At 37.4% G+C, this 144,179-nt stretch overlaps 1 protein-coding gene and 2 long non-coding RNA genes across 13 annotated transcripts in view; 1 reads left to right on the forward strand and 2 right to left on the reverse strand.

Annotated features, from left to right (window-relative positions):
* Positions 1–9,668, reverse strand: part of LOC115607841 — a 36,717-nt gene extending 27,049 nt beyond the window's left edge. For both annotated transcript variants that reach the window (XR_003991361.1, XR_003991360.1), the window contains exons 1-3: positions 9,621–9,668; positions 3,781–3,864; positions 3,349–3,494 (exon numbers count right to left, since the gene is read on the reverse strand). This is a non-coding gene — a long non-coding RNA (uncharacterized LOC115607841). The remainder of the gene's footprint in view (positions 1–3,348; positions 3,495–3,780; positions 3,865–9,620) is intronic.
* Positions 9,669–46,756: 37,088 nt separating this feature from the next.
* LOC115607846 lies at positions 46,757–83,079 on the reverse strand. Of its 5 annotated transcripts, XR_003991368.1 has the most exons (6): positions 80,308–82,365; positions 62,141–62,309; positions 61,459–61,539; positions 47,969–48,053; positions 47,337–47,400; positions 46,757–46,795 (listed from the first exon to the last, which is right to left on the reverse strand). It is a non-coding gene; the product is annotated as an uncharacterized LOC115607846 (long non-coding RNA). The 5 variants fall into 5 exon arrangements; XR_003991371.1 differs by adding an exon at positions 82,977–83,079 and having other exon boundaries at positions 46,764–48,053; positions 80,308–80,465; XR_003991367.1 differs by adding an exon at positions 82,588–82,950 and having other exon boundaries at positions 46,764–48,053; positions 80,308–80,465.
* A 17-nt stretch (positions 83,080–83,096) lies between these two features.
* Positions 83,097–106,496, forward strand: PEX2 (peroxisomal biogenesis factor 2). Of its 6 annotated transcripts, none has more exons than XM_030485522.1 (3): positions 83,165–83,366; positions 96,020–96,092; positions 102,462–106,496. In XM_030485522.1, the coding sequence occupies exon 3, from the start codon at positions 102,481–102,483 to the stop codon at positions 103,393–103,395; it is 915 nt and encodes a 304-aa protein (XP_030341382.1). In that variant the 5' UTR covers positions 83,165–83,366; positions 96,020–96,092; positions 102,462–102,480; the 3' UTR covers positions 103,396–106,496. The 6 variants fall into 6 exon arrangements, with proteins under 6 accessions (XP_030341366.1, XP_030341382.1, XP_030341413.1 ...); XM_030485514.1 differs by lacking the exon at positions 83,165–83,366 and adding an exon at positions 83,702–83,722; XM_030485532.1 differs by lacking the exon at positions 83,165–83,366 and adding an exon at positions 87,317–87,354.
* Positions 106,497–144,179: the final 37,683 nt, after the last annotated feature.

Consider the following 144,179-nt stretch of genomic DNA (forward strand, 5'->3'; position numbering starts at 1 on the left):
AGGATCAAGAAATACTACATCCATGCCAGTAAATTAAATATGTCAGGATCTACTCTTTGTCACTGAGACCAGTGATCATGGATCAGGCAGAATCCATGATAGTAAACATGTAGACTGCCTACTGGAAATGAGCTTATGCCTATACAAATTCCTGAACTATTCCTGAGCATTATTTGGGGGAGCATAGGTAGCATTGAGAACCCCTACAACCAGTACACCCTACTATTGTTACATTTACAAATAAAGGTGCAGCCTCTTATGCTGGACCAATACAAAAAAAAAAAAAAAAACCAAACCAAAAAAACCCCCAACAACTCACAAGAGTAGGCATGATTCCTGACCTAATTAATCTGTAATCCAATTTGAAGTTAATCATAAGTGAATGTGATAAATAGGAAGAAGAGAGAACTGAACACTGTAATTAAAATATGACATCATGAATATGCAAGCTGTAAAACTTGATAGTCACACACTGTACAAAGGTCCGGATTCTTGTCAGAGAGGCAAGGAGAGGAAAGGGTCATTCTTCAGCTTTCTTCTACCAATGCAAAATTTAGCAATCTCTGTCTGGTCAATTTATTTAAAGATCACCATGAGGTCAACTAACGGGAACAAGTTTAAGAAAAAGATGAATCCAATAAGAACACAACATGCATCTGGACTGCAATGGAAGAAAGTATAAAGACAGCCAATAAAGGAGCAGACAAATAAATTGCTATCTCACTCTCATACCACTGCGAAAAAAAGTCAGAATTTGAATTTCATGACATAGAAAGTGACATAAAAAATGACATGTCAGAAATGAGAAAAAAACCATGAAGGTTAAGGAAAAAAAAATAATTTCATGAGACACAAAATGAGAATAATAAGAAGTGGCATGGTCCAAGTGATGGAACAGGAAAATTATCTTACTACTTTAGTTGGAAATGTTTTCTCAGTGAGATTATGGTAGTAAAGGAGAAAAGAGATGACAGTCATGAGCATTTGAAGAGATTTTTCAGGTAACTGGGAAAAGAAGTTAAGGAAGTAAACAGTGTGGTTAACTTAAGGCTGTGAGTGGGTGGGTGAGAGTTTTTGATGCCAGAGAAAACAAACAAGATGGGTGAGGTGAATGAACTGCTTCAAATCAATGAAAAGAGAAACGGGACAGAAAAAATAGCATAGCAGAAAAGTAATTTCTGACCATCCTGTATATTAAGAATCCACAGAGTAAGACCTCCTACAGAAACAGATCTAAGTGTCAGAAATGAGGCTTAAAAAAATGAGTCAGATAATTAGAAATGGCAATGAGAAATAGGAGAGAGAAAAACAGGCAAAGGCCTGAGCAAATGTTAACAGGGGGTGGATAAAGACAGAGATGAGCTAAGAGGGGAAGATCTGAGATACAAGAAGTGAATATAAATTAACTGATGGAGAATGCAGGTAAAACACTGAGAGACAAACAGGTGTTAGGCAAGTGGTAGAACTCGTAAGCCATTTACCAGCAACACGATAAATGAATCTGTAAACAAGTCTAGAAAACAATTATGGAAATTATCATATAGCAGAATAAAAAGTTGCAGGCATTAATGGCAACAAAGGGGACAAAACAGAGACTTGGCTTGGTCAGTCAGTGATAGTCAAAGCTGAACAGCAGCTGAGCACCAGATGTTAGGGCTGCCACTGTACTCTAACTGTCATGAAGTCAAGGACTTACATCAGTTTACCACAATGAGTTTTGTGTTTCATGTATGACCAGTATAATACCAAAGGCTTATGGACCACATTTGAAGGAAAATAAGTGCTGCATATGTAGACAATGTAGTCATCTTCAATATAGACTGGGAAAACCTCAGGAAATATTTTTATAAGGTGATCACTGAACTACAAAGGGCAGGTTTAAGCATAAATCCTCAGACAAATGTTATGGCATAAAGTAACTGAATATCGTGGGCATGCATCAAGATGAAAAACTCAAATCAAAGAATTCTTACCATACCAAAAGCTGAAAATTAATTAAAAAAAATACAGTTACAGATTATAGTCTACGTACACACAATCTTTTACAAGCTTAAAGAGAACTACACGAATAAAGAAGACATCAACCTAGTACTGGTGGATGATAACACTGTACATAACCTTCCATTTAGTGTACCACTTTTGAAAAAATGCAGATTTTACATTAACTTTGGTCATAGAAATGTATCTTGGATGACTGGAATCTGTAAAGCAGGTACAGTACACCCAAAAATTCATACTTCAGAATGAACTAAAGAAAACTGTGTTCAGGGACTCAAACATGAGTAGTTAGGGTCTTTTTTTGCTAAGCATATATGATGTTTTACTTTCCTTTGTATATTAATAAACAATCTTACCTGTAGAATGTTCTATTTAAGTTTGAAATAAATTCCTTTTAAAATAGAAACATTACAGAAGATTCATTAGCCTGATGTAACAGTTCTACTATTACTGTTACTATTATGTGAACTTCTTTAAGTTTATTACTTTTCTCAAAATTTGACATAGTATTACTAATTAACAGCTGTATATTTTTCCTATTCCTGGTTTCTAACAGCGTGATTTTATTCTAAGCATGTCTACAGTGGAGGTCAGTTTGTAACTAAATAGCAATTGACTCTAGTTCTGCATAACAAAAATCCCTACATTAGACAAATTCACATTTTCCTTTGAACAAAATCTGTAAACATATTACTAAGATTATTTAAGAATACACTTAGTAAATTGCTATCAGGTAATGTATGTAAGACTGCAAAAACATTTTCAAATGGAGCTTAACTAAAATCACAGCCAATGTACTTCATTTTGAAAGAAAATATCTCAGTTTATAATACAATGATCAAATTTATTGGAGATTTTCCTTGCATTTCTTTAAAGTATTCTTTTAAACAAATAATTTTATTAGATAATTTCTAAAACTATTATGACTAGAATTAGGACATGACTAAAATTTTGGAAATGATTAATGAACACTTCTAATAAGTCATAACAGCAGTTTCATAGACAAATATTGTACAGATGTTAATCAGCCAAGAGGCAAAAATTATAGATTTAGATGAATACATAATTTTCACTGGATCATTTTCCAAATAATTCAAGAGTATACAAACAGAACATTTTCAAATAACTAATTTAAAAACGAGCTACAAAACATAAAAGTAAACTCCTTTTCTAAGTAGTTTCAGTCAATAGTAGAACTAATTGAAAACCTATAAATTTAGTACAGTGCAGCATGTAGTCTCTATCTTGCTCTGCCTATACATCAATAGGTCATTCTCAGTTAATTAAGTGAAGGCATAATCAGCTTAATTTATGTAGTTTAGGGCAGTTAATGATATCTTAGTACAGTACCTGAATATTTGGCCTGCCCATGTAACTAACTGGATATTCCCAGTTCATTTTGTAGCTGTTCAGCTTCAGCTCTCCATTTTTTATCTCCAATTCCATTTTGCACAGCTCAGTCTAGAGCCACTAAATCTAACTTCTTGAGGCTAGAGCTTAAATAAAATCAGAAAAAATTAACAGGTTAACAAAGCAATATGGTTGGATTGTAGTCTGTGACAATATTTTATGCAGAAAAATCATAAAAAACGGTGATAGTTCCAAATTAACTACTTGTATCATTTAAGTATGCAATATTTTTAAATAGTGTAGTAACAACATGCAAAGGAATAATAGACAAAGAGATACAACTGAAAAGCATATTGTTTTCCCCATAACATAGTTAGAAAATGGCCATAAAAAGCTAGAATTTTACAGAATTTACAATATACAGTGTGGTACCTCAATAAGAAGATCATCCTTATTCTGTCACAGAGAAAGTGTTTCCTTCTGCTGTCTCTGTAGCTCATCTTCTCTTTTCTGAAGCTGCAAGTTTACACACAAAGACAAACCACAATGTCAACCAATTGGACCTCACTTAAGGAACCAAGGAGATCGATTTGTAAAGCAAAGGATGAACAGGACCCCATTTCTGAAGTACGTTGCTCAAACTGCTCTTTCATTAAAAGATACTCTCTCTTATTGATTTTGGCTTAAATAATGAGAAAGCTTATCCAAAAATCTTTAGCATTTGGGCTCAAGTTAAGGAAATCAATAGAGTCATTTCCCATTTGAACTGCATATGTGAGTTTTACGTACGAGAGACAAGACAAAGCCCAAATCGGATAAATCGATAACAATGTCAATAGAACATGAAGCTGACAAATGACATTTTTAAGCAATTAAAGAGAGCTGTAAACATACAGAAGCTAATCAATTACAGTGTTCTACTATTAAGAGTTTTTAATTTATTCAAATATTATTAGGAATCCCAGGGAATGGAGATAATGAAACATGTTTCTTGCTACTGTTTAGGGATTATGACCGTAAAGCTTTTCTTGTCTCCATATGTAAATCTTCCAATGCTTATAAGAAGAAAGGAAATATTTAATTAACCATTGAATTCCTATGCTATCATGTCTACATGTGTAATAACCACAGTGGCCACAGCCCCTGACTGCATTTTTTCATCCAGTCTGGAATACAAGAACAACTGAAGTGTTCACATGTCCAATAGTATAAGGCATAGAATCACAGAAATGTTGATTACAAGGGATGTCTTGAGGTCACATAGTCAAACAGCTCAAAGTAGGACCACAACCAGTACTAGATTGTGTCAGCTTTGGCTTTGTCTAGACAAGTTTCAAAAAACCCCAAGGATGGAGATTCCATCACTCAGCTGCATAAACTATTCCAGTGGTGCATGACCCTCCTGGTAAAGCACTTTTTCTAATGTCTATGCTGAAGCTGAAGCCTGTGGCTCTTGCCTTTTGTTATACCAAATGCCACTATGAAGAAGAATTAGCTCCATCATCACTGTAGTTCACCTTCAAATTACACTGACTGCTATTAAAGATCTCTTTAGCCTTTCTTTCAGCAGGCTAAGCCACCTGTCATTGGAAATCATATGTTTCAGGTCTCTAACCATGTTGTACTCTTTACAGCTCTCTTTTGGACCCTTTCCAGTATTTTAGCAACTCTTCTTGAACTGTAAGGCTGATATGAACAAAATAATCCAGTTAGGGTTCCCTCAGTACGAAGTATAAAACAATAACTTCCTTTGATATTGGATTGCATCTATTCCCTTGATATTCCTCCTTCCTTCCTCCACACTTCTTCCAGTTTGGCCCAATTGCCTTATTTGTGATGACAGTATTCCATTCATAATCAGCTCGCAATCCACCATAACATCTCCTTTCATTAGAGCTGCTACTAAGTCAATTAGTTCCTAGGCTGTAGTGATGCACTTGGTTATTCTCTCTGAAGTGCAGGACTTTGCATTTCTTCTTTCAAACTTTATTAGTTTTCTGTTGGTCCAGCCCCTAAGTTTCTGAACATTTTTCTGTCCAGCATGTCACTTAACCTTCCCTTCCCAATTTAGCCTCATGCAAATTTGCTGAGGATCCATTCTATCTCATCATCCCAATCACTGATGAAAATAACTGAATAAGAAAGACTGCAGTATTGACTGGTTGTCATCTGGAAGCTGAGCCATTAATTACTATCCTCTGAGTCCAAATGCCTGCTTGTTTTTCAATCCATCTAACAGCCCATTCCTCCGACACATTAATCTCAGCTTATAAATAAAAACACAGTTGAAAAGGATGTTAACATTCTTGCTAAAGTTGTGTTATATTACATTACAGGCTCTCTCTGGCCCACATAACCCATCATTCCAACATAAAGGCAACCAGATTAGTCAACCATGATGCCCATGCTGATTTTTCAGGTGCAACAACTGCATGTGCATAACTCAACATTTGCAACCCTTCCTCATAACATAATTCTCAAAATCTAAGGTCACATATTATACTTGAAGATAACGTACCCAAAAAATATTAAGCCCCAGCAGCAATAAGAGCAGTATTTAAAGAAATGAGAGTTCTTGAAATGACCGTATGTACACTAACATAAATCTTGCACTTACAATTCTATAATTCCTTATGCCCAACATATAGATATGTAAAGTAACAGCATTTCTATTCCTGTTCATCTAAAAATGTACGTCTAGAAACATTAAAGAGATTTTAAAGAAAAAAGCAGTCAGAAAACATGTACTATTTGACCCAAAATCTCAAAGATTATCCTTTACAGATACGCAATTTCTCTTTCTTCTATTGATAGGCCAAATGTACATTTGCACTTTAGAAACCTCCAAGTAAATGCTCTATCAACCTAGCGGCATGATGTTGGAGCACTTAAAGCAGTCAGCAAATGTAGAACCATGTTGGTCCTCAGCAACCCAGAGTAATATTGCATTTGGTGATGGTATGACAGAAAATGAAGGAAAATTTTCCCAATAATGCCAGCAATATTGTCTGACATCTGGTGGATTATGGCGTTATGCCCTGATTTTATTAGGGGGATCCATTTCAGCAGTTTCATAGCAAAGCTCAATTCAGGCCACTATCTATTTGGACAGCCATTGAGTAGAAATGGCTAAATTTGGATAATCAACAGCACAGGAAATTTCCTGATGTCTGTGGATCTCTGAATATCAACAATGTTCTTGACTGAACATATGAAAGGCAAATGCATATTTCAGAGTTCTCAAGTTCAGGAAGGAAAACTGGAAGCTTAATTTAATTTGTTAATTTGTTATAGACAAAAGACAACTGTTAATTTAGCTGATAATTTAACTGTTACAGACATTTTGGCTATATTAGAAGAGAGATTCTCCCTCTGAAAAACAAAGGCAAGAAGGGTCATCCTTCCTATATTTGAATTTGCCCTCCTCAGCACCAGTAATGGGAAGAAGAAAGCAGCTTTCATAGTTAAAGGAAGAAATAAACAGGTACTTAATATTTTAAAATGAGACTCAATTTTAGTCCTAATTTTAAATCCCACTGGACCATAAGGTCTCTAAAGGCAGATAATTTTAAACTATTCCTCAAGAAATGTCTGAATTGCAGGATAAGAGAGCAGAAGCCTGAATAGTAGAAGAGTGGTAGATTAAAAGAGACCTTGAGTGGATCTTAAAAGAGTTGAGTTTAGAATGGACTCAACAGTTTAGGCCGATGACTCAAAATTGTGGGAACCTAAAAGGAAAAAAGGAAGAGCACACAAAGCTGTGAAGAGACTGAAAGAAACTTGTTTCTATTATTGTTAGCATAGAAGACTATGCTGTCATCTATCTTGTGCAGGAGTTGTACCTTTTAATTGTAGCTGTTGGCCAAGAGGTCAATTGAGCAACTGCATTTGGCAGAATGGAACATTTCTACAAGCAAAGAAGCTCTAATGATTATTGACTCTCCAGTCACTTCAACAAACCCTATGATCTGTAAAGACATATAACTTGAACACTCAACTTCACATGCTTCATGCTTCAAAAGAACGTTAGCCTTCTGAGGTGTGAGTGTGTAGAGTATTACTCTGTTAATCTGTTTATTGACCACTCATTTGGATAGGCATTAAGAGACATCTTTATATGTCAGTGTTTCTGGGTAATTATTGTTAACATGTTGTTGAAAACTAAAAAGCATAAAAGAAAGACTAAAATGAAAGACCTTGACATTATAATGAACTCTGCTGAGAACAACTGAATATATGAAAAAAACCACCCTATTTGGGAGACCAAGAGCTATAAAAGTTTTCACTATTTCAATGAGGTTTTTCCTGTATTTATTCTTTCACTTTTCTCTTTATTGTTTTATATTCTTTTTTTTTCCTTTTTTTTTTTTTTTTTTAATTCTGTATTGTTTTTTAGTCTTAATAGAAAGAATTTTGGTTAATTTTTACATCTTGACCATGAACTGGAAGATACGAAGTTTTAGCTTCTTGCATCCAAAATGGTTTGCTAACTATCTTCTCCTCTGAAATCAAAATACAGTCACCAAAAAAGACTCTTATGAGGTGTATAGTTATAAATACTCCAAAGGTTTAGAAATATAGGAATCATCAGTGGCTTCCACCACTAATAAAAGTAAGGTATATAAAGCAGCCTCCTTTCTTACACAAAACAGAAAGATGTCTACAGTGGCATGACATCCCGAACATACCATCAATGAGTAATGCAAAAATTAAGGCAGTTTAATAATCTTTAGTGATGGGATGGAAATTTAAAATCAACAGCTAAAAAAGCTACAACAGAAAAAATAACTGCAATTGAAAAAGAACTTTGGCTGCTCCTGAATTTTCTTGCCCTAAGAGCAGAGCAGACCCTCTCCCACCCTGCAAATGAAAAGATCAAGGTCTTAGCTGAGGATAAAAATATTTTATTGGCTAGCTTTCAAAGTTACACTCTTTATACACATTGCATTAGCCTAAAATGAGCTTAAGATGTCTGTATTTTATGCTGGTCTCTAGAAGTTGGAAAAAATATCAGGCACTGAACTGATATCATATACAATCAACAAAGAAATAGCATAGCTTGGGGTATGCCCATTTACTGAAGGCAGATGAGCTTCTTGCACATGACAGTGAATAAAACAGGTGGCAAAACTAAGCTCTAAAGAGAAGTACATTAAATACATTGTCTGTTTGTTCCTAGGTATATTCTGGGATTCCTCAAAAAAAAAAAAAAAAAAACCAAAAAAGCACCTGAAATAATTTAACTTAGCCTTTTTTTTCTTATCAGAACCTAATAATACAATTCACCAGAACATAACAACCCATGGATGACACCAATTTTTTCTGGTTTTCTAACAGCTCTAAATATGGAAAACCCAAAGACTATCCGCCATCCATGCAATTCCCACTGCATGCATGACACAACTAAATTGAAAGACTGAAAAGTTATTAAGTATTCTTTCTCAATACACTTTCATAAAAGAGATACTGTACAAGACCAGACAATGGTAAGCAAAATTACTAATGATCAGAAATATTGGTATTTTTTAAATTAATGACTGTCATCAGCTTCCAGTCTTTCAGGGAGGCTGTTTTCTTGATCCAGTGAATGTCTTTCAATCTGTCTTCACCTCCTTACCAGCTATTTTCTACTATCTCAACACAAACTGAGAGTAGAAGTGTAATCTCTGACTGGTGTAGTTAACTTCTGCAGTTAGCATAATTAAGCTCTTCCTTGTGTCTTCTTAAGACACAGAATGAGAATGAGGAGTTTAGAGAAAACTGAACAAAATGAACTTTACAAAATCACATAGTTACACCTCATTACAAATGCAGACAACTCCAGAAGGAAACTGGTCATCTTAACACAGAGAAGCAGAATTCACATCTGTCACACAGCTTCATCTTCTTGAGCATGTAATTAATCCCTTTATGTCTTTCTTCCTTCTCAATAAATACCTGACAAAATTTGCCTAGATCTCTTGTGTAACAATATCCATGAATACCTGGAAATTACTCAGATAAAATAAGAAATTTATAATCTGGTTTTTTTGCAAATATGGTGCACAGTTCTGAGTCATCACAGTAAGATTTCTGTAACAGTAGAATTTCCCAGAAGTTCTCATCAGTGCAGAATTTTCTATTCCTTTTCTAGTACAGTCCATAGAATTTGAAAGATTAAGTGTGATTAAGCTTGTTAGAAAAAACTTCTTGAAGACAAACAGATGAAGACAGGAATTCCTGCTCCATTTGAAAGCCTCAGAGAAACCATGAATTTAATTCTTCATTCTTACCTAAGAAGCCGACAAAAGACTTCTGATTTCTTCAGGTTTCTTGGTTGCCTTGTTTAAAACAGAAAAAAAAAAAAAGTTATGTTATATATTTCACAATATAAGTTGACTGACTCAGAAAAACTGCATTCTCCAAAACACCTTGCCAGTTTAGGTCTGATGCTATAACTGTTAGCAAAGGGAGAACTCCAGGGACTGGGATTTGAATGCTTATATGATACTATTAAATGAAGCTGTTGTGCTTGAGAAGCCTCTGCCTGAATGCAATTCATTTTACAACATCATCTGGGGACAAAGTATAGTTTAAGATGTAAACTGAAATGGCATCTTCTGGTAACACAGAAATATCCCTCAGGTGACTTGAAGAACAAAATGAAGCTGAAAACTGGACCAGTATAAAACAATTATCATTTTGGTTTTGGTAGGAGTAGTCTTACAAATGTTTCTTAGGCCAAAAGTCATTCTGTGTATGGGAGCGTAGTAAGCATGTCATTGGGGTTAATCATGTCTGAACTGCTTATGGACACAATGCCACCAATGTAATTCAAATAAACCATTTCAGAGAAAAAGAAAACAGCCAAAGTATATGAGACATGTACGCTAGTTCAGCCTCTACTGTTCTTTAATACATTTTTATTTCTTGCATTTTGCTGCTAATAGGAGTGAATACCAAAATACAAACCACTTTAACTAACATGAGATGAAATAGGACTCAGTTTACATATTCGTTTCAATATTTGTAACTGGACCTGTCTACAAAATAGATACTGATCTATTACTGATTAACTATAAACTTAAAAAGAATTTTGTTGATAAGCCAGGAAAACATGAAAAATGAATTAATAACAATAAGTTATCAGTATCAATATTAATAGCATAAAACCTAAGGATAAATGAGCAGAAGTCAAAAGAATAAGACAAAAATGAGGAAGAAAATAAGAAAAAGTGAGGATTTCTGTACTTTCTTATAAAAGTAAGATTTTTTTTTTGTAGCAGGCAAAGGCAAAATCCACAAAAATAGAGAAAGCCCACAATGAAACCGACTAAATAAAACCTTTAAAACTTCAATTCTACTACATCAAGTGATTTTGAGCTCTGCTTTTGATGAACTTTTCAATGACTGTTTTTCCTCATTTTTATGAACGAATACAAGGGGAATTGTCAATGTGAATATAAAGGTGAGCACTAAGGGCAACCAAATCATTTGGTGGAGAAATAATGTGATGAAAAGCAAGGTCACCTGGAGTGCAAAGTAAGTAGTAATAAAACAAGAGGTAGAAGGCAAAGCTAGAAAAAGAACTGGCACCCACAAAATATATCGAAGACAGATATGTAAACAGAGAGTTTGAGGGGGGAAGAATTAAAAGATATACCTACGGAAAACTGACATTTAGGGTGAGAAGGTGTGGAGAAGTTGGACAAAGAAGGGATACAAAGGAGACAGAAAGTGACAGCAGAAAAGGTACTTGAGTGGGCACATAATGTATTGCAGTCATTCAAGGGTCTATGTAAAGCTCCATTTTCTTAGGTTACAGTTTGCTTCCTTCCTCCTTGCATTCTAAAGTCATCTTTACATCCATGCTTGACAAACAAACTCCTCCCTATAGCTATTTTACGATCTCCTCCACCTTCTAAATTTATGGCTTCAGCTGCTTCCATCTGGTTTGCTTTTCAGCAAATTATGCTTTTATCTTGAAGACAGAAACTCTCTATCTTTGCAAAGTCAACTGCACAGAGTACTCTAAGCAAGATTAGGTACTTGCATGTTGCTTATTCATTACCTGATTCAGCTCCTGCAGCCAAGCACTAAGGTGGAGGGACTGTTTCCATCACATTACTGTTATTATGTCACATGACCAGGTTGTGGTAACAGAGGAGAGTTGAAAGGATACAGGCTCCTTCACCTACCTACTAAATCTGTGCCAGCAAAACAATACATTTCTACTCTATGCGTAGGTAAGAGTCATCTTTGGAAATGCAAAATCTACATTTAAGTAGACTCTGAGTTTATATTTAGATTTACATCTTTTTCTAGAACTTTGTCTTCTTGACTTAAGCAACACTCTTCCCCCAAAGTATGCAATTAATTTATGTATTTGAATAATTTATTGTACAAATTAATTTAGTTATAGTCAGGCTTTTTCTATTAAAAATATTTCGGAGGCTTAATCTTTCAGGTATTTTAAATTGCATGAAGTTAATACTTCACATATAGGCCATCAGTGTGTATGAATATACTATAAATTCATTAATATCTAAAACAAATATTTCTTTATACAGTACAAATAAACTGAATCAGTGCTGCTCAATTATTTTCTTTATAGCCTTAAGAATTACAAAGCACATGCTATTTATAAAATTACTTTTTGCAGAATTCAATGTTCATGTCTTTCTGTATTTTAAAATACAATTCTTTCAAAAAACTTGGTTAGCTGCATCACTGAAACATGAGTTTGGCAGCAGTGCTGGTGTCACAGAGATTATATGCTTGGACTTCAAGGAGGTCAGTGAGATGACTGAAGAGCTCACTGTACAATAGCCTTCACTAGCTAATCCATAATGCAGCACTGTCAAATTATGAACGTGCACCTGCAGTTTTCCAAATGAGAGAATTCAAAATAAGAAACTCCATCTGGACTTTTTTTTTTTTTTTTAATGAATAGTGCCTTCCTTATAATGAAGATAACAATGACATTCACAATTAAAGACCCTTATGGTAAGTATTAGACACTGTTATAGAATGTAACATCTATCCACTAAATATATCTATAAAGTGCATACACACGTATCCAAAAATACTTATTCAGAGGTCTTCGCCAAAACTTTGGAAGCTGTATGATGCATTACTGTTACATGAACTAGCAGTGCCAATTCAGCAGATTTGTAGTAAAAAACCTGCAATCAGAAAAAACCACATAGATCACAAAAAGACAGAAGAATTATGAGTGACAAAATGCCGTCAGAGAACGGACACATCCCAAAAGTTTTACTTAACAGCTTATGAAAACATTTTGAATATTTGAGGTTATTACTTACACTAAACTTATACTCAAGTTTCATCTTCCCCTAAATACAGGTGATGCATTCGTACTTTAAATATATTACTATTACATGGCTGCAACCATTTTCCTGTGTGCAATGATATATATGTAACTTGAGACTCAGGAGATCTGCTGTATCTGTAGCACTTATAATATGTTGCATGTGATCCTTAGTGTAAAAGATTCTTCTTTCTCTTCCCTTTCTCTCTCCACATGGGCATGAATTCTAGTTATATAGCTGTAAGAAGAGGAAGTAAGGATTACCTCCAGTTTAAAATGCCTTTTTTTTTTTGTTCACTTATGTTTTTACATTTGTTGCTTGCTTTGATTTGTGCTTGTATTTTCTCTTCTGTTGAACAAAGGTTACTGCCTGTTGCTGTGTTTTGTTTCTTTTCCACCAGCACATAGTTTGCACGTGCTTAAGTAGTAAATACTATAACATTATCAAAAAGAGTGTTACTTAGAAAAATCCCTCCACATTTAGTTAGTAATTTAGATGGTGAATATACCCCTACTACCTAGATGCTATTTACAGTTTCAAAGTTGTTATGGTTTAATCCCAGCTGGCAACTAAGCACCACACAGCAATTCAATCACTCCCCCCTGGTGGGATGAGGGAGAAAACACGAAGAGTGAAAGTGAGAAAACTTGCAGGTTGAGATAAAGATAGTTTGATAAATAAAGCAAAAGACACCCACGTAAGAAAAGCAAAACAATAAATTTATTCACTATTTCCCATCAGCAGGCCGGTGTTCAGGATCTCCAGGAAAGCAGAGCTCTATCATGCATAATGGTTACTTGGGAAGACACACTGTGACTCCAAACATCCCCCCCTTCCTCCTTCTTCCCCCAGCTTTACATGTTAAGCATGATGTCATATGATGTGGGATATCCCTTGCGTCAGCTGTCCCGGCTGTGTCCACTCCTAACTCCTTGTGCATGCCCAGCCTGATCGCTGGTGCGGTAATTTGAGGATCAGAAAAGGCCTTGACTCTGCATAAGCCTTGCTCATCAGTAATGAAAACATCCCCGAGTTATCAACACTGTTTTCAGCACAAATCCAAAACATAGCCCCACACTAGTTACTGTGAAGAAAATTAACTCTTCCCCAGCAAAAACCAGCACAAAAGTATAACTGGACAAAAGCAATCCACAAAAGGATAGTTTGTCAGATAAAAACATCAGAGCTTCCACCAGGAAATACATTGACAGTCAAACTGAAGTAAACAATAAGACATTCTAAAAACTAAATTAAAGATATATTCTTCTCATACTCTTTAGAGGATAGTCAAATTCTAGAAATGGTAGAAAAGGAAGATAAATTCCTTCAAGAAGATAAATTCCTTCAATGCCTGAGTTCCCTTATGGAACACGAGACCAATGTGTATTTTAACAGCCTCACAAATGTTTAATGGTTGAGAATCATTTTATAAAAACAGGTATAGTTATGAACGTTATCATTTGTATTTTGGATTGCTTCCAAACACAAAAAGAGAATCTATAGGTAATAATCTATAGGTAATAATAATCACTACTGCCAAATATTTTTGGTGCAAAGTGAACATCTCCTTCCAACACATGAGGCTTCACCATCATATATTATTCTAAATGATGCAGTGGCCAAAAAAAAAAAAAACAAAACCCCACTTAAAATCATTTAAATCTTATCTACTTTGTGTTGCCACCTTTTCAGTTTATTACAGATATCTAAATTGCTTATTTAGACAACTGCTGTATAAAGAGGAAAACAAAAGTGCTCAGTGACTGTGATGTTCTTTTAGCATTATAGTTCATCTGACCTCTAATACTTTTTCATAATTTTAAGTGAAGGAGAGTGGAATCAAAATGCAAAATCTCACTTACAAAGTATACTAAAATTTTACTGTTGATTTAATACATACAAATGCATTTTGCCATACTTGGTTCTTCAGTTGGAAGCGTGACATCTGAATCAAAATCAGCATGAATTCAAATAATATTTTACTGCTGTGGTCCACAATAATTATAAAACTTTTTTTTTTTTCTCAATCTTGTCTCAATTAGATGGATTATTTAAGTATCTTGAGAAGGTGGTGTTCAAGGAAATAAAGACAGGCGAAAAATTCTGTTATATACTGAATGGAGAAATTATAGTATCTCCAAAAGATTTTCAGGACCTACTTAGATGATCAAAGTAGATGCCTAATACCTTCAGTAACCAAAGGAACCTGAAAACTGAGACAAAATTTTAAAATTTTGATATTTGAGAACATTAAAACATGTCATAACTTTCTGAAAGTTCACTATGCCTACTGTATCAGGCTCATTTTCTCTGGCAAATTTTTAATTTTCTATCTAAAAACATATTACAAATTTCTCTTTTATTTAATCTTAGGTAAACAACAGATCTAACCTATGTATTTATGACTACTAAAGGGATTTCTACATTTTACACATTCATTCCTATTGTAGTTGTGATATAATACTAATGCCATCAAGCCTATGTTTTTCTGATCATGAAATATAACTCCATTTATTTTATCAGTTGCCAATGGCCACAAGATAGATAAAAATCTGGCATTTCTTAGTCTGTGTATTTTTAGCTACTGGTTTTTAAATTCCTATGCACCATTTAAAATCTAATAACGCTTGCCAGTCATTTGGTAATCTGAAAACAGTCCCAGTAATAACATCATCATGTGGCTGTCAAACAATTGGCAGTCTAACTGGCTCTCCCTTTATGATGTGAACTGTGTGTGATGTGTCCCACAAACAAATGGAAGAGTTTTCACTAGTGAGTACATTCCCTACAATTTTCAATGTTTGCTCCTATAACATTCCAGGAGAGCTGGAAAATCCACTCCAGGATCATTTGCCATTTCTCTGTGCACAGCAACAACGCCTTCTTTGATTTCTGCCACTTTACAGAGCTAAGTAGTGGCTCTAGCAGCCTGCCACTAACAATCAGCTGAATAGAAGTGCTCTGACATGATGCTCAGTTGGGACCACCATTCACAGCAGCATACTCAACTTCAGCTAAGCCTGATACCTTAAAGTACTTATTTAGCTACTTTTAATAAAGAACAGAAGATAAGAAGTCTTTTATTTCCTGCCAAGAGGCATGCTGGGTCTAGTGATGAAGGGTGGAAGCAGGTTAGGTTCAAGAATTTCACCTTCCCGGTGTGATGTCTTATCAAGATGTCCACAGCATCTCCATGATTTGGCTCACTAACTCAATTAATAGTCCTTAGACAAACGTTTTCAGTTCTGAATTATTTCCTTAGCAGAGGTAGATCTTGTTTGAATCTTTTTACACACGCATATTCACTTCTGTATTTTGTTGTTATGGTAAGATTAACAAACTAATCTCTTAAGAATCTTTTCAGAAAGTCTGCACCTGCTAATTATTAAAAAGAGAAAAAAGCAAAAATAAGGGGCAAAAAAAAAAAAAACCAAAGAAAATCCAGTGAACCCTGATATTCTGCAATTAAAAGCAGGCAACAACAAGCTTCCAATTTTTATTTTTTTTTTTTCTTTTTAATGAAGAAATAGACACAGTGTTAGGTGATATATCCTCTGTTAGAGATCCATCATAATCATCGACACTTCAGGGATTTATTAAGAACACTGCTCTAAACTTTTCTCAGTTTGGTATATATTTCACGTATAAAATAAGAAGATTTAAACTATGTTCAAGTTTTGATATATCACCACCCAGTGAACTTGAATATGTTGGAAAAAACCCACTTTATTGCTACACTGTTTTAATACATAGTTGTATTCATTATGTTAAAAGGTACAGGTAAAAGTATCTCCCTCTTTTATTGTCCATATTTTGAATGGTACTTTTTCTGCAGATTCAACAATAGCAGCCTGTTTCAAATTAATATTGTTTATATGCTGTATGTGAGAGTTCAAGCACTGCTTTAAATTCATAGAGTTCTTCACAAAAATGAGATTAGCAGTTTCAGCACTGCAATGTAACAGTATTATGAAATTATTATAGAAATCCATAACGCTTTCATTTCCAGAACTAATTGGATGGTAAGATCTTGTTTATAAAGATATTAAGCAAATGCATTATTCACATTTTGTAATGATTTTCAAGATATAGGACATTTTTTTAATTATCACATGGAAGTGGTGTAATAAATGAGTGTAATTTTTATTAACAGGAGTTAATTTACATAAAACAAATGCTCATTGAATTATTGAGTATGATAATATCTACATGTCTAGTCCTGTTTGTCATATTTTGTGCCTTTTGGTGACACCAGAATTACAACAACCTGATTTATGCACTAAATTTAATACTTAATATGACAACATACCAATAGGTATGCCTTATAATGTATAATTTAAACATGATTGCTATATATTTCACCCATATTTTCTTGGCTTTACAAAGATTTCTCATGCATCTAGAAATCTCGATTGTAACGCAGGTTGCCAGCTATGAATGTCTGTTTGAATTAATGAACATTTTTATAAAAATACTCTGACTATGAATGTTTTAAAAACCTTGTCATAACATTCACCAGACTTACACATGACAGCTAGCATGTGTTACTGCATTTTCATCTTAAATATTTGATGACTGCCTCTTTAAATCCAAGATTCATAACCCAAAGGGTTTCATTTTCTTACAGCATATGTAATTCAAGAGACATTTATTAGTATAGTTCTCATTTTATGCATCAACAAAATATTTTTCAGAGAACCATTAGATGAACTCCCTGCTTTTCAGATTTTTTTCTGAACATTTTAATTATAATTGTATGTTTTCTTTGACAACATTTGTACACAGACTATTTGCAATGCTCCCTGCTTCCCTATCTCCAGCCCCATTGCAACTGAAAGAATAATTCTGCAATATACAATAAGAGTCAGAAAATATGAAAAGCATCAACTAGAATCTTATACATTAGATTAAATATCTGAAAATCTTTAGTAAGCTTTTTTTAACGTCTGAATATACCCAAAGAAACATTACTGTATACAATCATAATTCATAAAAATTTGCTAAACACAGATGTTCATCTAATGCTGTTAAACTACTACTACTGAAGCATAAAATGAAGATTTCTGTATTCATTATTGACCACATATATAAAAAATCAGCAATGAAAAAATACCAAATATTAAAATGTATATAATTATTTAAGAAGTAGATCAACAAACCATTGCTGGTGCAATATATTACTATGTTAGCACTGAAGGTTGTCCACTGACAGGTCACTCTCACTTGACCTTGTATGCACAGAAAGGTAGTTCACCATGGTAACCTTGGTCTTGCGGTTTTCCATACAGTAAATCATTTCAGCCCTCTTCATGTAATTCTTTTATTGGCTGTGCAATTGAAATGTCATGCTTCACGAACAGAGAAGCTAGTAATTTCTTATGGGTGATTAAACTACCTCCGTAATGTACGAGCATGGATGGAACTGTATGCAACAGACTTAAGCATACACTTCATTTTTTAAAATTCTTGATATTTTTTCAGATGCTGAAAAGGAACTTTGATTGGAGAATAAAAAACAACTCTTTTTCATAAATGCATTCTAAACAAATAACAAACAGTATCCCTTTTAGACTACCCTCAGGAGCAAAAGGGATACAGCAGCCTAGAAAAAAAAAATAATATTTTTTAAATTAATACCTGATTTTTAATCATACTGAAAAATTCCACAATTCGAGCTAGTTTATAAAGATCCAAAAGCAGGAGATGACATTCTTATTTTAATTGTATTAATATATAAAGGTGAGATATCATAGAAAATAATCAGAAAAAAAGGAAGGTAAGCAGAATCCTACAGCTATTATTTTATTTTAGTATTTATATTCATTGTAGTCTTGATATAGAATTGGACAAATAAGCCTGATGCTTTCTTTGGAGAATTGCTCCTTTGAATTCAAACTATAATCTAACAGCAGAAAACAAATGGGCTTTTTAAACGATAAGGATTTGCTCAGAGGAACTTTACATCTTCTTTTATAAAATGGCACACTTCCTTGTATAACTGTAATATAAAACACTTGCTGTAGTCTATTTGCATGAAGTTCATAATAGGGTTTTTTGTCTTTTGTTTTTTGTCTTTTTCTGCTTTTGCATTCGCCAGGTTGACACAAGTCTGAATGACAGACATATACAAGTCTATGGGTATGCACTACACAAACTGATACAACTTGCAAAGATATTAGCAGAAAGAATTTGATACCACCATTCTTACATTCTTTTCTAAAAAAAAAAAAACCACTAACCAAACAAAAAAACCCCACCCTACCACCATGCTTTTTATACAGTGAAAATATCTTATGGTTTTCATAACTTAATTAACAATAAATTATGATAATCCTGACTTTTATTTCCCAGTTATACTCATTCCTGCACACAATGAAAATAATATTAATCAGAGATTTATTAAAAATTAAAGTAAATAACTGACAACTGAAAAGGCAGTGAAAAATCAAGAAACCATTTGACTGCTGAGTTCTGGAATAAACGTAATAATTTAACCACCTCTAATCATTGCATCAACAAAAGAATGTGGAACAAGCTTATCAAGGAAAGGGTGGAAGGAACTAACAGATGCTAGAAAATTCTTCTTTAGTGTTTTTATAAGGTCACAGAAACCAGTTTCTGTTGAGCTTAAGAACCCAGATCTGCTATCAGGGGATCTATTTGTAAAGGTATAAAAGTGGTAATATAGAAGACTCAAACCCCATTCAGTTGGATTAATGACCTCATGATGAGAATGGCAGCTGCTAGTCAGAAACCTGAAAACAGACCCAGTTCACATTGTGAATTTTTTGACTACTTCCTACAGGCTAATTAATGTCTTATTTATGGTAAATATATCAATGCAGAAAGATAGTTGCCTATATGCCTAAGGAAAAAATTTCCCCTAAGCAGTAGCATAATTATTATGCAGTGAAAGACCTCAAAAATATGAAAGAGCACATAGAAAACATACAAAATGCTTCTAATGCCTCTTAGCCCTTCAGTTACAAGTGATATAAACTCAAGGTTGCCATTTCCTTTGTAAAGTGTAGTAATGGAAGAAATCTGATGTTCTGTCTTTCTATACAGGGCAGGTATCTCATGCAGTGTCTGAGTATTGGCCCAAGTCCCATTTCATTTTAGAAAAAAATCTCAGATTATTTTTGAGGTGGGGAGAGAACAAACACCTTCTCAAATGAACACTACCTCCTGTTTTACTCAGCCAAAAAAAGCCCAGAGAACGGATTTCATTTGGGGTAATTTTATCTTATTTTTCTTCTGCTCCATTGTGGAACATTGCTGGGATTCACTTATGGCTGAGAAAATTTCCAGTGTTAACTACAAATCTTTAGCATGAAAATGCAAGCTACATGAAGATAGGCACAATTAAAAAAAATCACAAAGAAGGATTCTTCTCATTCACCTGCTCGTCACTTTCTGTATTTTCCTTTGCCTATCCAGTAAGTCAGACTACATTTTTCACAGCTCTTAAACAGAAGAAGGATTTCTTTTAGACCATGTTCTTCTAGGTACCTTTTAAGAAAATCTCTATATTCTGATTGGTTCCACAGATTTCCTATGAATTTAAAAATAACATCTAAACCAGTGATAATATTGCTGTAACTGTGATATCATTTAAACACACAAACAAAAAGCTTCTTTACAGCCATAAATAGCAAAGAAAACCTAAAGGAAATACTTGTAGCAAATCAACTAGTATGGTCTTACAAGGGAAATTGTGGGGAATATGGTATTGGTGGGAAATAAAAGATCAAATATTTTAGATATATAATGTTCAGAAAAATAAAGACCAAGGATTCTATAATGACTAGAAGTACAGATATCAGGGCTGTAGGTGCTTGCTATTTGCTAGACTGAAGAATTCTTTCTTTAAAAATAAAACAAAACACCAAACAAAACCTACCTCTCTGCTATGGTTAAAAAACAGGGCTAGTTTTGAATCTTTTCCACATTTGTACAGGTGTCTCTATTTACACCTGAGCTCTACTGACCAAACAACTTAGCGCCTGCATTCACAAAGAGCTGTGCATTATCTTTACATTAAGTAGGAATCTCTTGTCCGTTTTGCTGGTACACTAACTGAGAATTCGAGCCTGTTGTCTTTTCATTGTCTTGTAAGAAACCCCTTCACTCCCCCACACTGTGACAGACTCTCAAGATATCCACCTAGCCTGCCTGTTATCTAACACTTTGACTTACAGTCAGATGCAAACAGCCATCAGGAATTGCATTTTGCTTCTTAAGAGAATTATTATTTCTTTCACATCACAGCAAGGAAACACAAACAGCCAGGAAATTTTCAAGATTATACTTCTAGGGCCCACTTCTCTAAGATTATAGTCTCTTGATCTTTAAGAAAATGCCTTGTTTTTTCCCCTGTGAAAACGCTGTCTAATGTCAGGTAGTTTGAACTGACTTTCCAGGGAAGCATGATTTCTGTATGAATGTGAGAAGGTGGACCAATTAACTTGGAAACAGTAGGGATCTATCTACAAGAAGTTGTTAGTTAACCTTGAAGCTCAAAGGACAGCCTGGGCAATTGTATCCAACATTGCTTGTTCACAACAGAAGCAAGACATACCCAGGAGAACTCACACTTCTTTCCACCCTTTACCTGCTGCCTTCCCTTAAGTAGTTAGGATTTGTAAAGCAGTTTAAAAACAATGTATTAGTGATACAGTTAGCTTGAAAGTTAACTATATAAAACTGATTTTTACATTTGTGCACTACATTGGTTCAATTGCGACAAATTTAAATTTTGGCTGAATTTTTCCCCTAAGTAGCATCATAACACACCAATTCTGATAATGAACTTTAGGTGTCTCTGTAACAACAAAAGATTTGGAAACTATATTTGCCACGCTAATGTTTTTCAGGTATCTTACTTTCTCTGCAACTAATAATGCATTACATTTTTTTGCCTTCATATTTAATTTATTATTGTCTAATAACCTATAAATGCTTTAGCAAAACACTCTGATCTCTAAAACATTCCTGTTTCCAAATGCTATCTTACTAGAAGAAATTAAATACTGCCACAACTATTTTCTGCACTGCATAGCACCTTAATCTTTTCAGCTATACAAAGCCTACCTTCCTACTATTGAAAACTATCCTTGAATTCACTCAGCATATGAGTTCAACTTTCTCAAATAGTTTTTCCTTGTTTCTTGGTCTATTTTGGTCCTTCCTTCTCAACACAAGACTTTTCCATCCCTGGAAACCCCTCTGTGTAATTGTCTGTTTCCACTTACAGGTTTTATGGGACAACTAAAGGGAATAGCTATGTTTCTGTGAACTGCTCCATTTTTCTTGGACTACTCTTATACTTAACCTTTACACACTATTTAATCTTCCTTCAAATAATTATATCAAATTATTTTCTAATATTTTTCTGGAACAGCCTTCACCAACTGTTCTGAAATAATCTGCTGTGGGTTTGTGCATGAGTATGTTGGCATCTGATAGAGTACATAGCATGTAACTGAAGAAAACATTTGTCATGTGCTAATTCTGTGCCATATATGTATAGAAGTCAGTGAATATTATTGGGGGAAGAAACAATATTATTTTGCTGAACATTGCAAGGCACTTTAAAACTATAAAAATACACAAAGTCTGAGCCTTAAGTCACATTTATGTACTTCTTCTGTTCCTGAGATATACTTATCCTCATCTATGTTACCTAAATTCAAAGTTTCTGGTATTTCTCCACTTCAGACTACTTAACATTAGTAAAGATATCAGGTTATATGTAAAAAAAAATAATAATTTTCTTTAAGAATGTGTTCAATTCATTCTTATGTTGCTTCTCTTTTTCTGCAGTCTCTCCTAGACATACCAATTTGTGAGGCACTTCTTAGATATAGATTCCACTGTAGGGCTTTGAGTTTGCTGAAAAAATTGAGAGATTCCTTGACTTTGAATTTATCCTACATCAGAACACGTAAGTAGTGTTATAGTCAGCAGAACCTCATTAGTCCCAGAAATCACAATAGCTGAGGTTTCAGTCAACTGAGAGTCTTCAGTTTGAGAAAGGTCTATTATATGCTGTAACTACCAAAGATAGAGGCTGCTCTCATTGTGAATTGAAGGGTTAAAGAATGCAACATTTGGACTGCAGGCTGTTGTATCTTCAAGAGATGTCTTCTTCCAATTACTTGTTTTATAGGACACTTGATAATTGAAGAATTAGTTGGCACTGCAAAGAATAAAGGTCTGAGGGGAAAAAAAGCACTGTGAGATTGGATGATATGGTAATGAGCCTGCACCCTGGAGTTCTCCTTTTAGAGGCACTGCTGGGACCTATGGGAACGTTGCTCTGAAAGGGTTTATTGAGAATTGATGCCTCTTCTTCATTGCCAGAGCTACGAAAGATCATTGCAGAGAACCAATCATGCCTGCTAGTTCAGCCATTGTGTACACCTGATGCTTCTTGGAAAAGAAGTTGGACAGGTGTTTAGTAATAGACTCAGAACTTACAGGGCCTTCAGGTGTCACATCCTATGGAGACCTCCTGCTGTTTGAGACCATAAGTAACACAAAAGTATTTGCCTTCTCAATCCATTTTCTTTGCTGTAAAAGAGAGATTCCTGCAGTGCTTATAATGATAGGAGACATGTAAAGATTGCAGACATGCAAGATATTCTACTTCTTCTATCAAGATCGTAAAGTGGTGGAGAATATGTGGTTCCCAATGTCTTTTCTTTCCACTCGTGAATCTAAGGCATGTAGCTCTACAAATGTGGAAAATGCAAATTATTTTGGGATTATTTTGTCTGCTTACTGAACATGTGATCAATTCTAAGTAAAAGAAAGGATATATGCATCTTATTAACAAATTTTGGCTTTGGCAGGGGGAAATGATATATCCTTACCTGTTTTCCATGATTCATAAGTTCCAAGTTTTTAAATGCCAGGATCAAAACAAAGAAATTCAACTGCAGGCTATTTGATGTTTAGTTTTACTTCCTTCCCAATACTAATAAAAATAAATAATTCAGGTCTCTCAAAGAACAGGTAAATAACTACAATGGAAAGCTAAGACAAAAGATGCCTGGAATAATTTTCTGTCTTTCATTAATTATCCTTCTATAAATAGTACGCTGTACAAGGTGACGTTAGCTATGTCATCTGTAAAATGGTAATAATACTGGGAAGTTGTCACTATTAGCAATTCCTAAAATTAATTTTCAAAAAATGTTTCACTTTCATACACGGACCACAGCACTTAGCCAACTCCAAAGTGTTAAACAGCACTAGCTACTTGACTATAAGAAAGAACGAACCTCTTTTCTTGATCTACCTAAATGAAAATTAAGTCCTGTCCAGGAAGTGTCATAGACTCTCAAGTGAAGCAGAACTACTGCATATCCTCATCAAAAGATGAATGTTGATTCAGATCCTGTTCCTTTGATCTAAACATATCTCAAGATTACTTTCAATTGCAAAGGCAAAAGTCTCATCTACTATTTAAGGTTAATTTTCTCATTTAATTATTTGTATATTTAAACTCGCATATTATTAATTGTGAGCACTGTTTACTCAATTTGCTCCTCTTTCTGCTTGGCCTACTGCAGAGAAAACTAAGGATGCAAAAAAAACCCAAAACAACAAATCCACCACATTGATAGGAAAACAAAACCAGCAAAGGATCTTAAAATTTGCCAAATCACATGCTATCAAATGCCTCTTCTATCTAAAAGAAACTCCTAATACCCTTTAACCTTCATTATCATCACTCTTCTTTACAAGTACAGTACTAGATGTGAAAGCAGACATGAAAGTACTTTGACCACTTCTCTATGCATCAATGGAGTATTTAAATTTAATGTGTCCCTCTGCATGACAACTTGCTTCTCCTTAGTACTCAGTTACTTTCTCTGAAATTAAACAATTAATAAGCCTGGAGCTATATGAGTTTAAATTATTCATCCAAATGAACATTAATCAATTATAAAGAGATATACAAATTAAAAAAAAAAGACCGCTATATCCTTTTAATATTAAATCTACTTTAGCCAAAATGTCTTTAAACATATGTAATTTGCATAATGGCAGTGGAAGCAAAGCTATATTATGGCTATTGATGTTAAAATATATATATTTGTCAAACAAAATAATGACTCCATGACCAGTTACCTATAATCAAACAAGAAAAAATATTACAATTCTGTGCTCTGTGTGTGAATAAAAAAGTGTATTAAAATTCCTCTAAATTATTAGTTTTACCAATATTTAAGAATCTTACCTCTCGTATTCTTACAGAAGATAAAATACAGTCTGAAACTTTCCCAAGTTCTTTGGAATTTTTCAGTGTTCACACAAACATGTCAAACAATTTTCCTGACAATTATTAGAAGAAAGCAAAAATGGGCACAGCCAAATTTTAGCTTAGCCATGACATGTGAAGAGATATGGGAGAAGCACAGAATGATTCTCATTTCTTGATTTAAGTTAGATTTATTCCAGATGTGGGCATTTGTAGTGAGAAGGAGACCAGAACTATTCTTTTGCAGAAGTTGGTTTTTTTGAATAATGTGTGCAGTCATTCATAGAAGCTTTGGAAAAGCTGCATGTTTTCCTGGAATTCAAGTACCAGGATGCTACCAAAATATAGCAGATGTAACAATTAGGTTAAAACAGGCAGGAAGAGATACCCTCTATCTAGCAGTGCAAGAATACCTACATTCTTATTATGGATCCAGTATGTCACAGATGAGCCATCATTCTTTAATTTTCTATCTCGTTCTCTATACCTTACCTATGTTATTTACGTAAATTTTAAGCTCTTAAGTATAAAGCTTTTGCCTACTTAATACTGATACAATGGAAAACCTTCAGTCTTCTGGGACTAAACAAAAAAAAAAAAAAAAAAAAGGAAAAATAAGTAAAATATTACTTGCCATTCTCTAACAAAAAGAAAGAATTAATAGGATCAAATCTTATCCTGGGAATGTATAGCTGTATTCCATGTTAAAAAAATTTCATTGAAATATAGATTCCAATTCTCAGCATAGAGGGACACTTCTTTTAACATCATTCCAGCACTAGCCTCTGACAAAGACAACATTTTCTTTCAAAGTTTTTCACAATGCCCTGAGGAACTCCGAAGGAAACCTCTGCTTTTATTCGTAAACTCAGCTTTTCCTTATTTTCTATCTATCACCCTACACCAGGTTACCCAATCCTATTTCACATAATGAACAGCAAAAAAAAAATCATTGTAAATTCATATTTATATTCATGCAGAATAGCTGCAGTAAAGGTACAATCTATAAAAGGTAAGCAAGCCAACTCCTGACAGTTTGTTTCATTAATCATTCATATTCAGGTCTACGATTTCCCATTTTGCCTACGTCGTTTTATGGATTGAAATAACTACTCTTATCTGCTTGAACTGAAGATTGTGACAAAACCCCTGGAAATTCTCAAGTGAAGACGAAACTCCATTCTGGGAGCATATAGATAAAACTGTGAGAGTTCCAGGAACTGTTTTAGCTAAGGTAGGGATTGTTATAGCTATAGAGGGAGGTGAATGGCACCTGTGTCCATTGAGCACAGGAAATGATGCTCCCCAGTACAGGAGGACTATGGACATACTGAAGTGAGTCCAGCAAAGAGCCACTCTTTGACAGGGCAGCTCAAATAACCTGTAATTCCATGATTTCAATATTTGAAAAACCCTGCAACTTAGCAACAGGATTTAAATCCATAGTTTAGTATCATGTTCCTTGCAGTATAAACACTTCCTCCGAATAGTAACAAAAATATATAGTTGGCATCAAGCTAATAATAAATATTCTTGCAATTTATAGTAAAATCCACAGTTATCTAGAATGGGAAATATTAATTCAAAATATACCTTCCAACCATAATAAAATTATTGATATTGAATAACAAAAATTGTGTTCAGATCAACTAAGTGTAGAGAACTAGCCAAAATCAATATAACTCTGTTTCAGTAAGCTTCAGCCAAACCAAATTTTTTACTATTTCTTGAGGCTTGTTTTCACTCTTCCTTGATAAAAAAAAAAAAAGCCTGAAACAATTCTAGATGGTAATTAAAGATGAATATGCCAAGCACTCACATCCATGAAAATTGTATCAACCTCACCCACAAAGTAAAGGATTTTTCCATACTGCAGTATTGTTGATGTGGCAGCATGAAATGATTTAGCTGTACTTCTGCATGAGGTAAAATTTGAGATAGAAAAATTATCAGTAATGGTATTTGTTGTGTTCCCTCTTCATTATCATGCACAACAGAATCTCTTAGTTTTATTTTCAGACCCACAACTAATCAGAACAGCAAAAATTCCTCAAAACCCAAATGTCTTATCAAGAGAAGTATAAAGTAACAACTTGTTCACTTCTTCCATAGTCCAAAAGTTTCCAAAGTAAGTTAGTAACTAGAAATAAGCATTGAAATATCTAGAAATCAGCACAGCATGAAATATATTTTTTAAAGGTAGTATGTAGGAGAAAGAAAAAGAAAAAGGAAAAAGACAGGAAAGATAAGGGTAAGTAAATGGAAGTAAATATATGTGAACAGTATTTCCTTGGTTTGTATTTCTTCTGTCTGCTGCTTGCTTACCAGAATTCTTTACATATAAATGAACTATATATGAATAGGAATATACATGAATGTACATTGCAAATAAGGATGGAAAAAATATGCAATGGAAGGAGTGCAGAAGCCAAGATTCAGCTAGCAATAGCTACTAACTCTAAATATTGGCTACCCAGATTTCACAGTCCTCTTGATGTAAGATTCCACTGAACATACACTGCTTTCCACCTTTTGGACAGACTTAGAACAGTCTATACAAACCCACAAAAAATTTTCAAAGTGTAACATCTCAAATATTTTCTATAACCGTGAAGTTGTAATACAAAAAAGGACAACATATTTTATGAAAAATTTTATATGGTTCCTATCAAAAAAGTGACGTGACTTACATTCTGACATGGATCTTCTTTACGAGAAAGAAGTAGTATATGATAGAAGCCTGATTAAATGACAAAATGACATTAACTCCTACGCTGTGAAAAGCAAAGGAACCTACTGAAATGAATAAAAAATAGCTCCATCAAGAACCTGTTTAGAAAGGATGGAGCATATGGATTACCTATGAATTTAAAGCTGTGGTGTTTATATTATTTATATTATATATTTATATACGCATATTTATATGTGCAGTGTTTATATTATTTATATCTATATTATGAGATATTGAGAAAAAGTAATAGTATTGGCTAGAAATATTTGCCATGAGGGAACGTGATGACAAAATTTTCTATGATTATTAGATCTGGAATTTGATACAGAAAATGTATAATGTAGAGCTCACTTACCTGCAGAAAGGAATAAGGAGGAGTCAAATACATCTAGTCTATAAATCAAGAATAACCTCAGTGCAGAAGAGAAGAATTTTCTTTGGTAAGTCCAGAAAGAGGAACACTAATGCATTTTGTTAATTTAACTTTTCAGTCTTATGAAGTCTTGGAAGATTTTCTACTTTGCTTTTCACCAGGAGGTCAGGAAAGCACCAGATTAGATATATAGAAAAAAAAGGAAATGAGTGGACAAGGCCACATAATGGCCTTGACTGACATGCCTTTTTGCAACATGGTAAGTGGATTTTTTACTGCTTGTCTTCCATGAGGAATTCTTTGAAGGACAGAGAAGGCAGAAATAGAGGATTTTCACTTACAACAATAATTAAATTAAACCTAATCAAACCATTTTATTATTTTTCTGCTGAAGGCCAATATATTTAGCATCTTTTTCCATGCATAATAAATTACACTAGCTCTAGGCATTTTCAGAATGTTGATTTGTTAAAGATGTTCATATATATTCAGTGTCATTCTTTGAAATATCCAGGTAAATATAACCAGTTGAATCTTTTGGTTTTGAAAGCAAATAAAGCATTAAAAGTTTACTTAAAAGGTAAAAATTCCAAATCTATCCGGTGAGACTTCTTTTTCATATGAGGCTCTGTTACGGTCATTCGTACTGTAGCAGTCACATTGTCCCTTGCTGCAATTGTAACATCAGAGGCTCAACAGCATCTGATTTCTTTATAAACCAAAATCAACTCAGAAAAAAAGAAAAAAAAAAAAAAAGGTAGCTTTAGCAGTAAGGTTCAAAATCTAAGTAAAAAATAAAAAATACTGCCCAATAACCCCAGTTTTAGAATGTAACCATAAATGCATGCACTTCAATTATATAGTGATCAACTGGAAGATTATATTCAGTTGCAGATTGCAGTATTTAAATATCATGCATAAAATGTATCAGTAATAGTCAAAAATAAACACTATTGAAATAATTTCATTATATGTTAGAATACTTTGCATATGAACAAAGTAGATGGAGTACAAATGTTTCTACTGACCACATACAAAACCAAGTATAAGCTACCCACAACACAATGTTCTTCCATGAAGAAAGCATTACATTTATACAAAGATTTCTACATCTGTCAACAATTCCAAATAATATAAAGAAGTTTTGAGTCTCCAGTTTCACCCAGCATATTAAAAATTTCATTAGTTTTAGAACAATAATGCACACAACTGAAACTCCACCTCAGTATCTTCTAATTCCCCCTCTGTGTCCAAGTTTTGACAGTCTCATCTACTGTTTCTGAGATTAACCAAAACACTAATGAACTAAGGGCACTTCCCTCAGTTTGCCATGCAGTTCAGGCCTGCTACATGCTCAAGTAATTTAGATCCCAAAATTGCTAAGAGCTATTAAGAATCTTATTTCTGGCCTTCCTTCATGAATTTTATATAATGTCTGGTATCACTATCAACTTTTTCAGTATTTCTAAAAATTAGGCTAGGTGATTTCAAAATTTTAAAGACCACAAATATTTTAATGTATGTGACCTATGGTAATGTTTTCTAGAGTACTAGTCATGTCTGTCAAACAGTATGAGAGAAGGTAATAAGAAATGAGATTCTATCAATTTGAAAGAGTAGACCATCGGGTGACATGGTCTAGTGTGAGCTGTCCCTGCCCATGGCAGGGGGGTTGGAGCTAGATGATCTTAAGGTCCTTTCCAACCCTAACTATTCTATGATTCTATGATTAATAACTACAGTGAAATTGAGGTACAATTTTCCTGAAGAGGCAGGTCTATTTTTGTACTGTTACATAAATATATTTGACAAAATGCATTCCATTTAATGTTTTGAGATATTTACACCTACATGCTGGAGATGTGAGCCTTAATTGAGTATATCACTATTTTTTGATTTAGAATCTATAGACCTGGAAACCCAGTATGGTATTACTTAACAACTTCTTAAACCAACCTGCAACCCCAACACTCTAGAAATACGGGTCTTAATGGGAACGTAAAAACATTAGATAAATCAGTATGTAGCAACATGATCGTAATAGAGATTTCTCATCAACTCCTGGTTTATGTTATATTAACATCTGAAAAACCTATTTAAACATTAAAATTAATACATCATAAAACAATAGAAATACTTCATACAAAATAGTTTTATTTGAATCACAACTACTCACAATAGCTATGAATATCCCCATTTAAATTGCTACCATGAATACGGTATAAAATGAGAATAAACTAAAAGTAAAATTAGAATACTCTTTTATAAATTACTATATGTCAAGCTAACAAATGGTAGACTTGTCATATTGAACAACTAAATGTCTAAATGATCATTCAGCACTCATAGTGTAGAGAAAAAACACTAGCTTTGTTGGCTATAAAGCAGTTGCTCGATTTTTCATACTGTCATTCTGCTCTATTAGCAAAGCCTAACACAATTAGGTATGAATATGCAGTAATAACATGCAAATTGTTCCCTCTCAATTGCCCCAAGGCAGCAGTCTCAGCCTTTCAAAGCTTGATTTCTTCTACATCATTACAGGCTTGGCATAATTCATCAGAATAAAAAAATACCTCAGCCTTATTGCATGTGGCCGGCTAGTAAAATCATCAGTAGTTGTTAACCATTCTCCCTCAATAGGTTTGTTAGCAACGCTGTCCCCAGCTCCCTGCCACTCCTGCACTTGTACATGTTTCCCTCGGGTAATGTTAGACACTACATTTGAGCCTGCCAGAACAATTAACCCTACTGTTAATTAGAATGAAATGTCAGGCACACAGATGGTACAAGCTGGCACCCTGCCATCCCGCCAACTGCTGCTGAAAGCAGCTACCACACTGCTGACAGCTGTTCAGCTATGTCCCAAACCAGCAGATGTCAAAACTTTCCAGCTGAGGAAACCTAGGGAAAAAAAAAAAGCAATGATGGGTGTTTCTAATCCCAGCAGTAATGATCACCGTATTACTATTATTGTATCTATTACCTGTTGTCATACTGTACCCATCAAGTGGAGTCATCAAGCAGCAAGATGGAAATTAAAAATACCAAAAGTGAATAAATGTAAAACTGCTTTCCAAGCTAATTCTGTGTAACTATAAAAAAAAAAAAAAAAAGAAAAAAAAGAAAAAAAAAGTATAAGGAGAAAGATATATCTATATGATTTCTTTGGAATCTATATTTTTTTCAATTCAGGGTTTATTTTAAATAAAGTTATTTAAAGCTTATGATGATACTTTGTATTAGAAAGTGTTACTCTGGATATTTGTACACTGGAGTATGAAAGCCTTTCTTAAAGAAAAACTTTGTAGCATGAGCAATTTTCACACTTTATTTTTCCTATGTCAATTTGATTGAATTTCTTTACCATTATATGATATGAAGGAACCAAGATGTAAGTCCCAGAAGTCAGAAGGTATTTGAATTCTCTCTATCTCTAGGCACCCAATACTTTGAATGACCAATTTAACCTTAAATATGTGAAAGAAAGATCCCAGAATACTTTCTGGTGTGAATCACGATTCCAGTTCTGGTAACTATGCTTTGGTTACTTAAATCCCTCTTTGATTTTATAAAATATGCTTTGGCCATAATTTTTTAAAAAAATCTGACAAATGTAGTGGGAAGGAAGATACATTTTTATACTGTGAAAAATTCTTGTGATCTTCATAGCTGCATAAAGATGGAATGAGTAGTTTCCAGGATTCCTTTAAAAGATCCTATCATGTAACTTTTGGCATTCAAAATACAAATCCAATACTTTTTATGAAATATTAAGAATAGAATGTATTTTGTTGTTATGTACTGTCTTATTCAAACTAACTGTTCAGCAATAAGATAAGATTATCTTCCTAAATTAAAAAGATTATCATGGGCGGCTTAATACAAAAGAAAGTATCACATACTATTACAAACAAAATTATATTTTGTTTAAAACTTATTAATAAGATTATACTAATATAAGTTAAAAGGGGCTCACAAATTAAAAAGCTTGCACAAATAACTTTGCTTCCCTATAAATTCTGGGAAAGAAGTTTTTTGAAGAAGATATATAAAGTTAGAATTCATTAAAAAAAGCTTCAAAATTTATAAACGTGAAAAAGCTGTTAAATCTACTGAGATGTGTCCATTTATATAATTTTTATCTATGAAAACATATTTCATATATTCCTATATACATTCACTCTCAAATATAATGTTTCTTACTCTGTCTCATCTATCCATAAGAGAGGTACATGGTAACATTTGTGAAATTTATATTTAGCATAGGCCTTTGGTGTTAATATCTTTGATTTAGATTTGTTTGAATTCATATACAGTCTTAGTTTATGTGGTGTTAATAAGTAATAGCATATTTTAATATTAATTTGGTTCTCATTTAGATTAATGTTCTTTTCTACATGTAGATAGCTAATATACTTACTTTAGGAGGGAGTCATCTTAAGAAATAAACGTTACCAATGGTTCATTGCACTTCTGAAGTCAGAAGTTTCATATAAATGTCATGTGCACTAAAAAGAAAATTTTTTACTAGAAATATACAGTGGAAAGCATACTATAGTATTTAGTTGAAAAAACCCAAATTACTGGATTTCATTTTGCTAACTGCAGCAAAATCACAGTTTGCTAGAGACTACTTAGCCATTTTCTGGGCTGATGAAAACCTATATATGCTAGAATTTCAGAGGATCTGAGGCACTACATGTTGCAGTAGGCAGTCCTTGTTATGAATACTTCCACTAGAATCTTGCCAGATATGGAAGTTTCAGCTTTACAAAAAATTAGTAACTGTCAGGGGTAATTCACCAGACGTTACAGACATAGTTGTCTTCAATGACTATAGTAACATTTAAACCTGAGGACAGGTATCAGCCGAAAGCACCTCAGACTTGCCAAAGGATGTAACTGGATACAAGTCTTCCGGATACAAGTCTTCTGGATCCACTTCTCTTTTTCAGGCCAATTTATGAGGTAAGCTGGGCAAAGACCTAGTCACTGGATCAAAAGGCCCTTCCTAAAATTCAGGGTCTACCAGCAAGTATCAGGCCCACAGTCATGCTTTGTCTGGCACAAGAGCCCTTAGATCTGGTTGACAGGTATTTGGCGGCACACAAACTCACTTGCTGATACTCCACAGTCAACACTTTCTCTGAGTTGAGACGAAGCAGTAAGAAACCTTTGTATGTGATATCTTTAGTTTCCTTAACTCTATGAAGCCTGAATATCTGACTGAACCCATTGGCTCTCGCTTCCCAACAGAGAAAGGAAACGAGCAAACAACTCTGCAGCTGTTCCTTCAAGTATGTGGCTTTCTTTTATCTAACTGCTGTGTGATGGTATGTCCTAACTGATGGTAGCTAATTCAGTTACTGCTGATTTGTATGTGTTCAAGAGCCAAAAGAGATGTTTCCCAGAGGAATCGGGACCAATAAGCTCTCCTGCTTTTCCCCTTTGATCAATAATTTCCCACCAAGCTCCCCCAACCAAGGAAGGAGCAGCACTGACTCATTTTGATACAGCTCTTAACCCTTTTTCCCCACCTTTTTACCTTTACCATGAAATCCCTCATTTCTCCACTAAGGAAGGTATTGTGCAAGGAAAAATATACCATGCATAAGAAATAAAAAAGAAAGCTGACATCATTATAACCACATAAACATCCTCACAGAAGGTTTAAGATTTAAGTCAGTGAACTATGATTTCAAAAATAAGGAGAAATAGAACAAAGAAGAATGAATTAAAGTAACACTGACAAAAAAAAATTTCAGAAACTTTTCTTTTTATGACAGAATAAAAAAAAAAAGTAATAACAAAGAAAATGCCAAAGATAGAAACATCTTTCCTATAAAATTACTTTAAGGAAAATTCAAAGTTCAAAATTAGACACTCAACTTTGCAGTAGTAAAGTAATGTAGTAATGACACAGAAGCACACATGCATCTTGGCTAACAGCCAGTCTAGTAAAACTGAAGTCAAGGGTTAAATTTATGTTGCCTTCTATTGGGCCAAGATTCAACTAAACTGTACATAAGATTTCTTTTTATTCTGTTTCTCTCATATAAGAAGAAAGACATGGCAGAGCACTTAAAATACTAATGGAGAGACACCCCATTTTAAACAAGTTGCTTTCTCAACTTTGGTAAATGAAGGATGAAAAATTGATTTGAAAACCCTAGCAGAAGTGCCTCCTCCTGCCCTTGCCTCTAAGAAAGGTACTTGAACTTGTGCCACCTCACAAACAACTGTCAGATGTTTCAAACCCACATAGCTCCTCAGGGCATTCAGTACATTTATACGAATCAAGGACATTGGTTATGTGCTTTGGATCAGAGGGCTGATAATATGCATACTGAATGCATCTCAGACATAAAAGATCTCACTTATGTTCTCAGGGTATACTGCTTCAAGCACAAAACAAAGTATTTGCTCTGGGATTCAAGCTGCATATACTCCCCTAAGTATAGTCTGTTGTTGCAATGTACATTCACTGTATCTGAGAACTACACATAGTTCTTACCATAATGAAGTTTGATCAATACATACTCTCCCATATTTAGAATACACACATAATCTTCAAGCTTACGCTCAGATCTCATCCAAAGCTTAAAATTTTAAATACCATGGGCAATGATGACCAGCTACCCATTTCCTTTTAATAATCACTGATTTTACTGTATCTGACAATTAGCAATTATCTAGTGAAAAACACCCAAAGAATTATTCCCAAGATTTAAATGTCTCAAATAAACAACTAAAAGCAACCATTAAAAAGGTAAACCATTTGAACAGATTTTATTCTCTCCGAACAGTATGAGTACATATTCTGAATGCAAATTCTTCTGCCTATAAGATGAAGAAAAAAATGAAATTTCAATGGCTACTATCTATTTAAATCTACATTAATGCTGTAGATTTTCTTCAAGTACTTGTTTAAATTAAAGTTGACACCTATTTCAAATCATGCCTTTCTGAAATCCTTATTAATAAGTCACCACTATTACTGACTGGGACATTGACAAGTTTGTGATGTAAACTGATATTCTCAAAGTGTGAGAAGCGAGGAACCAAATTCTCCTCTGTCATTCCGTATTCTCTTGAACACTGCACTATGCATGTAAATGCGTGGTGGAAGAGGTGGGATTCTGAATGTGTGTGTCCCAACAAAATATAACAAAACATTAAAAAAAAAAAAAAAAAATAGTGGAAGACTGGCAAAATAAATCTCTGATCAGTCCAATGCTTACCATTAATAGACACACTATACTTTGAAAATCTCAAGTGCTCAACAAAGAACCTATGAGGTATCTAGGCAGACCTTCTAAAAATTTGGACAGTCAAAAAAAATATTAATTTACATTCAAAACTTTACATAAAAAAAAAATTTTCTGTGAGCAGTATTGTTGAAAATAAGAATGCGGCACATTTCTCATCACCTCATATTTTTTCTAATCTCTTCCTGGAGCCAAAAGGATTTCCACTTTTTTTTTGTTGTTTGTACAAACAAGATCCCAAATTCTACAGTAATATTCCCCTTCCCCTCCCAGTAGCCAGTACCTTCTTCTTCAAAAGGTCACTACAGAATTACAGGATGTGTTCCTGTCTCCCTTAGGATTTACAAACACAATTCCTCATAACAGTGAATGGAAATTTTTGTTGAATAACACATTGTAATAACAGTACATTACTAAATTTGAAAGTGTGACCTATTTGGTATATTCACAGATTACTATAAAAGTGCTGTACAAAATGTAAAATTCACAAATGTGCTGGCATACATAAACACATAAGCACACAGAGAACAATAAATTGCCTGTACATCCAGACACATACACGGAATATTGTATTTATAAATACAGATTAATGCACTTTAAATATTTAAACTTAATAATTTCTGAAGAATGATCTAATCAGCCAGGAAGGTTTAAAGGTGCCACAAAACTACACATGTAAGTATGGCCTTACTGCTGACCTTACAATGCACTTAGTATCTTGTACTTCACTAATGCTGTTTCTACCACTACAAGCAATTTATTCTACCTCATGTTCATCAAGTGCTCATAAATCAGCATTAGGCCACTTTTTTACTGAGTTGCTGATTTTTAGCCAGCAGACAGCAGCACCATTTGGATTCAAAGTCTAATATTGGCACACATTGATTTTAATTAGTCTAATTAGTTCATTACACTAAAAATCAAACAGACCATTTATTACATTCCCAACTAATGACATATGATCAAGGATTTAATATGATAATGAGCAAGATCAATTATCACTCATAAAGGAAGTCATTAACAAGTGTAAACACTGCCTAACTGAATACCATTACAAATTTTGAAGTCATAGCTAGGCCATTTGCATAAGCATACTAATTTTATTTCATGATATTCTTTCCACTTAATACTCCGAATACCTTTCATAAAGCTCCCTTTTTCATGAGAATTGATTCATAGCTATAAACTCAATTCTTACTGCCAGTAATGCAATTGTTCACTACACAGTCCTTAAACTCTATGCTATTAAATCAAAGTTCAAGCAAACCAGACAATGTCTACAGACTCTCTCAGATAATATTACAGAATATTACAAGAAGGAAATGAGGTTTCCAGGTGTACCAAAGTGGATCCAGAAGTATTTCTCTACCAGGTAAAATTCAAGAACTATGTTCTTTGTGGTCTGGGACATTTCACATATAAAAGTGCACTAGTGATAGAAGTCAGGCCTGCCATGGTTGTTTAGCAGTATAAAGAGAAGGAAGCAACATCCACCAGGGTATTTTCACTTCACTGCAGAAACTCCAAATTTCAAACTTTTAAAATAAAATTTACAGCTTAAGCTGTAAGTAGTTAAATATTCTACTATCCTGAAAGTCTCAGTACTCAATTCTAACCTTAGTTCTATTTAATTTTTCCAAGGTCACTGTCACCATCATTATCTATTCTGTATCTTACAATAGCATCCAAGATGTCAATCAAAATCATAGCAATTATACTTTCTATTATAGCAGAATCATATCTCTGTGGTGCACAACAATCGAGAATGTAAAGGATAAGCCCTCAATCTGCCAAATTATTATCCTCCTGTTCTACTTTACAACGGTTTGGAATACTTTTCATATGCTCTTCTCTATACCAGAACATTTAGTGAATACATGATTAGAGACCTATGTATCACATATATGTATCACATGCAGCTCAGTATTTATGAAATGCATATGGAATTTTTTTCATTTTTTGTATTTGAATAAGAAACTGGAAGAATTCTCTATTTTCATGAAGCTCTTTAAAGATTTCTAAGTGTAGAAGTTGTAACTAACACATACAGCCCCGTTACAAGGGTGGTGAGGCACTGGAACAGGTTGCTCAGAGAAGGTGTGGATGCCCCATCCCTGGAAGTGTTCAAGACCAGGTTGGATGAGGTTTTCAGCAACCTGGTGTAGTGGAAGGTGCCCCTGCTCATGGCAGGGGGGCCAGAACTAGATGATCTTTAAGGTCACTTCAACACAAACCATTCCATGATTCTATGATGGATATACGAAAAATTGAATTTACTGTTACTCAGATTAGAACTTCACTCCAGAAGCTTTTCAGTATAGAACTACATTTTTATTTCTTAAAAATATCTTGCTGGTTCTGAAGTCTGCTTGTTCTAGAAGCAGCACATACTAAGACATTTAATAGCATCTAATCTCTATCAGTAATAAGTGACTTCTACAAATACTGTGTTCACCAAAAACTGAAAGCTGTACCTTCAGATTCTTTGATTAAGTTTCTTACAAGGCTTCAATCTTTGAAGGCATCATCAAAACGCATTCAGCACTTCACAGAAATAAACTCAGTATCAACAAACTTCATTTTTTTCCTAAAATACATTAACAACGCAAAAAACCTAGGTGCATGTTTCTCCTACTAAATTTCAAAGTAAATAAAAACTCAGTAACAATTCTTATACTAGTGCATCCCTGCACCTAATAATTTAGAAAATACGGAAAACACAAAGAAGTCCAACTAGCTGTATAGCTTTGGGGCCGTAAAGATCAGAACAGCTCTCCAAAACACTGGGAGACCAAAGCTGCACCTCTCACTATCCAGCCCCATTAAGTTTGAGACTGGTGGAAGACAACTGATTTATAGCTGAGTCATTAAGTGTTTCATGACTTCAGGTTTTATGTGCTTATATGCATTAGTGCTTAAAATTTTGTGTACTTATATCCTTAGTACTTAACTGGACATATTCCGGATTCTTCTACATCATTATCTTGTTCAATACATGATTTCTTAATGTCAATTATGTTCCACCACATAGTATGTCCACTGTCTTTTCACTTGCATATTTTTCCTGTCTTCTCACTTCTGCCCATTTGATCTTCCTTTGCACTTCTTTATTCTGAACTCTGCCATTTTTCCCCTACCTCTTTCCCAAACTTTCTTATATATCTCTGTGTCTTAGTCCCCTCTCCTCTTCCCAAATCAGAGTTTGTGCTGGCATCAAATATAAATGGAAGATGACATTGAATTGAAGTATGTGTTCAAATCCACAATGGAAAATGGATGTAGCCATAAATGCTGAATTAATCACTACTATTATTCTATACATGATTTATACGAACGATTTGGAGCCAAGATTCATAACCCTTTTTTTTTTTTTAAATTAGCTATCACCACCCACCATAGGAAGGGCAGCTCTGTGCCATGGACACTGTGACAGGTATACAGTCAGGTTCTCTCTGATCTAGAGAACAAATATCACTATGGATGTCAGCTTGACTAAACAGCAAAGCAAAGGAGGCAATTAAAAAAAATAAAAAAGAAAGCAAAATTGTATTTAAGCAAAGAAAACAGAAATAAATTTTAACAGATTGAATGCAAAATCCACAAAAATGCAAGTCAAGGGGAAGAATAATACAAAAAACCCCAGACATCTTCTGAACAATTTATCTTAAGTGGAGGAATCAAATCTTCTAATGTTATTTTCTTCTTTCCAAAACATCAAGGATCAAAAGCAATGCAACCTTGATACAACTGCAGCAATCGGAGTCACTGCACAGAAATGAGGCCTCTGTAGTGGCATTTGTTCTAGAAGTTGAGGAGATGACTGTATTTGAACCCTTTGGGGCAGAAGGGGCTACAACAGAGGGTCTGTCCAAAACTGAACTGCTAAAGAGGTTATAGCACCAGTTACCAGGACCAGGCAGTATTCATTCACCTACTCTAGTACAATACAGGAATGAACAATCTGAATTACTAATGATAGTATGTAACCTTTTGTTTTTCTTTCATACGGGAATGCAGAAAAACAAAGCAATGACTACCATAAAAGCTACCATGGAAATATCAGCACCCACAGACCTCTAAGCCAGATGTCATATTGGACACATTAACAGAGGCTACAATCAAGATCAGAATTAGCTGATGTCTGGATACACGCAAATTACTCAAGTCTTTTTTTTCTCATTCCCTTTGGAGCAGAATGTTGAACTAAACAGACTCCACCCATTGATATGGTAATTCTTACTTATAGAACTCATTCATCCACATCGATGTTTTGGTCCTACTGCTTTCCATCACAAACCTATATCTAATCTTACAAAAAGCAAATGAAGGGTAAATAAGGTAAAGAACATCTTCCAGACAGCCAGACAGAAACTCAAAGTCCATCTGGAAATGATCCAACTCAGAAGAATCTGAGGTCTGGGTTGAAAGGACCTTTGAAAGACCATCTAGTTCCAACCTCTCTGCCACAGGCAGAGACACCTTCCACTAGACCAGGTTGCTCAAAGCCCCATCCAGCCTGGCGTTGAACACTGCCAAGGATAGGGCAGCCACAACTTCTCTGGGCAATCTGTGCCAGTGCCTCATCACCCTCACAGTAAAGAACTTCTTCCTAATATTTAACCTAAAGTCTCCCCTCTTCCAGTTTAAAGCCATTACCCTTTGTCCTATCCCTAAATACCCTCGTAAAATATCCCTCTCCAGCTCTCTTGCCCCTTTAGGCACTGGAAGGCTGCTAGAAGGTCTCCCTGGAGACTTCTCCAGGCTGAACAACCCCAACTCTCTCAGCCTGTCTTCACAGGAGAAGTGCTCCAGTCCTCTGATCATATATGTGGCCCTCCTCTGGACCTGCTTGGGCAGGTCCATGCCTTCCCTGGGCCTCAGCCAGGTCCATGTCATGCTGAGGACCCCAGTGCTAAACACAGTACTCCAGGTGGAGCCTCATAAGAGTGGAGTAGAGGGGAAAGAATCATCTCCCTCAATCTGCTGGTCACATTTCTTTTGATGAAGCCCAGGATACAGTTGGCTTTCTGAGCTGCAAATGCACACTGCTGGCACATGTTGAGCATTTCATCAACATACACCCCAAGTCTTTCCAGACAGGGCTGCTCTAAACCCATTCTCTGCCCAGCCCATACTTATGCTTGGGATTGCCCCAGCCTAGTTGCAAGACTTTGCGATTGGACTTGTTTAACTTCATGAGGTTCACACTGGCCTGCCTCTCCAGCCTTTCAAGGTCCCTCTTGATGGTATCCCTTCTCTCCAGCGTATCAACTGCACCACACAGTTTGGTGTCAACAGTAAACTTGCTGAGGGCACACTCAATCCCACTGTCCATGTTGCTGACAAACATGCTGAACAGTGCCCTGAGGAACACCACTTGTCACTAGTCTCCAATTGCATGTTGAGCTGTGTTGCACTGTCAAGCTGTGTTGACTGCAACTCTTTGAGTGCAACTAGCCAGCCAATTCTTTATCCACCAAGTGGTCCATCTATCAAATCCATGACTCTCCAATTTAGAGACAAGGATGCCGTGTAGGACAGGGTCAAACGCTTTGCACAAGTCAGATAGATGACGTCAGTTGCTCTCCCCTTATCAACCAATGCTGTAACCTCTCCTAGAAGGCCAACAGATTTGTCAGGCATGATTTGCCCTTAGTGAAGCTATGTTGGCTATCACCAATCACCTAATTTTTCATGTGTCCTAGCATAGTTTCCAGGGGGATCTGCTCCATGAGCTTGCTCAGCAACGAGCTGAAACTGATCAGTCTATAGTTCCCCTGGTCTTCCTTTTTTCCCTTTTTAAAAATGGGGGTTATATTTCCCTTTTCCAGTCAGTGGGAATTTCACTAGACTGACACATCTTCTTAAATATGATGGACAGTATCTTGGCCACTTCATCTGCCAGTTCGCTCAGGACCTGCAGATGCATCTTGTTAGGTTGCACGGACTCATGTACCTTCATGTTACTTGGATGATTTTGAACCTGACCTTCTCCTGCAGCGGGTAGTTCTTCATTCTCCCAGTCCCCACCTTTGCCTTCTGTGACTTTGGTGGTGTGGCTGGAGCTCTTGTCAGTGAAGACTGAGACAAACAAGTTGAATACTTCGGCCTTCTCCATGCCCCAGGTAACCAGGTCTCTTGTTTCCTTCCAAAGAGGGCCCGCATTTTCACTAGCCTTCCTCTTAGCACCAACATACCTATAGAAGCTACAAAGACTTATAAAATCACAAGAAGTATGAAGAAAGAGAGCAAGGAATATTTTGCATATTTTTGTAACAAAAAAAAAATTAGAAATCTTCAAAGGAAATCATCAAAATAATTCAAAACAAGGAAACACTATTCTTTGTGCTATGGTGATAGAAGTGTTGTAATAATTACCAATGCATACAGGTTTATAAGTTTAAAAAGTAACTCAGTAGGAAAAACAGAATAAAAATTTAAAGGCTACAAAACACAGTAATATTACTTGTAACTAAGATGAACATTGCCAGGAGCTTGAAAAATATTACCCAAAGAGAAATCATAATATAATTGCTTTATTATTATATTTCTAGCCCTTCAGTACTTGACATTCTTTGGGAGTTTGGGTGTGATCCAATGAGACAATTCAAATGTCTACACACTAATGTCTACAAAGTCCAAAAAGCAAAGGCATTTGGACTTCCAACAGATTTTGAAATATTTAATATACAGGTTAGTGTACCTTTAAAATATAAGGCTTTCAGGATGCTCTCTCCTTAAGATTTCACGATTTTTCGCAAACCAGTTATCTAACTTGATTCCCAAGTTGAAAACATATGCAAAGGTTTTAATTCTCACTTCATATATAAATGCTAGAGATTTTATTTCTAAGAATTCTACTAATATTACTGGTCTAAGAGACCAACAGGGCATGGATGAATTGGAAAAAATGTGAGAAGTTTAGATAATTCCTCTGACCAAAAGCTATTTCCTTTTGGTAAACTGCAAAAGCAGTAATTTACATTAAAAAAATATTACTATGAAATCATAGTGCACACCTAAATGAAAGAATCATAGTTTTGCTAACTCAAAACAATAGATACCTGGCAGAATAGGAGTCTGAAATACACTTTCAGTGCATATTGTCTCATAATTTAGGTTGGGAGGGACTTTTTCAGGTCATCTGGCTCAGCCCTATGCTTAAACCAAGGCTTTTGGTTTCAATGAGGTCACTGTATTTGTCAGACATTCCATTAGAAAGCAGAGATCTTACTCTCAAACTGTAACGTGACAAATCCTAGTGTAAACAACAGGAGAAAGAGTTCTGAGAGGTATTTCCTCTCTTCTTTATTTTTTTTTTTTTTTAAGAGAGATTCTCACACATCACCACAACAGATAACTGAACTGTAGGAAAGAAAAAAACCCAAAAAGTCTGAACCAGAAAAGGATACTGAATAGCACCCCAAGTCTTGTAGCATGACAAAGAAACTGGGTGAGTGAATTGAATGTAGATGTTTTTAATGTTCACCATTGATCTATAGCACTCTTGCACCTTTTATTGATGCTGATGACACTCCACTGTAAAGCCGGCATGTTCCTTGCTTTAACTGTTATATGGTCCCTGCACAGTTAAGACTGTAAACCAGAAGTGCCCAGAAGGTTGGAGTGCAAGGGTCAATGTACTTAAGTTACTACATTCAATGCTGGTCTTAGGCACTAGGGTAATTGGCATACAAGCCACGTATTCCAAGATAAAAGCATAAAACTCTGCACTTTGGCAGAATGTTCTTTAGAGCCATACTTAGAGAGAAGTAGTATCCAAATACTACTTCAGAGTACATACAGGATGGATATTAAAATTGCTATAGTAACTTGATGACCACTGGCAACAGAGTTCCATCAAGTCCTTAATAAACTCTTAACAAATTATTCTTGTTACCTTTTCTTACTGTCTTTTTTATTTCAGGAAATAACTGCATAGGAAATAACTTACTAGTGAATTGCATTTCCAGTAAGAGACTGAAATTACAAATGTTTAGTGACTGATACTACAAGACATTTCAAAAGCTAACATTCTTTCTTTAAAGTTACAGTTAAAGAAATACACCTTTTTATGCATGTTACCCTGACATTGCCTATCCTAAAAATAGCTTTTCTTCAAAGAGATGGTAAAATAGGTGGATAAGGCCAGTCAGATCACTTGCTGTTTCAGCAAATTGCTGAGAAGCTCCAAATTCTTGAGATTTTACTCCACTGATTACAAGGCAAACAAAGCAAGCATTGCAACTTTGAAAGGAATACCTCTTAGTCTGATACTTGCTTTCAACAAAGGAGAGCAGGTCTATGACTCATAATGGATGGCCAAAGGCAATGTTTTTTGATTCCACTGACCTTTCAACACTCTAAGGACAGGAAGTATAAATCTAATGATTATGTCACGGGCTGCTAGACTAGACACTAGAAGACTGCTTTTTATAGGGAATTGTAGGTAGTTAAGGTCTGGCGGCCGGAAGATATCGCGATGTACGGAAAGAGAGAGCCCCTCCCCGGATACTCTTACAAGCCCCATAGCATGGAGAAGGGAATTGTGGGGCAAGGCTCGGCAATACCATAAAAGGTAAAAATTGTTAACCTGCCTTCTGATTGGGTCAGCACAGGTACTTCCGTGTGGCCGAAAGGCATATAATGCCTGCTGTTGTTTAATAAAACGCTATTTGGTCATCCTCCATATTGGTGTCTGTGATCTCTAGCCCTAAGCCAGGGGGTTGGCTTAGTTCTGCAAGTCTTGGCTGAAGCAACGCAGCAACAAGTGGTGATCCCGACGTGACTCGTTCGGAGGGCAGAGGTGTAGCTCACGAGCATGGATGTAACGATTAAGGTACTGAAAACGTTGGCAAAGGACTTTAAGATTTGTATCAAATCTGGCAGCATTAAGGCGTGCCTGGAATCTTTGATTCACAGTGGGGTGCTTGGTCACCCTGCTCAGATATTTAATTCAAAAAATTGGCCACAACTTAAGCAGACACTGATTGAGCAGGCACTGGCGGGAAAGCCAGAAGCCCTCGTCACTCTGGGAAAGTTGTTGGCCTTATTGCAGTTGGCTCGGCAAGATCAGGAGGCATGGGGGGCGGCGCAGTTATACTTGCGGGGAGCCGCGCTTGAAACTGCGCCTCACACTACGACAGCGGTAGTGCAGACTGGCGAGCCTGGTGGGGAGGACAGGGTGGAGGACAAGTCTATGGAGGAGCAGCCTGAGACGCAGGCATTTCCTGTTACTGAGCCTGAAAAGGAGCCCCCTGCGACCGGTGCGCAGGGAGGGGTCGCGCGGACGGAGCCCCCTGCACCACCAGCATATCCGTGGGGGGAGTTAGAGGATGTTGTGGCTCATCTTAACGAGGAATGTCTTAAAGGGGACGCTGCAGACAGGGGCGGCAAGTCTGTAGCCCGTCTCAACAAGGAGTGTCTCTTAAAGGGGACGCCGCAGTTAGGGGCGGCGAGTCTGGGCCGAATGAACCAAAAAATCAGAATCTGAATCCCCTAGATGCGCTCCCAGGCATGGTACTGAGGCATCTAGACGACGATGAATTGTTAGACCTGGGATTGAGACGTGTGGGTGGCGGTGACGTAGGACCCTTTGGGGCGCGGAAGAAGGAACGCAGTACCCCAAAGGAACAAACGGCGTGGCGGGAATGGCGGGGAGGTGGGCGTGAAATGCGTTCTGACTCTGAGTCAGAAAATGAGGAAGCTATGATGAGTGGCGCTGGACCTCCTCAGGGCTCGGGTGCCGGGGAAAAGAGGTATAAAACACCGAGGGACCTTATGGAGGAACTTGCCAAAGCGATGCGTATGCTGAAGGCACAGACAAAGATACAGAGACGCACCTTGGAGCAGCTGGGCGAAACCCCGCCCCCTGTGGCGCAGCCAAATTGGAACTTGATTGCGAAAGACTGTGTGCTAAGTGGCGTAACCCTAGAAGCCCTACCCGCGGCCACGCCTCCACAGGCGTTCCCTGTTCAGGTTGGGCCACAAGGAGGAGCTATGTGGACGCCCCTAGACGCTAAGTTGGTTCAGGCCCTTCACAAGGCAATAAAAGAGGAAGGTTTGTCGAGCGAAACCATAGCTATGCTGCTCGACTCCACCCACGTCCAGCCACTAGCCCCTGCCGATGCTAGGCAGCTGGCAAGGGCGGTGCTAACTGGCCCGCTGTTCCTTCTTTGGAAGGAGGTGTGGTATCTCGACCTGCAAGCCAACAAACTAATATTTTAAGTCGAGCCCTGTTAGCTTTAAATCACTATGTTAGAGGACACGAACAGTACTCGCCAATGGAAAAACAGTATCTAAAACAACAAGTAGCTACCTTTCCCCAGGTGCGTGTTAAATTTCCAGGGGAACTACAGTGGGAATCCGGGTGGAGGCTGCGTACAATTGGAAGAGGGTATGCAGCGGTAGAAAAGGAGGGATTGCTGAGATGGGTGCCTAGCAGGTGTATTAGGGAGGAATTAAAGGAGACAGATAACTGATAATCATGCAATCAGAATAAAACTAATGAAAATTGTGAGTTCTTGTCCGCAGGACTGGATTGTCGGACGCCCTCGCAACCCGTACGTCTAAGTGACGAATGAAGATGACAAGTAAGAGGATCAGACCTGATGTTTCTACAGCAAGGGGGAGTGTGCGCTGCACTAGAGGAAGAGTGTTGTGTATATGCAGACCACACCGGAATAGTAAGAGACACTATGGCTAAATTGCGGAAAGGTTTGGAAAAACGAAAGAGGGAACGAGAGGCACAGCAAGGTTGGTTTACGTCATGGTTTAACCATTCACCATGGCTGACCACCCTGATATCTACCTAATGGGACCAATCACAATGATTGTGATAGCAGTGATTTTTGGACCCTGTCAAGCTCGTTTCATTTGTTACAAGCCGACTAGAGAGTGTTAGCATTATGTTAATGGCACATTAGCGATTGCTCTAAGACTGTTTCCGTTTAAAACTCCCTTTAGCTATCCCTAGTTATACACCACTATTCTCAGTTGTCCCCCAGTTATCTTGTTTAGCGTGCCTTATATTCTCTATTTAAACTTATGATGTATATTTCTAGATTGCTGTAAAAAATAACATAGAAACGGCACACATTTACTAGGTTTGCACCCAAGTTTTATGATATGTATTTTTAGGATTGTTTTATCTTAATCACTTTATTTGTGCATAGGGAGGGGGAAATGTAGGTAGTTAAGGTCTGGCGGCCGGAAGATATCGCGATGTACGGAAAGAGAGAGCCCCTCCCCGGATACTCTTACAAGCCCCATAGCATGGAGAAGGGAATTGTGGGGCAAGGCTCGGCAATACCATAAAAGGTAAAAATTGTTAACCTGCCTTCTGATTGGGTCAGCACAGGTACTTCCGTGTGGCCGAAAGGCATATAATGCCTGCTGTTGTTTAATAAAACGCTATTTGGTCATCCTCCATATTGGTGTCTGTGATCTCTAGCCCTAAGCCAGGGGTTGGCTTAGTTCTGCAAGTCTTGGCTGAAGCAACGCAGCAACAGGGAATAAAATAAAAGAGAGCAAATTAGTAGCATAATATGGAATTTCACACAATAATTATAAACTTAACGAACTCTTCTGCAAAGTTTAAATATTTGTAACTCTCTTACAGTACAACTGCTCTCACAGGAACTCTAATAATGACAAAATCACAAGTTATAGACTAAGTGGTAAAAAAAATATTTCTGTTCTGATATATTTGCTATACATTTCACTAAATACATCACTGATTACATCTGTACACTTCAACGTACTTATATCCTGCAGGTCTATCAGCAGTATCATTACTCAGCAACTTGTATTTTGTTCAATGCCTAACTCAAAATATGTATGAAACAACCATTTTTGTTTCAACATTTTTAATATTGAACACTTTAAATGCAATAAAAATGTGATTTAAGTTTCTGATAATGGATTCCATTTTTCTAGACAGTTGTTAATACTTCTTGTACTACTTCACCCAACAGATCTTCAGTTCTATTCTGACTACTGGGCCAACTTCATTAGGAAGAGCGATGCCAACCTGGGTGAGCCTGTCCTGATACAGTGGACAAAGAGTAGGTCAGTGGGGGAAAGGACTGTGAATCCTGTTAAAAAGTGTAAGTAATTAAACATAAGTTTCCCATGTTTTAAGTACATTAACATACAAAAAAATCATCTTCATTTCCTATTCATTTTTGTGTTTATGTTCACTGGTATGATTTGAATAACACGAACATAACTGTTTTTACAGCAGCAGAGGAGCCCCAAACAACTAAATCCTAAATAGCAACACAATTTACCCAATAACAAGTTGGTAAAGCCCCCTTTGAACCTCTTATTTAAACATCTTTCCACATAATTTAAAAACCTTCTAATGTCAAAGGTCTTCTCCTCTGTCTTTATCAGTACTTCCCCACCACCCTGATTGCAAGGCAGTAAAAAGCAAGCTAAGAAGACTGAGGAAGACCACAGGCAAGAAAGAAACTCAAAAGAAAAGAAACCCACAAACATTCATGGTTAGATTTAGGATCACAGTTCCTGAAAGTTTTTTTGCCAATATACCCAGCCTGAAAAATTGCAGGGACACAGGAAATGTAATCACAGAAGCCACCCTCAAGGGCAAAAAGCCAGTAGCAAGAATCGGTAATGTTGGAAGGTTTATGGAGACGGTACCTGTTTTTCAGCATGTCAGTGGTTTCAACAGTAATAAATCAAAGACTACCGCTCTCTTCTACAACGACAACACTGGGGGAACAAGCTGAAAGTCAAAATAAAAATGAAAAATTCTATTTTTGGTTTAACAAATATGAGACAAGAAGTATGAATAAGAAATACCTCAAAAAGAAACTGAATCATATCAGTGTACCAAGGCATGAGTTGCTTTTATGTCAGACACCTTCTCTGAACAGCTCCACTAGTCAGCCAACTAGTTCATCTAATCCAGGCTGAGGTACAGATCATAACTCTCATCCAACTTACAGTCAGATGATCTAAAGAACTCCCTGCTTTGACTATGCCATCTGAAAGGCAGGAAAAAAGACAGTGACAGACTCGAAATTCTAATTCCTTCTAAATACCTCCTTTAGTAATATCAACCCTGCATTGCAGTATAGGATTATAACACCATAAATGTATGTTGAAAAAAACCCAAATTATAGAATCATAGAGTGGTTTGGGTTGAAGGGACTTTTAAAAATCATCTAGTTCCAACCCCCTGTCACACACAGGGACACCTTCCACTGGACCAGGTTATTCAAAGCCCCATCCAGCCTGACCTTGGAACACTTCCAGGGATGGGGTAGCCACAACCTCTCTGGGCAACCTGTGCCAGTGCCTCACTACCCTCACAAGTAAATAACTTCTTAATATTTAGTCTAAAATCTCTCCTCTTTCAGTTTACTCAGACTCTCTCAGTCTGTCTTCATAGGAGAGGTGCTCCAGCCCTCTGATCATATATGTGGCCCTCCTCTGGAGCTGCTTGGGCAAGTCCATGTTTTTCTTTTGCTGGGGGCCCCAGAGCTGAACACAGTATTTCAGGTGGGGTCTTGTGACCTAATCTTGAACCTTCAGGATATCTACACATGAACATCACAGTAATGCTACACAAATAATTTCTGAATTTCAGAAAGTCTTACTGAGAAGTTTCTACAGCAAATGTATACGTGAGAATAAAACCCACAGCGATCTAAACCACCATCTAGTTCCTTCTTCACCTACAATTCAGGTGGTAAAATGATGAGCTCTGACAAAAAAAGGGCTGGTTGTTGAAAATACCTGTATAGAATAACTACAAAATCTAACTTACTGAAAGGTAAATAACCCTACTGGATTGTTTGTTTGTTTTTTAAGTATCTGTACATGACTTGAAAGTAGTCCTTCTACATAAACATGATATAAAAAGTTCTACAAGGCTGAATCTTGCTACTTGGAAAGAAATAAGGCTTTGGTAAAAACACACAATTGTATACCAATCAGAATGAAAACATCTGGCCATTTTGGCACAAAGAGAGGCCGTGAAATCTTTCTTAGTTCATCCAAATGGAGTACTGTGAATGTCAAATCAAAATGATGCATTTATTTTAACGGAGGTTTTGCCATGCTGAAATAAAAATAAAAAAAAAAAAAAAAGTTTTAAGTTTCAGCAACTTAAGTTTTACTTGCAATAAAAGAAATATAAGCCAGCCCTTCAAAAAATTGTGTAGCACAACAGATAATCTGCAGGAAATAAAATGCCTTGGTTTTGGTGAAAAGCAAGTCAAGAGTACCTCTTTTGTTTTAAAAGTAATAATGGAAGAATAAGCAACAGCAACAAAACACTGCCTCAGTTCATAGATTTTTCAGGTTCTCAGAAGAAAATTCATTTCCTGGCTCCTGCATGCAATGCATTTTTATGCTAGAAAGTTTCCTATTCTGTTATGGGTTGTTCCAAACTCAGTATATGTGAATATCAGATGACAGTTTTTAAACACATTTTGGATTAACTGGAGGCTTTTGTACTTAAATTTATCCTAAGTATGTTCATTATTTTTATCAAGAGATAATAAACTATCAAATTGCTCCAAGCAGCAATGCTTACCTGCAAATCATAAACAATTTGTCTTCACACACCTTTGTTTGTATGAAAATGGCTATTATTTTGCCCATCAGGGTACAGACTATCTTCCAGATAGAAACCATGGAAAAGTCCTGAATGGCGTTAATGTTGTTCTTCCTTCTGGGACATTTAAACTTTGTCTGTGACTCACTTGCTCTACCAGCAAGCTTTAAACACTGTCTCCCACAATATTCTTGTACCCAATGCAAGATGTTAGGCTGGATGCATGGACAACTGAACATATTAAAAAACTGGTTGGATAGTCAGGCTCACAGGATAGTTGTTGATGTGCCAAACTCTACCTGGAGGCCAGCAACAAGTGGAGTACCACACACGTCTGTGCTGGGACCTCTCCACTTTAACATCCCAATCAGTGACCTGGAGGAGGCAATAGAGTATGCTCTCATTGAGCCTGCAGATGACACCAAACTGAAGGGGGTTTGGTAGATATGCTTGAGTGTGGGGCTGCTAGTCAGAGGGACCCGCACAGATGAGAGGAAAGGCCAAACACAAAATGTAATATATTAAAAAAAGGACAAAGACCAAGTCCTGCAGCTGGCAAAGAAGAATCCCTTGCACTATTACAGGCTGGGGATGGAGTGCCTGCGGAGCATCTCTGCTGGAAAAGACCAGTCTTGGCTAACAGCAAGGTGAAATAAGCCAGCAGTGTGTCCTTCCAGCAAAGGCAGTGAGCACCATCCTATGGAGGCCATATGGAGCACAGCCAGTAGATGAGGGAAGCGATTATTTCCCTTCAGCACTAAATCCCAGTACTTGCTAGTTGGCAACTAGTGTAGCGCAACCTATTTTGCCACCTCTTCCATCCACTAGAAGAAAGTCATTGATAAACTGGATTATGCTTAATGGAGGGCCACCAACACGGTTCCATGGTCTGAGCACATACCGCTATACGCAATGAACATTTAAGCTGAAAGGTGGTGACTGGATACAGGGAAATATCTTTTCACCCTAAAGGCCAGTTAAGCACTAGAACAGGTTGCCCAGACAGGTTAGGCAGACTTCATCCTTGGAGGTTTTCAAGCCCAGACTGCACGAATTCTGACTTACAGCCTATCCTGCTTTGAGCAGGGAGTTGGCCTCTTGAAGTCCCTTCTAACCTGAACTATTACATGATTCAATGATAATCTCTAAATTTGAAACTGATCTACACAATCAATCTCAAAATCTAAACATTTAAGTCATAACAGGTATCAGAAGAGCATTTCTATGTAAATAATATTGCCATTCATTCACTTATGTGGCAAGAAGCCTTTTCACTAGAATTTTTACTAAAACCCACTTTGCACTATGGTTCTGAATTCTCTACTGATGAACAACACTTGAAATGGCCTAATGTATAATCTGTCAAATAACATCACAAATGTGCAAGACATCACAGGCCCCTAGAGACTAGCTAGACTTTTGTAAGCATTCAGCTGTGTACCTTAGACATTTTGATTAAGACACTAGAAAGATATAAAAAGAAAAATGTTCTGAGTCTTTCAATCACAAGGATGTTAAAAAATATCTGTCAGTGTTGGAGACTTGCCTTTGATGACAATATTTCATCATCATCTTATGAAATAGTACTGCACGGAACAAAAATACTCAGAACAGAAATGCTTATTCACTGAATGTGCCTTTCGGTAAAACACAGACATTTCCTCAAAAGATTGGTTTTCTTCATGCGATTTTTTAATGGCAGAAAGACAGCGCTGCGTCTTTGAAAATACCCAGCCAAATGAGCTTAACAGATGGGTTTTGTTGTTCTCTGGGGTTTGGGTTTATTCATTGGGGTTTTTTGGTGGTTTTTTTTTTTTCCCCCCAAGGTATCTTTTCCGTAAACTGCGACTTCATTTTACTGGAGGAAATTGTAGATTCTGGAAAAGGAGCAGAAAGTTATCTGTACTTTTCCAGTTATCTGCCTGGTCTTCAGTTACATTCCATCCACTAGTTCAAATACATACTTAAACAAGCATTCTGGGAAATGCAAATCCTGACAGAAACAAAGAGTGTGTATATATATATATATATATAAATAAAATGTCTAAATTATCTTTATTAACCTTAGCCTATACTTCAATCTTCTACCTTCATAGCAATTACTAGAATTAATTTACCTTAATAACTCAAAGTACCCTTTAGTGCCTTAACATATTCTTTTGTCTCCAGCAAGTTAGAAAGAAAAGTTTGATTAGAATCTGTCAAAACATTACTTAATAAAATAGTAGAGCGAGTTATGATTTACTGTGCTGGTTTGGGCTGGGGTAGAGTTAATTTTCTTCACAGTAACTAGTATGGGGCTACATTTTGGATTTGTGCTGAAAACAGTGCTGATAATTCAGGGATGTTTTCATTGCTGCTGAGCAGTGCTCATACAGAGCCAAGGCATTTTCTGCTCCTCACCCCACCCCACCAGCAAGCAGGCTGAGGGTGCACAAGAAGTTGGGAGGGGACACAGCCAGGACAGCTGAGCTGACCCCAACTGACCCAAGTGATATTCCAGACCACAGGATGTCATGCTGATTGTATAAAGCTGGGGGAAGTAAAAAGAAGGGGGAGATGTTAGGAGTGATGGTGTTTGTCTTCCCAAGTAACTGCCTGGGATGCATGATGGAGCCTGGCTGTCCTGGAGATGGCTAAACACCTGCCTGCTGATGGGAACTGGTGAATGAATTCCTCGTTTTGCTTTGCTTGCACATGCAGCTTTTAAACTGTCTTTATCTCAACCCACTAGTTTTCTCTTTTACCCTTCTGATTCTCTCCCCCATCCCACCAGGGGGAAGGGAGTGAGTGGCTGGCTGAGTCGTGGCTAGCTGCTGTCTGGGGTTAAGCCACAACATTTATAAAATGGCATCTATTATAAATTAACTCTGCATCTGTAATATAGAAATGAATTTGTGGACCTAGGGTGACATTAAGATACATGAAATTAGACATCTTTATACTAAGTATGTAATTACCCAGAACATAAACTTGTGGTGAGACAAAACTCTCAAGAACAAAAAGACACCTGGATTAAAAAAAAAAAGGATTCTATTTATTCTTGTGCCAAATAGAAGCCCAAACACATAAAGAAATCTAGTAGAAGAGAAAGTCAAGCTGTTGAAGCAGTGGAACAACAGAGGCCTCAAAATATATTTAATCTGGCCTGATACCTCTCTTATATCCAGACAACCTTCTGTCCTTGTTAAACTGCTCATGCAGCTCTCCCTGAAAAAAAGTAACCCCTCTTGGCAGCGAGCCAGAAGCACTACCACATGCATATATTTATGCACTCACACAAGGTTTCTTTATCTTTTGGATGGGAAATTGGAACATTTTCCTGAATTAGAGCTTTCTTAACCAGCTAAGATAGTTTTTCTGAGTTCTCAGAACCACTTTAACTGAAAATAGTGAGAAACATGTTATTCCTGTTTTACTATAGTAGACAGCTACTCTTCGAATGATGAGCTTTATTGTAACTAATACCAGGGATGGGGGTGTGTGTGTGTATTATTTTTTTCATTTTTTTCCAGATCCTAATGAATGCTTTGGTACCTATTCAGTTTTAGACTTCTGCACCTTAGCTGCAATCAGTTCAGTGAAAAACATCTGCTAAATTTATTACAGTATTACAGAGAGGCTACATTTAAATATATTTGTTTAGGGAAAAAAAAAAAACCAAACAACACTGAAAAAACCCTGATGATTACTAAGTTTAGCCTTGATCTACACTGACACCCAAGAAGCCTGACATTTCTGCATCTTAAATAAGCAACATACTACTTTGGTTTGGATTCTTTTTCAGACATTTGCTTGTTTCAGACATCGCTTTTTCTCTTTTGCCCAAAACATGTGCTGGAAGAATCTCGCAACACCTGAAATACTATTCCCATTCTTCTTTTCTCTCTCTCAAGCACACAGACTGCCATTACAGTGAAAAGTACATACTTTCCCATACGCTGTGTAAAAATGTAAAGTGATATGGATCTCTCTCTAAATTATTTGATAGAGACTTAATTTGACTTTCATACTGGTGATACATAGATAAACGGTCCTAAAACAATTATTCCCTTTCTTTCAGAGATCAGTATAATACATGTCAGTGCAAAATGGAAAAGAACATGAAATTAATATTTGTGAAAAAAAAACATGCCTGTAGAAAAAGCTTTCTGTAACCAAAAAATGGACACCTGACACCTGGAGCACATCACAACTGAATAAAGGAACTTCGAAGGACAGATGAACAAGATGCAATTATTCTAATCCTATAATTTATTTTATTTTTCCCTTGAAAATAAATGTTAAGAAAACATATTTAAAAGACATGCATTTTTCTATAAAGGCATTCTTCAGGAATACATATATTCAAGTTAGAGCTTTAGAATAGCTTTCTTTGAAATAAAACATTAAATTATGAAAATTCTGCACATTCTTATATGTTATCCAAAGAATTCAAATACTTTAAAATATCTCTTTGAAGTTGAAAAATGAATGTAAAGTTTAAAAGTCAGAATTTACTCCTAAAATACACTGATATTTTCAATGAAATTATTTCATTAATTCCTCAATATGTGCTTATTTTAAATTCATTTATTCTTAAAATCACAGAAGTTCTCTCTCCAAATATTAATCACAGAACCAACTAGGTTGGAAAAGACCTTTGAAATCATTGCAAGTAAGCACACATTAGCACTTAGAGGAAAATACTACAGACAACAGTACTGTAAAGTTCAGTACTTTAATAAATATCCACTAAATCAATCTAGATTTTCCTTAATCTTTAAACAGTTATTAGTTCTATGTGTGGGTCAGATATTTCAAAACTACACAAAGTATATTTTCTAGAAAAATAATTCAAGCTATTGATAAAAACAAGTGAAATTAACATTATACTTGGAAATGAATCCTCCCCCACCCTGAAACAGAGTTGATTCTATTAAAAGTGATAAATGAAATGGAAATTAAAAATTTAATGAGGTGCTTGTTAATCCATTTGTTCACATCTAATTTGAACTTGGTTAAATTGCCACTTATTATGAATACTATAGATATGATTCCTTCTAAATCTCAAGGGCAAACAAAATGTTAGAGGACTGCTTGTCCCAAGATAGGTCCACAGTATATTATTCTAGGTTCTGAAATTAAGCACTGGAGCTATTTCCTGTGATACATTTCATTTAAGAAAATTAATGACATTTTAAAGCAGTTGGTTAAGTCCTTTGACATGGTAATTGTCCATACCAGAACAATAGAAGAAATATAACCAAAAGGAGACTGCCTACCTGCCATTGATCATTTCCAAGACTGCAGGGTTTATTTGTACCTACTGCAATTCCCAAGGACTTTATCAAGCACCATCATTTCTCTCAGTAGGATATGGGGCTATTTTATCTTATTTATTTCTATTTGATACGTGTACAAGAATTTGGTACACATACATATCAATGATTTTTTCTGCTTGACTTTAACAAGCAGTAAAAAAATATAACCTCACCTAGAAGACAGCACTGAAGCTGCAATATAGATAGCATAGCTCTGGATATGGGGACTGTAGTGGTAGGACAAGGGGTAATGGGTTCAAACTTAAACAGGGGAAGTTTAGATTAGATATAAGGAAGAAGTTCTTTACAGTGAGGGTGGTGAAGCACTGGAATGGGTTGCCCAGGGAGGTTGTGGATGCTCCGTCCCTGGCGGTGTTCAAGGCCAGGTTGGACAGAGCCTTGAGCCACGTGGTTTAGGGCAAGGTGTCCCTGCCCATGGCAGGGGGGTTGGAACTAGATGATCTTAAGGTCCTTTCCAACCCTTACGATTCTATGATTCTATGATTGTTACACAAAACAAAAATGCAGAGTAATTGCAGTAATGAATAATGTACAATTTTATAATATTGCTATAAAAATCTGTATATTAAAAGGAAAATGTGTAGGACTATGAACAAAGAAATGCCACAATCAAGGTTGAATAGACAAGTCCCAGAATGGGTCCCTTTGGTCCTACGTAATATAATACCTCCCTTGTTTAAATGGTCACATACGATTTTTCAAATAGTTCAATACAATTATTTTTAACCCAAAACCGTAAACTCACTTAAAAGAAGTAACACTTTGTAACATTTCATTCAATATTGCAACTTTGCATTTGTCTTATTGTCAGGATGTTAACAATAATTGAAAACTTACAACATTTCATAACTTTAGGGAAAATCATTTGAGTTCATCAGAGTTTGGCGGCTTTGCTTTATATATGATAAACTATCTTTTCTGAGTGGAGTGTATTTTAATTTTACTAGCACCATTTGTTATGCTCATCATATAATACACTATAACATAATACAGTTCAATAAAATGCTATCTTAAAAATAGCTATTTTTTGACATTGGAGTGCATTTTTTAGTCTTTTCTAAAGTTTTTCTTTTTTCTGAAGAGTTTATGTCAGCTAAGTTCATGGAAAGTCTATGTAGCTTGTTCTGGTGACCATATCATATTTAACCTAAAAAGGCTTTTTCCTTTATGGGCACTTTCACCAGTATACGTGAAATGTGAGTATATGTGAGTATAGCATCATAGCATCATAGAACAGTTAGGGTTGGAAAGGACCTTAAGATCATCTAGTTCCAACACCCCTGTCATAAGCAGGGACACCTCACACTAGACCATGTTGCTCAAGGCTCGTTCCAACCTGGCCCTGCACACTGGCAGCAATGGAGCATTCACAACTTCCTTGGGTAACCCAGTCCAGTGCCTCACCACCCTCACTGTAAAGAACTTCTTCCTTATATCTAATCTAAACTTCCCCTGCTCAAGTTTGAACCCATTACCCCTTGTCCTACCACTACAGTCCCTAAGGAAGAGTCCCTCCCCAGCATCCTTGTAGGCCCCCTTCAGATACTGGAAGGTTGCTATGAGGTCTCCATGCAGCCTTCCCTTCTCCAGGCTGAACAGCCCCAACTCTCTCAGCCTGTCTTCATACGGGAGGTGCTCCAGCCCCCTGATCATCCTCGTGGCCCTCCTCTGGACTTGCTCCAACAGCTCCATGTCCTTTTTATGTTGAGGACACCAGAACTGTACACAATACTCCAAGTGAGGCCTCACGAGAGCAGAGTAGAGGGGCAGGATCACCTCCTTCGACCTGCTGGTCATATTTCTTTTGATGCAGCCCAGGATACAGTTGGCTTTCTGGGCTGCAAGCACACACTGCCGGCTCATGTTCAGTTTCTCATCAACCAGCACTCCCAAGTCCTTCTCCGCAGGGCAAATATATCAGAAAATAAAATTTTACAAACCATGTACTTCTTTACATAAAAATAACACAATAAATTATTTAAAACAGAATTCACCAGAGAAAATAATCTTAGTGACTCTACTAATGATGTAATTGCAGTCTGATACTTGATCTTTCAGCATAACCTGTTGTCTTCCTTTACTAACTCTTAGCCACCTTATATTCCTTTCTGTTCACTTTGTCTTCTCCCATCTGTATCCACTAAAAGTTATCCAGAATTCTAAATCGTCTTATATATGTCTGTTGTGTCACAATTTAGGAAAAGGAAATGAGGAAATGATATAGAGCAAGGATTCTTTCAGATGAAATCTAGAAACATGGTTTGGTACGTATTGCCCTCGTCTTCTACTACCTTTTCTAAGCCATAGAATTCTATTTTTCCTATATCTGTATACATTAGGAATGAAGTTTAAAATTGCAAGAAAATACACTGTTTTGACAATCAGCACAACTCAGCTAAATAAATGCAGTTTAATTTTGGGGCAGTCACTTAGATAAGAAAGAAAAACACATGGAAAAAGAAGTAGCTATTTAATATTACTGATGCTACTTTATGTGAACCTGTTTCCCTCTGTACTGAAATGAACTTGGATCACTTACAAATTCCTTTATCCTACCTCAGTGGAGGAAGGTTTAATGAACAGCTGCAGGTTAATAAATCTCTAAAGCACAACTTACATTTTGTAAGTAAGCATCTGTTTACACATTTAATTATGACGTTACTCTGTCCATTCCTCAGGTACCCCGTTCTCTTATAAAAGTTGCTCTTTGTGACTTCCAAAAAATATGAATGCACATCTACTATGGCAGTAAATCTGGATACTTCTCATGAAGGCGAATTCCTTCAAATTCACTTAGGATCATATTAATTTTTATTTTGTTCCAGTTTTCTTGCAACCAAATAGTGATGTATAGATTGAAGGAAGAAGGGTTACAAAAGAAAGGAAAAACAGAGCACTGGAGTGTACTGCCCTATCTCCCAAGGCCCTGCATCTGTGATATAAAAAAAATAAATAAATCTGGAAATATTTGTATGTTGAATAAGTGGCTTAGTCTAACTTTGTTTAGCTGTTTTGATACATATGATTTAGACAAATCAATTCCCTATATTAGATAAAAAGCATTCCACAGATTAAGAGATTTCTCACGAAACCTACTGATACAAACCCCCTTCTCTATCATACTGCCCTGAATATAAGAAAATGTATTTTCTTTTCCAGAAAGTATTTTAAAAAATCCAACTGAAATCCAGCTCACAGCAATTTCATACACAATCAGGGAGAGTCAAGGCTTAAGCAGGCAGTAGCCAACTGCAAAGTCCCATGATCAGAGGACTTTGAAATAAGCAACTGCACACTTGCACGTGCAAAATGGCCCACCTGCAAAGTAGATTATCAGATGACAAAAAGGGCAGGTGGACTAAGGAGCACGCATAAGGTTCAGAGTTTTACCTACAAAGAGTAATTTTTCATAACCATAAAAAAGGTGAGAAGTAGAAGTGTCTGAAAGTCTTTCGGTCAAACACCTTTCTGTTATAAGCTCCTGATCTAACAGCATGCTGCGTTTCAGAGCAACATGAGTATTTGACAAGCATATTGAGACCAGCACTGAGGAGAAGGACTTGGGGTGCTGGTTTGATGAGAAGCTCAATGTGACCCAGTAGTGCCCTGGGCTGCATCAAAAGTGTGACCAGAAGGTAGAGGGAGGTGACTCTCCTCCTCTACTCCACTCTCACGAGACCCCACCTGGAGCGCTGTGTTCAGCTCTGGGGCCGCCCAACATAAGAAGGGCATTGACCTGTTAGAGCCAGTCCAGAGGAGGGCCCCAAAGATGATCAGGGGGCTGAAGCACTTCTCCTATGAAGACAGGCTGAAAGAGCTGGAATTGTTCAGTCTGGAGAAGAGAAGGCTCTGGGAAGACATTGGAGCAGCCTTCCAGTACCTAAACGGGACCTACAAGAAATCTGGCGAGGGACATTTTACAAGCGTGTGTAGTGACAGGGACAAGGGGGAATGGCTTTAAACTGAAAGAGAGTAGATTTAGATTAGATATCAGGAAGAAATTCTTCCCTGTGAGGGTGGTGAGACATTGGCACAGGTTGCCCAGAGAAGCTGTAGCTGCCCCATCCCTGGCAGTGTTCAAGGCCAGGTTGGACAGGGCTTTGAGCAACCTGGTCTGGTGGAAGGTGTGCCTGCCAAGGCCAGGGAGTTTGGAACTTTAAGGTCCTTTCCAATCCAAACCATTCTATGTTTCTATGACTGCTGAAGTTTTTGTTGTGAGGTTTTTAACTTTTCTTTGAGGATTGCACTATATTGGAGACAGCTCCACTCAATAAAACATGTATGCTCTACCACTGTGCCAACAATCATGGCATACCAAGTGTAAGTAAACGTTTAAAAGACAAGCTGTGCTGTTAAGTATTGGAGCTGAGAAGGTGGATGTTCATTTCAAATTTTAGACCCAAAGAGGACAAGCACAGGATTCCCATTAAATTATAGATGGACTGCTAGAGACAGCCAAACACCTGCAGTGGAGTTAATCAGTGGGATTGAGGAGAAGAAGCCTCTAAGAGCAGTCAGTCACAGGCAGAAAAATTTTCTGTCTAATGTTGTAGTTGAGTATACTGAAGAGTAATATTCTTCTCAAATAAGATTTAAGTGGCGAGTTTGAATTCAGTTGACATCCTACCTTCCTCCAGGTTTGAGTCCCACTGCCTGCATTTCTACACAAATATGCACACAGCAGTCAATCTGTAAATGCACAATAAATTCACTGAGTCCTGACAACATTTGATTTATAAAGTTCAACTGTATTCTGTGTGCACAGTAAATATCTAATCTCTTCCCATAACTGAGAAGTAAACAACAAAGATATAGGTAAGAGGAGACTGCCTTCCAGAAAGTAATTCATTCAGCCCACAGCTAGATTTTGGCTGACATCTTTCTTGACAACATATCAAACTTCAGCAAATGATGCAAGGTAGATGAATAACACCGGTGGCAGCTGCTAATCCTTTCCATCACTCCTCTGAGTAGCCATTCCCATTGTGCTCCACAGAAGATAATAACCAAAGACCAAACTACAGAGCAATCCAACTGTGTGGGCAGGTTGAATGCAAATGAAATGTAAAGGTCAAGCCCCATGATGCAATTGAAGCTTTCGCCTTTCTTTGTTCTTGATTTTTTTGAGCACTACTGACCAAGAATCATTTTCTGGGTTTATATTCATGCATTAGTGTTAGAACAGAAACCTGACCCATGACAACAATTTGATAGTAACAAACACCAACAATTTACCGTTTGCTATTGCTTAGAAGAGGTCTCCCTTGCTGCTGATCTGGGGAAGGGGGTAATTACTTCAGTACTACTGAAGAGATAAGCTCATCAGCACTATAACTTCTCAGTTCTATGCTATGAAATGCTTCCTATCACTCCAGTCAAGCCCTCTTGAAAGGATACAGTTTTTCCCAGGTGGTAGGAAAGCACTGGTGCTCTTTAATCTGGCCGCGTTTACATTGGTAATCCCTACAAACAATATGGAAGTGTTTTAACTAAGAAAGAACAATTACAGTTCCCCATAGGTCAAAAAGGCCACATATTATAGGTGTTCAATATTACTATTCACTTAATCCTTTTCAAATCCAGTAAACATCATTGAAAAAAATGATAAATATTTATGCTTTCAACAGAGAAAGTTCAAATTATTTTTTCTGCTTTTCATCTCTCAATATTAATGCATACTCACATGGAATATATTTTATAAAAAAAAAAATCCTCAGCAGAAATTGAAACTTGCAGAGAAATTACTCTACAGATTTCTTCACCAAACCATATTAAAATAACTATCTTAACCTTTACAGAAACCACCAACCATCAACAACTTTAGTAACAGTAAGCAAAATTTGTCAAAACATTGTATATTAATCACTTTCTAACCCACACATGATTATATATCCTAAATCATCATTACTGAAAATCCTAGCAGTCCCTGTAAATACAAGAAATTCTAATTTCATTTTCATCTTCATCCACTTAAAATTAGATTTATCAAATTCCATCCTCGGAAAAATACACCATGATTTAGAAAAATCAGCCATGAATGCTGTGCTGAGCAGAGTTATGAAAGAGATGTGTTAGGAAAATTCTGTCAGGTGAAAAAAGAATTCTAGAGTTTGATGCAAAAGATGATCATTCGATGGGAATATATAAGAAATCTCTCTTTTTAGGCCATTTTCTGGTCTTGGTAACAGAAATATTTAACAGCGGATCAAACCCTGAAGTATGTAAATGATAGAACCACATACCTGAGAATTTTGCCAAATGCAGGTTATGAGGATGGTGCAGAGGGACCAGGCTCAAGTGCACTTCAGCCTCCAGGGTAGGGACTGCAAGGTGCAAACAAAAGATTTGTAGATGCCAGATTATTTCACAAACATTCACTTTAACACTTTCCCATTAAACTGAAAATTTAAAAAAAAAAGGGGAAAAAAAAAATCAGGAGTACAGACATATACTTTAGGGATTTTCTCTCTCTTTGTTCCTCAGTTTAGAAAAGGTATAAGCAATACCAAAAGAGTGCTGGATGTATTAGCCAAAGATGGGGTGGAAGGGCACAAGTATGCAGAGTGCTATTTTGGTATGAGTAACCAAACCTGTAGGTCTTCTACCTCCAGATTTTAAGCACCAGATAGCAACAATGGAGACTGCATTTTTCATAAAAAAGGGTTATTTGATTCAGTCAAGTGCAGGAATCCCTCTAAGACAGCTATGACTGTTGCATCTTAAATCTTTTTTAAAGCTTTTAGTATGAGATAGTAATGCATCATACTTGTTCACAGGAACTGTTGGCAAATCAATTCACTTTTTGTTGGCACACCTCTGCAATTTCCACTTTAGAATTTTTAGGGTGGCTGTTCATGTTGTTGATTATTTTGCTTGTTTGTTTGTCATTTTTTGTTTTGTTTTTTTTTAATCTTTCAGACTCACATGACACGGACTTTTAATTTCTTTGCTTGTATTCTGATGTATATTTCTGCCATATATGATGGATCAGGAAGTGGGTCTGCTTAACATCACTCTATGCCTTCCAGCTTGTGGGTGGGTTTGAGATCAGATAGCTTGGTAAAATCAAGTCAGTCGTGGCTGTACCACAAATCTAAAGGAATAAAATGAAGACCTGGTTTAGAACTGTGTACATACTTAGGAATAACTGTATATATGTGTTTAACAAGACAAATCAGCATCATGATTTCGGGGAGACAAAGCAGATAAGAAAGCATCACTGAAGCAGTTCTAGTATGCACTGAAACATACATGGTGCATGTACACACTTGTGATACAATTTATCACCAATTGCCATTCAGTTAAAAATTATAAGGTAATGGTAGGAGGACACAGACATACAAAATTCTTTCCTGGGTCACTGTACTGTTATTGGCATCAGGACAAAAGTGAAATTGCAATTACAGTCAAGAGTGCTGAATTATCCAGAGTACTGAACTGCAGCACGTACTTGGAAGAGAAATTACATACTTAATATTGACCAAATCACTGAAAAGTAGGATTTAATCAGTAATTGATTTAATAATAATAATCTCCCTCTCCAGTAGCACATAACTGAAGTACTGTGCTTGTCAACATCAAGCAGAAAATGCGGAAGTTCAAACTTGCTTTCTGTGCTATAACATCCATTTTTCAAGTATCATAGGTGTTGTAATGGAATTATGGCCTGGAAGATGCAAGGCAACATCCAAGAAAACGACTATACAGTTTAGGGAAGGGGTAAGGAAAACAAACAAACAAACAAACAAAACAAAAAACCCAAAACACAAAAAAGCCCTTTCTCCAGGAACTTCCTGCAAACCCACTCTCATTTCCGCAACTTCAGGGGATAGAAAGAAATGGAACACACACATAAACAATCAGTTGCAAAGATGGCATACCGGTCCTGAAAAGGTGACAAAAGTATGCTAACAGCTACCATTTTCATAGATATATTTGGCCACACAGTAGAAGCATTCCAGAATGTTCACAGTTCAAGAGAGGTCTTACCTCTTTTTAGTCTTGTGTTATGGGCTTTTTTCATGTAGCCTGTGTGAGCTGGTGGCCTTATCTTCATTAGAGATGCTGGGACTTTGAGCAACCTGATCTAGTGGAGGGTGTCCCTTCCCATGGCAGGGAGGTTGGATCCAAATAATCTTTAAGGTCCCTTCCAACCCTAACCATTCTATGATTCTACAAAATGCATGAGCTATCCCAGAAAGCAATCCAAAACAGCCAATAAAAAAGATTTTTTTTTTCAATCTGTGCCATCATTTGTGTTTAAGTCAGAGAGAGCATTTCAGATAGCTAACTCACTAATACAGAGTTCACAAAGATCAATGACAACAGATCAGCAGTATCATATAGTTAATTTAAACTCTCTCTTGGGACATGGTTTGATTGTTGGAATCCTTGTACATCAACCTGTTGGTTTCTGCACAGCATGTCCATTCTGTGCAAAAAGAGTATGAAAACAAGTTTGGCATTAGAATCCTTAATCATATGAAACTCAAAACTAAAGGAAAAAGTAAACAACATCTTTGGAAACAGAAAAAAACGTGAGAAACTTATGCTAAGCTGTATCAAGAAACCAGTGATGTTGCTTACATGGGGACATTTCCCTTTCAGAACAGACTAATGCACACCTGTGGAAAACAGTTTTGCAAGAACAAAAAGTCTAAGACCTGGTAAAGAAGACAGACCCTTCATTCCTCCTGCCTTTTTGATTTTTAGAAGTTAAATATCAGGAGTTTCTAATTTTAACACATCAACAGCATGGCAATGAAAGAAAATACGTCTTTTATTTGACTTCTAAGAAAAGGTTTAGTAAATCTCAAATTGGCCTGACCACCAGTCCCCAATGATACCTCATACCAAAACATCTATACAGTTCTTAATATCATGTAATGGTCAACAGTATTTCAAGAGCCACATAACAACTAGTCAAACTCTTGAATGAGCCTAATGAATTCATCACCTGTCCAAATAACAAATGCATGTGTGAATTGGTTTCTGTACTAAGTTTAAAGAGAAAACACACTACTCACCCTTATGAGTTACTATGCTTGACACCAGCATCATGAAAAAATCATTGGAAAAGAGCTAATTTTTAAGAAACACTCTGACTCCCAAATTAATGCCACAAAACAGTTTGTAAGTGTCTGTAACAGCAGCAACCTACATCTCTATGCTGTAACTCTAAAGTTCACACCTGGAGTTTTTCAGCATTCAGGAGTTACTTCCCCATTGCTTACATATTGTTATAGAGGAATACCACTAATGTACACGCATGAACACTCAGAATAGCTAAACTATGACTACACCTTCTTCCCTTTGTTCTGTTGCCAACGTGCATCTTTGAAATAACATGGAAACCCTGAACAGAGGTCCATACCAATGCACCCAAATATTTCTAACATTTCATCTGTCCTGTCCACCAGGAAATGGTAAAAGTTCACTACGAAGAGGTGTTCATGTGCACTAATAAGAATGTGTAAGTAACAAAGTGTACTTAGCATGTCAATGGAAGTGATTAGAGATACAGCAATGTTGACATGTAAACAAAAACATTTGAAAATTAAACCTGCTATTTCACTGCAGAGGAATAAGAGGCATCACAGAGAGCCACTGTGACTCAAATGATTACACATAATATTCATATGACTGATTTTTAGAATTTTAAAGAATTACTTTGAAAAGAAAAATAAATTACAGGAGTAATACAATTAAAAAAAAAAAAGTAAAGAAAAACTGCAGTTGAGTATCATGAAAAACTACTTGGCAATAAGAGCTGCAAAGAAGTACAAAAGCATCCCAAGGGAAGTAGTGGAATCTCCATCATTTGAGATATTTAAAAACCAAACTGGACAAAATGTTGGAAAATATTCTGTAGGGAATAGTCCTGAATTTGTAAGGAGACAGACTGGATGACCTAACAGCTCTTTTTCCATCTGTAACGTCTATTATTCTGTAATTGTCTCATGTCCTCAATCCACATATTAAGCAATCTTCACATTGCTCCAGTGCCAAATGATTTGGTTCCAAAGCTCCCACTATTTCTTTACTCATCATTTAAGACTAGCAGAGCAAATCCTACTTAGGAATGAAAATGTTCATAGCAAGATCAACAACAAGGAAAAGAAATAATTCTGAGGCCCGACCATGTAATTTCTCTCACACCAGTGGTTCTCAAGCTGTGCTAGTCTGTACCATTCATAAAAGGGTACCATTAGTAGAATATGAACAGCTTCAAAATGTTGTGCAGCTCACCTCAATGCTTCTGCTGAATTGTATTTGCGAAATCAGCATTTGTTAAATCCTGTTGCAAACTATGCACATCTCAGAAATTCATGAAAAATAATTCTGTAAAATCTCAACCCAGTTTTCTCAAACTGTATATTGTGACAGTTTTTTTCAGCTACAATAATCTAAGCAGTATCTAACTCTGTCTTATCCTCATCACGCAATCCAATTCTAGGCTGTTTACAAGTATTATTTAAATACTGTAAGAAGCAACAGGGAAGAGGGAGTACAGTCATTATTACAGAATTTTCCCCTGACGTTCTTTTCTATAGCTCCTTAATCCATAGCATTACTTAAATTTGGAAAAATCAGAAAAAGCATTCTTTGCTCAGGGACAGCTATTGTGTTTTCATAATGGAGAAAAAACATCAGGTTTCACACTTACAAATAAATGTTTTTCTGAGCACAAGTTTGATAAAGTTGGAAAAAGACTTTCAGAATTTCTATCCTGCACATGAACCTTTACAACCTTGAGAAAAGGAGCAGAGTTGTCAGATCACAGTCACGCCTTGATGAACACCTGAGAGATTCTTTAGTTTGCCTTTTCATTTAGCCAGATGTATACTTTAAATGTTTGTGTTTAAGGGCCCTGTTATTCCCATGATTGCTCTAAATTGTTGTTCATTAAAAGGAACAGTCCATATTAAGAATATCTAAAAGTAAGATATTTACTTGTTTTGAACTACATCTAATAATTTAAAATCTATAGATTCTGATTGATTTCAATTTCCTAAATATAAAAGCTTTACTTTGAAAAGTTTTCAAAATATTGAATTAAGTACTGTCAAATCAAGTAATGATTTTATTGTCTGTTTGTAGAGCAGGTAAAATTTTAAAAATAATTAATGCTTTTTACTTTTTATAGTAATGTTAACATGTTTTTTTTAAATTTTTTTCCACTTTGCTTGCTTTTATATTCACAGAGGGAGAATTAACCTGTTAGCATAGGCCAACTTAGATCCTTTCCTGGCATAGTGCACAGAAGTCTGCATGTGGCACATGTACTTCCAACTTATTTACATAATGTAATTTATTTCTCCGTATAGCCACGGTCTTTATTATATCTGGACTAAATTCCACATTTTTAGAACAGTGATATTTTTATGTATCTCAAAACGCTTTGTTTTCACTATAAAGTAATGTCAAATATTCCTGTCATACAGTGCAAAGCACCAAAAACCCCAAAAATCAGTATTGCAAATTTAAATAAATACCTAAAATATTCAACTTAATTACATACATATATCATTTATATCTAATAGAAATTGTTAAAAGTATTTCCTATTTCCACTTGAAAGACTGAAAAAAATACTGCTTTAAAAAAATATCCAAAATATGAAATGTGTGAGAAGTGAAAAAATCCAGAACAAGATTTCAAGTTAATATTAAAATATTTACAAAAGAGGTACAGAATGATGTTTTCTCTACTGTCATGTTTGAAAAAGAGTGAGACAAACATCAGAACTCCTAAAATAAATCTTGTGATTGTCCTAAAAACACCACGGGTAGAAAATCTTTTACTATCTGCATGAAAACGATGAGAAGTTTACTAAACCAAACTGCTATAAAAATACCAAACAAACTAAAACCAAACAAAAATTAAAATCCAAAATGTACTGGCTTAATTTATCTTTTCTACATTACCACTTGCGAAGAGTAAAAGAAATCAAAATAACTGGGATGTCATATTGCTTTTTAACAGTACTTATTCCCAGTTACTGTATCTGCTAGTTATGTTCTCTAGGAATCATTCTGACAGAAGCATCATGTAATATGGCAATGATGGCTTCCAAAAGATGAATAAAACAAGAAAATACATATTTAACTTCTTACAACATATGGCAACATGTAGCAGAAATTCTGTGGCTTTGCATAAATAAGATTACTTCTTGAATACCGTTTATCTTATTTTTAGCATATTAGGAAGAACAACAAATATTGTCATTTTAAACATAGAAATTATAATAAATACACTAGTCATATCCGGTTTTGACACTAAAGAATAAAAATATCATGCTGTATAGTCCCCTATTCTCCACTCTTGATTTTGTTTCATAGAAAGAGACACAATCTCCGATGGTATCTCATTGTTACATCCTAATTCCAAGTATAAATCACAGAAATAATGTATCCATATAAGAAGATGAATATATGTATGTTACTTATATATAAGTTAACTGGCAAATTCAAAATGTATTTAAAGTTTAAATTAAATTTTTAACCTTGAGCATTTAAGCTATCTGTCCTTTAAAAGGAGGAACCTAAAAGGTGGTTTTGGTGTTGTGGGTTTTTACAACATTTTTTACAATTTAAATTTTTCCAGACTTCGGGTTAAAACAGGTGAAATATTTGTTTCTGTGTTTCACTATCTTCCTAAATCCATCACCAACATCCTCTCTTCTCTGACATTACAACACATTAGTGGCAAAAAGCATAAACAACCAATAGACGTGCATCTTGTCTCTATGTGGAGAAAGTATTAAGCAGCACTGAAGGCAAGCATTGGATATCACTAAGTAAACCATGCTAAAACAATTACCAAAAAAATTAAAAGCAAGCAAAAAAGAAACATCTTTTGACATCAGAATATGACTCATCTTACAGATCTAACTTTAAACTTACACAGATCAACACATGCATTAGCTTTAGTGGAGTTTCAGTTCTCCCCATCTGCTGGCAAACCTGCCTCCTACAACTCTAGAAAATGGTTCCAGGATAGAAACATAAGACAGGCCCAAGAGTAATATGCTACTTGTCAGCTCAGCTAGAATTTATACAACACAGAGCTAGAGCTAAAGAAAAATAACAAATGATATGACACTTGGATAGCATATTCTATCTAATAATAATAAGCATGACAAAATTTGTTTCAGATGAAGAACAATTTGGCCAATCATGATATTTCAGTTACTCTTTAGGCTCCTGATTTTTTAGCTCTTCATTTTGAAAGTTTCATCTGTGGAAATTGCATTACAATTAAACATAGAGGTAAGCAAACACCAGATAAGAATTTTTTTTTTTTTTTTTTTTTTTTAGAAGACTGCTCTAAAACCACTCGTTATCCCATATTAACATTTTGCTTTATGCTTATGTATACATGATTGAGAAGCTGCAAGACCTGGCCAACTATCAACTCCCGCTGCCTTCAAGAGGAGGAAGCAGCTGTTTGAGAAGATGCTGCTTCTTGCAGCTGATAGCTGCTTCCTCTCCACAGACTTGGATTGCTGCCTCTAATCTCTACTGCACTAGCTTCCATTTCAGGAGAACGAAATGCCTACCAAAGAGAACAGGAGCATTTCTCTCTTTCTCAGCATAGAAGAATGACATAGAATGAAGATGAAACACTGTTCAGTGATGCCAGTACTTAGCATCAATGTTGTTAGAGAAAGACATATTAAAGCAGCTGAAAAGATACTGGAGTGGTCACCTTACATTCATGATCAAACCTTCTTCCTCTAAAAAGATAAAACAGATAGGGTTAACAGTACCAGTACTCCATACATCTACCACCTGCACACAAGTCAAAATATGAGAGGCAGAGTCATAAGTACTAACGTTAGCATCATTTTTAGCTGATTATTCTTTTCTGTTGACTCAACCAGAGGTAACTAAAATGAATTTGTCTGTCAGAGACAACATAGGCACAAAGGCAACTATATGAGGCAGATGAACAAAATCTATCCAGAAGCTAAGGAGCTCTAGTGAAAACCAAGAATTCCCTAGCAAAATTATAATGCATTTACTCCAAAAGAAATCAAAATGCATTATACATTTAATTGACATTTCTTCCTTACACAAACAGGAGAAATTCCTCAAAAATAAAATCTCTCCAAGAAAGCCAACTGCAACTTCGAGGGCACACAGATGCCATGCAAGGTAGTGTTAATGTCAGAGACAACTGACATTGTTGTCTAGAACAAAATCAGTTAGCATATTTACATAGCATATTAAAATACTGTACAGAAACACTAGTTTCAGTCCAAATAACAGACTAACTTCATTAGTAGCATGCTGCGCATAGGCTAAATACTTCTTCATTGCAAGGTGCAGATATACTTTTAAAATTCCCTCTCACTTCTTATTTTCAATGTGAACATCTTCCTCCCATTAGCTGAGTGCCATACCTTTGGAACATCATTCCAAGTAGATGTGTAATAAATGAATGACAGCTCTTCTGTCACGGTATCATTCATGTTCAGGTCTACTGTGTTCTTCCTTTACCTTCTTCACTAATCCAATACTTTGCTCTTTCTCACATGGGTAAGAGCTCAAATTGTGGATTTATGGAACCTAAGGCTATGAAAAATATTATGATCATCCATGCTGACCTCCTGAATAATGCAGACAACAGAATTACACAATTCCAAACTAAATGTACAAACTCCTGCTAAACCAACAGTTTACTGTATCAAATAACCTCCAATCCCAATTGAAAAGACTTCAGGCTTTAAAGAGTCCATCATATTCCTATACTATTTGTTCCACTGGTTAAGTACACTGACTATAAAATTAAATCTTATCTAAATCTGCCTAACTTCACCTACCATGCATCAAACTGCTTAGCTTTTTACCAGATGCTACCTACCTACCAGATGCAAGAAATCTCTAGGTTTCTCAAAGTTTTAATTAACTCTTTTCTTAACCAACTGCTGTTAAATCAGCTTTCTAGTTTCTCTCAGTCACGGTGGGCTGAGGAAAATAATATTAACCCAATTTAGAAAGTATTTTGGAGAACTAGTAAACACAAGGCTTATGGAGAAACTTATAGGCAAAAATATACACTGAACACAGGAGGAGAAAGATAGAATAACAAGCAACCATAAAGCTGGAAAAATGATCTTGCCTTAGTTATCTAGTCTGCTTTCAAAAACATATCATCAGACTGAGGAACTTCACCAGTGGATTTATTTAAAATATTCAGCTGTTTGAAACAAAACTCTGTTTTGATCACTTAGAGCAAAACTGAACAGAATTGAAACAGTCTTATTTGCACATGAATTGAAAATAAAAGCAAAATTAAGCCCATTATATTAAGAAGGGATGGCCTCATTCAAAATTTTGGCATTTACCATGAGTTAAAATACTAATTTGTTCTTCATCTTTCAACATTATTTCACAACTTTTTTTTTCGAATTGTCATAAGAAGCATGTTCATGTAAGTTAATGTGTATTGAAATAAAACCAGCTAAACAGAATCAAAATGTTTAATATATTGCCCCAAGGAACTCCTGAGGAAAAGGGCAAGCTTACTTACTTTTATTAGAAGTTTAGACTGAACTACAGGTTAAAGGTTCTGTAACATACTAACAACACAGTTTCCTTCAGAGTATAGTTTTTGGAAGCTTACCAAGACAAATTTTAACTCCTTGTACAACTCTAACCCTGTTTGCTATACAAACTTCTTTGCCTCATTCATCTCCTTCCATAAACTCATAACTGCCACAAGGACTGGAAGTAAAATTATTTTTCTAACTCACAGTGAAAACACAATATTTATAATTTTCTATAGCTCCATCCTTTTCCCTACATGAACAGATTCCATCTCCTTTGCAAAACAACAACATAAACAATGAATAATTATTATATGAATATTTTAAAAATCAAGGTTCTATACAACATTGGATTCTACAAATTTCCTACAAGTGAGCTAAAAGAAAATCATGTTTGACCAAACCAGATTTCACATAAAACTGATAATTATACAGGTATGCTTGAAGATCTCTGAAAAAATGCTAAAGCTTCATGATGAGCAACAGAAAGAAACAACGTATGGAACCAGGAAATTATTTTACAGAACAAGAAGAAAAATGCTATTAGGATAAAAATATAAAAGCAAAGTGATCTAACCAATTGTAACCAATGTAAAAATAAGACACTCCATTCAGAGAGAGCAAGGACATTTCCTGAAGTGTTACATTAGTCAGAATAAAGTAGGCCATTTGAGAGAAGTCTGAATGAACAGAAAGCTAGAATTTTAACAAGAAAATTCACGTTGACCAGCTCTTCATATTCCTAGGGACTATAAACCAGATGTAAGTTTCAAATTTTCTATTTTTTTTTTCCAACAAGTCTAGTTAATTGCTTAATTAGGAATTATAACAGCTGTACTGTAAGACAGAAAACCACTAATTAGAAATATAAGAGAGACAGGACCTCTAATGCAATTTCTGTGCTGGTCTTTCCTATCTAATACCACTCTTAAAGGAACACTCTTATTAGATGCCTATATAAGACTAAAGTTCACAAAAAATATTCTTCACATTTCACTTATCCCATGAATGATAATGCAAATATCTTGCCTTCTACAAAAAAAAAAAAAACCAACAAAAAAAACAAACAAACAAACAAACAAAAAACAAACCAGCAAAAAACAAACAGCAAAGGAAATGCCCTCCCTTCATCTCCATAGTTTTGTATGGAAGCAAAAGGTACACATTATGTGTCCATTCATCTTCTTTTTCTTGGCTACAAGTATGCATATTTTATAGGCTTTAAGTAGCAGGAGCTGCACTGGTGAACTGTATTGGAGGAGGTCATGAACTGCCATATGCCAGTCAAAACTGGCTCCAGCCTTTCCCAAACAAGCTAAAAATCGTGGGAAAACCTCTGGTCTACCAAAGAAGCACACAACATCCCTGCTCAGACATATTTAAGGCAGACAGAGGCAGGTGTGAAGGGCTGGAAATACACTTGGCGGGGATGGGGCACTCCAACCCAAAAGGCAGAAGGGACACGCTCAAGGGGCTGTGACAGTGAGCAAAGCACAGCAGGGCAGCGACACCCCTGAAGGGCTGTTGCTTACAAGTAGTCCACAAAGGAACCACTGACATGGATTAGCAGACAGAAACCACCACACAAACCACCTCAACCTCCCAGGTGCCCATCACCATACCAAAGGTGTTTGCATGGACTGAGTACAACTCAGGGCAAAACAACTGCAATTGGACTGAGGGAAGGGGGGAACAGATGTTTATGTGTGTGTCTAATTGCTTGTCATTTTCTTCTCAACACTCAGAACAGTGATCAGAGATTCACATCAGTTCACGATAAATTATCTCAAGTAAATTTCCCCAAATCTAGATTGTTTTACTGACTTTATCACCTTAAATTTTAATCCAGTGACCTAGTTCTACCACTAACTGAGTTCCCAAAGACTTTATAGCTGTTGTACCCAGTAAATGGGGAGGGCCAGGAGAAAGGAAGGTGGGAATAACCTCTATTAATTCCCTGCTGATGGTCGAACAGGGAGACTTTAGATGTTGTTCATTTTGACAACAGCCAGGAGGCCATGCAATACATGCATTCTTTGGAATAAGCACAAGCTTTATTTGGAATAAGCCAGAACACATGATGCTTTTTGCCCAGCTAACAGAAGCAAAAGGAAACTGAAGGTACTACAAGCATACGTTCTCAAAAGGACATGAGAAAGAAATGTGAAAAATTGAAGTGGGATTCAAAAGATATCAGAGGACTAAATGTATAAGGATATAAGAGGTACTGCTTAGAATGCCCTAGAGAAATTGGAGGATACTACTAAAAGATACCAAAGAAAAAGGGAGGTAACAAAAATCTGCATTTTAAAGTGGCAGGATGTCGGGGATATACAAAAACAACCAAAACAAAACAAACCAAAAAAACCCACAAACAAACACCAAAACCCCCAACAGAACTCAAAAGAAAACATACTTCATTACTGCTCACTGAATAAAGTATTGCACTATTCTAACAATAGAGCATTAACATGGAAAATGAGAGATTATCTTCTCAACATGAAGAAGTACACTTTAATTTCATGGCACTCTAGCCACCAAGGACGGGCAATGAATGGGGTACCACTCACTCTCCTGCAGCTGCCACTGTAGGCAGTCAGGAATCCAGGACACCCAGGACCAAGTATGTCACCATGAGAAGTCTGCCTTCACATCCTTGTTCCCAAGAATGCTCAATTTCTCTGCAAGATCCACTCCTACACTCTTTCAGATTTCACTGTAAATGACAGAAAGTTATCTTTGATGCCAATTACAGCAGATTCCTTCATCATTCACTTGCTAATTATTTTTTTTCTAACAATTTTGATACTGCTTATCATTCTGCCCTTACCATTGGCAAGATGGTCCCTATAAAACTGTGCTACATTTTTAACTTCTATTGCAGAACAAAAAAAAAAAAAAAAAGAAAGAAGTATTTTACCAATAGAATATTTTAACAAACTAATCAGCATGAACTTGAAAGCTATTAACTTGTTGAAAAAGCTATTAACATATTTTCATTATGCTATCTTGCAAATTAAATATCTATGAGACTCTAGAATCAGGTCTTTATTCTGAGAGGAAATGTCTCTGCTAAGGAGAATTTTTTTTTTTTAATTAGCAAAATCAGGTAACTTTACAAATGTGTATATGTTTCCCTTGCACACATTTATAAGTGCTGTTTATTGTACAGCTAATGTTTAAAGATATCTCACTTTGCTGAATTCTAAACCATAGCATTTCAGCTCTGCAAGTGACAAATCCTTACTTTTTGTCTGGCATTTTTTTGTGCTTGTCCCAAACTGCACTTTTCATTTTTGTTAAACCAAAGACAGAATTATAGATATAGATGTCAAGTCAAAGGTTGCATACACTTCAAAAATTAAGTACATAGGAAATGCTTTCTCTTTATTAAAAGTGAGGAACTGTTTTCCTTAAAAGTGTAAACCTCATGACAATTTAACAGAAAGGTTTGAAATAAGGCATGTGGGATAACTATCCTAACACTGTGCTTCCATGAACGCTGCAGAAATTCTCCCTCCTTTGGCCAAGTTGTGGATGTCTGCAAACTGTATTTTGCATATGCTAAGCAAAAAGATCATCTGAAAAGCAAAAGTATCTTAAAAAAAATTTAAAAAAACCCCAAAAAACCAAACAAACAAACAAAAAAAAAAAAAACCAAACCACACAAAAAAACATGTCTACTGAGTATTCTCCAATCTGGAGATGAAGGAGCTAATCCAGCCCTTTGTAGTTGCCTCTGTTCCAGGCTGTTACAATGCCAAAGACACAAATAGACAGCAAGGGAACATTTCCTTCTGTGCCTTTTGTTCCTTCACTAATTGAGAACTTAGAGTTCACAGAAGAGAAGCATAAAAGAGGGAATACCAAAGACAATTAAGCAGATTAGACAGACAACAGCTACTGGAACAATGATACAAAGGGTCACAAAAACAACCCAAAACCAACCGACAACCAAACAAAAAAAAAACCAACCAAACAAAAAAACCAAACAAAACAACAAAACAGCAGGAGAGAAACTGAGACCATTTTTTAGACCTGTATTTGCTCACGAAGGACAACGAGCAGTCAGGACAGAATGTAAGGTGAGGATATGGGTTAAGCAAGATGAAGAAAGATGCCAGGGAACGAAAAGTTGTATTAAACAACAGGGACACCAAAAGATGTGGTCAGCTGAGAGGAGGTAGATACAATTCTGTAGCAATATAATACATCCTGCTCAGAAACTAGAACTCAGTCTGAGTTTACAATCTCAAGTCTTCAGTGTTCAGCAAAGCACATGCTCTAACAAACTCTAAAAGTTGGCCCCTCTACCGATGATGATCGTTAGTACTCTCTCAAATTAAGTAGCGGATGTTTGTATCATCACAATGAACTATGTGAAGATCAATATAATTCCACACCATAGAAGTGGGGTTTTTTTGTTGACTTCACTTAAAAACTTAACAGTTTATATTGATAAAACTATAATTTTTCTGAGTAATCATTTTCTAATTGGATAATATCATTTCTCAAATTACTTTTATGCCTTCCTTCATGTCATAAATCACTTCTGGAGAAGCACTGGTATTATATCTAGAACTGACAGAGTTGAGCTGGCACCACCAGTAACGGGGTAAATATTTTTCAAAGATCTTTTTAGTGCTTTGCAGGCAATATCACCATCACTGTCCCAAGCCATAAATAATCCTGCTGTTGGATAAAACATATACTGAATTTGTCCTTCCACAGAAAAATAAAACCTTACTGAGTAAACCTGAGAAACCAAGATCCCTCTGATCATACATAATGAGGTGAAAAAAATAATCTATTTAATTCCCTTACCAAATATGAAGTCATTTAAGAAGCATATCCTTCACATTAAGCCAATTAAAAAAAAAAAAAAGTTAAAACAATGATTGTACTTATGTTTTTCAGGTCTAGATAATCAAAGAGAGACCTGTTTTTATAAATGTGGCCCAATATTTTCATTCAATATTTTTTATATTATTTTTCATTGGGAAGATCATAAAAGAACATACCTTCTGTCTCAGTTGCATGCAACATGAAACTGAAGTTTATAGAGAAGTTCAGATTTTAATGTTTATTATCATCAAATATGTAGACATACCATAGCATTCCCAGCTCTTGTGAAAACCTACACTAAGTAGAAGACACTGTGCTTTGAGAATCGAGTTAGTGTAAATAGTGCTGCAAAGATCTAAAGGGACAAAAGATGCCAAGAATTTAAAGTAGAAATCATAAAATGGGAAGGATACTTACTAAAACATAATCTTCCCTAAAGAAAATGAGATACCCAAATAAGAACAACTGTGTACCTTCCTTATCTAGCTATGGTTCTGAAGAAGAATCTTAGGTCTCAGAACAGAGAAACGTTGACTGCAAAGCACAGCTGTTGCATTAATAGGTACCATTTTAAACAGTTACTTTTCAGATTAAAACTGTGTTTTACAGTGATGCAAAGAATTGCAAAGCTGAAAAGAGGGATTATAAAACAGAAAGGGTACTCTTCAATTTAAGAAATACTTCTATTGCTCTCCAAGGAGATTTATTTCATCCACCATACAGGATGTGTTAAGAGTTATGCTGATGCTTCACTGGAAGCTAAGCACACCAATAGTTTTTACATTACCATGCACCAGAATAGCAATCCTTGACATTGGTTATAAGTGTCACACAGAGCCTTCATTAATTGTCGTCATCTTTAAGACATAAAAGAAACCCTCTCTTCTTGAATGTTATTACACAAAAAGTGTACGTGTTCTCTATATATAGCAAGTGCAAAAACGTTTTGTACTGTAATAATTTAGAATATATGGGATAGAAAATGTACTATTGTTAAACTGTCAGTCAAAACCCTTGTTATACAAGGATAGAACACCACATCCATCTATAACAGCCTTTTCTGTCAGTCAAATTTGTTGTTCTATACAAATCTAGCATCAATTTGATTTCTAAATTGGCAGAGGCTGTAAAACATTATTCTGATGTGATATCAATGTGATCTAAGTTGCTGTTGATATCAGAATACAACACAGGTTTCCTCTCAAATCCAGTTCTCCTTGTGCTTTTAGGCATCTGCATAACGTAGATGATTCTGCATATATAAGTACATGAACAGTCAAATGAAATTTTGCTTTCGTTACATGCCAAAGAAAGAAATATTTAGCAATAATCTCCTGTAATTTGAAATAAATCATAATTTGAGAATTCGGTATTAGGGTGATGAAATAATTATGTACCCTACAAACCTCTCAAAACAGTCCTGTTTATCCAACACATACTCCCATTCAGAATCAGATTAGTCCTTTTATCCTAGCTATGAGTAACTGTGGCTTATGAAAATTGAGTTAAGAAGCAGTTGAATTCCTACAGCATTTTTCTGTAACATTAGCCACAGAATGAACTGAATGCGACAAAGTATTCATAAAAGAATGCCGAGTTGGACTCTATTTCTTGTCGCACTGCAAAACTGAACAAAATAACAAGGACAGATGAAATTTAAATTTGATTATTGAAAAAACCCCACACAAACAAAACACCAACCCAAAACAATAACAAAAACAGTAAGTCAAGACAAGCTCCGGCCCTTTTTAGCACATTCCCATGCACACCCTGACATCTGCAATTTTTGCATTAACATATTATTTTTGTACCTGGGTTCAATACAAGCTAGAGAACGCAAATCAAATCAGTCTCTCGACAGACCACTAATGAATTTAACCATCCATTTTCTTCTATCTTTGAAGTGTGAAAGTACAGTTAATAAAAACTACAGGTTACCAAAAGCAATGTTAGGCTTTCACGTAATATTTTTTATTTTTTCTTTATTCATTTCACATAGGAGTCATTAATCTAGAGTGATTTATTAGCAGACTTAAAATTATTTGGGCATATGCAATGTAGCAGACTTTTTCATGGGTATAATCAGTGATTGTTAATATACTTGGCATACACAACAACTTTATGGACTACTACCTAATGATTGACAAGATTCTAAAATCCTCAAGAGCTCTGAGGGCAAGTTCAAACAAATTGCTATTGAGATGATATAACCAATCTCTTTTCCACTTGGGGCAAGTTCAAACGAATCGCTACTGAGATGGTATCACTTGTTTTCCACTTGCAGTGTTTCAGTAACACCTACAGTCAAAGAAAAGGGGGCCAATGCCTAAATCATATCAGTTTTCAGAACACTAAAGCTTATAACTGTTAGTGAAGATATGTGACTATGAAACAGAGAGGCTAAAATGCAAGTACATGCTTTAGTCTACCAACCCAGCTACCTTTTTACACAACTGAGGTAAACAGCCAGCTACAGCAAACCTCAGTATATCAGAGTTAGAATTAAATTATGTACAGAAATACTAACCAGTAATTTTCAAAATCTGGCTATAACTTGAAAAAAATCCCAATACCTTGTTTTTGTTCTCAGCTTCAACACCTTAACTTCACAATAAACCACCTAATTTTCCTATGACTCAGAAAAAATGTAACTATTATTTCTGACTCAGTTAAAATTTAACTTATTTCTCAAAAAAACCTCTTATAAGGACTATTTCATTAATGTTAAAAGCATAAATACTTGATATAAAAGCAATTTGTAAGGCAATCAAGAGTTTATACATAAAAATTAAACATAGGCAATTAATGCAATTAATATTTATTGCAATATTACTTAGGTAGTACGTCAAACGAGGCTAAAAATTAGGCAGCTTGCATATCTGCTATTGTGCACAGCTTTTCCACTCTGAGAAAACCGTAATTTACTCAGCACAGTGCATTGTACACATTCAATTGTCCAGCTTTATAGTATTCCATGCAGCTGATCATTTCATGCTAATTGCTTTTGTTTCTGTGCTTTCTAATTTAAGATAGGGATAAAAACTACTCATCTCAAGTACCATTTTAAATATTTGAACTGATATTTGAAAGCTGGTCTACAATAAAAAAGTATCAACAAAGTAACTACACAAATTATAGATCAGGTAATGGTTGAGGTTGGAACAGAACTCTGGAGATTGTCTCATCCAACCCCTGACTCAAAGCAGATTATCAAAGAGTTGTATCCAGTTGAGTTTTAACTATTTCCATGGATGGAGACTCCACAACCATCTGGACAACCTGCTATAGTATTCAATCACCATCTGGACAACCTGCTATAGTATTCAATCACCCTTAAAATATGGTGGATAGAATAAATCACTCTCAGTCAACTATCATACTGTCAAAAATAATATAGTTATGCTAGAAAAAGAAAATCTAAATTCTTCTGAAGCAAAACCGAATTGCAGAACTGAATTTATATAATACCTTAATATGACAAAATAAAAATTAAAAAAAAAAAAAAAAAAAGGGAAGGTTACCACATAACATAGTAAAACCTTCTTTTCCTTCAGAATCTAAGTATTGAGATTCATTCTGTCCCTAAGTTTATTTTTTCGAAGAAGACTATATCATGGTTGATTTTTAAACATCACGGAATACAGTACACTAATTTTCACAGTGACAGTCAAATTCTAATAATTATTTTGATTGATAAAAATGTTTAACGTCTATAAAATGTAAACTGCCTACTGTACAATCTCTTCCACCAAAAACCATACCAGATTTTTCAGTACCAGTGTACTGCCTTACGCATCATAAACTATGGAACAGAATCGGTTCTCTCAACAGATGTGCATCTCCACCAGAGTTTCTGCTGCCTGTATCAAGTAGGTACTATGATTTTTTTCTCTTCTTGTGCTGTCATGATTATGCCAGGAGAATACAGTTGGATGTAACAATCTTAACATTTCAAAGTGTAGAACAGATATTAATTTTCGTCTACAACACTAAGAAGCAAGCAGATATTTTACATACCAAGAAATCAAAGAAAGGTGAAGTGCTTTGTCTAAAGGCACTTGGAAGAAATGAGTAACAAAGCCATAATTAAAATTCAACATCAAGCTTCAAATTAATCCTCTAGACCTAACTGCCTTTTTCAAAGTGCATGATTTGGAACATCAAAAATAAGAATCAATTCAGTGCTTTCTCAATACATGCTTTAATAGTAAAACACCACTTTCAGCTTCTTTCTCCATATTGGCGTGAACAATCATTTTCTCAGGAATCAAGTTCATGAAATTGTTTTAGAATTAAAAAAGAACAAATTAAAAAGACAAGTCACAGTTAAAATTTAAATTCCTCACTTGATTTGGCCTCTACCTCTGTGTACTGAGGGACTCACAAGAAAACACACATACGTGCCAGGTATGCTAGTATACCAACTTATACTAGACAAATTTAATTAGTTTGCTTTCAATGCAAAGGTGCAGCACCTCAGCAATTATGAAATCGTTAATACAACAGAGCATAACAGCACCTTTAGAGATCTTGCCTAACCTCTAGGCACACACATAACCCCCATTAAGGCTAATGGGAGTCACATGTGTGCATCCAAGGGAGAAGAGACCCATTAAAACAGATACAACATATCCATTAATCTTCAGGTCACTCTTAAGGTCAAACATTATTAAAATGTTTATGAACAGTACTTACTAGGTATGCACAGTGGCTACTTCAGGTTTAGGACAGACCTGCGAGCAGTTAAGGCCACGGAAAATGTCTGCTTTAAAAGCATCACCACACTTCAAGTAGTGGTACGGAAATTTGAGAGTGCTTTTCTGTAGTCAGAGAGGACATTGTTCTATCATCTCCTGAAAGAATTATAAGGATAGAGATGATGGGAAAGGTTAGACAAGAATGAAAACCTTGGACAAAGGTATGCTCTAGCTTTTCATTTTTCTTCCATCCCCCACTCTTTCTTCATATTACAGTCCCTTAGTTGTGGTTTTCTGCTTCAGGAAGAATAACTGCAGTCTGTGCAGTCTGCTACAAAGACACTACAAATAAGATTTTGATTATTGAATCACCAGCAAACCACAACAATCCAAGCACTGCTTCCAGAGAGGAATGGGCACTTAATTTTTCCCAAAGAGAAAGGTAACCTTCATTTGCTAGTCATTTCATTCTGCATATCTAAAAACTCCCTTTTTCACCACTGTAGCATAGTTTAAGCAAGCATGCTCTTCTCCATTTCAGAAAAAGATGAGGCTATTCAGTCTGTAAAAGTGATCTGATCAGCAATGAATTTGCTGACTTTGTCCACATTGAGTCCTGGAGGACAGAGAGATTTTTCAGCAGCATGGTGCCCAGATGATCTCCGTATGAACACAGCAGAAGAAACAGCAGGAGGAAATGTGTCAGATGAGTACAGAAGCGAGGAAAACTTCAGATATGAACTACTCCTATTTGTTTACTGTTTCTTTCAGGAACTGGAATGAATGAGGAAAGGTGGCTTCATCATGAGTTACTCATGAACTATTCTGAAACCCATGTTCCAGAAATCATGTCAAAACTCTTATTCTCCATGTGAGACTTGTTCAGCATTTATAGCTGTTCAGCACTTACACCAATTACACTTCCTGTTATAGGGTTTGTAAGTATTCCAAGCATCGACAACTTAGCATTGCAAGCTTTTCTGCAAAGCCCTCATGTGACAGAGAGATGGTCAGCTACATCTGAAGCATCAGGCCAAAATACAGGCAAGAGGCTGGAGAACAACCTCTAACCTAGGAAGTGTGACTCCAGAGACAGCCACAACTGTATCAGCCTCACCAACAAGCAAGACATTTCTTCAGTCTTGAGTTGTTGGTCCTCGATTGCCTTTCTCTCTATGCCCATGTCGCACAGGCTCTCACTTCCCAAGGTTTCTAAATGCTGCTACAGCTCTTTACATGCCCTGCACAAGGAAGTGTTTTTCTTTTGTTTCTAATTCAAATATGAAATTATAATACATGATAATAGACGATGAATTCTATGGTTCAACTAAATTATTTACACCTCAGCAGAAATAAATTATCATGTGGTTTTGTTTCAAAAACAAAGCAAAAATCACTGCAAATACCTTTGCGTATATGGCAGACTACCTAAACATTTGAGTGTGACGGTTTTTGCTTTATTAGTGGTCATAAGCTTTCCACTACAATGTCTTTCTGTGAAACAGAAGAGCCATTCTAGCTCAAAAGGTAAAGTTAACTCATTTTGCTTAAAATGCAGTTTTCATATAAAAGATGTAATCCCTATTTTGTGGGATCAGCCATGTGAATTAGCCTTATTCACTTCAAACACTTCTAAAAGAGGAATTACTCATCATTAACAGGCATCTGTTTTGAAGATGCTTTGCCGTTGTGAAAAATTACATGTAAATATTCAATGAAACTGTTCTTTCAAGATCGTAATATTCACAAAGGGCTGCACCCTATTTTGTGGCCCCACAAACAGTCCAGAGTGCTACCTAATTTCCTGGCTGTGGGTCAGAAAAAAAGTGATATAAAATCCATCAATACATGCCCATGGAATCCCTCCCTCCCCCCCCCAGCCTCCTTAGCACAATTAATCTGAGCAAGGTACACTCAGAACCGCGACCCTTAATGTCACCTGTGAACCTGTATTCATGAACACACAAAAAGTAAATATAGTTACTGTTTGGAAATATATCACTATCTGAGCATCTTTTATGTTTAATAAATAACGCAGATTCCTCTCAACCTGTTCAATCACATTTTAGAGTTACCTTTATTTGCTTTCCAGAACCGTAATAACCAACTTTCCAATGCAGCCCTCCTCAACTGTGCAATACATTCAAGTAATACCTCCTAAGTCACCTAAACCACTTCCAGACCCGTGAGGAAGAAACTGGCTGTCACTAATGCTAGGCACCAAACGATCAACCATGCCTCAAACACCGCTGGAGAAACACCTGCCTGCGGTACTTACAGCCTATTCAGTTTTTCCTCTCACAGCCCCATGAATCCTATTAGGAAACGCTACCGAAACTCCTCGCTCCCCCAGGCCGCCCTCAGCCGCAGGCTGCTCGGCCTCGCCGTCCCGCACCACCCTCGGTGACCGCCCCACCCCGCGTCGGGAGTCCCTCCACCGCCGCACGGGCGGCCAGGCCGAGCAGAAGCCGCTGCTGGCGCTTGGCGAGCTGAAGATGGCGAAACTGCAGCTCCGCTTCCACCGGGACGCCGAACCGCTCTCGGAGGCCGAGAAATGCCCGAGAATCAACTGCGGTCCAGCAACCCCGCTCGGCCTCAGTCCGCTCCCCACACTCAGTCCCGGGTCAGCGCCCCCTCCTGCCTCCCCCATTGGCTCCTCATCCTCACCCCGAGCCGCTGATTGGCTTTGCGGCCCGTCAATCAAAGAGCCCCACAGTTCACCCCGCACGGACACGGTGCGGAGAGCTCTTCTGGCGCGTCATAGCCGGCTCTCAGAGTACTTCCTGCAGAGCTCCTCTAGGCGGTTACGTGCGCTAACGGCTGTCTGTGCTGCAGCCGCTCTAGGCAGCAGGAGCTGGCTCTATGACCCGGCAGGGCCTGCTAAACGGGACAGTGCCTGTGGGCCGGCGGCCGCAGCCGAGGGGCTTTGGGGAGGGTCCTTGGGGCTGCTCGAGGAGGCACCGTCCGTGCAGATCTTCACTGGGAGGCTCGAAGCGGGACCTGTCGCGCTCGTTACCGTCGCAGAGGCCTGGCGGCCTGGGCCCGCTGACGGTGCAGGTCAGTCGGTGCGCGGGGCGGGAGGAGGTGAGGGTGCTGCCGGCGTGCTCCGCCATACAGCCGCCGCCGTGCGGGGCTGCTGCTGGAGCCGCGGTCCTTGGCGGAGTCCGGCCAGGTAACTCCTGCGGAATTGAGGCGGTCAGCCGTGACGCGGCGGCGGGCCTGCAGAGCCGGTGAGGTGATCTCCCTGGGTCGGCCCTGGGCGCTGGTCCGGGCCCTGCTCACAAACACTTGTGTTGCGCCCCACGCCCTCCCCGGGCGTCTCGGTTCCGTAAGTCCCGCCGAGGTTCTGTCTCTTGTTGGGTGCTTCAGTATGCCAAGAGACTGCAAGGCCTTCAGATAGGCCCAGGTGTAAGGTAAGGGAGCCGGGTAATGCGCTCTGCAGAGAGGACAGGGCATAATGTTCTGGTAGAGGGATATTTTAATCTGAACTGGTATTCTGATGATAATTGGGAGAGTGAACCATTTACAGACCTCCAAAGGTTTTTCCTATGACTGCCTGCTATAGTTGACAACGTTTCCTATAGGTACAGCTTGCCACAGGTGACAGCACCTCCTTTCTGTTTTTTGTTAATCCACTTCTGTGCAGCTTGTGAGTATCAAACCATTAGTTTGCTACAAAATTAACGTAGTTTTAGTCTGAATGGCCAATGTGTTTTGGCAGAGGGATGAGTTTTCTGCTTATGATGTAGTCAATAATGAAAACCACAGCACTGTATATTACTTTTGATCTCTACGTATATATCTTGTATCATCTTTCACCTATCCGTAGAAGAGAAGTGTTCACCAAGGTCACATATGAAGTATGGCCAGATTGTAGTAAAATCTGATGCCAAAATATTTAGCCATTTGTTTGATTTTACTGGAAGTTAGTGGTTTTTTGTCGAACTTATTTTAAGCTGTCATCAATATGCAGTTCAGCAACAGTTGTTGATCAAGTGTTCACTTTAAGACTGACACTTTTTATTCTTTATGAAGATCTATTTTATTAGTGCTTTCTTCTGCAAAACTTCCTCTTTATGCTTCTGTTTCGACTCATCAGCAGTTTGCTTTTCACTTTCTGGATGTCCATCATCCTTCCAATATTTTGCTATTGTCTACACTGCAGTAATGTTTTGAAAATAATTTTTCATCTTTTGGATAAATCAGATATTATTTTTATTGATGAAAATTGTCAGAGGTTGGCCTGTGCAAACATATTCTTCAGAAAGCAGCATTATTTTTATTTTAGAAAATCTTAGGATTTTAATAGATTATCATTTATGCTTTAATTACCATGATGCTTATAGTTTTTTTCCATATTGTTAAGTAATTGATAGAGTCAGTGAATTGGAAAGTGGAACACATTTAAAGCTATTGCCAATGAAGGTTTTGCAAGCATCTTAAATTTACATCTTCTTTCTTGCCTACCAATCTAGTTTGTATTGTGAGAGACTGAAAGATGTGGGATGTTTGGGTATTTTTGTAATTGATAATAAATGACAATTTTTATATATTAGTGCCCACCCCCCAGTGTTATGTATGTATATATATTATATATGTGTATATATATGTATATGTATTTGCAGATTTTGAAGTAAGAACTGAGTATGTTTATTGAATACAGAATCATAGAATGGTTTGGGTTGGAAGGGAACCTTAAAGCTTATCTAGTTTCAACCCCCTGCCACAGGCAGGGACACCTTCTACTAGACCAGGTTGCTCAAAGCCCCATCCAACCTGGCCTTGAACACTGCCAGGAATGGGGCAACCACAGCTTCTCTGCACAACCTGTTCCAGTGCCTCATGTGCCTCACCAACTTCACAGTAAAGAACTTCTTCCTAATATCTAATATAAATCTACCCTCTTTCAGTTTAAAGCCTGGGGCCAATGCAGGTGAAATTACTTCGCTTCAAGTTTTGCCTAAGTCCTTTTAACTTCTAGGCCTGTCTCGGTTCAAACTTGTGGAGTTTTATTTGTTGAGATCATCCTTTTCACCAATTAAGTCAGTTGCCATTGAAGCTTTAGTGAAACTTTTCCTGTTGGTATGATTGAGTAAATAATTAAAATTGGGCATCTCTAATAGTGATGAATTTACATGTATTTGGGTCAGGTGATGCTTAAGTCTGTCATAGTTACACTTAGAATTCTTAATACAGCAGTACAAGCATATAAAATATCGTCCTCTGAATTTATTTTTTAAAAGTTTAATTTTTCCGGCAATGGGCCTTCAGATCTGTTATGAATCCACCCACTGATTAGAAGGCTGTCAGGTAGCTGGAATGGTATGCTTCATGTATGGTTCATGTAGGTGGATTATTAAGGATTAAGCTAGATATATGAAATGTCTGATTTGTGCAAGGAGTGTGTTTAGATTTGGAGGGAGGTTTTCTGTTTGTTTGAGAGCTCTGTGTGTTTTCCTTTTAGATTCCTTTATTATTCCTCCCACCTTAAGACTGTAGGTATAACTTTTTTTTTTTTTTAGAGCAGTAGTGACTCGCAGAAAGGTTTTGATACTTACTGTGATTCATGGCATGTAGGAAGCAAATGTTCTTGTAGTGGACTAAATAAAACTCAATTAAAACTTGCAAACAGGTATTGATAGTATATAAAGACTTCATTAGATCCTTCATAGAATAGAATGGGAAAGGTAATTTCTATACTGTGATAGTTTTTGACACTGTTACATTTGTGCTTTGAGATCAAATGCTCTGATGCAAGTCAAGAAAGGCTTTTGATCTTCTCCTATGTTTAATCTTACATAGTCCTTTAAAGTTCTGAAACTTGCTAAAGACTGCTACCCAGAGAATATTTGGGATGGAAGGAAACAAGTTTACAGCTGCATACTGTCAATACAAAAAATATATCGTAACTTAAATGACTCTTCCAGATGGGAATAATCAAGGGGTAGAGAGCAATGTCTAAATCCAGTATTAATATATGTATATAGTAATGAAGCATATGATCTTTCAAAAAAAAGACAAAAAAAACCCCACATTAAATTACTTCTATTAAAAAAAAAAAAAAGTGTGGGAATGTCTTTCCTTTTCATATGTTTAAAAAGTTGGAAAGTCATTTCAAAGCTATGAGATTGAGAGAGAATAGAGGGAAAGGAAGGAGATTAACAGATTTCTGAAGGAAAACTAGCAGCAAATTAAACCGTAGACAAATCAGTCAATAATTTGCTGTTATAAGTACCTTATTACTATTACTCTGTGCTTTATTTCTATATTGGTTATAATGGCCTACTCCTGGGGGGGGGGGGAACCCTAAAAAAATCCCACAGCACTGTTACACCTGCAATTGCTATGTTTATTCAGTAAGAACAGGAATCAAGAAGATCTAACCAAAAAAAAAAAAAAAAATATGTTCGGCTAATGCTAACTGATAAGTTTTAGGCATAAATACAACTCTATTAAATTAGCTTGTAAGTGTGCTCTAATAATAATAAGAAAAATAAGATAATAATAAGAAAAAACAAACATGAGTAAGCTTTTGAACTGAAAGATAGCACTGTATTTAATAAGAAATGTTCTTCATATCTTACCAATAAGCTCATTCTGGATTAACATCTGTCTAACTGAAGAATAAGGTATATTTGTTATATTATTTTTAATACCTGACTTCTGAAACTTTTTAGATATTTAATGGTTCTTGGGCAGAGTTTTTTTGAAGACTCTCTAGGACTAGATGATCTTAAGGTCCTTTCCAACCCTAACTATTCTATTATTCTATGAAAAAAGTTCAGCATGTTTGTTCCAGTTTAGCTTATGTCTCCTTTAAGCTGTATGGTCCCTGGCAGAAACTAATCTAATCTATTTCTTTAGTCAGTTACTGATATTAGTGCCTGCCTTCTCTGAGAGCCTGGCTTAAATATTAGAAAGCAAGATCATTGCTTTGGACTTCAGGAGAGCAGACTCTGGCTTCTGCACGGATCTGCTTGGAAGAGTTCCACAGGATAAGTCTCTTATGACATCCTCATAGAGAAGCTGATGAAGTATGGCCTGGGTGAGCTGACACTGAGGTCAATATGAAACTCGCTGAGCAGTTGGGCCCAGGAGTGGTGATCAATGGTGCAGTCTAGTGGTAGGCTAGTAACTAGCAGTGTACTCCAGGGGTTAGTACTGAGTCTGATGCTGTTTAACATCTTTGTTAATTATCTGGATGATGGGGCAGAGTGCAACCTTGGCAAATTTGCTGATGACACTAAACTGGGGGGACTGACTGATAGGTCAGAGGGTCGTGCTGCCATCCAGAGGGACCTCGACAGGCTGGATAAATAGTCTGTCAGGAGCTTCATGAAGTTCAAGAAGGGAAGGTAAAAAGTCTTGCACCTGGGGAGGATCAGCCTTGTGCCCTGTTATCTGCTGGGTGGCAATGGTCTGGAAAGCAATGGTTGGAGAAACATTGGAGAAAAGGCCCTGGGGGTCCTTGTGGACACCAAGTTGAAAATGAGCCAGCAGTGTGCCCTTGTAGCAGAGTAGGCTAACGGTAACCTGGGCTGGCTGCCTTAGCAGGAATGTTGCCAGCAGATTAAGGGAGATTGTTGAGAATCCTCTTGCTTTCTTCAGCAGTGCTGAGGCCATGTCTGGAGTACTGTGTTCAGTTCTGTGCTCCCAGTATATGTGAGGACTGGAAAGCCCAACATAGGGGCACAAAGTTTATTAAGGAGCTGGAGCATGACTCCTGTGAGGAAAAGCTGTGAGAGCTGGGACTGTTCAGCCTGGAGAAGCAAAGGCTCAAGGTGGGGGGGTGTCTTATTAATGTATATGAATATTTGAAAGGAGGGTGCAGAGAGGATGGAGCTGGGCTCTTTCCAGTGCTTCACAAAGAGGATGGAGCTGGGCTCTGTTCAGTGCTGCACAGTGACAGCACCAAAGGCAACAGGCACATGTTGAAACACAGGAAGCTCTGAACATAGGGAAACATGTTTTCACTGAGAGGGTGACCAAGCACTGGCACAGGTTGACCAAAGAGGCTGTGGAGTTTCTGTCCTTGGAGATACTCAAAAGCCATCTGGCCATGATTCTGGGCACCTGGCTTCAGATGGCCCTTCTTGAGCAGGGGGGATTGTACTTCATGAGCTTACAGTAACACACCGATCCCTTTCTACTTGCCCTTGTTACTGTATTTATAAAAATAAAAAGGGAGGGTGTGACAGTCAGCTCTGGAGTTTTCTCTTTTTGTTTTTCTTAGCTTGCAGTAAACACACAAGCTGTATTTGGCAACCCAAATTAGGAAATTCAGACAGTGAAACTGCTCTGTACTACTTCAGAGTGACTTCAAAAAAAGACCCCTTTGCTGGCAAGCTTCAAGAGAAGCATGTTTTTCTTTAAATCACAACCAACTCCATTCTATAAATATTGTCAAATGTCTATTGGTCCTTCACATCATAAATATATTCTCTACATATATTAGTCTTGTACATATGTTTAGTGTATACTAAGCTGAACAACTTAAAAGATACAAAATACAAAAAGGATGCATTTGCACTTGCAGGTAACTTGTGCATTAGAAGATGATAATTTTTTCAATTAAAATCAGTCTTTCACTAGAATACCCTAATGTAAATTTCTCTAGAAAGGTCTGGTTTCCAAATGTTAACTTTCCAGGAACAACATCTGACTTCACACAATTTTTTAAAGCATGCAGAGAGTGAATTTAAATTTCCAACCTACATCATGGTAAGTTGTGTTTGACTAAAAATGGGAATAGACTCGAACTCACTGTATTGCTGCTGCAGTCAATGATGACAGCCCTTACAATTTATTACATCTCTTGGACTAAAGCAGAGGGTTACTTCAGTATGGTGTTTTCAAGCAGGCTGCTTATCAGTAGGGGTTCAGTTTTTGGGGGGTTTTTTTGGTTGGTTGGTTTTGGGGGGAGCAGTGGATAGTTTTATTTGGTGGTTTTTGTTGTGTGTGGGTTTTTTTGGCTTTGGGTTTTTTTATTATTGTGTTGGTGTTTTTTTCCCTTTTGAGACCTAATTAGAATATATACCTTTTCACACAGACCAGTGAAGGAGGAGAAAATGTGTGATGCTGCGACTCTTCTTAACTAACTAGTTTGCTCTCTACACCAGCTACTCCACAGCACTCCCTCTACTATTTAAGCAGTAAAGTTAAAAGCAGTAGATTTAAAAAAAGTGTGTTCTGCTAAGAAGTTGCAGGCTCCTGAGTCAGCTTGTGCATCCATGGACAAAGAAAGTAGCAGGCTCTGTCCTGTAGCTTCTCTGATGACCTGAATGGTTCTTGCAGCCATGCATCTGATCTACATTTACAAGCATTTTCAGTTCACATCCAAACTTTTCAAAAATCTTCAGCAGAAGGAGAACAGAAAGGGTGCTCTTTGTAGCATGTCTCTCAGAGATACTGGTAGGGGGTTTGGGAAAGTGGGGGGTGTTTGTTTAGAGGTAGAATGCAGGAAATTTGGAAGTCAGATTATTTCAGGCCTTTTGCAAAAGGAAACTAAATGCAGGTATTTCAGAGGAAGAAAGAGTAAAAATTGTGAGAAATAAAAAGCTTGGAGGACAAATACATGATATAGGAAGAGGGAGGAATTATGGCAGTTGTGCAGCTCTGGAATCGAGGTTGAATATGACTGGGTCTGAGCACTTCCTCCTTTGCCTGCAAGAGAGGACCTATGTATTTTTTTAGCCTTTAGAAGTAAGTCGAATCACTCCTAATATTAATTACATTTTCATCGGCTTCCCGCGAACAACCTTTCTAAAAATGCTCTCTGCAGCTGCTGCTCTCCACTGTCTCTGTTTTTGCTAATACTGGAAGTGGGTTGGAAAAGAAAAGAAATAATTCAAACTTAAATTTGAAGAAAACTTAAAAAATACATTAGAAATAGTATTATTAAAAAATGCTAATATTAATTTTATAAGAAGAGGAGCTGACAAAAGATACCAGAGAAGGGGGCTGGCAAGGAGAAAGGAACTTTTCCTGCAGAAGAAATTAATATAGGGCCATGACACTGGGGGGCATAACTAAATTATGAAGGGGAATTGAGGCTGGAATCGCAGAGGGATTGTAGAAGCTGTCACAGTGTACAGCTAAGGCTGCCTAGTAAGGAAATTATTATCCCTCTTCTACACTGTTGCTTGTAATATGTGTGTGCAACTGTGCCAGTGGATTGTAAAATGCTAATGAAGTTATAGGATTGAAGGGAGTGTGGTGAAAGCATATCAGTCTTCCCTTGTGTGCTTAAAGTTACCATAATTACCAAGTAATAAAACTGTCAAGATTTGGGGACACTGAGCATGTCTAATTTTCCCAGCATCCCTATTAGTCACTGTGTATGCCAAATATTTCAAAGTACAATCATATCAAAAAGGTAAGAGTGGGGAGGAATCATATAGTGTTACTTATTTAAACAAAGTAGCCTCTCACCTGCAAGTCTGCATGAGTCCCTGCAGCGGACTTAATTCTTTTTTTTTTTTTTTTTTTTCTTTTAAGTTTTGAAAGATAGCCAAAAGTTTCATTATTCGTATTTAGAGTGTTGTAGTGATATTATCCTTGCACATTCAGCTTGTTGGGTTTGAAGACCCAAAGAACAGTTCTTCTAGTCAAATGAAGAGCTTGTGTTTCTATCTTTCTATTGACTAGTGGTGAATGTAAGAGTATGATGCTGAGATTCGAAGGAAGCTAGTTTCATGACTACGTGTTTTTACTGGCCCTGATGCTCCTCGTAGCGGTTCGGCATGCATCTTACCTGATGCTGTGCTGACTTGTTTGTGTACTAAATCAACAGAAAAGCAAATTCAAACAGGCTTATTTCCTGCCAGTTCAACATGCAAGAACAGTTCAGTAGAAGATCAAATCAGTTTTGGTGCTAGTCTGTATGAAGAGGTGGCAATACATAGTTGAAGGAAGATGGGAGGGAATGATGTTTGTTATCAGAAATTACATCAGCTCATGTTTCTATGGAACACAAGCTGAAAAAATGAGACATATATGTCAAGTAAAGTACTATTCTTTATCCTTCCACCAGTTGAGAGTTCTTGATTTTAATTAGATCAAATTATTTGTAAGTTCGGCCATATAATATAGGGCCCAAACTTAAAAATGTGAACAGGTTTATCTTTTTATTGATACGGGGCCTTCTTAGCTCTAACATATCATAAATACATACAGTCTGTAACAACATTGCTTTTACATACGGTCCTCATTTTGGTACAGAAGTTAATTATGAGTTATCTGTGCATTTAGGACAGATTTTACTTTTCTCATCTAATAAGAATTTTAAATAAAAGGTTAAAGGACATTATGTTCCTGCGGTGCAGTACTTGGATCAGCATTGTTACACTTGCATATTGCTGAATATTCATGACTCTGCAGTTGGTATGCATGTGTATGTAAAAAGCAAGAAAGGTGGAATAAAATCTGGGCAATGTCTCTTGTTCACAAATGTTTAATGCAAAATTTCAGAGTTCTGTCGTCTGTGGTAAATTGTATCAGAGCATACAGAACAGGCATTGGTTCTGAATCCCTTCTACATATCTTCTCAGTCTTCTTCCTGGCTTCTCCACACCAATCTGGTGATCCGTTCATAGGGATCAGACAGGTGGGAGAAGAACAGAAACACAGAGCTGTGAAATGGGAATTTAAGTTAGTTTACTTCTCCCACCCTCTCCTTCCCTTTTGGTAGTGTCAAATGGAAGACAGGTAAGGAGGGGCATGGAAAAGATGCATAAAATAGCGATTGATACTGTGCTTGATAAATAAGCCTATGTGAGACAGTGCCCTTACTACAGTGAAAAGCAGATACTACGTACGTCATGAGGCATAAGGCCAGCTTTTCAGGTAACAGTAACCAGCGAATGAAGAACTAAGGCTTTAATTGTCTACAGGGCCCACAACCATGCGTTGATGTCCTGTCTTCGAACCATTCTGAAACTGAGATGCATACCTCTGCCACCATGTGATGTTTTGCCTACTTTACACAAAGGATGACAGATCTACTAAGATCTGTCATCCTTTCCACTTTTACACGTGTAATGCAATATAACTTTCAGTTATCCATCCATGTATCAGAACTTCATATCCTCCTCATAACCAAAATCTCTTCAAATGCAAGGGTCTTCCTGTCATCTGCTTATGTGATCATCGACAGTTGGGACCTACATTTGTAGCACAAGGGATCCTTATCTTTCCCATGCTCTTACACGTCCTGATACTGGTTTAGTCAGAAATTTTTACCTTCCTTCGAAGGGGCCGTTCCTTCCTAGTTAACCATCACAATTGCAACTCTGTTAAACAACCAAGTCCTGCACCATTTTGATTTGGCAACAGTAAATGTAAGGCACTTCTCCAGATAATTCCCACTACTTAGCTCTGAAAAAAAGAGTCAACATTGTATATATTTTGGCTCTTCATCTTAGTGTCAAGGGATTTTTTTGAACCATGGCTTTTGGAAAGTCTTAACTTACAATGCAGCTTTCCCCACCTCCCCCCCCTTTTTTTAAGGTTGGTTTTTTTTTTTGTGAAGTTTTTGGGTTCTTTTATCATTGATTTAATTAAAAGGAACAATAGTTATCTTTCATTTAGAACAGCAGAGAATGGGAATTTACAGGCAGAATTGACATCTCTAGCACTGAATTTGCAATTTGATGTACTAAGGAGAGGGTTGACAAAAGGGAAATAAGATGGGGGGAAAAAGAAGAATGGGATATGGGATGAAGAATGATAGTGATTCAACATAGGAGTTGTTACATTTTGTTACATGCTATTCTTCCTATCTATTCTAATAAATGAAAATTAGGGCCATAGGGCTAAAAGGTTGGTAGGATGATGCCATCTGGCTTTTATGCTACAAGGAATGCAAATGTACTTTGAGCTTTTGTAGCCTTAAATTTAACATCACAAATTTTTAAAATGTAGCATTTTAAATATTAGTTGTGCAGTAATGAGTCTGTCAGATCTAGTTGTTTGCATTTGATAATCTGTTTTTTAAGAGTGCTGACTGATTACAAATTTTTCTGAAGTCAGTGGTTGCTGTTAGCATTCAGCGTATCTTTAGCAGTGGCCAATGATAGTCTTGGTTGCTAGCATTCATCGAGAGAATGTATTACACTGACGCATGATTTTCATTTTCCGTCAAATACTGACAGAAATGACTGATGTACAGCTTCTAACAGTGCAGCACTTTCCTACTGCTCTTCATTACTGTTGTATCAATTCCGGCTCTTCTGTGGTGGTTTTGATTTCGTAACTCGAAGCCCTAATATTTGAACTCTGGCACGTAGTTTATGGAAGATAAATCAATGAGCTATCCTTACTTTTTCTTGCTCTCTCTAGGCATTCAGTAGTGGCTAATCTCTTATGTACCATTTTAGGAAATCTAAGCTTAGTGAGTTAAAGTTGGAAAAGCAATTGGTGATTTGAATGTGTCTTTGTCTTGTACTTGGTCTTTGGACAATAGATGTAATTGTAGCATTTAGGATTCTGGAATTTTTGCTCACTCAGCCTCTGTAGTGAAAATCTTAATTTAATCTATGGGATTGATTTGTTACACAGTCATTCAGTGTTTTCCTTTGTCTATTTTGAGAAATAGTCCTGCCTCCCAGGAATATAAGAAATAAATAATATTTTATGTGATTGCAGTATATTGCTGGTTTTTCAATTAGTGTTAGTAGTTATTTCAAATGGTTAAAGAATCAGTTTATGTTCTTTACGAAATGGTAGGTATTTAGCTGAAGTATATAGAAATCCAGACAGTAATACAAAATTAATCTTTTGTAAGGTTATTTGAGGTAATGATGTAGTGATAAGTTAATTTTACAGTGATTAAGAGACAACACAGTTGGGGCTCCCAATTAGACTTTGATCTGAGGATATTTCTCTCTACACTTGATGAGCAAGAAAGAGATGAGAATTAATGGTAAGACATGAGGCTTTGAGCAGCTGGTTTCCAGGTTCTGTGGTTTATTATAACACTTTATGAAAGGAAGACTTTAAAATTAACTAGGTACATATAACTCGATTTCTTATCTTTAAAGTTTATTTTTTTCGAGTTGACATCTAAGATATCCTCTGCTATTGAGAGGAACTGAACAGCTAAATGGAAGAGACTTTCACAAAAAAAAACCCCTCCAAAACAAAATGCAAAACCAATGCAAAAAAACCCTCACCTCTCAAAAAACAAGAAAACCCAACCAAACAAAAAACAAAACAAAAAACAAAAACAAACCAGCAACAAAAAACAAACCCTCAGTACTTGTGGTGGGAGAAAAGATAGTTTTTTTTACTGTCTGTTGATGCCCTAACTTTATGAATGTAAAAGGAGGAAGAGTAGTCTTGAGGGTATGGCTTGCTCTCTTTCTCTCACACACCCAGCATGGCAACATTGTATGCACAATACCAAATGCATTGCAACTCTCAGAGAAAAGAGGACTTGTGTGTTTGTGATACCCTCTCCAGAGACGGTGTGATTCCTAACATGCCCACCACATACTGCTTCCCCCTGCCTGGGCCAAAGATGTGAATGCTGGGACTTGGCAGAATCTAGTCTGTTGAAAAGGCTAACAAAAAAAAAAAAATGGTTGTCTTTAATGTATGTCCTGTTGTTTTTTTGTTTTGAGATAGTTTATAATAATAAACTAAATAATAATGAATGCTAAAGAGACTTTATATATCAGGAGTTCTTTAGTGGCCTGGAAATCAAGAGTTGTCCAGGCAAAACTAATGCAACATGATTAGCGATGAATGTAAATGAATAGCATAGGAACGTAAGATTAAAATCAGTGACTCTGAAGAATAAGGTAAGCTTCAATTTACAAAGCACGAGAAAAGAATCAATGAAAGGGTCCAAAAATCTAAGTAAGAGGAGGCACAAAGGGAGAGGTCCATTACCTAGATCTATTACTAAATAAGAAAAGGAGAACAAGTAACAGATTTTCAAAGGCTGATTCTTTACCTCATACTTTATAAAAGAGATATATTGTGACCTGCTACTTTCATAAAATTATTCTTAGACAGGAAATAAGAGTGGAACCAAAACATGGAAAGAATAGCCTAAGGAATCTTAATATAAATGTGCTCAAGTGGCAAATTCTAATAAAACTCATCCTGGAATGATTGAGGAATTAGGCACTGCTGGTTTTATTTATTTATTTAATGTCCCAGAGGGTGAAAATAGACAGCAAAATGGGTTTGTGTGTGTGTGTTTCTGTCTCTATTCTTGTGTTAAGAGAATTATTGAAGATGTCAGTTTCAATTCCAAATAGAGATTCAGGAGTAAATAGTTCAGCAATTAATTTGTATCTAAAAATGTGCAGAAGAGGGATTGTAAAACAACCGGTATAGTTTGATGTCACCTGTTCATAAGAAACCTCAGCCTGTTTCTCCTCTTAGAAAGGATGACAAGCGTAGTAAGTTAGAGGAAAACTTTAGTTACAATACAGCTTGATTTTAATCAAGTTTTTTACCCTCCATAAGCAAGCTAGGGAAATGTAATATCCATACCGTCTCTATTAAATGCTGATAATATCAGCATCAAGTTGAAAAATTGCCTTTACAAAGTAATTATCTATAGTGCCCTGTCAAGATGAAAAGGCATTAATGAGTTGGATGATTGAAGAGAACACACATTTAACAGAACTTACTGATGATACTAAGCTGGAGAGGGGTTGAAAGTTTTGGTTTGGGTTTTTTTGTTTTGTTTTGAACAGAAGATCTGAATCCAGAATACTTCCGATGAATTAGGAGAGAATCTCTGAAATCAGTAAGATTAAAGCAATTCAGGCAAGTATGAAGCGCTGCATTTAAGAGAAAAAATTCAAATGCATGAATACAAAACAAGATATAATTATTCAGACAGAAAAAATGACAGAAAAAGATCTGAGGATATAGTAGACCTCAAGGTAAATACCATCTATGCTGCTGGAAAAAAGTGAAGTGTGGGGTTTGGTTGGTTGGTTTTTTCTTTGTGTGGGTTTCTTTTGGTTTTGGTTGTTTGGTTGTTTTTTTTTTTTTTCCCATGGAGGATCATACCAGGCATGTTGTAGGGAAGAGGATGTTGTCTAGTTTGGCACATCTATATGAAGTTGGTCCCCTAGAATGCCTCACTGCTTTTTCCTCTTGAGAAGATGCAGAAAAACTGGAAATTCTTCTCCATTGTTATTTTTTTCTCCTATGGAATGAAACCGTTATTTATTTGTAATAGGGATGCTTTAGACTGGATATGAGAAAAAGATTCTTTGGTAATTATTAGGGTGATAGTCTGTCCCAGTGTTTTATCTAGAGAAAGTATGGAATCGGCTTTCTTGGTAGTTAAATATGTGTCAAGATATTCTTGAGCCTGCGTTCATGCTGAGTTAGGATTAGGTAGTCTCTTCTGGTCCATTTCATCTCTGCAGAAGTACAGTGCTCAAACTACATGTTTTAGTTCCACGGAAGAGATTATTTAAGAGTTAAGTCACGAACTCAGTGAAGTGAATGGGCATGCTGGTTCTTGCGTCCAAAATTCAATTTTAAGTTAGAACAGTAAGGAAAAAAGTTCTTTTGTTACTTAATAAGTTTTTATTTGTTTTCCCAAAAAGTGTTTTGACAAATGATGCTTAAAAATATTTTGAAGCTTCTGCGTATGTCTGTCTTCTAATGAGTGTGCTAGAAAAGCAGGGAATGCAATTGCAGTAGCACTGAGACAGTAGGAACTCCTTGATTACTCCTTCGCAGTGGAATAGCCCTATGGAAGAAATGGCACCCTAGAGATTACTTGGATTCATATATTTCTGCAGGCAAACTTTACAGACCTGTAAATTTAAATGTAGATTTTTTTTGTGGGCAGAAAGCATTGACAAATATGTCTGATGGTAATACATTTCATACTGATAGTCCCAGAACAGGTCAATAATAATGCTTATATTGATAGCACCAATGCAGGAGATGTTACTTGGTATTATAGCTAAAATCCATGTTATCCCCTTAATTATAATTACATTAATATTGACAGGCTGTTGACAATACTCACATTACTATTGATAGATTTCTGTCAATAGCATGTTTCCAAATAAAATATATTCATTCATAATTTGTACGGTGCTCAATAACAGCATTAATGTATACCAGAAGAAATTTCTCTTTCCCTGGTGATATACAGTAATTATTTTTTTTGCTGCACAGTGTACTGTACAAGTGGGATTGTTCATTTGTTTAGTAAAAAAAAAGACAAAGTATAGGTTATTTAAGGAAGCGTTCTGTGCAGTTTTATTCTGGGAGGCAATTTTAAATTTTTTTTTCCTATGTGATACCTGTGTAAAATCAAGGGAATCAAGGCATATTGATATTGGTGTAAGAAGTTAATCATGCAGAGGGGTTTTATGTATATTCACCTGGTTTTTGACTGTTCAGTTCTGATCATATGAGCTAAGCCTGGTAGCATCCTTATATTTGCCTCTTTCATGACTGGCTCTACAATTCTGAGCTCTTTAAGTTCAAAAAATTTAAAGTAGACCAAATAAGAGAGTTAAAACAGTAAGGAAATGACAAATAGAATTTAATGCAGAAAATGGAGGAAAATCAACATTGTCCCTATAATCCATGTAGCTCAGTAGAATATGGAATGCAAAAATAACATTAAAAGTACAAGCTAAATATTTTGACATTTACAGGCTGTTTATAATCTAGTTTTAAACCAGAATAGTTCTCACTTATTCCTACTCTAAGACAACTATTTGTGAAGACAGTAAAAACTGAAAAATCTAACAAATTTCTGAAAGGATCTTGTATGAAGTAATTTTAAAACAAAACTTTATTATCATTTGTTTATTCTTATTATCACGTGAAAAATGGACACGATAGGGATAAATAGTTTAATGACAATTCCCAACTATAGCAAAATACAGATTAGAATTTAGGCCTCTTCTCTCAAAGAAACAGTTGCTGTTATCCAGATCATTAGGACATTTGCAGACATTTTCTATAGGAAAATACAGATATCAAACTTTACCTATTAATGTCTGTCTATGGGAAGTAAGTACCTACCCTGTAACTGAAATAAAACCTTAAATCAATTCAGAAGTAAGTGTAGTGTATAGCAGCATGCTTATTCCTGTACGTAGTACTTAGCATGCTGCAATGCGCTTACACATTAAAATCAAAGCTGTATAGATATAATCTTTAAGTAACTTGCAAGGTCCAGTTAACAGCCATGGCCTATGGCAAACTTTCAGTGATCTCAGCAACAAAGAACTTCAGAACACTTCCTGGTTTGACCGCTCAAATTGAGAATGCTTACCTAATTGGTCATCAAACAGAAAGCTTTGCTTACATTGGAATATTACAAGCATAATTTAAATTATTTTAAATTAGTACATCTGTATTAATAGGTTTTGTCTAATACTCTTCCTTTCCCATGTAGCTTGTATAAAAGTGGCTTCAAAGTTGAATCAATCAGCTAGTTGGTAATTCAGAAGAGGCATTAAATATGTCACAGTTAAGCAGTAGATATGGTGTTGATTCTCATTTTTTGAAAAAGGAGACTTGACTTTTGCAAAAATCTAAAGGTTAACAAACAGTGGTAGAATTTGGTTCAAAAGTGGTTCCCATTTTCTATATACAGAGTTCCAATCCACTCTGGTTCTTCAGGTTCACTAAAGTTATTTCCTTCAAATAATTCTATAAAGGATCATGGACATGAAAAGAGTATGTGTTGTCATAATTGAAGCAGATTCTACAATGAGGCTTGTACAAATTTTGGGGAAGTTCAAGCTCCAAGTTCTGGGGAAGATGTTTAAGACATCTAGTCCATCCATTCTCCTGTAAAAATTTGGGATAAAATGCTCGAAGGATGAAGATTTCACAGTCCCTCTAGACAGACTATTCCTGTGTCCTTATGTCCAGTTGAAATTCCTCATGTAGCAACTTAGAGCCAGTTACCTCTCCTTCTTTCACTGCATCTCACAGAAGGGTTTGACTTCATCTTCTCTGCTGCCTGTAGATTCTGGAATATTACTACTAAATCACTTCTTAGGTGCCTTCAAGTTGAACAATCTGAGTTCCTTCAAACTCTCGTATATCAGGTGTTGGGGCTTGCTCATGATTTTAGTGGCTGAATTCTTTTTGGTTTGTTGATGTTTCTTTTGCCCTATTGATAGAAAAGAGGCAAAAAACCCCACATGGTGTCCCTGGTATAGTCTCACCAATGCCAAGTAGAGGGCAATAAGCACATCGTTCAGTCTGCTAGCTATATGCATGCTAGTGCACCCCAGTAGGCATTATTACTGCAAGGATGCACTGGTGACTTGTGTTCAGCTTGCTGCAGACCAAAATGCCCAGGTCCTTTTTTGCAAAGCACTTATGTAGTCAGTCGGCTCCCAGCCTACAGTGGTCTCTGGGGTTTTTTGTGTATTTCATGATCCATCATAATCTTTGCGTATTTGACACATTTTCCTTGAACTTCAGAAGGTTCTGCACATATTTGGCCTACCTTGTGAGAAATGTACAACAGCAGTTTCTCATACCCCTGGGATAATGGAAGACATCTAAAAAAAATGGTTGCACTGATGTTGGAAAATTGTCTTGGATCAAGGAAGCTGCTTGATAAGATGTCCCATTCAGCTAAATTTAATATTTTGAAAAGGGATTTTGTGTATTGATAATTGTATAGAACAGTAATAGGAGGGTAACGTAAATTAATAAAACTGAGTGAGATGAGTAGAAGGGACTGAGGTGTTACCAGAAGTGAAAAAGACAGTGAATGTTTAGGGATTATGAGTGACAGGTTCCCGAGTAGATGGTTATCAGAGGCTGTGGTTCCTAAATGGTAGTGAGGTCAGATGAGGGGTAGGAGGGTGGATAGTCACTGGAGCTGGAGTTTTTGAAGTGATACAGCAAGATCCAGTAGGGATTGAATTGACTTTTTTATCACAAAGTGGAAGAGGTAAGTTATTGGGATGATACCGGATAATGCTTAGCAAGCACACTTCGTGCACTTCAGTCCGTACTACAGAAAACACAGAAGTGGGCAGTTGGGCATACTGTCTTTGTATACCCTTTTATACTGGCTTGTCCGACCAGCGTGGGTTGATGCAATGAACCCCATAGCTGTTTGTCCAGAGGAAGTGGCCTTAAACTACCTTCAGCAATATTTTCCTTGCTATTGAGAAAGGAGGAGTTTAAAGAAATTGAGTGGAGCTACTGTATGCCCTACCCATGCAGCTAGTCTTCGTTAACTGGAAACTACTATTGTACAGGATACATTTAAAAAAAAATCATATTTCCTGTTAGCTTTGCATGATATTTTTTCCTTATAGACATGACCAGTTATAGGTATGAAAAACAGCAGGAATGCTGCAAATGATCACAGAATCATTAGGGTTGGAAGGGACCTCTGGAGATTATCTAGTCCAATCTCCTCTGCCAAGGCAGGGCAACCTAAAACAGGTTACACAGGAACATATCCAGGAAGGTTTTGAATGTCCAGAGAGAGAGACTCCACAACCTTCCTGGACAGCCTGGTTTAGTGCTCTGCCATCCTCAATGTAAAGAAGTTCTTCCTTATGTTCAGGTGAAACTTCTTGCGTTTGAGTTTATGGCCATTGCTCCTCGTCCTGTAACTGGGCACCACTGAAAAGAGTCTGGCACCATCCTCCTGGCACCCGCCTTTGAGATATTTATATGCATTAATGAGATCCCCTCTTGGTCTTCTCTTAGCTACTACAGAGGCCCAGTTCCTGCAATCTCCTTATAAAGAGATGCTCCAGACCCCTGATAATCATTGTGGCCCTCTGCTGGATCCTCTCCAGTAGCTCCTTGTCTTTTATACCTGGTTTTAAAACTTTTGATGCACTCTGTTTCAGCAAACAGTTATTGCTTTGAAGGATTTTTTTTTTTTTTTGTATTCTTAGCATCATTAGCAACCATTCCTATATACGATCCTATACAGCGTCTTTCATTCAAAGCAGGTTTGTGTTATTGCAGGTTTTCCTCTTATTTATAAGGATTTGAAGTACCACCTTCTGTACTTTCTTTAGAAGGCTGTTGACTCTTGCTTGTCTGTCATGCAAAGAATCTGATTTAGAAAGCACACGGTGTTGCACAGTAGCTGAAATATACCACTTGTAAATCACTTTGGGTTTGGTTTTTTTATGTAGACAAAAGGAGCTAAAAATCAGTTATCCCACAATTTTGCATTACTGAGGCATTAGCCATATTTTGGTTTTGTAATTTATTGTGTTTATTTTCTTAGTCACAAAATTCCAGATACAATAACATTTAAACCAAGCAATTTAAAAAAAAATAATTATTTTTCTCTGTAATGCTTGAATAATAAGAGCATATAGTTGTTGAAGTTGCTAGTATACATTAATCATCTTGCCAGGAAATTTGTTATACAACAAGTAGCACAATCCCACACCTGTCAAAAGACTAGAAAATATATGCAGGCTTTAGTGATGTAGTGTATGATAATTTATGTCTGAATGCTGAATATTTCTTTAATCTCATGATTCTTCTCTAAACTAATCACTGCCTTTATTTAGCAAGTTTAATCATTCCAATCTTATTTTATCCATATTTTTCTGCATGTAATCCTTAAATTTGTTAGCATTTCTAAGATTTTTATTTTCAGCTGCAGCTAATGAAGTATTCATATGGCAATGTTTTCTATTCACCCACTGTTCTCTTCTAGATCTTTAGTTAGTAAGTTCACTTTCCCTCTTTCTCCATAAAACACGATATAATTTTATAATTCTTGTTTTTTGCCTTCTATTGTAAGGTCCAATTCAATATTACAGTTATGCCCAGCAAAATGTTGGGGTTTTTAATTTATTCAGTGAAATATTAAATCTGTGGAGTTTTTCTGAATATCTGGAAGGTGTTAAACACTCTCTATAACCAAATATGAATGTTACTGTTTGTGAGAAACAGATCTATGTAACTTCCTTTGAGAAGTAATTTTATACTTTTAATGTAAAGTTTCCTGAAAGGACTTGTAGCTTATTAATAGCATAGTAATATAGATTGTGAACAAGCTTTTTTGTTATTTATTGTTTACTGCTGTTATGGATAGATAGATATGTAGGTATAGATAAAACCAACTTTGTTATTTTTGATATGAATAAAAATAGGAAATGCTCTGTTACACTAAAATCTATTTGTGTTTATTCCTAGAAAGCTTTTTTGTGAAGAAATGGCATCCAGCATTGGAAATGAAAAGAGTGTGAATCCTGTGCTCAGAATAAGTCAGCTTGATGCTCTCGAACTAAACAAAGCCCTGGAACAACTAGTGTGGTCCCAGTTTACCAGCTGTTTTCATGGATTTAAACCAGGGGTGTTGGCTCATTTTGAACCAGAAGTAAAAGCATTTTTATGGCTTGTATTGTGGAGATTCACCATCTACTCCAAGAACGCAACTGTGGGACAGGCTATTCTGAATATTCAATACAAGAATAACTTATCTCAGACAGAGAAATACCAACCACTGAGCAAAAACCAGAAGTTATGGTATCTTATTTTAACTGTTGGTGGAAGATGGTTGGAAGAAAGATGTTATGATTTATTTAGCAATCGTCAAATACAATCTTTCTGCAAAATTAAGAGTTGTATTAACTTTGGAGCTGGACTGCTTAAACTTTGTGGACTTCTAAATTTTCTGATTTTTCTTCAGAAAGGAACATTTGCAACACTCACAGAACGCATTCTAGGAATTAGGTCAGTTTTTTGCAAGCCCCAAACTGTTCGTCACATAGGATTTGAATACATGAACAGGGAGCTGTTATGGCATGGCTTTGCTGAATTTCTGATCTATCTGCTGCCACTTATTAATGTACAGAAACTGAAACTTAAAATTTTTTCTTGTTGTTCACATATTGCAGGTATTTCCAATAGTAAAAACACATTAACAGCTCACTGCAAAGAATGTTCGCTATGTGGGGAATGGCCTACCATGCCTCATACCATAGGCTGTTCACATGTTTTTTGTTACTACTGTATTAAAAGCAACTATTTATTTGATATGTATTTTACATGCCCTAAATGTGGCTCAGAGGTACAGAGTCTTCAGCCACTGAAATATAAAGTTGAAATGACAGAATTGCATGCCTGACATGAGATTGATTTGGTTTTATACTGTACATTAAATATTATGTTGAAGAGATTACTGGAAAAATTCAGAAAGTATTGTAAACAGACAGCTTTAAGATGGTTTTTGAGTGTCTGTAATTTGTTGTAACATGTCTTTACTGGTCTTAGCAGTTTACTGAGTAACAGTGCCAACTTGCCTCTTTGAAGGAAAGAAAAGTAGTTTACCAGCTCTTCTACTCTCTCAGACTACTTGTTCCCAGTTTGGTACCCCTATGTTGCAGAGTCATTCTTCCTTAGATCTAGAATCTGTTAGCCTGCAACATGCTAACTTCAAGCTGTATACTTCCCTCAAAGATACAGAAGATGCCCAGTAAGCTTTTACCAATTTTATGGATTTTCTCAAGCTTGTTGTAAAAGCTTCAGCTATTACCAACTTAGCCAGTAGATGGATTTAGTGGGAAAGTCATCTTGTCATGCCTAAAGAATAATTTTAAATTCAAATGTTTTCAATTTTAATTCCAGTGTGAGGTTCCACTGCAAAAAGGAAAAGTGTGAGATGAATTGTCATCTCAGCAGATTCTTAAGAGTTTTCATCGTATTAAACCAACATAACAGGATGTACTCAGAATTGCTTTTTTATAAATAGACCAAAAGACCATAAGCTTTAAGTGATCCCTCTGGTAGGCAGATAGATACTCCATAGTGAACGTGTGCCTACAGGAGTTATACCACTTCCTGTGCGAATACAGTGCACCTTCTAGACCTCCATGAGATGACTGAACTAATTTTCTTGCTCAGCTGTGATCTTCAGTGACGTATATATGACCACTTTCCTCTTCTTCCCTATAAATTGGAGACGTGCAGTCCATCATTCATTGGAATGTGGCAGCTGCCCAAAGTAATCCACAGTCTTCTGAGTCAGAGACACTGGAGAAAACTGACAGGATGCTATCTTTGGGACTTGCCACTCTTCTCTTTTTTTTTTTGTGTGTGTGGTCAAGGTGGGTGCCAGACCCCGGTAATAGCTCACTGCCATGCCAAAAAAATACCAACGCAGTTATGTGCATGTAGACATGTTAAAAAAAAAAAAAAAAAAAAAAAGGTAACTCTTCCTGGTTTTTACTGTTACTGTTTGTTTTTTGTGTTGGCTTTGCAATGTTATTATCCCCTCTTTGAACACTTTATCCATTTACTCTTTGACCTGGTTCTGTGTGAGTTATTTTTTTAAAAACTGCAGTCGTTTTTTAACAGGAAGTCTTACCTGGAAGTGTGTCATTAACACAAAAATATATTGCATCCTTTTTTGGCTCTTTATCTGTGTAAGCTTTTTGGAATTTGAGTAAATCACATTATGCTAGCTGTGTTCTTGATTGGCTATCATCAATAGTCAGTCCCAAAAATAGTATGGTAACAACTGATCCAATCTTTGATCTACTTTTATGAAATGGTTTATTGTATTCTTCAGTGTCTGATTAAAACAACCCACCAGCCTATTTTGTTTGAAGATCTTAAATTCTAGGTTTTGATCTTTAGAGTGACACACAGTGCTTTCATCTGATGCAATTAAGTATAGTTAGCGGGTTTGTAAGTATCTTTGGGCAGCCAGAAACTTCATTAATGCTACTACTGTTCTGTGAGTTGAGACTTCAGAGCAACTGCTTCCAGATACTGTGCCACAATATATTATTTGCCATCAAATGTGTGTATCAACAGCCTGCCAGGTTTATTATTCACAGTTGCAATTTGAACCAGCATGTACAAAGCTGTCTTTATTAGAAATATCAAAACTGGCAGGTCTGTTGGAGAATATCCTGGAGTCACTTGCTGGTCCTGAAGTGATTCTGTGTGAATTGTCCCTCCACATTATTTAATAGCTCTTCCCAAAGAAATGTATTTGCAGCCCTTTCTTTGAGGTGGTCTAATGTCTCCAGAAAGAACCATCAGCATTTCTGCTACCTCTTCCTTTAACTATCCTTATTAATTACAATTTGTACACATCCAAAATCCAGTGTTCATAGTTTATAATCAGAACTTTGTTTCTTGTGGACTCTTCATTCCTTCTGAAGTCACAGATCAAATATTGTGTTAAAAGAGCATGGATTTTCTATATTGGACTCTGTTAGGTGTCATGTTCTTCTAATGTAGGAGTTAACTTCTTTCCTAATTAGAACTGTTTCTTTTTCCTGAATATTTAAAGAATGATGTCTTCCCTTTTCATTCCACCTCTCTCTGTCCTGCTGTTTGATTTGCCTAAGCTGTATGAATTTGCTGAGGTTTGTTTTGTCTCTTGCAGCTTCATGCAGGTGAAAAACTAGTAAAATGTATACTCTGTTTTTCATCCCTGTTATAGTATCAGTACAAAACCTGTTTCCAGAAGTTTTGTACCTCTGTTGTACAGCTGTTTTCTGCTGGCCATGCTAAGTTGCACTTGACTTCCTGTTTTTCTTCTGGAATTGAAATTTTGATGCTTAACTTATGATGTCTTATTATACCAAAGTGTTGGCCTACTACTGTATTACCTCATCATCAGTGTGTTAGGTTTGTAGCCCATAGCATTGACTAACTTTGTAGTCTATGTCTTACAACATAAATAGTTTGCATTACCCTAATATCCTAGATCCTAAGGTGTGGCTTTAGTTTTTTTTATTTCCTGTGCAAGTAAGCAGGTACCATGCATCTCACAGAGTTTGGGAAAAGAGTGGTTCCTTTTGTCAGAGATATTTTTATTTATTTATTCATTTATCTGACATGTGGTGAAACTTTTGCTCAGTTGTGGTCACAACTCACATTGAGACCAAGTATATTGAAAAACTCCTTGCTACCCAGGTTAGCTTTTTAGCACTTCAAAGTCAATGCTCAGCAGCTTCCTTATAGCACTGTAAAAGTAAATATATACCTTTTTATATTGTAATTCTGTTCTGTTGTGTCTTGATATAAAATGCAGAAAAGTAATATGTGATTATATTAAAAATTAGATAATAAACTAATCAAATGATGATTTACATGTTAACTGCATGTTAATTTATAAGCACTATATTTTCGGGTTAAAACTCCACTGTAACAAAGGACTAAGTAGTGATGCTTCCTGCAGTAGGGGGAATAAAATTTATTTTGGAATGTTAATCTCTTCAGTCCTTTTCTCTAAGCAAAAGGGGGTTAGTGTTCAGCTACCATGAGAATGTACTTCTGAGCAGTCATATATGCAATCAGTGAAAAGGGTAAATGCCTAGAATTTAAGAAAGCTAGAGGACCAGAACTTTTATTCTGTCTTGGATAGGAATTACAGCCCTGTATTAAGGGTTTTATTTGTGCTCTGTTGTGCGTCTTGTGTGCTACATGAACATGTTCATTGTATCAGAAATCAAAAAATGAAGTCATAACTGAAAGAGACTAATTGTGTTAATAGACATATTAGAAAACTTTTCATATCTTCATTTGAATGAGAATTACCCGTTGTCACAGGGTATGATTTTGGAGGCATTTAGATGAAAGGCATCTAAATGGAGGCATTTAGATGAAAGGAATTAGATAATGCTGATTCCTTGCTTCCACAACACACCACTTTGTCTATTCTATATGTTTTAAGAGAGGTCTTGTTTAAGTAACACTGTGGAAGACTTAAAAGCAGGAGTTTGAATATTCTGTAAAAGAAATGACAGGGATAGTGTCTGATTTCTGCATTACCTGGAAATACTTCTTTGTTTTTACATGTGTGAGATGTGACAGGTGAGGATGATTTGGGCAAAGTGGTGAAGAGATGTTAAAGTTGAAAAAAATATTTTTCCTCAGTACAACACAATGAATTTCCTTATTTGAGAATATTTCTACAATTGTTATCTGAGATGTATCATTCTTATGAAAACCAAGTTGACAAAATATACATTTGAACAGGGGGTTCTGAACTTTTCTGAAGAGACTTTTTTTCTTTCTTTTTGGCAGGCTAGCTATGGTTATTCAGTGGTATAGCCATCAGGTGCTCTCAGGTATTTATGAGACTAAAATGCAAAGTGGCAAGCTAGTTTATAGTTACAGTTCACTTTAAAATTTTCTTCAGTTTTAGGTTCCAAAGCAAATTATCTTTTTAATAATTCTCCTTATGAGCAGAGTAGTCATAGCAATGAATTGTTGACTGTTGCATTTTGTGTGTGTTTGCTAGGAAGCTTCTACGAAGAAGAGAATGTTGGGGCATAACTTGACACGTAGGATAGGGTCATGTGGTTACTGCCATAATAGATATTAAACCTGATGGACGCTTACCTCCAATAACAAAAATATAGTAGCATAGGCTACTGTATGTCACAGTGCATACAACCAGAACACCAGGTAGCAGTTTCAAAACAGTGGTTTGTACCTTTTGAATGTCAACCACTTGTGCATTCTCAGGAAAAATCTCTTAGTAGCATTGGTCAGGTAGATTATAACTTCCTGCCAAGAGGGTTTTCCATGTTGTCACCATCAGAACATCCACTCAAATTGTTACTGCAGTCTTAATATTTCTACCATTCCAGGGGAGCCCAGTTCCATGGCAGGATCTGTGTGGTAGCTTGACCTCGGCTGGGTGCCACATGCCCACCAAGCTGCTCTGTCATTCCCCTCCTCAGCAGGATGGGGCGGTGGGGGGAAAATTAAATGGGAAAAGACTTATGGGTCAAGATAAAAGCAATTTAATAAAGCAAAAGCAAATGTTGTGTGTGAAGCAATGGAAGAGAAAAAAACCCCAGATTTTATTGTCTGCTTCCCATCAGCAGAGTATGTCCACTTCTCAGGAAGCAGGGCTTCAGTATGTGTAGCAGTTGCTCTGGAAGAAGAACACTGTAATAATGAATGATCCTACTTTCTCGTCCTCTCTCTTAGCTTTCATTGCTGAGCAGATTTCATATGCTATGAAATATCTATTTGGCTAGTTTGGGTCAGCTATCATGGCTCTTTCACCTCCCAGGATCTTGCCTATCCCCCGCCTACTGGTGGGGGGGGATGTTAGAGAGACCACGTAGCTCAGCAATAGCCAAAACACTGGTGAGTCATCATTAGCTTTCTAGCTACCAATACAAAGCGCAGCACTATGGGGACTGCTATGGGGAAAATTAACTCTTATCTCAAGCAAACCCAGTGCAGCCTGGAGAGGTGACCAAATAGATGGCATTAAAGCAAAAAACGTGTGGGGAGATCTCTCTCAGGCTGGGACACTGTGTCTAGATGACTATGCAAGCATACAGAGGGATACTTGTAAGGCATCTATTACAGCCAAGCAGTGATCTTTTGCATTCTCTGGAGCACACCTAAGTTTTTGTACCTCTGCTGCAACTGCCTGTTCACAGCACACAGAATGCAGACCTATTTCTGATAGGAGGTGTGGGCAAACTTGTGCACCAGCAAGTGCAGGTAGTTCTAGATCTTGCAGGCAGTTTTTAATAAGTACAAAATCCTTAGTTGCAGGCCTCTGATCCTGAGCCTACTTAGACAACAGACTGGTGCAAAGTACGATAAGGTTGGCCAGTATGCTACCATTCATCTCAACGGAATCAGTCTAGTTTCAGGCAGATATTTCAAAAATATTTCAGGGAACAAAAGGCTGTCAGTCTAGTAACTGCTCTGCATTCTGCTATATAGGAAGAGCTGTAACAGAAGACTAATCATAGCATGTTGGAGTAGCCCAGGAGGCCAGGAAATGGACTCTGTTCTTGTGCAATTTTCTGTATTCATTGCAACCTTCTGTCTAACCTCTGACTGCACAGCTGCCAAGTTTGATTATCCTGACCACAGTGTCCCATCATGTTCCCTAGCTTTTAGACACTTGCCAATAGATGGTGTGCCATCTTGTTTAGAGATCTTAACTACCTAGTCTTTCAGGACACAGCCTGACAAGTCTGACAAGCCCAACCTAGCATCTCCAAATTATCTGTATGTTTGGGAAGCATATCTCTGGTGCAATAACTGTCAAGGATCTTCCTCAGAGATACATTTTCTTAATGGAAAAAAACCTCATGGCTTACGGGTTTAGTAGAAGCCTTCAGGTAAATATGCCTGATTGCCTAACAAGATTCCTAGCCTGCCCTCTGTAGTTGGTTCTCATTTTGTTTGAGTCCTAAAGACAGGGTGGAGAAAGGCTCAAGTTTCTTTGTCAAGAGGCAGAGCAGTCATTGGGGCTAGGTGACTAGGAGAGGCACTTAGCCCCAAGCAAAGATAGTAAGTAGCATTTCTGGCAGTATTGACTCTTATATTGGAATCTGTATTAGCGCTAAAGACTTGCAATGAGTTTTGAAAGTTGCTCTGCCTTAAATCAGGTCTGCTGCCTGTTATGTGATTGCTCTGAAGGAATTCTTTCCTGTTATACCCAGTCTTGATGTAAGGTCATGATTGTGCATGGTGCAGTAAAGTATAATAATGGGCTTGGTATTCAAGATGTTGATAGCAAGTTTGTCGCTGTATGGTCACACACTTTCAGATGCATTAAACTACAATAGGAACTGAACATCTGCCTGAACATGCTATGTGAGATCCAGTTACTTGGGTAGAGATGCGTAGCTCATGACAAGGCATAAAAAGCAATGTTCACAATACAGACACAGCTAATTAAGTTTTTCTGAAAATGCTTTTGCATTGATGAAAAGGTTTCAGTCTGTTTGCACTTAAGTAGGTAAGTTTCTCATGTGAGTGACTACTATAGCCAGCTATAATAGCCACAAAATAGTCTGTGTAATTAGCAAAAGCCTATACAACGTGAGCACAGTATTTATTGATAACTCCTAACTCCAGTCTCCTTTGATGTAGGCTTCTACGAAAGGTTGTGGATCCCATGGATTGCCCCACATAATAATGCCACACAGTTCAAAGCATGGTTCAAAGGTATATTCAGAGAGCAAATAATTAACATCACTTTGGGATAGTTTTCACAACAGTCTGTAATATCTCTGTAACTGCTACACTATCAGTAATAACAACCCATCCCTAATTTGTTCCATATTAACCCAAAGGATCAGAATAGAGCCAGACTAGGGGCAGGGAGTAGTGTTGGGCACAGGAATCAGAGCTCGCTCTTAGAGAACTGTGGCTTCAAGTTAAGTAGCATAAGGATTTTGAAGAGAGCCTTTTCCATGCAAAAGCTTTGCACTCACTGCTGTTCATTCAATTTAGAAAGGCCATAATAGTCCCATGCAGTAAGTAGTGTTTCTTCTCCAAAAGCAGTGCATGAAGGGCCAGAGCATGCTGCAAATGCAAGCATGAGATGGGCAATTAGCCAAGTGGCATGGCTTCTATTAACATGCATCGTGGAAAATAAGATGACGGTTAAGTCATGTTTGGCCAGCTATCTCCAGGTTTAAGCAAACCTGGCCACTGGAGATGGTATAGATGGACTTGCAGCATGCCTTCTCAGTAAAATCCTTTTCACAATCCCTGTGATTGATGGCAGCAACAGCAGGCAACTGTAACAGTTTCAAAGGTGGTAGATGTGTGAAAAGGCACAAAGGAATGCAAGTTGCTCATAACACCATTGCTTAGTGCCACAAAAACTCATCTTCTTAAAAGTATGTTTATGAATTGATCCAAGAAAGGCTGGTACATTAGCAGTACTTGCAGAACCAATATAGATGTCAGGACAAGGAGATAAGAAGTATGAAGAAAATAGCACTTGAAATTTTTCACATCCACAGCAAAACAGCTTTTGCTAAAGAAATGCAAAATGCATTAGTCATTAAAAATACGTATCTGCACATTTCCAATCACCTGCAGCTATTTCTGGAAGTATTTGGCAGGATCCAAAGAGAAATCACATTCAAGCAATGACATCTTTTACTGAAATACCTCAAGATGCAGAAAGAAATGAAAAGAGCATGGCAATCAAACTCAACTCTTGTTCCCATTCCCCAAAGTAAGTACAAAACAATTATTTGAGTTAAATTCTCAAAACTAGCTCCACTAATTAATTTGCAGACATACAACTGTCTTAAGACACATTTGATAATGAGAAGTTATTTTTCGCATTTAAATGGTCAGTTCTTACCCCTGAGATACCAGTTTGACTCTTTCTTAAAAGAGACGGTTAGTGAAGGAGCATGCAAGGAAAAGCAGGTACTTAGTTGTCCATAATTACAGAGAGACATATTGCTTGCTTTTTGAGGAATTGCTCACGAGCATGTTTTCATTCTGCACTATGTTTGAGACCTACTTTTTGAAGCAGAATATATATTTTTTTTTATGAAAGTATTAATTATACCTTAAGTTAACAAAGGTGACAGTGTTAATATCGTCCCTGATTTTTTTGTGGGGTTTTTTTTTTATTCTCTTGAAAGACATTAAAGGATGGATGGAAATTTTAATTCTATTATAGAAGTAAAAACCCTTTTTTGGCATTTTGTAGGCAGATTATATTCTGCTAGCGACTGACTTTTCAATAATACATTGGAATTATTCTGAATTCTATTATTTTACATCTACAGCAACTGAAGTATTTTTTTTATAAACAGCAAACTTCACCTCATAAAAATTCATTACATAAGGGCATAAACAAGTACTTTTCCTTCCAGTCATTGGCAGTAAGTGATTCATCAGTTTTCCACAGAAAACCAATTTCATTGCGGATGTTCTGCAGATTCCCTGAATTGTAGAATCATATCATCCAATCCCAGCACAAGGAATGTAGGAATTTTTTTAAAAAGGGGGGGGGGGGAAAGACTGTGCTTAGGCTTTTTAATAGGATTTAATATCATTTGCTGTCTCATCAATTTTGTGAAATAACCATAAAGTAATCAGCTTGTCATTCTTTCCTTTCCTGTACAGGCTATCATCAACTTACCCACAATGCTGATTCCATAGCAAGTGCATAAGTGAATAACTTGCAGTAGAGAAAAATCTTCCTTTGAGGTTAAACGAAATGTAACCAGTTACTAATTTTCATTGTCTAAAACAGGCTTGCCTGTTGGTTCTTTGGGGTTTTTTTTTGTTTTGTTTGTTTGGGGTTTTAATTTTAAAATTAGTGTTTACTTTTATAAAAACCATTAATTAACTACTAATTCAATCAGATTTGATTTTTTCAAATTAGGTTTTGATTTTTCAATCAGATTAGATGTTTAGTAGGCCAGAAAAAAGGGATGGGCCTAAAATCTGCTTTTGGCAAGTGTATGCAATTTTGTTTCATTCCATTCTGTATAGCATATAGAATCCACCCTACTATATTTCCATTGCACTAAGTTATGTAGATACCAAATTCAGTTCTGATAGCTGAAGGAGAGAAAGGAGGCAAAGGAAAGAATATATACAGGTGAAAAATGAAAAGGGATGGAGAAGGTTAGAAGCAGAGAAACCAGAACAGTAGCTGGCAGGCAGCAGGAGCCAGAAAGAAATATTATTTTCCAGTAGGGAGAATGAATTTCATTGATAACTTCAAGATGATGTTGAATTTAGCCCTTAGAGAAGAAGCTGATAGTAGCAAAATGCACAGATTAAGTCAGCAAGTAAATGCTGGCTTATATTGCTTTAAGTCTTGCTCTAAGTCTTCTATTCCCAATTTTCTTTTCTCCATTGCTACTATTCTTAACATAGCATGATGAGAGAACATTTCTCCAAATGTGTGTGAATCACTGAACCTAAAACAGAGCAAGATCCAACCTTGTATCTATATCTACAAAAATAGTATATAATTTGATGCTGACAGAATTTGTGAAAGCCCTAACAGAGAAACCTTTGTTCAAAGACTGAGAAAACAGAAAAATCCAGATCCAGTTGACTTTGGTTGGCTTGATCAGATTCGGGATTTCACCAGATTTAACAGATGCACTATGTCTAACTTGAAAAACAAACCTGTCAGGACCTGAGGGTTGGGTTTGGGTTTTTTTTTTGTTATGGCACATGACACAGTGCCCATCAATATTAGTAAACTCATTCTCCATCAGAACAAGAAGACTTTGAATGCTGGGGCTCAGCTATATACATAGATGTGTATAGCTAGAAACAACCAAAGAGACTTATTTTCTAAGTAATGTCAACTATATTTCTCATGATAGGCACTTCCCATGTATTGCAGCTATGCTCACAGATTGTATAGTGTAACAGATCAACAATAGATAAAAATAGACAGAGGATGCATGCTGCCTTCTTTTACTAGCCTCCACAGAGAATGGACATCAGTAGAAGTCCAAAAGAGCCATCAGCTCCAACTTCGACATCACCAATTCTGCAGAAGTACCAGAGTACTCTTTGCTTCTTTATTGCTTCTCTAGCTCACTTCTTTCCAGGACAGAATCCCTGTGTGGTTTCCCTCCTGTGACTTCTAGAATAAGCAAAAGAGCTTAACTTCTGGAGTCTGTGTTTCCAAGGTAAAATCTCTACAATTTGCTAAGAACAATGCTACAGAAATCATCTCCCCATGCCCATTTGAGTTCTTGCTATGCAAGGAAACTGGGGCAAGCCTAGACTTTAAGCATGGCTATCTTCTAAGCTCTTTCTTTCCAACCTGATTTTTGGCTCCAAAACACACAGGACCAGGATATTGACTGTGTGTCAACAAAAGAAAGCTGAATTTGCCATACTTCCTAGAAGACAGTGGACTTGAGGTACCTGTACTTGTTCTTTGCAGATTATAAAAACAAAAACTTGAGTCCAAACTAAAGCCTCTTACCCCTTCAGAGAACTATGGAATTTATCCTGTATGTCTGTATTTAACTATGTTGTAAACAATATGGGTGACTAACAAATCTAAATTAAAGAATAAGCTCAGATACTTAAAGTAGTAGCATTGGTATACATAGAATATATTGAATTGGTATACATAGAATATACATAGAATACATAGAAAGGATGAACACTGATGTTGTCATTAGTCCTGCTTTCCTTATGTATCCATGAAGATAGAGCTAAGGAGTAAGTGCCAACCAGTGCAAAGAGATTTGTTCAGTCCTAAATTCAAATGTGTTGAAGAATGAGAAATTGCACCTTGATAGCAATAAAAAATGGATTTCTTCATATAGAAGTATGCACATGCATAAATGTATATACAAATACATATGATGCTTTATTAACTGATATTTTTAGAATCTACTGTTGTAGCATTATAAACTTTCCTGTTCTTCTGAAAGCCGTATAGCTGTCCCCCAGGGTGCCAGAGATTCTAAGATCAGACACCTAAAGAGAAGAGTCTACACAGTTTTGTAAGAGTGAGCTGCAACAAGACATAAAAATATGGTCTGGGAGTAAAAAAAGCTATAGACATATGGACAGAAATAAAAAGAAGAGGAAGTAATTTCAGAGAAGAGCTTAGGGAGGACTTGAAAAAGGAGAAGGCACTTGGCAACTGGGGACAAGAAAATTTACCTCATGCAGCCTCATGGATTGAGGAGAGCAGCACATAAAATGAGGTAAAGTTGATTCTTACTGAGGTATTGAAAAATCCTATTGAATTAAGTTTTTCCTTTAAGATGCCTTGCTGGAGCTTTCTGTGTGAGAAGCAATCAGCCTGCGAACTGCAGGCTCCAAGTGAATATGTGGGAAAAGATTTTTCTTTTCGTGATATAGGTTACATTGACGTGTAGAATGGAAGCTTAATACTGTACTTCATCATTAGTCCAAAGAAATTACAGATATCCATTCCTTTAATAAATTAAAGTTATACCACATGGAGAAAAGGATTAAGCCACATACAGAATTAGGGCTATCTTCGTTCTTTTCTGGTCTTAGACCAATTGAAATGAAAAGGGACGGTTTGAGAAAGTTGCTAGGAGACCATAATCACAAGTGTCAGAATAATACATTTTTATTTAAAATAGGAAATGTTGATTAATGAACATACATAACAGATAATGAGTAAGAGTATTGAAAGCATCTATGTTCTATCAAATTTCAGGTGAAACATCTAATTTATATGTTGAAAAGCCAATGAGAATTAAAAGTCTTCAAGGTAAAGCCAACCAACACATGCAGTTAAAACTGAAGGACACAATGGTTTCATAAGTACTTGTTTAGAAGCCCCTAGATACAGAGAAGCAAAAGAAATTTTTTTCCAGCACACAAGTCCAAAAATACTAAAAACAAAAAGCAAAAAAGGAAATTATTTAGTTACTCAAGTCTCATGTAAGCATGTTGTTGAAACTAAGGTAAAATGAACCAATTGCTTTGAAAGCAATGTATTGAATTAAAAGTAAAGTACTGGAGAAGATGCTGTGTATATAGCACATTAAAATTGGAGAAAATTAAGCAATAAATTTAATTGATGGTAAAGAAACTTCAGCCTAAATGAAAAGTTAACTTACTAAACCAAGAACAGAAAGGACCTAAGATGTATTAAACCAAATCCTCCAACAGTGTCTACTGTGATAGCAATGTTGATTTAATTTGTGTCATGACAATTTAAACAGGCATTATGCCCTGAAAACACTAGCATGATATTCTGCATGCAAGATTTATGATCCTTATGTTCTGGGAATCAGGAGTCCAAGAATGTTATGTAGCTAGGAATCTGAAACTACAAGACATTGACTCACTCAAATTTAGATATAAGTGGTGATGTATAATACGCAGCTTACTGTGGTGACCACCTCAGCTTCATGTGCATAGCATGGATCAAGTTCTTAGTGATTCAGATCAGGGTCTTGACAAGGAAAAAAGTCAACAAGACTGTCCATCCAAACAAAGTAGAATAATCATAGTGCTATGAACAAATTACTTCCTATATGCCAATAGACACATGCAGAAGACAGGAAATGAGATACTGGTCCAGTGTCTGGCTGCTGATCGCTCCTCCTACTAGTAACAACAAAAGCTGATCATAGATAAAAATCTTGCTAAGTCTTCTAGGGGAAAAAACATCTGTACTTACAGGACAGGAATCACAAAATGCTCTTGAAATAATGGTAGTTTGTAGTAAATTGATATTTCCATTTTAAATGTGGAGTCATCATAAATGCATAATACATTTCTATGGTGGTTTTACTTAATAAATCCAGACTGTTGTTTGTTTGGGTTTTTTTTTTTACCAAGCCATCGCTTGGCTAATTCAAACTTAAATATTTCTAATAAAGTATTATATGCATAGGTTTATTTCTATGTGCAGCACATTATTTCTAATAAGAAAAGCTAGTTGCATGCAATGAGAAAGGAGTCATGTCTACAGCAATTACAATGCAGGAAAAATACATTGTTGATGATGTTAGCTGACAGCTACTTACACAGAGAAAGTATAATATAACCTGAAATAGTGCTTCACTTAAAAGCAAATAGATCAATGTTGTTTTCATAGTTGGCTCAAATTTGAAAAATCCTATAAGAAGCACAGTGTACAACTGGTAGTTTTCCACTATCAAAAAACATAATGAAATTAGGAAAAAATGTTTTGGTAACTTGTAATTGAGAACAGCAAGTGTGCCCTGTGTGCAAGAAAAAGAGAGATAGCACTAATTTGGAAATGTTTGCACTTGCTAAGTTTGTAGTTGCTTCCATTGACAGTTCCAACAACCTTTTTAGTTTTGATCTGAATGAAGTTTTCTTGGCAAATTGGAAAGGACTGACACACAGATTCCTCTCATGAATCATGCCTTTATCACCTACCAAATAGAGAAGCGAATAAGAAAAATCACTGTTTATTATTTCTTGATAGAAATTGCAAACTCTGATGAAATGTATTTGTTTGATAGCGTCATTATTTAGACATCTTTATATGGCATGATACTATTCTGGGATTGCTTATTTCGTTTATATTCTAATTTAATTTAGCACCAGGTCTTGAATCCTTATATTAGTTAATTAATCCAAGCTCACCAGAAACACAACATGAGTAATCAGCCAATAACTAGCAAAATTAATTCATTTCTATTGCATAAACAAAAAACCAAGGTAGTGCTCATTTATAAATTATTGCACTCTTTTTCTTCCTGCACCGTGAGTTATCTGCTGAAACATGTAGCAAAGTTTGTTCTTCTTAGGAATTTTGGAAAGCAGTTACCAGCTGAATTTCGTAGTTATTATATGGAGAAAAAAAGCAGATTATGTAGAAATTAGTAGTTTCGTAGGAACATTAGAAGGGGAACTTATTGAGGTTTCTTGCACATGCACAGAAAAAGACAAAATAGTAAATAAAATAAATGTGATTCACTCTTAAACAGAAACAATCAAGATCTAAGAACATATTCAAGGAAATATTTCAGTGCCTAAGTTCAGGAAAATGATCCACAACCCCGCCCAGAATGATAGAATCATGGAGTAGTTAGGCTAGGAAAGGACCTTAAGATCATCTAGTTCCAACACCCCTGCCATGGGCAGGGACACCTCGCACTAAACCATGTCGCCCAAGGCTCTGTCCAACCTGGCCTTGAACACCGCCAGGGACGGAGCATCCACAACCTCCCTGGGCAACCCATTCCAGTGCTTCACCACCCTCACTGTAAAGAACTTCTTCCTTATATCTAATCTAAACTTCCCCTGTTTAAGTTTGAACCCGTTACCCCTTGTCCTACCGCTACTGTCCCTAAGGAAGAGTCCCTCCCCAGCATCCTTGTAGGCCCCCTTCAGATACTGGAAGGCTGCTCTGAGGTCTCCATGCAGCCTTCTCGACTCCAGGCTGAACAGCCCCAGCTTTCTCAGCCTGTCTTCATACGGGAGGTGCTCTAGCCCCCTGACCATCCTCGTGGCCCTCCGCTGGACTTGCTCCAACAGCTCCATGTCCTTTTTATGTTGAGGACACCAGAACTGTACACAATACTGCAAGTGAGGCCTCACGAGAGCAGAGTAGAGGGGCAGGATCACCTCCTTTGACCTGCTGGTCACACTACTTAGACATTTTTCATTCTACTGGTAGCTTCATTGCTACAGCAAATTTCTTAGACATATGTTACTCTGGTACTATGCATGCCCAACATACAGCTCTTTTGGGAGAGCAGAGAATGCCAATGCCTATCTTGTGCTTAAGACGACTTGGGATTTATAAAGCTGCTATTCTTCTACCTATGTCTCTTGAAAGGCCTGCTTCAGCAGTCATGCACCAGGATCTCCAAACATTCATTGGCAACTGTGAGTCAAACATAAAACATAGAAAGAGGTAGTGAGGTCGTGAGAGGTGCACCTGCCTATATTAATACAACAATGGGTAGAAATGAGAGATTTGATTTCTGTGATTTCCACCTCCTGCAAGTTCAACTCATACATGCCTGTGAGAAGCTAACATCAGCTCTAGATTAGGCTGCAGGAGAGGCAGCAGTCAAATATGTGAGTTTTTATAGCATCTAGATATGTCTTTTTAATGATGTATTTCATTATTTTCTGTGTTAGGTTCATCACTGTGCTTTCCAAAGGGAGCAAGTTATCCCTTATTTTCAACTGAAAAGTTAATAAAGTATTATGTTGGCAAAAATATTTTGTAAATTAGTCTCTTCCTCTTACCTCTGTTGATTGCTAATTCTGTGTCTCTTCTTGGGAGATACTAAAGATCAGTACTTGGGAGTTCAGCACTTGGGAGATACTAAAGATCAACTTCCATAGCTGTCGATGACAACTGAGTCCTTCAACAATGCTGGTGGCATTCAGTGCAACATTGAATGTGATAGATTCTGCATTTGGTTTTTTTTTTCCTTCTTCATCTTTATCTACTGGACCTAAATAATTTACAGCTGCATGATTTCCAAATGACTTTTTACCATGAGAGGTTCACCACAGACAGTAAAATTTTAGTTTACTGTGTGCGTAATTATTGAATTATAAATTCTTGTGCCCTTATGTTCAGTTCTAAGAAGTGATGCAAGAAAAAATACTTCATACTATCTTTTTCAGTAACAGCAAAAATGCTTCCATTTTAACTCATAAAACAACACTTTACTAACTTTCTGGGCCTGAGTCTGGAAACCCTTTGGGAATGTAGACCTTAATATAATCTCTCAGAAAATAGTTGTCTACTATTCTTGAAAACCAAAATCTTGTATTTTGCATAATGCCAGTTTTAGCAACTTGAAATCATTTTTATTACTTGTTTGCCTCATAAAGTGGAACTCAAGTACAATCACAAGGCAAAAAGTAGATTTTACATGAAGAGTTTACAATACTTTTCACATTGAAATCTTCTGCATATATACCTAACATACAGTATGTATACTGTTAGATGAGTTATTGTGTATGCATACACACACAGAAACTTTGGCTTTAAGGTTTGACAGCTGAGGACAAAAATTTACTGTTGTGCAGTTCTGCTTTCACATAGTGCAGTTGCTCTGAGTCTTTATTTCCATTTGCATCAAAATATCCCAATGCATTCGTATTCTCTCTGAACGGCATTGGTAGTTGCATGTCCTTCATTTCACCTGAGCAGTGAGACAGTATAATCAAAGTAAATGTAGCTTTGTCTGCTTTTTCCTTCCCACTTTCAAAGCTGTTAATAGTGTTCAACTGTTATCTTACACAGCATTTAATTTTACCTTCCAAATACTACATGAATTTCATGCATAAAACTAAGTTGTATAAGTTGATATCTATGAGACATGGAAGGACTGGCAGAAGGAGTAGCTGCATGGGCTTACCCAGTGTACAGTGCCATCAACACAGTTTTACATAGACTGTCACTGGACACAGACCCATTCCAACTCCTGTCTGGATATTTAATTTTGGTACTGCCATCTGTAAATGTACATCTGTCTATTAGAGACAGAAGAAAGAACGGAAAGGAAGGAATCTAACAAGGATTGCAAATTCAGACCACGATTTATAATTGGTGACCATCTACCTTTGCAGTTTCCCTAGGACTTATTTTACCTGGTGGGCTAGAAGTGAAAGGGCAGTTTAAAAGTAGATGTAGCATCCCTTCTATTAAGCAATTTTTTTTTTGACAAAGCTTAAAAGATTTTCATATTTATCGACATTTTTTTTTTAATTTCTTGCCCTCTGTACCACCAGAACAGCAAAAAACATACTTGCCTGGTAGCTCATCTAAACTGTTTCCAATGACAACTGCAGTAATTGTTCATTTTTATTTTTTTTAATTCAGTGTCCCAAATCCGCTTGCACAGGCTGATAATTCAAGAAAGTTGAGCAGGACTGGAGAATAGAAACTGGCATATTCACTCTCTATTTTTATGCAGTGGACACTATTCTTGGTAAGAATTTTTAAATTCCTCTTTCATGGACCGTTTTGTCAATGTTGCTGTTTTCCCTGTACAATAGTCAAACGCAGGCATTAGGCAAGTTTTTAGATGTTGCACAGAAGTTCTGTGAGGATCAACTTTTGAAGTTGTGAAGACAGTAGAAAAGGTTCAAATAGCAGCAGAAGAAAAATCTAGTCTTACATTAAACCATTTTTCTTGTTCTTACTATTGTCTGCTGCAACGTTACGAACATTTAATTTGTGGTCAGCTTCATGTGTAATGTGTGTCATGGTTTAAGTGCTGAACCCAGGACAATGTGTTAGGACATTTTCTATCTTCAAGACTATTTTTTACTCTTTTCTTTCATAAACAACTAAACCAATGAAATAAAACTCAGTGAAAAGAGACTTCAGAATTTAAGAGAAGGGAACTAAAGTTTCATTTTCTTAGATTTTTGTTTCTTTTTGCACTAAAAATGCAGCAAAGATAGATGCATGCCTAGGATCTTTCCACCTCTCTCATTCTGCAAGAGAGAAAGTTGTGTATAGAGCATTTTTTCTAGGCTTTACTAAAAGTTGGATCTATCGTAGTAAACATGGTCTGGATATCAGGGTAAAGTGTATTTTGAAAATTTCCCTGTTGCCCCTATTATCCACACCAGAATCCTTCTCACCCTCCCACTTCATTTTTCTTCTGTTGGAAACCAAGCGGTGGTAATTTGGAGTGGAGCACTGTCATGGTTTAACGTCAGCCAGCAACGAAGTACCACACAGCTGCTCTCTCACAAAACCCTCCAGTTGGATGGGGAGGAGAATTGGAAAAGGTAAAACCTGTGGGTTGAGAAAAGAACAATTTAATAATTGAAATATAATAATACAAATAACAACAAAAAGAGAGAGATAAATAAAACCCAAGAAAGACAGGTAATGCACAATTCAGTTGCTCACCACTCACTGACCAATGCTCAGCCCATCCCTGAGCAGCAATCAGTGGCTCCTGGTCAACTTCCCCTGGTGTATATACCGATCATGACATTCCGTCGTATAGAATATCCCTTTGGCTAGTTTGGTTCAGGTGTCCTGTCTCTGCTTCCTCCCGGCTTCTCGTGCCCCTCTTCATTGGCAGAGCATGAGAGACTGAAAAGTCCTTGATTGGAGTAAGCGCTACTTAGCAACAACTGAAACATTGATGTGTAATCAACCTTATTCTCACACTAAATCCCAAACATAGCACTGTACCAGCTGCTAGCAAGAAAACTTACTCTATCCCAGCTGAAACCAGGACAAGTGCTCAGGTTCCAATGCCAAATCAAAACCTGTTTTGAGCTTTCAAAGAGATTTGGAAAGTACCCCTGAATCTCGCAACATAGTCATAAGCTATAGTTACAAGCCTGCTTTAGTGTCTCAGCTATTGGGTCGTATTTTCTGATGCTATCACATACCAGACATCTTTTTCAGCTCTAGAGAAGGAAAAATATCTCCATTCTTCCCTCCTCTGCCTGAAACTCAGCATCTATCCCCAGACAACAGGACTGGTTTATTTACAAATCCCAGATAAATTCTCCAAGATTACAAGTGGCATTGTCTCATGTTCTACTAACATTTAGGAAAAAAAAACAGTGAAACTTAAAGATTCATTACATTTCTAAATGAAACTGCAAAGCAATAACGAAGAGAGAGGAACTGTAGGGCTCAGATTGTGCCTATCACTATTACAAATAAATGCTTTATACTAATAAATAAATACAGAAGGACTCGAGTGACTATAATCCACCTTTTTAAAGAAAATTTGTATCCCATAATATGTTATATCTAACATGTCCAACAAACAATGCAATTGAAAGAGTTAGTCCTGCTTGTTCTGTTTGTTTTCTTTTCTTTTTTCAAGTCTAGCTTGGCTACATCCTTCTCAAAAATGTATTATATATTTTTAGGTTGGACAAATTAAAGACTTTCCAAAATTGAAGTATTTTCAGAAGTTGTCATACATCAGGATTCTGAAAAGTCCTTCCTAGTGGGAGACCCAAAACAAGACACATGATGCTATGGTCACTTTTGAATATCTTGGCAATCTAATTTTAAAATTTTAATCTAATTTCCTGTGCTTATTTATAGAACAGTGCAAGCTAAACCCTTTGTTGAACTGCAGCCATCCTGTGAGTTTATATTATCAGTTATAAAAACGTACACTGCCCCAGTTTCACAAGTCCTTAATTACTCATCTCCTCCTACAGAAACAATTAGCAAGTGATACATGATATGTATGTCTTAAAATATAACATGGAATGCAAAGCAAAGTGTCAGGATGTTCAGAAGGTATGCATATTTTGGTGACTCAGAATAATGCACAACAGTATAAGGAGATTAATAAAATTAATAGTTCGTATTCATTCCAGTTCCAATTGGTCTTATTTAAATGCTGGGCTGTCCTAAGGTTAGAAATAAGCCCTTCTAGTTTTAAGCTTTTAAATTGTAGCTTTAATCCTTTGTCTCATTTAAATTTGATGGACTATATTCAAAGCAGACGAGTCATAAATATTTATGATTGGTTTATTTATTTTATTAATGGTACCCATTGCAAACCAAAGAGGTCAGCAAAACACAATTTCGTAACTTTCCACTGATTATTGAAACATATTTTCCACATAACCACAAAAAATGTTTAAGTTTTGTTTTAATATTTGAACTCAGTATTTCCTCACAGAAAAACAATCTGGTAGCAAACATTTTAAAGGAGTCCATCAGACTGCAAGTCATATTGCATTTGGTGCACAAAAACAAATATACTGCATATATTTGAGGAAGGAAGATAATGGAATCTGGATATTTACAGGCATAGTAACCTTACCTCATGAAGATTTAACAACAAATGTGGATCAAATTAATTATATAAATCAGAAGTGAAATAAACTTCTAGGTAGGGTCAGCAAAGGCATATCATGCCAGAGTAATGCTGTACCTTTCTTGGCTCAATTAACGGTTTTTCTAGGCAAAGAAAATAGTAGCTAAAATATATCTGGACATCAGATTTACTACAAAGTAATTCCCATTGGAAATTATTTATGAAGTTAATGAAAGTAGACTAGCGCAAGAATTGTAATATGAGTAAGAAAAGAGTGCAGGCGATGCTGTTAGGGGAAACAGTATGAAAAGTAAAATAGTTTGCAATCAATCATACTATATTGGGATTAGCACAGAAGAGTCCCAGGCTGTCAGACAGAGCAAAATAGAAAATGAATATTGGAGTAAAAGAGATGGGATAACATACAACAGTAAGAAGTGTGAGATTTAGGAGGAATAGCAAGACTTTGGTGCTTACAGAGTGGAAATAATAGAGGAAGACGATAAAACTTGGTACTATTAATCAATCAGTTAAAATATGTGAATTACCAATGTAAAGAGGCTATCAAAATTACAAACACTATCTGAGGTTGTGGCAAGTAAGGTATTTGCACTAGAGAAAGGAAAGCAGTATTACCATTGCAGAAGACATTGGTGAGATCTTGCCTGGAGATCTTGCCTGAAGATCTTGCCGATTTAAAGTTTTTGCCATCTGTTTACCAGAAAGATGTAAAGAAATGAAAAAAAAAAAACCCAAACAAATCACCAAACTGAAAAACAATAAAGAAGTGGACTTGAAGTATCTGCCTATAGAAAGGGTGTGTTTAGATCCATCTATTACATGCAGAATACCTCACCTTCCTAAGCCCATGTGCTGAGCTTATAGCCTTGTAACTGTATTAGAGAAGCACTTTGAGCTGATAGAGTCTATTTCTGACATAAGTTTGTTCTTTTAAAAAACCTTACCTGAGAAAAAGAATGTAGAATGTGTAGGCAGAAAAAGTTGTGCTCACAAAGGTCGTCTAGTCTGGAAGGCTAATCTTTCTTTTTCCTACAGTCTTGCACAGCCTGTGAAAAAATGTTCTTCCAAGGACTGATTCAGAATACATAAAATTAAACTAGTACTCTAAACTGACTGAAGTTGATGAAGTTGATATGTCTGTGTAGTGGTTTTTTTGTTGGTTTTTTTTTGTGGTATTCAGACAATTGTATGTTTAATGTAAATGACTAGGAGAACTGAAAATTATGGTTCTCAGTGGAAGTTTCCAATATATTTTACTGCCTAGCTACTTGGGGAATGCCAAGACCAGAGATATAGGCATAGCCAGATTTTTCAGAAGATGAAGTGTGTCAGGTTGTTTTATCAGCACACTCATTTACAGTAAACCCTTGACCTGGTTCATGGATGGACTGTATGAAATGTGAGCTGTTGGAATGACGGGAATGGAATTTCTCCCAGAAGAAGAGGGAAGATGGGCCGGTCTACCGCTGTAACCTACATCAAGGTGGAAAATGTGAAGCTGAATGAGAAGTTAAGAGCCATTTACATTCAGATCAACTTTACCAACCTGTATCCCCACCTTCTAAAAAACAGGGGTATATCCATGTGAAGCTCAACCAGCATTTTGTATTAGACAGTGAACAATATAAAAGTTTATGATAAAAATTTTCTATGTAATTAATTAGATAAAATCATATAGTATTGTCTTGAAAATGTGTATTTCTTCAGCCAAACTATCATTCTTTCTTCCACAAATATTTAGGAAATAACTTACGTTGCAGGCTTCATCAGGAATTTCAGTTTAGCACAATATACTGGGCATTAACAGTCCCAGCAAATAACTGAGATCACTAGCTTGAAGTATTTTATTTTAGAGCATGTTATTATCAGGATATGTATCAAAAACAAGTAACCCTCAGAACGAAATTTTTAATACTCCGGAGTTTTTTCTCGCATGAAGCCATGAGACATTTGCATTGATAGCTCCTCTTAACACAAGTGGGAGTTGCAAGCCAATCCCCTATGCTTTATTTGAAGAATTTATCTCAAAGCATTGGGCAAAGCAAATTTTTATGATAGCTTGGCACCCCTGGGAACAGGGATTTATAATAGCAACAACTGAAAAAGACCCTAATCTAGAGTTTAGTGATGGAAATGAGAGTACTGTTATACGTTTTCAGTTATTATGGCACTGACCTTGAACTCCAAATTGTTTCCTTCTTGAAGAAATATTTGAAGTAGTTTTATTGAAATAACTATTATAATGCTTTAAAGTTTCTAAAGTATTTTAATATTGTCTCAGATTTCAACCTTTCTTTCCATTCCTCAGTCAAATGGCACAGTATGTAACAACACACACTCTTAACTGAACTCATATGAAACCCTAGAAAACCACCATGAAAAGCAACAAACACGCATGTATGTATACCTTTAAAATAATGTTTTCCTAATATCTATACATGTAATCTATTACTGGCAATTTTCACTGTGATAAAGGGTCTGACTTGTTCTTTGGGTAATCATCTCTGTTTTAAAAACTTCCAAAAGGAAATAAGAAACAGTAAGGACTCTTAAGATAAATGCCATGAGTAATGCTGTGCAAATTATCTTGTCAATAATGCAGCCCAAGTTTTAAATACCAAGGCTGATAAAAGCATCTAAATTAGAACTCTGTTTAAGTTTCAGAATTTTTTAAATCTTTTGAAATGGTAAATGTTGCCAGGTTTTTTATAGAATTTTTGCTAGGTTTGAAAAAATACTAATGAAAAGTTAACGAAATGAAGTTTCAAAAGTTAGCAAAAGGAGTAGGAGGCTGATACTAGGTTTTTTACGGTTATGTTTTGGGATGTTACGAAAAGAAAAAAAAAATGCATAATGGAGAAGTACCTTGTTTTTAGTATGAAGTGAGAAATTTTACTTATAAAGGCAGATTTTGAAGAACCTTGAACAAATGGATAGATTTTGATCTAGTCTGATTCTCTTTGATCCCACACACAATGGTATAGTTTGTAAGCTAAGAAATGTACTTTCATGCAAGTGAATTCCTTTCACTCAAAGTCACAGAATCAGAAAGTGGCTGAGGATGGAAATGACTCTGCAGTTCATTGGTCCAACCCTCTTGGGGCCCCAAAAGCCAGTTGCTCAGGGCCACGTCCAGATGAATTTTGAATTTCTCTTTGGAGATATTCACTCCACAATCTCTCTGGGCAACTTGTGCCAGTGCTTGGTCACCTACACAGCGAAAAAATGTTTCCTGATGTTCAGAGGAAACCTCCTGTGTTTCAGTGTGTGCCCGTTACCTCTGGTCATGTCACAGGGTAACTCTGAGAAGAGCCTGGCACCGTCCTTTTTTCACCCTCCCTTCAGGTATTTCTGCAAATGTATGAGATCCCCCCTGTGCCTTCTCTTCCCCAGGCTGAACAGTCCCAGCTCAATTAGCCTTTCTTCATTGGAGAGATGCTACAGCTACTTAATGATCTTTGTGGCCCAATAGGACTTTTACCAGTATGTCCTTGTCTTCTGTATTGAGGAGCCCAGACTGGGCACAATACTCCAGACATGGCCTCACCAGTGCTGAGGAGAGGGGAAGGATCTCCTCCCTCCACCTGCTGACAACATTCCTCCTAATGCAGCCCAGGATACCATTAGAATTCTTTGCTGCCAGGGCACATCATTGGCTCACACAGGAATCCCAGTTCCTTTTCTGAAAAGCTCTTTCCAGCTGGATGTCCCCCAGCATGTACTGGTGCCTGAGGTTGCTCCTCCCCAGGACTTCAAAGTTCCCCTTCTTGAACTCCATGAGGTTCTCACCAGCCCATTTATCCAGCCTGCAAAGGTCCCATTGGATGGCAGCATGGCCCTTTGGAGTAGCAGCCACTCCTTGCTGGTTTCTGTCACCAGCAAACTTGCTGAGGTTGCACTCTGCCCCATTATCCAGATCATTAATGAAGACATTAATGAATATGTTCTGAGTTCTCCTCTTTCATTTTCTCCAAGTATCTATCCCTTATTCTCTCCATATTTTACTGGCTCTTTTGTGCTTCCCACAACAGAAAATTATTTAGGCATGCTGGCTGGTATGAATACTCAGGAATCAAAGTGAACTCTAAACTGAGTATGAGGCAACAGAAAATCTGAAGTGAATATGAAGATCAATCTAGGTCATATTGCAATGGCAGAAAAAGATATAATGCAAAGACTAAGTTAGCAGCCAGTTCATTAGCTACTGTCGTCTCACAGGTATTCACACATAATACTCCAAACTGCACTATCCTAGTTGATGTCTCCAAGTGAGGTGTAGAGAATGGTAGAGACAATTCATCATCAGGTATTGGGAGCTTAAGAACTAAAAGTTGGCATTAGAATTGTGCTTCATTGCATTAATTAAATTCTTACATCACTGAAATGAATGTTGTGTTACAAATAACTTCCTCTCTGAAATACTACTAGTAGAACATAGGTTTAATATGAAAAAAAGTTATGAAATTGTGTACTCTCCTCAAAAAATAATTGGGATGAATCCAAAACTGATCAAATCTGTTGCAATTACTATACAGTTACAACAATGATGAATTTGTACCGTTTGCCTGGAATCAAGTTTTAACTGGAAATCAGGAAAGGACAGATCATGCACGTATAAACTGGTTTGGTCCATTATTTTGAAATGTAAATTTTATGAGAATTATATGCCTAAAAATATCTGGAATAATTCAACTACATTAACGTATTGTTCAATTAACTTCTACTTGTGGGAATATTGATACAGCTGACTTGCTGTTTCCTGCCAGTTGTTACTGTTCTTAAATTGTTTTAACCTGGCTTACTTATTGATGCAAGAAGGCTGTATTTTGAACAATGGTAAAAGCCAAGTACTGCTTTTGGTTTTGTTTCAATAAATTACTCCTTGACTTCTTTGTCAAACTCCTAGCTGTCAATATGCAAGCTCACTGTCCTCTAATAAATACTACATACATTCATCTTAAACATGGATATCTATATATCACAGTTCCCTTCCCTACCTCATATAGTATTAACTTACAAAGCTTAATTGTTCTAACAAGAAACTAACAGATTCCATGGCTTTTCTTAAATTATAACCATACTTTTTGTTTTTTTCTCCTTCTAACATAGTTGGCAGTCAGATAAATGATTCAAAATGTTTTGTGTGAATGAAGTTGACCAGTCTCTTTATCTGTAAAGTGTTTGCACCTATCCAAAATGTGCCACACATATTTTTGTGCTGTTTGAATTATTGTATTTGCCTGAAATGGGTTATAGCAGTTTCATTTTTCTTGTTATCTACATTGAAGTAGTATATGACATAAATAGTAAAATCTTATTGATCCTGAATATATCGGCAACACTATTTCATATTATGGACATATTCTGATTTCATTTACACTGGCCTCTACCTCGGGAAGTTGCTCACCAAGGGAATAAATTGAGAAAGAAACCTAGATCACTGTAATGAAAATCAATGTTAATATATATATCCCATACTTTCTAGCAACAGAAAGCAAGCAGGTTGCATCTATTTTGAATATCTGCATAAAAATGTTTACAGAATAATCTGTCATGAGTTTTCTGTATTCAGAATAAATATTTCTGAATGGTTTTAAGCTTAGTTCCATTATTTCTTATACCTGTAGAATTCCATCTTATTTATTAAAACCTGAGGGCCCATCACATGATAGGTTGTAATCAATAAAACTTGTGCCAACTGATGTTATTCTGCATGTCAAGTCATATTGCTACAGTTCTGTCTCTAGGATGTTACAAAGCGCTAGCTTGTTTGCAGTGTTCTTTCCTACCTTCTTAGCACTGACTCAGAAATTGTTTCTTATAGCTATAGCAACAGGAAAAAACAAATCATATTCCATCCTTTTCTGACAAAAGGCAAAACCAGACCAACAAAAGCAATAGAAAATTCTGCTCTAATGCACCGTTACTGCATTGCCTCAGATACATTATGCAAAATAAATAAATTACCTTCTGGTAAGAAACTTGCATGATCACTCAGTTACATCAGCTTGTTGCCAAACCTTACTAATTTAAGCAAACAAACCAGCCAACCAATCAACCCACAAACTATGTTTGACATTGTCAGATCATCTCAAACACTACGGCATTCATCCAGATTAGCTTGGTATTTATATTTTAAGGAGTAACCTAGATTGTACTTACAAGAATTTTTTCTCTAAGTAGAGAAAGTTAGGGGAGAGAGGGCCCTTTTGAAGGAAGAAGATATAAGAACAGAATCATCAAGGTTAATGTGCTAAGTTTTATGTTAGAGATTCACAAGGGACTGATGAGGCCAAATTAACTATTGTCCTTAATATGCACTACAGAAGCCAATTCTATGACTCTTCAGGGATCAGCTGTTTAAAGCTGGTTTTGTTAATCTAATATGTATTTACATATATCCAGAGACAGGAAAGGATTTCTGTTGCCATTTGGTTTTTGACAACTGGTCTGCTATTTAGTTCTCATACATTCCTTCATTAATGTCTTGGACACTGCAGGAAAAGAAGACAAGACACCAGGAATGTGGTTTAAGTAGGCCGTGACTTCATAAATAACACATCTGGGAACCATCTGGCAATGACTCGTCCAGTGCAGTCATACTTCCTTTGTAATCCATACCACGTGGTGGCAAACTGCCATCAGCCCTCCACCCTGCTAACATGGCCTTAGCATCACTCCTGGGATCCATGGGCCCCCTTCCCCCTGAAGAGGACTGAAAATAAAAAAAAAGGAGGCTGTATCTCAACTCGAACTTAGCCCCAACCTTTACAGTTTTCTGTTCCCTTCTCACTTCTGCTTACATTTTATCATAAAGTGGGCTCCTTAGTCAATAATTACACTTGCTGGACATTTGGAACAGTGAGGCAACAACTTTTCTATCCCAGCCAGATTCTCAGATTGTCAATAATTGCTTCCATTAGAGCCCCCAGCGTCGTATTCCAGTTCAAGTCAGAAATTTGAACAGAACATAGAATTCGATTGAATGCATACTCCAAATGAATAGTTACCTGATTATTCTTCTCAGCTAATTTATAAATCAGCCAAATTGCTCCTGTGATCACCTAAACTTTCTGGTATGTTGTCCTGAAATCATAGTAATTTTTCTGTAATATGATATTGCTGTACTTATGACCTCTTGTCCTAATCTCAATTCTGCCATTATTTTTTCCCTCCATTGGTTTTATCATGATTTATCTTGATCCATTCATGTGGCCTCTCCCTCTTCCTGAATGAATCAGAGCTATCTTCTGACCCCCTGCTATGCCTCTTCACTTGGGCTAATGCCTACCTGAAAGCTAACAGATCAACTTCCAGAAAAACTAGCTTCCTGATGCAAGCCAAATGCGCACTATTAGCCAGACAATATATTTACAGTCTGACACATCATTCTGAAAAATAAGCTGAATATTGATATTCCTGAAACTGTCCTCTCCATACTCAAATGTTGTCTCAGATATTAGCAATCATAACCACAGTCTTTTGGGTTCTTATTGTCATGTCTGCTTTAGATACTATAATTTTCATTTGTAATGAATAAGAACCCTGTTTATGATGATAATATCAGTAGTACATATTCATTGACTTTAACATTAAGTTAAATATTCATTTATGGAGTAACTGCCTTTGATGGAAAGCAACAGTGGCATGGCATCAGTTGACTTCTGTGCTTGTCACATTTGAATATTTTGACAAGAACATCTTACGTTATTGCAATACAGACATTTACATCATCACCCATATTTTTTAAAACAATATTCTCAGAAGCAGGGAAACTGTAAGATATAAAAGCAGCTTTTCTTCATTTTTTCAAATGAAACGCCTGGGTCAGGGCAATCCCAGGCACAGGTACAGGTTGGGCAGAGAAGAAATTCAGAGCAGCCCTGCGGAGAAGGACTTGGGGGCGTTGGTTGACCAGAAACTTAACATGAGCCAGCAGTGTCTGCTTGCAGCCAGAAAGCCAACCATATCCTGAGCTGCATCAGAAGAAGCGTGACCAGCAGGTCAAAGGAGGTGATCCTGCCCCTCTACTCTGCTCTCGTGAGGCCTCACTTGCAGTATTGTGTACAGTTCTGGTGTCCTCAACATAAAAAGGACATGGAGCTGTTGGAGCAAGTCCAGGGGAGGGCCACGAGGATAAGAGGGCTAGAGCACCTCCTGTATGAAGACAGGCTGAGAAAGCTGGGGCTGTTCAGGCTGGAGAAGAGAAGGCTGCATGGAGACCTCAGAGCAGCCTTCCAGTATCTGAAGGGGGCCTACAAGGATGCTGGGGAGGGACTCTTCCTTAGGGACTGTAGCGGTAGGACAAGGGGTAACGGGTTCAAACTTAAACAGGGGAAGTTTAGATTAGATATAAGGAAGAAGTTCTTTACAGTGAGGGTGGTGAGGCACGGAATGGGTTGCCCAAGGAAGTTGTGAATGCTCTATCCGTGGCAGTGTCCAGGGCCAGGTTGGGCAGAGCCTTGGGCGACATGGTTTAGTGCGAGGTGTCCCTGCCCATGGCAGGGGGGTTGGAGCTGGGTGATCTTAAGGTCCTTTCCAACCCAAACTATTCTATGATTCTATGATTCTATGATTTGTACATGCGTAAGCCAAGGTTCTAACAGAGTTGTATTTTGCCAGTTATTGAGAAACTCTGCAACTATCCCACCCTCAGACCTAGTTAATATAAAGTTTCTTTTAAACTGGTATACTCCTAAAATAATGATGATCAATATTAATGCAAAAAAACAGTATCAGATTGCCTTGTACAATTAACAAATAAAAATGAAAAGTGGAAATTTGTAATTCTTTAGGACAGATTATCTTTCTCCACTTAGGGAAGGTGAATAAAATTATTCATGCTTACACATTTTTAGATACTTTGCATGTTGGCAAAACTTCTGCCAGAAATCAAGATTCCAGAGGCCAAGAATGCCTGACCAGGCTCCTTGCTGGCCTCCAGCAAATTCTCCCACTGTCAATCTCTCTCCCTCTTCAGTTGATTTGAAAAATATTGACTTTATTTTTTACTATTCCCTAGAAATCAAATTAGTAACATTTATTTAAATGGGAAAATTTACTTGCCCCATAATTGTATATATCAGTCTATGTTAAATGGCTGTTATGGCTGATTGCAGTGCTATTCTTCCATTTAAAGCTAAAAAAACCTTAAAAAATATCAGGGCTTCTCCAAAACTAAGTATCCCATATCTTGTTTTGCCTTTAAGAAGAAATTTGGTCTGGTCATTGCTCAAGACATAGGGGATGGGAAAGTATCAATTTCAAAGTAAGCGACTTCCCAGAATATTAAAGGTACCAGTCATCTTAATGATTTTCACAATACTAACATCTTTAGCTAGCATTTAATCTAGTCTCCAACTGAACTAAATAAATAACACTGAATAAAGAGGATAATTCAGTATTTTTCATTTGTTGTCAGTATCCCAAACATACTGTCTGAAAGAACATGAAGACAGTGAACTTCTGTCCTCTTATGAACTCTTGCACTGAAGAGAAGCTCACCACGGTGAGCTTCACTTTCATATGACCTTATATTTTAGCCAGTCCACAGTTATTGGTCCATATTCATACTATATTGCACTTTTACAACTTTTGTATCTTTTGGTTTGATCTGCCAAAACAACCTGGACTCTTCAATAAAAGGTGGAATTAGGCAGATATCTGCTTAATAAGGTTCTACCTTATCAGTATATGAAGCACAGTGCAGAAGAAAAAGAGAAGGTTAGGCTCCTGGCCCCTGAGAAATGAGGGGAGACATCACTTCACAGGCTCTCAAACAAAATCTTGCTGGTATGACTGACATGTTAGCACACCTCTAATACTTTGGACACACAAAAGCAGATAAACACATGACAAGTGTTTCTGTGGCCTTCCTTCTCACAGCAGCTTTTTCTTCCAGCACCAGTCAGGTACTGAGAAACAATTCTACAGAGATATACATTCATATATATATGCAGAATGTTTGCAAGGGAAATCACTCACTGAATGAAGAGGAGCCAAGAAGCTGAAGCCTGCATTTCACCAGTCAGATGCAGCATCCGCCTCCTGTCTTCTCTACACTTCAGAAGGGGCTGAGCGGCCAAAGAGAAGGTAGGCTGAATATATATGATATATAAAAGTCAAAGCCTCTGTTGGCCCAGACTGTTTCCTTAGCCTCTGAAGATTTGGAATGGGTTCTCCAGATGGACAGCGTACTTGTTGCAATGCAAGCTTAAAAAAATAATCTCTAGCATTTTGGTTCAGAAGCTTTCTCTTTTTCCTAGAGCTTCATATAATCATATAATTCCCTAATTGCTACTGAGATAATGTTCTTTGAGTTGCAAGTTGATGAGAAAAGCAATAATTAACAGGGTATACCAAGTACATCTGCCTTAAGCAAAAGTAATTTGCAATACTGAATTAATGTATTCTTTGTCTATCAGTGATATTTGGTGCCATATTTGCTTCTGTTATTGTTTTGGGCATATTTATTTATTCTGACTGATTCTGTCTCCCCTGAGTGTATTATTTTCCCAGTATTTCTCTCTTTTTTTTTTTTTTTCCCTGAATAAACACAAGAATAATTATGCCAGGAAAATGCCTCTCTGTGATGCCCTGCACAAAATCAAAAAGCATTGTTATTTACCAGAAACTCATAAAATACATACATCTCTTTTGACAGAACCAACATTTCCAAGAGATAGAAATAATTTTTTTAATTCATTTCATTTTAAAGGCATCCTTTTCCTTCTAATTTTATCCATATCAAGATTCTGTTCTGCTATCGTTTCAATAAGCTTTCTCATTATTCCAGCAGATGCAACTGTTATAAGGTCAGTTTAATTTATTTGAGGGCATTATTTTAGGTATTACTTCACCTAAACATGTTTTGTGAAGATCTTTCAACTTCACAGGTTGGCAAAGGCTAAATCTGAAACAGGATTGAGGTGGTGAAATACAGACTATTGCAACATTTTTGGTATCCTACCACCACCCCCAGTTTCCTAATGCATGAATTGCGTTCTTAGCAGTCAACTGAAGGCAGCTAAAAGCGAGTGGAGAGCTCTCCACTTTAAGCAAAGGATATATGCATATTGCCTACATCATATCCCTCACAGGGACTTAACTGAGTGTGAACTTAGACTGCAATAAAGTGCTTCCTTCTATTCTGGAGTCACATCTGGAAACCCTTTCCTGAACGAGGCAACCTATACCAAGTCAATCATCTCCTGAAAAATAAAATCTGTAGGGAGTTTTTGGTTCCATTAATCCCACCTGTCTAGTGGTTAAAGCATCTGACTACTTTAACTACATGGAAGGATATAGATGATCTATGTTAACTGTGTCTCTCCACGCAGAGCATAGGCCTGCCTGTTGGGATAGTACACTAGCCATGAGGGTATAGTATTTTGGGGGGTAAAACTCCTAGTCACTTTTAAAGCCTTCTTGTATAAACTACTTACATATTCACTTAGAGCAAAGAGTAGGAGCTGCATTTCCCTGGTGAGTAATTTAACCACCAGGCATTCTAACTCTGTCTCTGGCTTAATGAATATTTCATATTATATTCTGTGGAACAACATATTATGCAATCATTCAATTAAGCACTGTCTCATAACGCATATGCACAAGGTGTTATTCATGAATAACACCACTGAAGCTGAGAGGCTTGTTTTGTAAAATAAAAATTGCTGTTCTTCATTATTAAGCACTACATCTTTATCATTCTGTTGTGGAAAGCAGAGCTCACGTTTGGAAACAGAATATCAACCAGCCATTTTTGAAAATATCACCAAACCCCAGTCAACTTCCAAACCAGAATGGAAAGGTTTGGAGAAAGAGGATTGTAGTCTTTGTCCATCACCTGAGACATCTTCATCTGTCTTTGAAAATACAGTCAGCTTCCAGAGGAGGGAAGACAAGAAACAGTCCAGAGAGTAGAAATACCAACTATTTGGGTATAGGAACAGTCATCTTGTAAATGGAAGAGACAGGAATTAGAAAAGACAGAAATTAGTGCGGAAAAAGAGGACAAAGAAAAAACAAACTTTCAGAGCTGAAAGACCAATGCCCTTTGACTACCCTTTGTTTTGGTTTGGTTTTTTTCCTGTACTGAATAAAGAGAATTAAGAAGTTGATGCCATTGCCTCATCCTCAGGAAAAAAAACAAGGAAGGGAAAGAGGAGAGGAAGATCTCAAGAAGATAGCTTATCTGAGAAAACTCCTTGCCATATTTTAGCCTGCATCACTTCCAAAGACCACAGATGAAGGCTGGAGAGGCCTTAGAAGAGGCGACTAGATGTAAATTTGCCTTAACAAGCATCAGAAACAGAAAATTTTGAGCACCTGAATTAAACCACCATATTAGAAACATTTTTACTTCTATGTAAAGCTTGCATAATTTTTCTTAAGACACGTTTAGTGTCATCTGCAAAGTCTTGGCCAGCACTTTAACATATGCTGAAATGCATTGAAATATACTGGAATCTGTCACAGGTGGACATGCTGTAATGACTAAAGGTAGCTGGAGACACCTGCTGAACCTCATGAATGCCCCCAGTGGTCATGGAGCTTCCTTGAGGTCACAGACTTTGATGGGCACAAATGACACATGGGCAAGTAGCAAGCTTTTGGGAGTCTGCATATGGCAGTCAAAAAAAATGTCAGGTCTGAGTTGTGCTAAGAAACCATACCTGAGCTCGGTCTGTAGTTAAGGGAGAGACAAGGCGAGTGGGGACAGCAAGTGGGTTCAATCTGTCCTTTAGCTCCTTTGATAAGGTAGCATAAGGGTGTGCATAAATATCTGTTGCTAGTGACAGGGCTATTAAAGGTCCTGATTCCCTGTTCCAGGAGCTCTTACCCTTCAAGAGACTGATTTGTGTGCACAGCAACTTAAAGAGCTATGTTTATGTGTTTTCCATAATTATTCTGTTCAGGAGGTAATTAAGGCTTTAAACTTTCAAATGAAGAGGTATGTTAATATGCAATTTTGACCTTCTAGAAAATACAAAAATTACAATACTAGCATCAGTCAATTGAAATAATGAGTGTTTTTCATTCAGTATAGCCATGAAGAGATGAAGAAACAGGGTAGTCAAATGTTTATAAGCTCAGCTAGGGTTGCAAGGAGATACAAAAATATAATTTTGAAGTCAGTTTTCTCTGTATTTTAGTTGTATTGTATTACTAAATTCTGGTATGTAATCAAGATCCTTGCTTTTTACATTTTCATTCCCACACATTCCACTTTAAGTCATACCAATTTACTTTTTCAAGTTTTAAAGTATTCTAACCTTTTGTTGTCCTCTTTCAAAAATAGTCTTCTATAAAAAGTTATATTGATCCTGTGCATTAATCCTTGATGAGAACTCCCACGTTGAGCTACTTTGACCAAATTTCCTTTCCAAATTAAGTTACTCAAGGTCAAAACTGCTACTGTTCAAACCATTCTCTGCAAGCATCATATACAAGGCTAAACTTTCAAGAACTGTGAACGTGGACCAGACATGCTGTAATTCCACAAGCTCCCAAATCTTTGTGTATTTCAATTTTCACAAAAGTTATGTACTTCAGCAACAGAGAACTAAAAAACCCACAGCTTTATAATGAGAACTAAAACACCCACAGCTTTATAACATCAGTCAGCATTTCCTGAAAGTTTCAGAGAGTGCATTATCTTTTGGGACAGTATTGCAGACTACAAATGCCAAATTTGAAAAATTGCTGATATTACCAGTGTCCATATTGTCCTGGGTTCAGCTATAGCAGTCATTTTTCTCCTGCTTAGTAGCTGGTGCAGTGCTGTGTTTTTTAACTTTCAGCCTGGGAACAACGCTGATAACACCGATGTTTTTAGTTGTTGCTAAGTAATGTTTATTCCAACCAAGGACTTTCTCAGTCTCATGCTTTGCCAGGGAGGAGGGGAAGCCGGGAGGAAGCAGAGATAGGACACCTGACCCAAACTAGCCAAAGGGGTATTCCATACCACAGCACGTCATGCCCAGTATATAAACCGGGGGGAGTTACCCGGAAGGCCCAGATCACTGCTCGGGTCGGGCTGGGTATCGGTCGGCGGGTGGTGAGCAATTGTATCCTCTCCCCTTGTTATTTCACTAATCGTTATTATCACTGGTGGTAGCAGTAGTGGTTTTGTGTTATACCTTAGTTGCGGGACTGCTCTTATCTCAACCCGTGGGAGTTACATTCTTCCCATTCTACTCCCCATCCCTCTGGGAGCGGGGGGAGGAAGAAGAGGGGGGGGGGGGGATTGAGCGGCTGTGTGGTTCTGAGTTACCGGCTGGGCTCAAACCACGACAGTTCTTTTTGGCGCCCAACGTGGGGCTCGAAAGGTTGAGATAACGACAGATCTGACCAGAGTGTGTTTAATCATATTTGTGATAAGCATTCATTGTTACTACTCGTCACAATGGTGATTATTTGGCTCTCAGACGTGTTGCGCTTGATCTCAGAGTTTCAGCATGTTGTACCTTACTTACAGCCACTATTTGCTGTTTTAGCGTTTATCGGCTGGGGGGCCTGGGCTAAGGTTCTTGTTTCACTGTACTTCATGGTAATGACTTGTAATACAATAGACTCATTGATCATGAAACTGGTCTGGTTTGTGCTTCCAGCGTGGCCATCACCACTATACATTGGGAGGTATATAATGAAATATTTTAGCAATTGCATATCTTTTTTTTTCTCCTCGGGGGGTAAACTTACGAAGGAAGCATTCTCTTTCACTCCCCGTTCCCCCACCAGCCTATTTGCAACAGCAGTTGAGAGTTCTGAAGGTTTTAGATGGCCTTTGAGTACCCTTGAAACCTGCCTGCTGATTGTGCTGGGGATCAGCATGTTGGCAAACATACGGAGTGTGTTTTACCCACGGCCATCCCGTCGTAGGAACATCCTATTTCGTTTAATGTCAAAAATTCAGCAGTATCAGGTTCGAATCTGGTCTAGGGTTAGACGACGATATAGGAGGACCACCAGGAGATTTTCCCTGAGGCTGGACAGTTATGAGTGGCAGGGTGTGTGGGATAGTATGGGCAAGTACCTAGGCCAGTGGGCCCCTCCAGTGCTTTGGAACTTCACCACTGAACAAGTGCAACATCCGGAAAAACTAGTAAAACACTTAAACGAGGTGTGCTGTCGTCCTGGTTATACCAGAGAGGGACAAATTTTGGCAACGTGCTGGGGCTTGGCCTATGCCTACAGAGCCCTGCTCAACACTATCCAGCACCTTCAAAGGGAAAAAAATGTCTCTGGATCTGATGGCAAAGCAACAGACAACGCAGCTATGCCAACTACAAGCACAGCAGCTACTCAGACCCTGACCACAACAGTCAACACAGCTACTCCAAGTACAGCAGCTACATCAACCCCAGTGACAAGCACAACAGCTACTCAAACCCTGACCACAACAGACAACGCAACTACTCCAACTTCAAATACAGCAGTTACACCAACCCCAGTGACAAGCACAACAGCTACTCAAACCCCGACAGCAACAGACAATGTGGCTACTCCAAGCACCGCAGCCACACCAACCCCAGTGACAAGCACAGTAGCTACTCAAACCCCGACAGCAACAGACAATATAGCTACTCCAAGCACCACAGCTACACCAACCCCAGTGACATGCACAGTAGCTATTCAAACCCCGACAGCAACAGACAATATGGCTACTCCAAGCACTGCAGCTACACCAACCCCAGTGACAAGCACAGTAGCTACTCAAACCCCGACAACAACAGATAATGCAGCTGTTGGTGTTACTCAACTCCCAAGCACAACAGCTGCACCAACCCCAGCAATAGACATTGCAACCACTCCAATCCTAGTGGCAGACACTGCAGCCACTCCAACCACAGTGACAAACACTGCAGCTAAACCAAATGTCCAGTTTGTGACAATGTCTGTTGCCCCTGTAAGCAAAAGCAGACGAAAGGCACAAAGAGCAACCCGCGAAGCGAAGAAAGATGAAGACCCAGTGCCATTACTATATGCAACAGCACCTGAACAAGAGTTACTACTACGTGGGTCAGAGGAAGAGGAAGAAGAAGAAGAGGTCACTTCTCGACCCCGGACCTCAACCGAACTACGGAATATGCGAAAAGATTTCACCCGTCTTCCAGGGGAGCACATTGTCACCTGGTTGCTCCGGTGCTGGGACAATGGGGCCGACGGTCATGAACTAGAAGGTAGGGAAGCCAAGCAGCTGGGATCACTTGCTAAGGAAGGAGGAATTGACAAAGCGATTGCAAGAGAGAAGCGAGCCCTCAGTCTTTGGAGGCGGCTCCTGGCAGCTGTGAAGGAAAGGTTTCCCTACAAAGATGATATTACGAATTGCTCAGCCAACTGGACCACGATAGAGAAAGGCATCCAGTCCCTGAGGGAATCAGCCATTATAGAGATGATCTATCGTAGGCCGGATTCCAGGAACACATCCGTAGATCCAGATGAAGTCGAATGTACACGACCCATGTGGCGGAAACTTACACGGAGTGCGCCATCATCGTATGCCCACACATTGGCATCAATGACCTGGAATGACGGAGTATCACCAACAGTGGATTTCCTGATTCGTCAACTCCGAGAGTTCGAAGACAATCTCACCCCTTCCATCATTTCAGCTGTGGAAAAACTGTCCCAGGAGTTCAAACAATTGAGAGACGATTTATCCGATCTATCCAGCTCTCCACGCGTACCAGCCCATGTCTCAGCTATTAACAGAAGGCGCCCTACTGCTCGAGAAAGAAAATATAGGAGGTACACGCCACGGGCCACCCTATGGTTTTACCTGCGGGATCATGGAGAAGACATGAGAAAGTGGGATGGAAAACCTACTTCAGCTCTGGAGCAACGGGTGCGTGAACTGAAGAGGAGAACAACGGTCAAGGATGATCCTTCCAGGAAAGCTGCTGCTCCAGTCTCTGGCGAGCAGTTTCCCAGATGGAGCGAAAGAGCTGATTTTACTCCAGCTCCTGTGATAAGGAATACTAATCCCTTTCTACAAGACAGAAGTGGAGAATTTTGTGATCACTATTAGAGGGGCCCTGCCTCCAGCCAGGTGGAGGAGAGGGATAATCGGGTTTACTGGACTGTGTGGATCAGATGGCCTGGCACATCAGTCCCACAGAAGTATAAGGCTCTAGTAGATACCGGTGCACAGTGTACTCTGAGGCCATCAAGGTATCAAGGGGTGAAACCCATTTCTATTTCTGGAGTGACAGGAGGATCCCAAGCGTTAACTATGCTGGAAGCTGAAATCAGCCTGACTGGGAGGAAGTGGCAAAAGCACCCCATTGTAACTGGTCCAGGGGCTCCATGCATCCTTGGCATAGACTATCTCAGGAGAGGGTATTTCAAAGACCCAAAAGGGTATAGATGGGCTTTTGGTATCGCTGCCTTGGAGACAGAGGAAATTAAGCAGCTGTCCACCTTACCCGGTCTCTCAGAGGATCCTTCTGTTGTGGGGTTGCTGAAGGTCGAAGAACAACAAGTGCCAATTGCGACCACAACAGTGCACCGGCGGCAATATCGCACCAACCGAGACTCCTTGATTCCCATCCATAAGCTGATCCGCAGACTGGAGAGCCAAGGAGTGATCAGCAGGACCCGCTCACCCTTTAATAGCCCCATATGGCCAGTGCAAAAGTCTAATGGAGAGTGGAGATTAACAGTAGACTATCGTGGCCTGAACGAAGTCACACCACCATTGAGTGCTGCCGTACCGGACATGTTAGAACTTCAGTATGAACTGGAGTCAAAGGCAGCCAAGTGGTATGCCACAATTGACATTGCCAATGCATTTTTCTCAATCCCTTTGGCAGCAGAATGCAGGCCACAGTTTGCTTTCACTTGGAGGGGCGTCCAGTACACTTGGAACCGACTGCCCCAGGGGTGGAAACACAGCCCTACCATCTGCCATGGATTGATCCAGACTGCACTGGAACAGGGGCAAGCTCCAGAACACCTGCAATACATTGATGACATCATCGTGTGGGGTGATACAGCGGAAGAAGTTTTTCAGAAAGGGAGGAAGATAATCCAAATCCTGCTGAAGGCCGGTTTTGCCATAAAACGGAATAAGGTCAAGGGACCTGCACAGGAGATTCAATTTTTGGGAATAAAATGGCAAGATGGACGCCGCCAGATCCCCACAGACGTGATCAACAAGATAACAGCAATGTCTCCACCAACTAACAAGAAAGAAACACAAGCTTTCTTAGGTGTTGTGGGGTTCTGGAGAATGCACATCCCAAATTACAGTCTGATTGTAAGCCCTCTCTACCACGTGACCCGGAAGAAGAATGATTTCAAATGGGGCCCTGAGCAACAACAAGCCTTTGAACAAATTAAACGAGAAATAGTTCATGCAGTAGCCCTTGGACCAGTCCGGGCCGGGCCAGATGTGAAAAATGTGCTCTATACCGCAGCTGGGGAGAATGGTCCTACCTGGAGCCTCTGGCAGAAAGCTCCAGGGGAGACTCGAGGTCGACCCCTTGGCTTTTGGAGTCGGGGATATAAAGGATCCGAGGCCAGCTACACTCCCACTGAAAAAGAGATACTGGCAGCCTATGAAGGGGTTCGAGCTGCCTCAGAAGTGATTGGAACTGAAGCGCAGCTCCTCCTGGCACCCCGGTTGCCTGTGCTGGGCTGGATGTTCAAAGGCAGGGTCTCCTCTACACATCATGCAACTGATGCTACATGGAGTAAGTGGGTCGCACTAATTACACAACGAGCTCGAATAGGAAATCCCAGTCGTCCAGGAATTCTAGAAGTCATCATGGACTGGCCAGAGGGCAAAGATTTTGGGATGTCACCAGAAGAGGAGGTGACGCGTGCTGAAGGGGCCCCACCATATAATGAACTGTCAGAGAGTGAAAAGCAATATGCCTTGTTTACTGATGGGTCCTGCCATATTGTGGGAAAGCATCGGAGATGGAAGGCAGCTGTGTGGAGTCCCCTGCGACAAGTTGCAGAAACTGCTGAGGGAGAGGGTGAATCGAGTCAATTTGCAGAGGTGAAAGCCATCCAGCTGGCCTTGGACATTGCTGAACGAGAAAAATGGCCAGTACTTTATCTCTATACTGACTCATGGATGGTGGCAAATGCCCTGTGGGGGTGGTTGCAGCAATGGAAGCAGAGCAACTGGCAACGCAGAAGTAAACCCATCTGGGCTGCTGCATTGTGGCAAGATATCGCCGCTCGGGTGCAGAACCTGGTGGTGAAGGTACGCCACGTAGATGCTCATGTACCCAAGAGTCGGGCCACTGAGGAACACCAGAATAACCAGCAAGTGGATAAAGCTGCTAAGATTAAAGTGGCTCAGATGGACTTGGATTGGCAACATAAGGGTGAATTATTTTTAGCCCGGTGGGCCCATGACACCTCAGGCCATCAAGGCAGAGATGCAACATATAGATGGGCTCGTGATCGAGGGGTGGACTTAACGATGGACACTATTGCCCAGGTTATTCACGAATGTGAAACATGTGCTGCAATTAAGCAAGCCAAGCGGTTAAAGCCTCTCTGGTATGGAGGACGATGGCTGAAGTACAAATATGGGGAGGCCTGGCAGATTGACTATATCACACTCCCACCAACCCGCCAGGGCAAGCGCTATGTGCTTACCATGGTGGAAGCAACCACCGGCTGGCTGGAAACATACGCTGTGTCCCATGCCACTGCCCGGAACACTATCCTGGGCCTTGAGAAACAAGTCTTGTGGCGACACGGCACCCCAGAGAGAATTGAGTCAGACAATGGGACTCATTTCCGGAACAACCTCATAGACACTTGGGCCAAAGAGCATGGCATTGAGTGGGTATACCACATCCCCTACCATGCACCAGCCTCTGGGAAAATCGAACGGTACAATGGGCTGTTAAAAACTACACTGAGAGCAATGGGTGGTGGGACTTTCAAACACTGGGATACACATTTACCAAAAGCCACCTGGTTGGTCAACAGTAGGGGATCTGCCAACAGGGCTGGCCCAGCCCAATCAGAACTTTTACGTACTGTAGAGGGGGATAAAGTTCCTGTGGTGCACATAAAGAATTTGTTGGGGAAGACAGTCTGGGTTATTCCTGCTTCAGGTAAAGGCAAACCCACTCGTGGGGTTGCTTTTGCTCAGGGACCTGGATATACTTGGTGGGTAATGCGGGAAGATGGGGAAGTCCGATGTGTACCTCAAGGGGATTTGATTTTGGGGGAAAACAGCCAATGAACTCAATTGTACGCTGTTGCCTGCTCTATAACACTTTTATAGCCCACCAGCTAGATATCTTCAGGTCACCAGCCATTGACCCTGACTTCCCTCCGATCATCACCTCAACAAAGAATGAATTTTGAGGAAACCAGACGAGCTCAGCAGTGACCAGATGAGTTTGGCGGTATCATCAGCAGGCAACAACCCAACACTATGTACCGTCCCTCCTGCCCTGAAAGACTATTACAAGAGATGGAGCCTGACATCATGGACTGGATGAGTTCAGCAATTTTACAGGGATTGGTCCATGGACTAGGGAACGATATCTTTCTCTGTGTGTGGGTGTGGGTGTATATATATGTGTATATATGGGACAGGGGTGATGGTGTGCTGAGAGATGTGGGATCTGAGCATGACGTGAATGGTATGGAATAAGGGGTGGATACTGTCCTGGGTTCAGCTATAGCAGTTATTTTTCTCCTGCTTAGTAGCTGGTGCAGTGCTGTGTTTTTTAACTTTCAGCCTGGGAACAACGCTGATAACACCGATGTTTTTAGTTGTTGCTAAGTAATGTTTATTCCAACCAAGGACTTTCTCAGTCTCATGCTTTGCCAGGGAGGAGGGGAAGCCGGGAGGAAGCAGAGACAGGACACCTGACCCAAACTAGCCAAAGGGGTATTCCATACCACAGCA

The sequence above is a fragment of the Strigops habroptila genome, chromosome 1 (assembly GCF_004027225.2).
Source record: "Strigops habroptila isolate Jane chromosome 1, bStrHab1.2.pri, whole genome shotgun sequence".
In the NCBI taxonomy this organism is placed as follows: Eukaryota; Metazoa; Chordata; class Aves; order Psittaciformes; family Psittacidae; genus Strigops; species Strigops habroptila.

Coding starts and splice junctions, on each gene's coding strand:
- PEX2 (XM_030485506.1), top strand. CDS start 102,481: ATGGCATCCAGCATTGGAAATGAAAAGAGTGTGAATCCTGTGCTCAGA.